The following is a 144,179-nucleotide window of genomic DNA, read 5'->3' on the forward strand; positions in this document are numbered from 1 at the left end:
AGGATTCGAGGCTTTGAAGAAAGCCTTCATCTCTGCCCCGGTCCTGGTGCATGCTGATCCCGAACAACCCTTTATAGTGGAGGCGGACGCCTCAGATCACGCAGTTGGAGCGGTGTTGTCGCAGAGACATCCCAATACTGGGCAATTACACCCAGTTGCGTTTCGTTCCCATAAGCTTCACCCAGCAGAACGCAATTATACCATCGCCGAAAAGGAGCTTCCGGCTATTAAAGATGCCTTACAGGAATGGCGTCACTACCTTATGGGAGCCAAACATGTGGTTACGGTGTTCACTGATCTTCGAAACCTACAGTTTATGACAGCGGCGCGACACCTTTCGCCTCGACAATTGCGATGGACCCTATTCTTTGCAGAATACAACTTCATAGTTACGTACAGACCCAGAAAAGACAACAAAAAGGCAGACGCCTTAACCCGACAAACCAATGCTCCGTTACCAGTGGAACATACCAAAACACCCATCATCAGCCCCCTCAAAGTCATTAGCACTACTATCACGGAACCCTTCCTGAAGAGCATAGCGCGCTGCATTCACACCGACAAGTGGAAAACTTGGTTAACCAAACACACGGAATGGAAGCTGAAGAACGGCCTACCTATTCGTGGGAAACAGCTGCTGATTCCGGTCCCGTCGTTGAGGAAACGTATATTCTCCTGGTGCCATACCCTTCCCAGCGCAGGACATAACGGCGTAGAAAAAACCATTGAGAGAGTACAACGCCAGTTTTGGTGGCCCACGATGAACGTTGACCTCCATTCATGGATCAAGCAGTGCATCAGGCGGGAAATCGATCTCCTTCTGAACTTGCTGTGGCGAACCGCAAGTAGGCAGTCGAACTGGACCGTACCGGAACCGTGGTTTGCCAGGGCAAGTGCAGGTATATTGATACCTTGAAGGTGTTTAGGAATGCCTGTATTGATGTAAACGTTGGGCATCAGAACATCATGAATGAACCCCTAAGGAATAGATGTTCATGCATACTAAATGAGTTCTTGGGGAAATCAATATCCAAGCAAGGGAAATTCCTAAAGGCTTATGAGTCTGGTTTTCCAAGAACTCGTTGTGACGTGGATTGACGGATGTAGGAGACCATGCCTGTATTTGGTTAGAATGGAAAATGCCTAAATAAGGGCTGGATTTTCTATGCCTAAATAAGGGCAATATGAATTGTACCTATATAAGAGCATAAATCGGGAAACCTATATATGGAATCTAAATCTACACACAACACCCACTCCAGTTTCGTATGAACGACATTACTAAATCCCAAACATACTAAACATATCTAAAAAAAGAGTATCGCATTATTGGCTAAAACATGCTAAAACATATCTAAAAACATATGTCCTAAAAATGCATTACAAAACCATTGCTGTGCATAAGGTGCTGTACATATTAAAAGCAATATTTCATTCTAAGCATATGTTTGCATTGGAAATGCTAAAGAGAATGAACCAGAAATATATACACATGATGAAATGGCTCGTTTAGTACAGAAAAAAAGTCGAAACCATTTCATTATCAGGTTTAACACAAATCAATTGTTGATGTGACAAGGTGGCATAATGTCCCTGGAAGATATTCAAAGAAATATGTTCTCTATGAATAGTTCTACTATAAGCAGATTACTGTGCCAAAAAATGAACAAAATACAAATTTGGAGAAAAAAAAAATTAATCATAGGAAAAAGTTCCAAAGTTAGTCCCTTGTCTGAAAAGAATGAAGGCCAAATTCAGAGCCTCATCGGAACACTGTGTGCCGGAATCAAAAGTCAGTGTGTGGGCCTGGAAAAAACATGAAATCTTCTAATCCTGTAGACAAAAAGTCGTCTACCGTTGTAGGTGAAAGTTGCAATACCTCGTTTAGAAAATTAACTGCACATAGATGTGAACTATCGCCTTCAGCATTGGTTGCATCAGCAATGTTTGAAATGGATGTTACCTGTGTGCCTGATGTTTCTTCTTGTACCTCAGCAGTAGCAATTTGCGTCTGTTAGATCTCAGTGAATGCCGTCATCAGGATCGGTAGCCGCTGGGGAAAACACAGAGCATGGGCCGTTACGGGGTCCAGCAGAGTATAGATATCTGTAGGCATGACTGATGGGAGTGTTAGACAGATGTCTAGCACGCATTCTTCACCGCAGAGCAGGCAGCGTAGAACAGGTAAGATGCAATCTTGCCAGATTGGTCTGAATGACAGAAACAATGTGGTGTTTAATTCTCGTAGACAAGGTAAACCCAGAATTTGGACGATGCGCTCACGACACTTCATCTCCAACAGAGCTTTCTCTATGGTGCCTGGAGTGATGCTGATGATTTGGCTTGCCATATCGTAGCAGTAGGAGCAAAAATAGGATCCCTGCAACGAGTGCTAAAAGGAGCGGCAGTCCGCCAAACACAGAGTGCACGAAGTATGGAAATATGCTGAGGACTGCTTGAAAAGGTGCTAACAGTCCTGCTAACAGTCCTGCACATACGTTCTTAAAAACATGCATAATACCGCTCGTATCGGACATGTTTAAGATACGACCTAACATTTCTGAATAATGTACAGGGCAGTTTGTATACAAAAGGGTATGTACCTCGGCAGAAGTCCTTGTGACTTAGAGATCATAGGTTTTTGTAAAAGAATGGCTTTCATTCTGGTTAGAGTATCAATTCGTATAGAAGAGATGTTCAGTGAAGGCCATAAAGGCGACTCCCTGACTGTGTCTATTTATGGAAACATGCATACAGCAAGTGACCCTGGATGTTACCGTAACTAGATATGGAATACCTGGCAACATGCCACAGCAGCTGTGATCATTCAACATAATGTAACTCCCATTAGAAAGTTGGCCAAAAATTGTATTAATCACTGCAGCCGGTGAACCTTGCAGGTGACAGGATAAGTTTGTAGTGGAACCATCACAGGCCCCGTGTAAGCTAATACCCTGACAAAGGAGAGAACCGCTTAGTGCGTGTTCAGTTTTTACCGCTAAGAAGCACTTCACGTTCCCCACTCCAACATCTATGTGTGTAAGGTAAACCCCAGGATGTCTTGATGTATTCTTTACCTAACCTTTCATATTAGCCTACTGGTATATGTTTTAGGCAATACTGAAAATGGAAAGTTGTAACAGGCAGAGTAATTTTACCATGTATGATCCACTCAGTAGCTGTTTTTTCTGCCACCGTGAATGGTAATTTTTCCAGTTTTTCAATGCTCAGCATAGTGTAGTCTGCTCCCCTTTGTGCCAGTCTGATCTGTTTATCAGTGAGATTGAATTCTGAAAACAGTGATATAGTGTTGATAAACGCCAAGGCACATAGCCTGCACGCAGGTTTTGTAGTGTCCAGCCCAATAGCATGATAGAACGTAGCTGAGACTGACCATGTTGCAACATGACCAAGTCCTGTTCCATGATGTCTATGACAGAAGACACAATGCTGTCCAATGAATATATTCTGGACATCAGAGTCGTTAACCCATTGTCTACTACAGAGAGAGTCTTTTCTAAATTAATAAGAACAATTTCTTGTATTTATTCTGCAGTATCTGCTTGGGTAACCTCCCATGCTTCATTATAAACAGCGTAGACACCGGCATATATGAAACGTTTTTGACGAGGTTTTCTTGGTCCTAGCAAGAATTCCCTAAGGTCTGTGCCTTCTTGAAGTAAAGTTAAGTGTTGTTTTACATCCTTCAGTGTAGCTTTCTGTAGCCAATCAAGGCAAAGTTTGCCTACACTGTATGTTGTTACTACCCCTGGATGCTGTTTTTGAACATAGCGGGGGTCTGGCTTATTGATAGTGAAACCCTGTGTTTTGTTCAGGAATCGATCTTGACAGTTGTTTGTGTCTGTGTGCCAGAACAACCATTTTTTCCATTCTGGACCTGATCTGTTGTGATGCAAAATGTTATGTATGTCGACCTCCCCCGTGTAGTGCTATTACTTGCAGGTATGGGTATGGTCAGTGTGTTCATGTCTTTGATCTTGGCTAATCCAAGGCAAGACGTTTGTTGGACAGTGTCATTCAAAAACATAATTTGCTCAGGGATGATACAGGCTCTAAACAAAGCTTCTACCCCCTGCACTTGCTAATCTTTTGTACCCCAGACAGATTTTGTCTCAATGTTGTCTTTCCAAAAGTCGAAACCCTGTCTAGACAGTTGGGCAATAAAGGCTGCAGAATAAATCTGTTTCGTATTGGTTAACATATTTTTCGTTCCTGTCTTGTTCACATTTTTAAAGTAAAATGTTTCTGGATTAGACAAATTGAATCCTGAAAAATATGGAAATTTCATTGCAAAAGTTTTCGAGCTACCCTTTGGAGATGTAGGACAATGTTCCCATTGGTTATACATAAATACATTTCTAGGTGTTGCAGATTTATGCAAGAAATGATGACCATAGTGGTTATAACAATACATTTGTCCATAGTCTGATGAACCCTCTAAATATTCATGATTTGTGAATACTGCAGACATTTCTAGATCAGTCATCATGTTATTAACAGTCTCAAAGTCCCGATCATCAGAAAAGGTACTAGAGGTAATAAAGTCACTTAATGAAATCTTAAATAAATGTGGAATCTTCAAAAGCTCCGATGGGCCAAAAATGTCATATTCAGTTCTGTCGCAAACTATACCATCTGGTATAGGAACGGCTGTGATGTTCACTGCTGACAAGTCTCTTGCTTCACGATGGGATGATTTGTGCGGCTGGAGAAGTAAGTTCACTCTTTTACTTGCTGTGTCCATTTGAATACATCTTCCATTTATCAGCAAACCCACAGTTATTACCAGAGCTAACCAAAGTAGAAAGAAGAATATTCCCAAAACAATCCATAGTTCAATCCATGGTGAAACCAGATAAGTCTTTTTCAGGAGATGTAAAAAGTTTGTTGCTTGTTCTTTGAAAATTCTTTGTGCTGGCATCGTTTCAGGTTCGCTGGGATCCTCGGAAAACGTATCAAAGTTAATGAAATAGTCAGAGGCAGTTCTGTCAATGGTTGGAATTGCATCAGGATCTGTTGGATTCACTGGAACCAGTTGATCACTTGCTACTTCGTTGTAGACAGGTGTATCAGGACGAACTGTTATTTGGATTTCAAGAGGGACGCGTTCCATAGCTTTGTTGCTCAGTCCTTAATTTCTTGCTATAGAATCTTCAACGGTAATGAGTCTCTCAGTTTGAACCTCTTGGATTGTAGCTAGAGGAGTGCGTCTCCTACATTGGCAGAGTCCACTTGGCCTACTGCTTAGTATCGGCCACATGGTGTGGTTTGATCAGGTCGATGGACACAAATCTTGTCTCCTTTTTACCAGCAAGGGGCGGCAAAAGTACTGTTCTTGATCCGTGGATTGCTAGGACAGGTACTAGTTGTCTGTAAAAAAACCAAATTCCTTCTTGTCCGCGATCTTTTCTCTGACTAGGTCACCAAGCTTTGGGATCCAGACAGGCCTTGCTGGGACGGCCGTTTTTTCCCCAGTGATGGTTGGCTTCAGGAGCACGTTGCTTTGTTTCGTTCTTAGTTCATTTAAGTCCTGTAAAACAGCCAAACGATCTTTGATATCAAATTTCGTATTTTCCATCACTGTGTCTTGCATATCAAGGTCTGGTACCAACATTCTAGTTCGAAATAGAACTTCATATGGAGTGACACCCCCTAGAGAACTTCTTGGCAAGTTGTTAAGTACGCGCCGGACCCCATAAAGGTGTTTGACCCACCCATCACCCAAACCTAATACCCTAGCTGTTATAGACTGCTTTATGTCCCAGTTTTTTCTTTCCACAACAGAATTTCCCTCAGGATGAAATGGAGAAGAATACCGCAGTGCTACGCCCAAAATGGCCATGGCTGTCTAATAATGGTGTCTGAACTGGCATGGCTATGTTGTAGTCAGGTATCTGTTGACGTTCTGTACTGCGATCTCTATTGAAGTCTATGCAGTTATCGATGAAGATACGAATCAGTGTATTCATTCCTGGCCACCAGTACATCTCTTTTCATTTTAAATTTGTTTTCGAGATCCCCTGATGTGTCAGACCCTCTCACAGATGTGCTTCGTAAATCAAAGCTGCTCTTCGTTCCATGTTTGGTATTACCCTATCCCCCACTCCAGGGATTCGAGCAAACGGAACGCTGTTCGCATCAATTATATATGAGTATTTGAGTGGAAATTTTTTAGGTAACGCTGCACCCCTGCCTTTGCTTGAAGCATTGACAGCCAGCATTTTTTCACTGTCTGTTTTCGTTTTTGAACAACTGATTGCAGCAATGGAAGCCGTTTGCACAGCCCCTTTTGCGGCTTCATCAGCCAATGAATTCCCTTCAGCGTGAATGCCATCACGTTGATGTCTCAGCGTGTGTATCACGTGAGTGTTTTGTAGTCCATTTCGCAACTGAACTATTTGTTCACAAAGCATTTTATACTTGATTGTGCCACCTTTTGCATCTTTGAAACCATTTTGAAGCCAATTCTGTAAATATTAATTGTAAGATTGAACATAGTAAAAAGAATCGCACACAATGAGTGTGGGGAATTCGCGATCCGTGTTTTCAAGTGCCATTTTAAATGCTTGTAGTTCAACTCGCTGAGCTGTACAATCTCCAAGAGATGTGCGTTTTTGTGACCATTGGTCTGAATTTGCCATCGCGCATACGACCTTTAACGATCGCGCATGCTGCACTGTAAGCTTGTTTATTCCCCGTAGCGGGTTGTGCAGATTAGTCAGTATAAATTATAAATTCGTACTGATCAAGAGGGAGAATTTAAGTAGGCAGAGGACATTCGTGTTCGTATTGCAGGAATGCTTGTGTTTTCAAGTAAGGATCAAAAACATATTCAACATCAGTAGCAGCAAGAGAATTAACCCATTGTATCCATCTTGGATGTAAAGCGTTTGAATTCGGAATGCTAGCTTTAGTAACTGCCTCTAAGGCTGGTACAGGGGTGACGACCATAATGCGTTTCCCCTGTGCTAGGGCTCTTTCTTTTGCTACAGAGGTTTGAACTGCTGTCAGAAATGTTTCTGTTGATGTAAATTTCATTTCTGCTTGCGTATACAAATGTGATTTGTATGCAATTGGTACTTTTTCACCTTTGTTAAAAGTTAAGTAGGTAAATCCGCATTGACCCGGAATGATTCGGATCACTAAGTTGCGTACGTTTACGCGTGTTTGCAAGTGTTTTGTTGCTAACATGTCTGTTTGAAGTGAACGCAGAATTTCTGTGTGTTCTTGTGTCCAAGTTGTGGCTTTGAAATCAGGTTTGATTAATTCGTAGAGAGGTTTAACCCTCATTGCGTAGTTTAGAATGTATGTTCTTCCAAAATTCAGGAAACCTAGAATCGACTGTAAGTTTTTCAGCGTTTTTGGAGGCTGGAGCAGCGCACACGTTTCTAAAAAGTTGGCTGCCAGGCTTTTGCCTTCACTTGAAAGTTCATATCCTAGGAAAAGGACGTTGAGATGGGCAATTCTGGATTTTATAAAGTTTCATTAGTAACCCTCAGAGGCGAAGCCCAATATAATGGTGTTCACCCTGTTCAAGTGTCTGTCCAGGTCATCGTCTGCCAGATATATATCATCGACATATGACAATGCCTCGTCATCATAAATTTGTAGTAACTCTGTTATTCTTGCTGAAAATAACCCCGGGCTGTTTTTGAACCCCTGTGTGAGTCGACAAAATTGACCCTGGGTCCCCATTATTGAGAAAGCAGTCAAATATCTACTTTCAATTGCAATATTTTGACCAAAAAAAACATTTGAAATGTCTAATGTGGTTTTGTTATTCATTAATGCTGTACTGTGTGCATTTTGCACTGCAAACTGACAAATTCTGGTGGCCAGTCTTGCTCTGCTAGAAGTATATCATAACCCTTTGAAAGTCGCTCCCAAAAGAGTGCTTTCACTTTTCTTGGTATGTCTCCCTCCATCCGGAGTTTTATTTCATATAACCTATGCGGAGAACTAACCCTGGTGTCTGCAGTTTCAACTTGAATGTCTTCATTCAGGTCCACTGTCTCCAGAAGCCCCTTCAGGTGCTGGAGAGCTACTGTAACTTCTGCTGCGCTGTTCAACATTGTCTGAGCCCATTCTCCATTCTTGAGTTGTGTTCTCAGAATCCTCGGTATGCCTGATCTTCAGACCTGCTACCTTCTTTTTGGAGAATTGAGGTTTTGGTTTGTTTTTCTGAACGTGTTGATCGTCTTTGGACTTCACGCGATCTTCTTTGTTCTCTGACCGTCCTCTTCTTTCAGATGTCTGTGATGATATCTGAGAGGTACGAGAGGAACGTGTATCAGTATCTTGATACCTGTCAGGTTTTCTCAAATTATCACTATTCCGGAGGTTGTACCTCCTTTCAGAGGGCTCCTTTTGAGGAGACCTACCTCGGGATTGAGACTCTTTCTCTTTTGAGTGTTGTTTGTTATTTTCCCACTTCTTTTTAGAAGAGGTAGGGTTGTTTTTAGTAAAGGCATTTTCAGGACTTTCAGACAGTTGTGGTTTAACTGGTTTCCCTCCCAAACTGTCTCTGCCTAATTCTTCATAGAATTTTTCAATTATTTTGGCTAGTTCTTGTGGTTGTTCTGTTACATCAAATTCCCTTAATTTCTGGCGGATTGCCACTGATGCTGCTTCTCCTTTAATATTAGATAATATTATTGTTGAGACCTGGTCGAAATTTTTAAGTAACTTTATACCTAAATTCAGAGCAGGCTCTGCCCCGTATTCATTTTGAATCTGTTTCAGGACATTAGGTATTACCGCCATAGACAGAACACCATGTGTTTTTGTGTAGATTGCAGCAAAGACTTTGATTGATTGATTGATAAGGGATTTGTATTGCGCTACTTTGCCCAAAGGCGTCAAGGCGCAGAAGATGTAAAGACAATCAGTCAAGTAGCAGAAGAAGAGAAACATTAGGGATAGGCCTCAGAAAAGAGCAGAGTTTTAAGTGCTCGACGGAACAATATAGGAGATTCCTGATTCCTAAGGTCAAGGGGAAGCTCATTCCAAAGTCTGGGGGCAAGGGCGAAAAAGGCCCTGCCTCCCCACCTTGCCTTCACAACCCGGGGGACGGTTAACAGCTTTAGACTTGTGGATCGCAGAGCCCTGCCTGGGGTGCAGTAGGACAAGAGGGACCTGATGCCCTCGGCCCCTGCGCCATGCAGCGCCCGGTGAACAAGGATCAGGGTTTTGAATTTTATCCTGGCATACACCGGTAGCCAGTGAAGATGTTTCCTGATCGTAGTTCCCGAGGAATGCCTAGGGGCATTAGCAACGAACCTAGCTGCCGCGTTCTGAACCACTTGCAACCGGTGGACCAGATTGTTGTTCATCCCGAGGTAGAGGGCGTTACAGTAGTCCAGGCGCGAAGATAAAAGAGCAACCGAGACTAGTTTGCGGGCGTCGGGCGAGAGATAATGGGTGAGCTTTCTCAACACCCTCAGAATCCCACAACAGGTGGAAACCGTCCTATTTACCTGTTTGTCAAAGGTAAGAGAGGTGTCAAATAGGACTCCTAGATTGCGGGCAGCCAGGGAGACTTTGCCCCAAGTTGTGCAGTCTTCCAGATGTGGTGTGATCCCCATTGGTAAACAGATTGTTAGAATTCTGTGTTTCTCATAAGGGCTAGTATTAGGAAATACTGCTTTGATTTTAGTAATTTTTTGAGCTATCCAGAATGGAATTTGTTCTCGTTTTGTGGGCATTTTACCCATGACTGAGTGTAGAGTCTTTGGAGTGATTTTTAGCGCATTCCCCTGGTGAGAGGTTTGTCTTGGAATTGCTATTGTTGGTTGGACTGTGAAAGTCCTCATGACATATTGAACCAATTGTCTATAAATTTTGATCAACTCTTTGAGTTGAGCAAGTAATTCTACATCTGTCATTTCTTCAATGTCAGGATGAGGTGTGTAGCCGGCTAAAAACGGCCATGTTGCTCCTGGTCTACCTAGTGGACCAAGCCTTTTAATGTGATTGTAATGTGTTAGGGTGCCTTTAAACCAGAGATCATGCTCCTGGTATGTGAGTGGAATTTCAATATCCTCGAAAGGAATATGTTCCTCGGGTGGTTCATCTTCTTTGTAGAAGTGAAATGTTTTAGTTACTGGATTTGATTCTGGAAATACTATTCATGAATAGAATACCTCTGTCTGGTGAGATTCATGTGCCTCTATCACAAAAACTGCCCTACCACCTCTTGGTGTTAGGTCATGTTTTATAAGTTTTAGAGTGATGGCTCTCCTTAAATTTGGAGCGATGATTTTCGCATTTTCATCAGTTTCATCAAAACCTGTAAAGTCAAAAGCTGTTGCGACTTCGACGGGTACAGCTCCACCAGTATCGGTGTTTGTGCCATTTTCGGTCATTGTTTAATGAAAGTTTCAGAGCAAGTTTCAAGGGAACAAAGATAAGGTACACAATATTTTGGAACAGTGTATCTTTCAACGTTGAACAAACCAAACAGCTAATACGTAGGATTTTTGTCCTACTCAGCTATGGCAGATATTATCCCTACCCACTCCAGACGTCTTATGGAGTATTTATGAGTAGGGGTCTCTGAGAAAAGCACGACTGAGTTACTTCGGTATGTAGCGTTAAATTAGTGCCTTACCAAACCGTTGGGCGCCATGTAGTGTCGTTCCTATATCCCGATAGGCTCTGCGCATTGGAATAATATGCACTATAGTTTTGACATAGGACTGAGGTCAGTATGTCTCTATCAAGTACATTAAACTTAATTACTTGTGTGTGCCAGCTAACTCAATGGTCACTAGAAACTTCTCAAATATACAAGAAGGGATTAGTTTCTGACAACCGCATAAACATGACAACTTTGTTTCCCTTAGAGTCGAAACAATCTCAGAACCGTGGAAACAATAGATAACAGTTTCACTCAGCCAATCGTGCATGCTTCGTTTTTACAGAGTTGCACAGAAATAGAGAGACGGGCGTTTCAATAAAAAAGGGGTTTATTGAACTGTCTTATTTCTCATGCAAGAGATATGAACTGCTACAATCGTAAGACAGGATGCAAAGTACAATACGTACAGAGTTAGCAGTAAGATAAAATAATACTGCAATAGCATGGTTTGTAGCTATGACATATATTCATAAAATACATACAAAAATAACACAGGCTAAAATGTGAATACTCATCTGATGCTTTTAAATAGTTCTACCCCAGTGTACCTAACCTAAGTGTAGTACGAGGTAAGAAGTAGGTTCTGTTTTCTAAAGTATATAGCTAGCTATAGTTTTAGTTTTGCCAAGAGTTGCCAAACGTTTCTCTAAGTTCTAGTCTGCTCCATACCTTAGAATGTGTGAGGTTGGAATCTCTTTCCGGGACTCGATATCTAACACCCTGCAAGGGTAGTCAGAAACACTGGAGCTGGATTCTCTGCGAGGAGGATGACAGCAGCTGGTTAGTGCATCAGGCTGGAACTCGATCTCCTTCCGAACTTGCTGTGGCGAACCGCAAGTAGGCAGTCGAACTGGACCATACGGGAACCGTGGTTTGCCAGGGCAAGTGCAGGTATATTTATACCTTGAAGGTGTTTAGGAATACCTGTATTGACGTAAAAGTCGGGCATCGGAACGTCATGAATGAACCCCTAAGGAATAGATGTTCATGCATATTAAATAAGTTCTTAGAGAAAACAATATCCAAGCAAGGAAAATTCCTAAAGGCTTAAGAGTCTGGTTTTCCAAGAACTCGTTGTGATGTGGATTGACGGATGTAGGAGACCATGCCGGTATTTGGTTAGCATGGACAATGCCTAAATAAGGGCAATATGAATTGTACCTATATAAGGGCATAAATCGGGAAACCTATATACGGAATCTAAATCTACACACAGCAGCTCAAGGGAGCCTGGGTGCTTCCAGGCTGCTTCCTGTTTCTGCCGATGGGAGGAGAAGAGACGCGACCAGGAGGAGTGGCAAGGAGGACACCGCAAGCAGGTAAGTTAAATTAGTTTTCTATTTACCCTCATTACCTCCTCCCCCCCCCCCCCCCCGATCGGTGCCAGCCGCCGCTGATGGGGGTCACTGAATTATATTGGAGTACCATCTCTTACAGGCCGAGAGCGTTCTGGATTGAACATTGGCGGGGGGTTTCCTGCTCAGGCAACCTGCCACCAGGTAATAGGAAAGCACGGCCGTGCATCGCAGACAATGTCGTATCTGCATCATTAATGAAAATGCAGTCTGTCTTCTCTCTTCATCACTTAGTTCTGCTCTGTCATTCACCTGCCATTTATTTGTAGACCTTTGGGAAATTGGATGTTTCAGGCCTTTTCGTCCAAGTTTCATTGTATAGACCTGAAATTAAATATTGGCATTGCAGTCTGTTGAAACATTGCCTGCGCGCGGAAGGGGGAAGGCTTGGCGCCTTAACAGTCATCATCTGGACAGCGGTTTTGGCACCCCGCCTTCTGTGCGGAATGCTTTCACAACATCAGCCTCTTGTAATCGTAAATTGGCCGTCGGCCTACACAAAGTTTATTGATTCCGCGTCCTGGCGCACGATAATCAAATCCATGGTGGGCCCGGCCCCCAGTGTGCCTGAAAATGTGCTTCTGAGGTACAACGATCAGCGGCCTTCCCTGACTTGAAGAGCTAATCATTAACCCTTATCCTTGCCACCTTAGACATTTTTCAGTGTCTCACAGAGTTCAGCCTGTGTTGCATAATAAGCCTACCTAACTCCTCGTTCCAGAATGGGAGCAACTCAGGTCTTCAAATAATTCCCTCCTTTACCCCTATTTTTATTCGAGAGACTCATCCAGTCTGCAGAGAGAAAGGCAGACCTTCTTTTGCAAAAAGTCCACCAATTATTCCATTGCTTATTTATGTCGAAAAAGAACAATGCGTGACTTTTGCAACTACCGATCATCTCCCAGCTTTCGTTATGCGCTCACAAACTCTTACAACCACATTTGGCAGAGTCGAACATAATCCCTCAGAAATACACAGCACAGTGGGCGGATTCATGCATGCATGCAGTCAAGACAGTTCAGCATGCCACACACCTGAGCTCTGGTGTCATTTGCTGGTCATTGCATTGCATTAAATCGCTACTTTTATATAATAATAATGGCACTTATAGAGCGCATGGCTACTTCTAACGAAGTGTCCCAGCACTAGGATGCTGATAGCGAAAGAAGAGTTTACTCAAAGACGGAGAAGTTTACGCGACTCTAAAAATCCTCATATAGGGCGGCGCTGAAGCACGTGTATCATGTTACATAATGTAGGGTGTGTGGCTCGAAGGGTGTTGTCTTTGAACTTCTGTGGGAAATGTTTCCATGCAGTGCTTAATTTGTAAAAACAGAAGTGTGCCAGAGCCCTCATCATAAGGTCACTGCAGCGTGCACCACCCATTGGTTCTGCAAACGCAGCCTAATGATAGTACCAACACAACTACTAACCATCACACTGATACAAGAGTGGCATTTCAGACTATTCGAGGCCCTCACAGCTGTAAGAATGGCATGGGCTGCGAGTATTAGTCATTTGTAATGTATGTTGAATTAATAAACAACTGTTTTTATTCTTTCTAAATTAGACAGAAAAGTCACGTGGCAGACCATCATAAGTGCCAGTGTTGACGATTAAGTGTTGGGGCTGTTTGCCCGAAACCACTGCTCAAATGAAGCACTGTTTCCATATAGTGCGTGAGGACCACGAGGTACGTGATTGTGTTATGGAATACAGCGCTCAGCAGTGTGATGGATGTAGAGTGTGAGAGACCGATGGATAGTTCTGGCTTTCAGTGAGCTGGAAGGTTTGAGCAGCTCTGCAGGACCCTTAATGCTATTTCTAATGTTCACAGTCAACTAAGCTGGTGGCCACACTGGTTGTCCGTTCAGAGATTTTAGTGTAAACTTAATGATTCTGAACAGTCATAGGTCGGAGGGAGAAAGGTTTATAACATCTGCTGAGAAGGACGCTATTGCTATCCTACCATATCTGATTGTCATCAAAAGAGGTCAAAGTTACAGTTAGGTGGGAATTGCAGTGGCGGATTAAATTATAGTCCTCCTTTGACCGGTAGAATGCAGCAGACCCCACTTATTGCATTTCTGTTCAGATGATGATAGGTGGTTTATTACTGTCGATTTGGAGAGTATGGGATAGTGGATGTTACGTTAAAAACGTTTATAAAGCACTTGTTTGCCCCATTGGGCGTCATGGCACTAGCAGAGAGAAAAAATTATATACAGTTATCCAGTAGAGAAGAGCCACGTCTTTAAGGCCTTTCTAAATGCCAAGAGATTGGGAAGAGACTTGATATATCAGGGGAGATCATTCCAAGCCTTGGCTGCTCCAAGAACAAAACCTCTACCTCCCCAGCTGGCATATCTGAACCTGGGGATAGTGAGTTCTTTTGCAGATGAAGAACGTAGAGACGGATGTATGATGATACATCGCCAACCATAACAACGCAAGCAATTACCACGCTGTTGTTAAATCGTAAAAGGCATTACATAGCACGCATTTACTGCGCATGCTGTAGCCACGCGATTGTAGTGTCTCTGCTGCTTTGGGGCATTGCAACGCAGGTCACCAAATCGCCTGCTATTACATCGTTATTTTCACTTTTGTTTATGAAGTTTGTGTAGTGTATAAAAAAATGCCAACATACGCTCACCAATAGATTTTTTTTTAAATGTTCTCCATTATTACAAGTAAAAATAATGTATTAATTGTAACAGAAATATCTTAACGTGATTTTTAAAACATCTTCCAGAACATAACAGCCAAAGTGTCAGCACAAAATATACCGTATATAAAATTAAGAGAAGCGACGTTTATAAAAATGCTGTTCATTTCATGTGTCCTTGTGTTGTCCTCTTGTTGATTTCAATGCCTTCCCAGCCACTGAAAGGAGACACAACACGCCTTTATTCACATTACAAGTCCTAAAATTGTCTAGAGGAGCTGCTTCTATTTGACCTAACAGCCCAAGACAGTCGATCCTTTGCGAAGCCTGAATAGAAACTTCAAGGTAAGGTCAGCTGTGTATTTACACCCTTTGTGCTCTTGTTTCCCACACAAATATATTCGTTGCTTAAAATGTGCAGAGCCCTGCGAGTCCTTCTCACGCTGTTTCTGCTAAAATATTGCACGCCACTTCTCTCCGAGGGACCACTGACAAATAGGCTCTTGTTGTCTAACTTTCTCTCCGCTGAGGTTAATGATTAAGGGGTTCAGGAGGTTAATTCCTGGAAATACTGTTGTCTTTGGCCTCAACAGACGTTGGTGTGCTTTAATGTGGTTATCAAACGCTGCTGCCCTCCGTTCTTTGCAGTTCGCAACCCTGGGCACTGCTCACAATGCATTCCAGCCACACTCTATGGAGATGCAGCAGAGCTGTACATACCAGAACATTACTTCTAGAGAGAGGAGCCCTTTTAGAGGCAACTGGTGGCTTTGGGCCATCCCGGCCTATGCTCACTATATACAGCCCATAAAGTGATAAAGAGGGACTTATCACGCACAGTGCAAATATTTGAATGTGCATTTAGATAGCCAATGCCTCATCCATACATCCATCCTTCATCCATCCACCCTTGCATTTTTCCATCCATACATCAATCCTTCATCCATCCTTCCATCCATACATCCATCCTTCATCCATCCACCCACCCATCCTTCATCCACCCACCTTTTCACACATCCATCCATCCATCTATCCATCATTCATCCATGCAACCTTTTATCCATCATACATCCATTCTTCATCCATCCACCCTTTCATCCTTCCATCCATACATCCATCCTTCAACCATCCACCCTTTCATCCATCCATCCATCCATCCATCCATCATTCATCCACCCACCCGTTCACACATCCATCCATCCTTCATCCTTCCATCCATACCTCCATCCTTCAACCATCCACCCTTTCATCCATCCATCCTTCATCTATCCACCCTTTCATCCATCCATCCACCCATCCTTCATCCACCGACCTTTTCACACATCCATCCATCCATCATTCATCCATGCAACCTTTTATCCGTCCATACCCCCATTCTTCATCCATCCACACTTTCCTCCTTCCATCCATACATCCATCCTTCAAACATCCACCCTTTCATCCATCCATCATCCATCCACCCTTTCACACATCCATCCATCCACCCTTTCATCCATCCATCATTCATCCACCCACCCTTTCACACATCCATCCATCCTTCATCCATCCACCCTTTCATCCTTACATCCATCCTTCATCCATCCACCCTTTCATCCTTCCATCCATACATCCATCCTTCACCCATCCACCCTTTCATCCATCTACCCACCCATCCTTCATCCACCCACCTTTTCACACATCCATCCATCCATCGTTGATCCATGCAACCTATTATCCATCCATACATCCATCCTTCAATCCTTCATCCATCCACCCTTTCATCCTTCCATCCATACATCCATCATTCATCCATCCACCCTTTCATCCATCCACCATTCATCCACCCATCATTCATCCACCCACCCTTTCACACATCCATCCACCATTCATCCATGCAACCTTTTATCCATCCATACATCCATCCTTCATCCATCCACCCACCCTTTCATCCATCCATCCTTCATCCATCCACCCTTTCATCCATCCACCCTTTCATCCATCCATTCATCATTCATCCACCCACCCTTTCACACATCCATCCATCCTTCATCCATCCACCCATCCTTCATCCACCGACCTTTTCACACATCCATCCATCCATTATTCATCCATGCAACCTTTTATCCATCCATACATCCATTCTTCATCCATCCACCTTTTCATCCTTCCATCCATACATCCATCCTTCAACCATCCACCCTTTCATCCATCCATCCATCATCCATCCACCCTTTCACACATCCATCCATCCACCCTTTCATCCATCCATCCATCATTCATCCACCCACCCTTTCACACATCTATCCATCCTTCATCCATCCACCCTTTCATCCTTACATCCATCCTTCATCCATCTACACTTTCATCCTTCCATCCATACATCCATCCTTTATCCATCCACCCTTTCATCAATCCACCCACCCATGCTTCATCCACCCACCTTTTCACACATCCATCCATCCATGCAACCTTTTATCCATCCATACATCAATCCTTCATCCATCCACCCTTTCATCCTTCCATCCATACATCCATTCTTCATCCACCCACCCTTTCATCCATCCATCCATCCATCCATCCATCCATCCATCCATCCATCCATCCATCCATCCATCATTCATCCATCCATCATTCATCCACCCACCCTTTCACACATCCATCCATCCACCATTCATCCATGCAACCTTTTATCCATCCATACATCCATCCTTCATCCATCCACCCTTTCATCCTTAGATCCATACATCCATCCTTCACCCATCCACCCTTCCATCCATCCACCCATCATTCATCCACCCACCTTTTCACACATCCATCCATCCACCATTCATCCATCCACCATACAACCATGCAAACTTTTATCCATCCATCCTTCATCCATCCATCCACCCTTTCATCATCTTGCATCCGTCATAATCCATCATCTTGCACACATTGTTAGCGATGTAAAATTCAATGCGCAGTTGTAGCATGCGTTCTAAAAGCATGCGATGTAAAGCCTTCTGCGATGTTAAAGTCGCGTTGCGATGGCAGCGCGTGAAAAGACCGTCGTTGTAATGGGTGTTTCCCGTAGAGACCTACCTGGTACATACCAGGTACTACTCTTCCTCTGGAAGTCAGGGCCTCTCCTGTGCAGTGCCTTGAAAACTGTGCACAGGGCCTTGAATGTAACACTCTGTCTCAGCCAATGAAGTTTAGAAATGAATTTTGAAACCAAATGGAATTTGGGAATTCTATACAAAAGCTGGGCAGCAGCATTTTCTAATGTTTGAAATTAGAAAAAAGTTCCAAATTTTTCCGAAGATATCCTGGTAAAAAGGGAAGAATGTTTCTGATCATTTTTAGGACAAATAAAGCTGTAGAAGACACAGCATTGGCTTGATCGATGTTGGAGAGTTTATTATTGACCAGGACTCCTTGGTTCCTAACACAGTTAACTGGAGTAGGAGGAGGGCCCAGGTCAGGAGGCCACCAGTTGGAAGTCCAAAAGGACGGTGGGGTGCCGAACAACAGTACCTCAGTTTTAGATGAACTCAATTTGAGGCAATTACTGGCCATCCATTGTCCAGCTGCTTTCATGGAGTCGCAATAACGCTGCACCACTCCCATATCCTCTGTTGATAGGGACACAACAATTTGTGTGTCGTCTGCATATGTGGTCAATGCAAAGCCGAAAGATCGAATGAGCGCAGCAAGAGGAGTGGCGTAAATATTGAATGGGAGAGGACTAATAGAGGATCCTTGGTGAAACCATATACTTATCTGAAATGATTCTCAGTGAATATGCTATCACATTCTAATCCTCTTGCTTTAAAAATCAATTTTGGTCCCTTAATTTCTCTTAGCGCATGCATTAAGGTCTCCGGCACCGTCCTGCACATGTCCTGGCTCTGTATTCTTTTCTACCTCCTTCCATATAGCAGTGCCATAGGCTTAGCAATACTGTTCAGCCCTGCACATGTCGGCAATAACCTACAGGATGAGATATCCTTATATTGCAATGGCTCGTTGAATTTGTGCTGCCGCCTAATTTTGAATATGCCAGATGTCTGCTCTATCCCATTCCTTATCCTTCTATATCCATTACTGTACATGTTCTTTCTTCCTGTGCTAGGATGTAGAAAAGGAGTGAGGGTCCATCCTGATGTGCCACGAGGCACTGTCCCCAGGGAGGGAAAATACATTGAGCTTACATATGTTCAAATGCAGTATGGACAGTGATGGCCATGGATTGGTGTTACTTTACTTAACAAAGAGCCATCCATCAATAAACTTGCCACTTACCTTGTGTTTGATTAAATTTGTTGAGCTTGAATATGTAGGCATTGTGTGTGCTGGTTGTGTAATTTTCTACTATGATATAAATTATCAGAGCGCTGGTGCATTTTAGTTTTATAAATGTGCTTTCTGGCAGGAGGGAATCATATATGTGCCATCTTTTACTCCATTAAGATTGAATTAGTGTGCCATGTTATAGAAGCATCCCTTCATACATTTTAGGAATATGTGCTTTTATGTGAGCATGTAAATGTAGTTGAGCTTATATAGCGCACAGCTACCCGCTGTGGGTTTCCCGGCGCTTGCTTAGGGAACCCGTCATGGTATTCCCCTGTGAGATAGCAGGGTATCCACAAGGTGAAAGTCAGGCATCCCGCCGCGAGGGGCCGTTGTGGAGATTAAGCAAGCTATTGCCCAGAGTCGCAGAGTGTGAACCCGTGAGTCGAGAAGGCACCGGGGTGAGAATTATCGAGTCCGTGGATTTTTTTTTAGCCCAAGACCCGCTGAGGCGAGGAATTGAACCCTGGTCCAGGACCGATCTCAGCTTCCGGGTCTGCCGCCTCTAACCCCTGAGCCACACTTCTCCGCCCTAGGCGTCAGTGGTGGGTACACATTACTGGATTCTGTTATTCTACCTGGCACTGCAAACTATAAATTAATAGAACCCAGAGTCTAGTAAAGGCAGCGCTTTGGTTGCACATGTGGTGGGGGTGTGTGATCTTTATGTGTGTGATTGGCAAACTATTTATGTTTTAATAGCAAGCCTCTTGAGCATTTCTCACTTTAAAAGAGATTGTTTGCATTACGAACGTCTTTTTCAGTCGCTAATGGCTTAGGGCACTGATGTATCAAGTGGTTTTAGAATTGCAAAGGTCAAATTTGAGCCTTTGTGACCTCAAAATGACATTTTTAGATGTACGAAGCCCATACTGCAATTCGGTAACATATCTGAATCCCAATTTGGGTTTTAGAATAAATACAGAATCGGGATTTGGACATGGCATGTGAAGGGCGTTCCTTTCAAATACAGATTTATTAACTTATGTATTAATGTTTTGCGACCAAAACATTAATTTTTTACCACCAAATCAAAAGTGGTGATAAGCATTCACAGACGGAAAGGGGTACCCTTTGTGAATGGCAACAAAAACATTTTTTGTGAGCAGGCAGTGGTTCTTGGGACCACTGCCTGCTCGTAAAAAATATTTGGAAAAGTATGCATTTTCATTAGGTTTCACCTGCACAGCGCTTGTGCTGTGCTTGTGAAATCTCTTGCATTTAATATATCTTAAAATGTGGCTCTTATCAGTTCCCAAAGCGGAATTACTGTGTTCATTCGCTTTTGTGTGAAACTTTGTTTTTGTTAACTTCCCCTGGCTGCACGCATTTACGATTCTTCTACTAAAGCTGTTCACACTGTTTAAGCTCCATTCACTGTCAGGATAATATCTCTTCCAACGAAAGAGGCAGCAGCTGCTAACAGTATGCTGGCATGCTTGCTTTTTATTACTTAGTTGTGTAAAGCAGATGCTTTAGCCTTAGAACGTTTGTGACATTTTCTATTCGTCCATCAGTACCTTTCTTCGTACTTTGTAGGCATTATTGGATTGATTTTTTCAACTTAATCTATTTGTCCTTATGATCAAATTCTAAATGCTGTAATAACATTGCACGTTAACAATAAAGTTAATATACAAGAGATATGCTATATTTTACTGCTAAGCAGGCAGCCACAAGTGCAATTACCTTGCAGACAACAGGGTCATGATTTGAATGGTGCAGTAGGTGAAGTAGCACTGGGCCCAAAAGTTGTCAGAACTCTTCTATACACATAATTTTGCTATATTTGACTACTAAACAGCCATATTTGCAGTTACCTTGCAGTTAAAAGGGACTTGATTTAAATGATGCAGCAGGTGCAGTGCACCTGGGCCAAAAACTCTAGGGACCCCACTAAACCCAGAGTATTGCAAACATTTTAAGCTAAACAGGTAGTCACAAGTGAAGTTACCTTTCAGACAACAGGGTCATGATTTTAACAGTGCAGCAGGTGCAGTGAAAATAGGACCAAAAATTCTAGAAATCCCAATAAACAACTAAAATAGCTATATTTTACTACTAAAGAGGCAGTCACAAGTGCAGTTACCTTTCAGTCAACATGGCTATGATTTGAATGGTGCAGCAAGTACAGTGGCACCGGGCCCAAAAGTTGTCAGAACTCCTCTAAACACCTAATATTGCTATATTTTACTACCATTCAGGTAGTCACAATTGCAGTTACCTTGCAGTGACACCAAGTATTGCTATGTTTAACTACTAAATAAGCAGTCACAAGTGTAGTTTACCTTGCAGGCCCTAGGGTCCTGATTTCAATGGTGCAGCAAATGCAGTGACACTGGGGTCCGAAGCTCCTGGAACCCCTCTAAACATCAAATATTGCAATATTTTACTACTAAACAGGTGGTCACAAGTGCCTTACAGGCAATAGGGTCATGATTTGCAGTGGCAACAGGGCCAAAAGTTATCATAGTTCCTCTAAACACCAAATATTGCTATATTTGACTATTAAACAAGCAGTCACAAATGCAGGTATCTTGCAGGCACTAGGAGCATGATTTGAATGGTGCAGCAGATGCAGTGGCACCGGGCCCAAAAGTTGTCAGAAGACCTTCAAGCACATAACATTGCCATTACATCAATTCATTCTATTTTTCCATTTTTCGCTTTAGTTTTCAAACTTTTGCTATTACTTATCGCACTATACCACTAGTAACAGCACAATATATTGCCTTTTTGTACATAAACAAGTCATAACACTTTAACAGACTTTCTGTAACTTATATTGTACCACTACTCAGCAAGCTACAACTTACAACAAAAAAATTGCTCATTATTAATCAAATATGTGAAACCTAATGCATTTACCAATGCTTTCTTGTAAATTCATCCCTTTATGCCTTTAGAAAAAAGGGCTACAATTAAAAAATAAAGATTGCTTTATTCAAAAGCAATCACAGACATCGTGGTCTGCTGACCCCAGTAGGCCACCATGCCTGTTACTTTAATCAATGGGAGAGGGTCTTAATTTGCGACCTACCTCATGTATGAGGTGGGGCGCATTGCGACCCTCTACGAACCGGTATTTTGTGAATCAACCTATTAATACATAGTTGGTTCATCGAATATAAATACATTCGACAAAAGTCTGTGTACAAATATGACCCAGTTCTTCCGAATGCATTTTAGTATATTGCTACCAAGAAATTACAAATTGCACTTCTTTATTTGATGCAATTTATGATTTATTAATGGGAATCTTAATGCATCAGGCCCCTAGTCACCAATTCTGTGTTCAGTAAGCTGTCTCTCTGAAGGCTCCACTTGTAGTGCTATCCAATTGCAGGTTACAGATTCTTATCGACAACTGCGTTTGATGGGGTCCAGTGGCGGCTCCTCTGCTAAGGCTTAGGAGCGTTACCCCACAGTTTTTTTCAGCAGTATAAGAAAGAAAGAAAATGATAACTCGGTTATTATCATTTTCTTTTTGCGAGGCACTCCCAAGTGCGCAATGATTGTCTGGCCGGCCCTCTCGGGCAGACCATAACAGTCATGCCCACTTTTCCCAGGCCCTCATGCCCCGTCTGAGCACCAAGCCACGGCGCACAGACCAATCACAAAACTTTATTGCAGCGTTGCAGCGTTGTGATTGGCTCTGTAGTGTGGTTCCTATATCCCTGATAGGCTCTGCGCATTGGAATAGTATACACTATAGTTTTGACATAGGACTAAGGTCAGTATGTCTCTATCAAGTACATTAAACTTAATTACTTGTGTGTGCCAGCTAACTCAGAGGTCACTAGAAACTTCTCGAATATACAAGAAAGGATTCGTTTCTGACATCCGTTTAAACATGACAACTTTGTTTCCCTTAGAGTCGGAACCATCTCAGAACTGTGGAAACAATAGATAACAGTTTCACTCAGTCAATCGTGCATGCTTCGTTTCTACAGAGTTGCACAGAAATAGAGAGATGGGCGTTTCAATAAAAAGGGGTTTATTGAACAGTCTTATTTCTCATGCAAGAGATATGAACTGCTACAATTGTAAGACAGAATGCAAAGTACAATACATACAGAGTTAGCAGTAAGATAAAATAATACTGCAATAGCATGGTTTGTAGCTGTGACATATATTAATAAAATACATACATAAATAATACAGGCTAAAATGTGAATACTCATCTGATGCTTCTAAATAGTTCTACCCCAGTGTACCTAACCTAAGTGTAGTACGAGGTAAGAAGTAGGTGCTGTTCTCTAAAGTATAGCTAGCTATAGGTTTAGTTTTGCCAAGAGTTTCCAAACGTTTCTCTAAGTTCTAGTCTGCGCCATACCTTAGAATGTGTGAGGTTGGAATCTCTTTCCAGGACTCGATATCTAACACCCCGCAAGGGGAGTCAGAAACACTGGTGCTGGATTCTCTGCGAGGAGGATGACAGCGTCTGGTCAGTGCATCAGGCGGGAACTCGATCTCCTTCCGAACTTGCTGTGGCGAACCGCAAGTAGGCAATCGAACTGGACCGTACCAGAACCGTGGTTTGCCAGGGCAAGTGAAGGTATATTTATACCTTGTAGGTGTTTAGGAATGCCTGTATTGATGTAAACATCGGGCATCAGAACATCATGAATGAACCCCTAAGGAATAGATGTTCATGCATACTAAATGAGTTCTTGGAGAAATCAATATCCAAGCAAGGGAAATTCCTAAAGGCTTAAGAGTCTGGTTTTCCAAGAACTCGTTGCGACGTGGATTGACGGATGTAGGAGACCATGTCTGTATTTGGTTAGCATGGAAAATGCCTAAATAAGGGCTGGATTTTCTATGCCTAAATAAGTGCAATATGAATTGTTCCTATATAAGAGCATAAATCGGGAAACCTATATATGGAATCTAAATCTACACACAACACACACTGCAGTTTCGTATGAACGCCATTACTAAATCCCAAACATACTAAACATATCTAAAAAGAGAGTATCGAATGATTAGCTAAAACATAACTAAAAACATATGTCGTAAAAATGCATTACAAAACCATTGCTATGCATAAGGTGCTGTACATATTAAAAGCAATATTTAATTCTAAGCATATGTTTGCATTGGAAATGCGAAAAAGAATGAACCAGAAATATATATGGACATGATGAAATGGCTCGTTTAGCAGAAACCATTTCATTATCAGGTTTAACACAAATCAATTGTTGATGTGATAAGGTGGCATAATGTCCCTGGAAGATTTTCAAAGAATTCTGTTCTCTATGAATAGTTCTACTATAAGCAGATTACTGTGCCAAAAAATGAAAAAAATACAAATTTGGAGAAAAAAAAATGAATCATAGGAAAACGTTCCAAAGTTAGTCCCTTGTCTGAAAAGAAAAGAATGAAGGTCAAATTCAGAGTCTCATCGGAACACTGTGTGCCGGAATCAAAAGTCAGTGTGTGGGCCTGGAGAAAACATGAAATCTTCAAATCCTGTAGACAAAAAGTTGGAATACCTCGTTTAGAAGATGAACTGCACATAGATGTGAACTATCGCCTTCAGCACTGGTTGCATCAGCAATGTTCGAATCGGATGTTACCTGTGTGCCTGATGTTTCTTCTTGTACCTCAGCAGTAGCAATTTGCGTCTGTGAGATCTCAATGAATGCCGTCATCAGGATTGGTAGCCGATGGGGACAACACAGGGCATGGGCCGTTACCGGGTCCAGCAGAGTATTGATATCCGTAGGCATGACTGATGGGAGTGTTAGACAGATGTCTAGCACGCATTCTTCACCGCAGAGCAGGCAGTGTAGAACAGGTAAGATGCAATCTTGCCAGATTGGTCTCAATGACTTGACGATGCGCTCACGACACTTCATCTTCAATAGAGCTCTCTCTATGGTGACTGGAGTGACGCTGGCGATTTGGCTTGCCATATTGTAGCAGTAGGAGCAAAAATAGGATCCCTGCAACGAGTGCTAAAAGGAGCGGCAGTCCGCCAAACAAAGAGTGCACGAAGTATGGAAATATGCTGAGGACTGCTTGAAAAGGTGCTAACAGTCCTGCTAACAGTCCTGCACATACGTTCTTAAATACATGTATAATACCGCTCATATCAGACATGTTTAAGATACGACCTAACACTTCAGAGAAATGTACAGGGCAGTTAGTATACAAAAGGGTATGTATCTCGGCAGAAGTCCTTGTGACTTGGAGATCATAGGTTTTTGTAAAAGAATGGCTTTCATTCTGCTAAGAGTATCAATTTGCATAGAAGAGATGTTCAGTAAAGGCCATAAAGGCGACTCCCTGACTGTGTATATTTATGGAAACAAGACTTGCATACAGCAAGTGACCCTGGATGTTATCGTAACTAGATATGGAATACCTGGCAACATGCCACAGCAGCTGTGATCATTCAACATAAGGTAACTCCCATTAGGAAGTTGGCCAAAAATTGGATTAATCACTGCAGCCGGTGAACCTTGCAGGTGACAGGATAAGTTTGTAGTGGAACCATCACAGGCCCCGTGTAAGTTAATACCCTGACAAATGAGAGAACCGCTTAGTGCGTGTTCACGGTTTTCACCGCTAAGAAACACTTCACGTTCCCCACTCCAACATCTATGTGTGTAAGGTAAATCCCAGCATTTTGAATTGTATTCTTTACCCAACCTTTCATATTTGCCTACTGGTATATGTTTTAGGCAATACTGAAAATGGAAGGTTGTAACAGGCAGAGTAATTTTACCATGTATGATCCACTCTGTAGCTGGTTTTCTGCCACAGTGAATGGTAATTTTTCCAGTTTTTCAATGCTCAGCATAATGTAGTCTGCTCCCCTTTGTGCCAGTCTGATCTGTTTATCAGTGAGACTGAATTCTGAAAACAGTGATGCAGTGTTGATTAATTGCCAAGGCACATAGCCTGCACGCAGGTTTTGTAGCGTCCGCTCAATAGCATGATAGAACGTAGCTGAGACTGACCATGTTGCAACATGACCATGTCCTGTTCCATGATGTCTATGACACAAGATCAAATGCTGTCCAATGAATATATTCTGGACAACAGAGTCGTTTACCCATTGTCTACTACAGAGAGTTTTCTCTAAATTAATACGATCAATTTCTCGTATTTGGTCTGCAGTCTCTGCTTGGGTAACCTTCCATGCTTCATTATAAGCAGCGTAGATACCGGCATATATGAGATGTTTTTGACGCTGTTTTCTTGGTCCTAGCAAGAAATCCCTAAGGTCTGTGCCTTCTTGAAGTAAAGTTAAGTGTTGTTTTACATCCTTCAGTATAGCTTTCTGTAGCCACTCAAGGAAAAGTTTGCCTACACTATATGTTGTTACTACCCCTGGATGCTGTCTTTGAACATAGCGTGGGTCTGGCCTATTAATAGTGAAACCCTGTGTTTTGTTCAGCAATCGATCTTGACAGTTATTTGTGTCTGTGGGCCAGAGCAACCATTTTTTCCATTCTGGATCTGATCTGTTGTGATGCAAAATTTTATGTATGTCGACCTCCCCCCGTGTAGTGCTATTACTTGCAGGTACAGGTATGGTCGGTGTGTTCACGTTTTTGGTCTTGGCTAATCCAAGGCAAGACGTTTGTTGGACAGTGTCATTCAAAAACATAATTTGCTCAGGGATGATACAGGCTCTAAACAAAGCTTCTACCCCCTGCACTTGCCAATCTTTTGTACCCCAGACAGATTTGGTCTCAATGTTGTCTTTCCAAAAGTCAAAACCCTGTCTAGACAGTTGGGCAATAAAGGCTGCAGAATAAATCTGTTTCGTATTGGTTAACATATTTTTCTTTCTTGTCTTGTTCACATTTTTAAAGTAAAACGTTTTTGGATTAGACAAATTGAAGCCTGAAAAATATGGAAATTTCATTGCAAAAGTTTTTGAGCTACCCTTTGGAGATGCAGGACAATGTTCCCATTGGTTATACATAAACACATTTCTAGGTGTTGCAGATTTATGCAAGAGATAATGACCATAGTGGTTATAACAATACATTTGTCCATAGTCTGATGAACCCTCTGAATATTCATGATTTGTGAATACTGCAGACATTTCTAGATCAGACATCATGTTATTAACAGTCTCGAAGTCTCAATCATCAGAAAAGGTACTAGAGGTAATAAAGTCACTTAATGAAATCTTAAATAAATGTGGAATCTTCAAAAGCTCCGACGGGCCAAAAATGTCATATTCAGTTCTGTCCCAAACTATACCATCTAGTATAGGAACGGCTGTGATGTTCACTGCTGACAAGTCTCTTGCTTCACGATGGGATGATTTGTGCGGCTGGAGAAGTAAGTTCACTCTTTTACTTGCTGCGTCCATTTGAATATATCTTCCATTAATCAGCAAACCCACAGTTATTACCAGAGCTAACCAAAGTAGAAAGAAGAATATTCCTAAAACAATCCATAGATCAATCCATGGTGAAACCAGATCAGTCTTTTTCAGGAGATGGAAAAAGTATGTTGCTTGTTCTTTGAAAGTTCTTTGTGCTGGCGTTGTTTCAGGTTCGTTGGGATCCTCAGAAAACATATCAAAGTTAATGAAATAGCCAGAGGCAGTTCTGTCAATGGTTGGAATTGCATCAGGATCTGTTGAATTCGCTGGAACCAGTTGATCACTTACTACTTCGTTGTAGAAGGGTGTATCAGGACGAACTGTTATTTGGGTTTCAAGAGGGACGAGTTCCATAGCTTTGTTGCTCAGTCCTTCATTTCTCACTGTAGAATCTTCAAAGGTGATGGTAGCTAGAGGAGTGCGTCTGCTACATTGGCGGAGTCCACATGGCCTACTGCAGAGGTCTTCAAACTTTTTTGCTCTGAGCCCCCCCCTAAGCAAAATATTTTGAAGCGAGGCCCCCCTCCAAAACTATATTGCAAATATTTGGATAGTAGGAGGAAGAGGAGGGATGATCACAGACGGCGGCGATCATGAGATCATTTTTGGGGTGTTGTAGTTCGTAATCCACACTAAATGTGAGCTTATAAAAAAGCAACAGCATCAAACAAGAACAGAATTGACCAAAAACACTACCGCCCATAATTGCCGTGCTGTGGGGCCCAATGCACTCCACCTTCTGCACTAATGATGGCTGTGGTGCTGAGAAGCAGGCTATCTCCTCTTCTTTCACTCCTTCCCCCACCATGTGTGACCATCACTTCAATCTTGAAATACGGCTGGTTTCTTTCCGGAAGAAAATGAGCTACTGCAAACTGCCCCCCTTTTTTGTGCCAAGGGAGCCATCTGCCCTAATGCTAGCAAGGAAAATGAGCCACCATGCCCACTTATTATTGCAAAACATTCATAATTATGATTGAGTGGGCCCCTGTGTAAAAGTGTCACTGTGCCTGTTTCACTAATGATAGGTACGGCCTTGCGATTGCCTCTGATGTTTGCTAACAACATGGGCTCCCATCTCACACCATCCCTCTCCCTCCCATGTCTCATCATCCATCTCCCTCTCTGATGCCCAAATCAAGGTGTTTCCTCTGCTTACTTTTCCCCTCCCTTGTGCCATTATTTTAAGGCTCAAAGAAACACAGGCCCAGGAAGTATTCCCTGCAACTGCAGCACCAATGATACCCACAGCTCTGTGATCGCAGCCTGACTTCTCTGCCTAATAAACAGGGCCTTACTTTCAGGCCAGATGCCCAACGCAGGCTTTCTGCTTCCTTGTGTAGAAAAAACAACAAAAAAAGCACATTTAGCTCCCTCTGCCCCCCTGTTGCTTAGGCCCTGTTTCGTGCATGCACAACACTGGTGACCAGGGCCCTAATACGAACAAGGAAAATGCACCCATGTTCTTTTTCATAGTAAGACTGCCATAAATGGTGTCCGGTGCCCTCTCACAGATGGTGTGGAGGGCTCCTGTGCTGTGAAACATGTAGTAGAGAACTAAAGAAGAAATATGCCTTCTCACCAAGGTGGTTGCTACCTGAAAGAAATGTGTGCAACAGTTAAGCACCACATATAAAGGCTGTTTTGGAGTCAGTGTAGATTTTAATTAATGCAGTCACTCAGCTTAGTGGTGACTAATATTTATTCTGTTTGAGATGTGATATATGTGTCTGTTAAAAGGAGTGCACTCTTTAAATGGACAAATATAAACATATTCCCACTAGATATAGTCTGAATGCTTATTTCTAAAAGGTGTATTTTTAAAGCACTTGTTTTATATAGTGTAATACAAATTTGAAATAATGGCATTCACTGTACTTTCTGTCACAATTTGGGACTTTTTAGCACTGTAAACAAGTCACTATTCCTCACTGCCCAAATCATGATTTAATTCTGTGACTCTCTGGTCACACACGAAGACATCCGCAGTGATCATATTAGCCAACTGAGGTTTCATAAGATAAAACAGTATATTTCCCTTAGAATAATTTAACCTGCATTTATTATTCAATTGAGGTGTGTGCATGTTTTTATATGCAGTTAACTGAAAGTGAACAAAAAACAATAACATGCAGATTTTTTCTCTTTTTTTAGCTGTCTTTCACATTGAATTCACACTCACTGACCCTGCCCCATACCACTCAGTAGTACTCAGTAGTATCATGTTTCATTTTCTTGTTTTCAAAGTGTTCTGTGTTTGTGATCAGTTATTGAACACAATCAGTAAATAACATTTATATGTGTGTCCTTTGTATATTGCTGTACGGTCTTGCAGTAACATTCTTATGATGTCTTATGTTTTGTGTGATCTGTAGGCATTTAATCGCCATTTCTACTGTAAATATAGTTAGACATTAAGAGACTTCATTAAAGTGCTATTTATCCACAAAAAACACACATTTCTGACTGAACATTCACATCGTTATTGCAACTATGATAACTTTGTTGTACTGTAGCTAGCCTCAGCTCTAAGCCACTTTTCAACTAGTCCTTGGCTGCTTGTCCACATCCACCCATAAAGCCAACACCAGTACTCCCAGCTAACACCTGTACTCGCAGCAAACACCAGTACTCGGCGTAACAAAACTTGAGGGGTCCCCTCTGCAAACTACATAGCAGGAGGTCCCCTATGCTCCAGACCCAATCCGGAGCTCTCAGGCAAGGGGACTGCCAAGTGCCAGAGGGGGACCACGAAGCTCGGGCCCCCTGCACCGACAGGGTTGCAGGGGCTTGGTTACGCCACTGGTACTCACAGCTTTGATAGTTCTTGACTGTCCTTGCCATTGATAGGATTAAATAAAAAGTCTGACAGCAAAATACACATTTGTAATGAACCTTCTACATATACAGCACTCTCTTGCACATACATGCATGCACGCACACATGCACCTCCCCTCGCACACAGAAAATAACACTTACAATTATGTAGCTTTCTCTGAGACACGCATAAGCACGCACACATTTTAAATAACCCTGCTACATATATAGCTCTCTTTCATACACACCAACACCTGCACACACAATGAATCAGAACCAGAATACATAACTTTCAACAGTAAAGTGCAAGTAACCTTCGAAGAAAAAAAACACACATTTCCTCCACTGGAATACAGAGGACAGCAATTCAACCCTTAAAGGAGAAATTAACAATTCCTTAGCACAGTTTAAAGATTGTATCTATTGGCAGGCACAAAGGAAAAGAAAGCACTCTCATATGGGTGCAATCAGATTTTTAAATACTGGTTCTAGAACCTGTGAGGAAAGCAATCTTCCATCCTGTAATTCAAGTGCTTTCGTTGTTTACCTTACAGTGCCTCATGCAGTCAATTTACAAATGCTGTGCTAAACCAACTAACGCTTTCCAGGCATATACTAAGCATGTTCTAATTAATGAGGCGCTCCTCAAGTAAGATGAAAGCTCTGCAATGCACCATCTTTGCCTCTATGTTACAGTTAACAGCCCTCTTCTTAAAACAGAAAACAACAATAACTCGTCACCATTGAAACAGACATCTGTGAACAACTGTAGGAACACCACAACGTCCTCACTTTTCTTTATGCACTGTAACTGCTTCATGTAAATGAAGACAGCCTGGAAACGCGCCTTTCCCGCTTCCAGGCTAGCTTCATTTACATGTAATTGCAGGCCCATTTGCGCCCCCCTGGGAACACATTCACGCCCCCCAGGGGGGCGCGCCCCACAGTTTGAAGACCTCTGGCCTACTGCTTAGTATCGGCCACATAGTGTGTTTTGATCAGGTCGATGGACACAAATCTTTTCCCTTTATACCAGCAAGGGGCGGCAAAAGTACTGTTCTTGATCTGTGGATTGCTAGGACAGGTACTGGTTGTCTGTAAGAAGGCCCAAATTCCTTCTTGTCCGCGATCTTTTCTCTGACTAGATCACCAAGCTTTGGGATCCAGACAGGCCTTGCTGGGACGGCCGGTTTTTCCCCAGTGATGGTTGGCTTCAGGAACACGTTGCTTTGTTTCGTTCTTAGTTCATTTAAGTCCTGTAAAACGGCCAAACGATCTTTGATATCAAATTTCTTATTTTCCATCACTGTGCCCTGCATATCAAGGTCCTATACCAACATTCTAGTTCCAAATAGAACTTCATATGGAGTGACACCCCCTAAAGAACTTCTTGGCAAGTTGTTACGTACGCGCTGGACCCCATAAAGGTGTTTGACCCATCCATCCCCCGAACCTAATACCCTAGCTGTTATAGACGGCTTTATGTCCCGGTTTTTTCTTTCCACAACAGAATTTCCCTCAGGATGAAATGGAGAAGAATACCGCAATGCTGCGCCCAAACTGGCCATGGCTTCTTTGTAAGCTCGAGAGCTAAACGCAGGACCCTGGTCAGAATGTAGTGTGGCAATTGCGTATGTGCCGATAAAGACTCGCAAATCTTTTATAACAGTTCGAGAGTCAGCTGACTGCTGAGGCCAGATCCATAGGAACCTTGATTTAGAGTTTGTGGCACTGCATTTGTCCAAGAGGACACCTGCACGTAGATAGTCTAATGCTGTCTAATAATGGTGTCTGAACTGGGATGGCTATGTTGTAGTCAGGTATCTGGTGACGTTCTGTACTGCGATCTTTATTGCAGTCTATGCAGTTATTGATGAAGATACGAATCAGTGTATTCATTCCTGGCCACCAGTACATCTCTTTTAATTTTAAAATTGTTTTAGAGATCCCCTGATGTGTCAGACCCTCTCCCAGATGTGCTTCGTAAATCAAAGCTGCACTTCGTTCCATGTTTGGTATTACCCTATCGCCCACTCCAGGGATTCGAGCAAACAGAACGCTGTTCGCATCAATTATATATGAGTGGGAATTTTTTAGGTAACGCTGCACCGCTGCCTTTGCTTGAAGCATTGACAGCCAGCATTATATCACTGTCTATTTTCGTTTTTGAACGAGTGATTGCAGCTACGGAAGCCGTTTGCACAGCCCCTTTCGCGGCTTCATCAGCCAATGAATTCCCTTCAACGTGAATCCATCACGTTGATGACTCACCGTGTGTATCACGTGAGTGTTTTGTAGTCCGTTTTGCAACTGAACTACTTGTTCACAAAACATTTTATGCTTGATTGTGCCACCTTTTGCATCTTTGAAACCATTTTGAAGCCAATTCTGTAAATATTCATTGTAAGATTGAACATAGTAAAAAGAATCACACACAATGAGTGTAGGGAATTCGCAATCCGTGTTTTCAAGTGCCATTTTAAATGCTTGTAGTTCAGCTCACTGAGCTGAACAATCTCCAAGAGATTGAGTTTTTGTGACCATTGGTCTGAATTTGCCATCGCGCATACGACCTTTAACGATCGCGCATGCTGCACTGTAAGCTTGTTTACTCCTCGTAGTGGGTTGTGCAGATTAGTCAGTATAAATTATAAATTCGTACTGATCAAGAGGGAGAATTTCAGTAGGCAGAGGACATTTGTGTTCGTATTGCAGGAATGCTTTTGTTTTCAAATAGGGATCAAAAACATATTCAACATCAGTTGCAGCAAGAGAATTAACCCATTGTATCCATCTTGGATGTAAAACTTTTGCATTCGGAATGCTAGCTTTTGGAACTGCCTCTAAGGCTGGTACAGGGGTGACAACCATAATGCGTTTCCCCTGTGCTAGGGCTCTTTCTTTTGCTACAGCGGTTTGAACGGCTGTCAGAATTTTTTCTGTTGATGTAAATTTCATTTCTGCTTGCGTATACAAATGTGATTTGTATGCAATTGGTACTTTTTCACCGTCTAGTTAAGTAGGTGAATCCGCATTTACCCGGAATGATTCAGATCACTAAGTTGCGTACGTTTACGCGTGTTTGCAAGTGTTTTGTTGCTAACACGTCTGTTTGAAGTGAACACAGAATTTCTGTGTGTTCTTGTGTCCAAGTTGTGTCTTTGAAATCAGGTTTGATTAATTCGTAGAGAGGTTTAACCCTCTCTGCGTAGTTTAGAATGTATTTTCTTCCAAAATTCAGGAAACCTAGAATCGACTGTAAGTTTTTCAGCGTTTTTGGAGCAGCGCACACTTTTCTAAAAAGTTGGCTGCCAGGCTTTTGCCTTCATTTGAAAGATTATATCCTAGGAAAAGGACGTTAAGATGGGCAATTCTGGACTTTTTAAAGTTGAATTTGTAACCCTCAGAGGCGAAGCCCAATATAATGGTGTTCACCATGTTCAAGTGTCTGTTCAGGTCATCGTCTGTCAGATATATATCATCGACATATGACAATGCCTCACCATCATAAATTTGTAGTAACTCTGTTACTCTTGCTGAGAATAACCCCGGGCTGTTTTTGAACCCCTGTGGGAGTCGATAAAATTGAAACTGCATCCCCATTATTGAGAAAGCGGTCAAATATCTACTTTCAGGTGCAATATTTTGACAAAAGAAACCATTTGAAATGTCTAATGTGGCTCTGTACATTTTACGCACAATGTTATTCATTAATGCTGTACTGTGTGCATTTTGCACTGCAAATGTTTTACAACAAGAGTTTAGGTATCTGTAATCCAAAACTAGACGATATGTATTGTCTGGTTTTTAGCTTCTTGCTTAACCGGGTACTGCCTTTGTACAGTTGGTTGATTTTTTAACTGGATTTTGTGGTGAGGTGAGTCCTCATCCCATCCTACACAATTCTTATATAATGCTGGGGCCTGGGCCACTGCCTATTTCCTGGCATAAGTATATTTTAAGTGTACTGGAACATCATTGGAGAAGGCTGGCATAATGATGTCTTCGCCATGTGGGCACTCCCTGACAAATTCTGGTGGCCAGTCTTGTTCTACTAGAAGTATATCTTAACCCTTTGAAAGTCGCACCCAAAAGAGTGCTTTCACTTTTGTTGGTATGTTTCCCTCCATCTGGAGTGTTATTTCATATAAGCTATGCGGAGAACTAACCATGGTGTCTGCATTTTTAACTTGAATGTCTTCATTCAGGTCCACTGTCTCCAGAAGCCCCTTCAGGTTCTGGCGAGCTACTGTAACTTCTGCTGCGCTGTTCAAAATTGTCTGAGCCCATTCTCCGTTTTTGAGTTGTGTTCTCAGAATCCTCAGCATGTCTAATCTTCAGACCTGCTACCTTCTTTTTGGAGAATCGAGGTTTTGGTTCGTTTTTCTGAACGTGTTGATCGTCTTTGAACTTCACGCGTTCTTCTTTGTTCTCTGACCGTCCTCTTCTTTCGGATGTCTGTGATGATATCTGAAAGGTACGAGAGGAACGTGTTTCAGTATCTTGATTCCTGTCAGGTTTTCTCAAATTATCCCTATTCCTGAGTTGTACCTCCTTTCAGAGGGCTCCTTTTGAGGAGACCTACCTCGGGATTGAGAATCTTTCTCTTTTGAATGTTGTTTGTTATTTTGTTATGTTGTTTTTAGTAAAGGCCTTTTCAGGACTTTCAGACAGTTGTGGTTTAACTGGTTTCCCTCCCAAAATGTCTCTGCCTAATTCTTCATAGGATTTTTCAATTATTCTGGCTAGTTCTTATGGCTGTTCTGTTACATCAAATTCCCTTAATTTCTGGCAGATTGCCATTGATGCTGCTTCTCCTTTAATATTAGATATTATTGTTGAGACCTGGTCGAAATTTTTAAGTAACTTCATACCTAAATTCAGAGCAGACTCTGGCCCGTATTCGTTTGCATCTGTTTCAGGACATCAGGTATTACCGCCATAGACGGAACACCATGTGTTTTTGTGTAGATTGGAACAAAGACTGTGCCCCAAGTGGTGCAGTCTTCCAGATGTGGAATGATCCCCATTGGTAAACAGATTGTTAGAATTCTGTGTTTCTCATAAAGGCTGGTATTAGGAAATACTGCTTCGATTTGAGTAATTTTTGGAGCTATCCAGAATGGAATTTGTTCACGTTTTGTGGGCATTTTACCCATGACTGCGTGTAGAGTTTGTGGAGTGATTTTAGCGCATTCCCCTGGTGAGAGGTTTGTCTTGGAATTGCTATTGTTGGTTGGACTGTGAAAGTCCTCATGACATATTGAACCAATTGTCTATAAATTTTGATCAACTGAGTTGAGCAAGTAATTCTACATCTGTCATTTCTTCAATGTCATGATGAGGTGTGTAGCCGGCTAAAATGGGCCATGTTGCTACTGGTCTACCTAGTAAAATGAGCCTTTTAATGTGATTGTAATGTTTTAGGGCGCCTTTAAACCAGAGATCATGCTCCTGGTATGTCAGTGGAATTTCAATATCCTCGAAAGGAATATATTCCTCAGGTGGTTCATCTTCTTTGTAGAACTGAAACGTTTTAGTTACTGGATTTGATTCTGGGAATACTATCCATGAATAGAATACCTCTGTCTGGTGAGATTCATGTGCCTCTATCACAAAAACTGCCCTACCACCTCTTGGTGTTAGTCCATATTTTATAAGTTTTAGAGTGATGGCTCTCCTTAAATTTGGAGCGATGATTTTTGCATTTTCATCGGTTTCATCAAAACCTGTAAAATCAAAAGCTGTTGTGACTTCGTCGGGTACAGCTCCACCAGTATCTGTGTTTGTGCCGTTTTCGGTCATTGTTTAATGAAAGTTTCAGAGCAAGTTTCAAGGGAACAAAGATAAGGTGCACAATATTTTTGGAACACTTTATCCTTCAACGTTGAACAAACCAAACAGCTAATACATAGGATTTTTGTCCTACTCAGCTATGGCGGATATTATCCCTACCCACTCCAGACGTCTTATGGAGTATTTATGAGTAGGGGTCTCTGAGAAAAGCACGACTGAGTTACTTCAGTATCTAGCGTTAAATTAGTGCCTTACCAAACCGTTGGGCGCCATGTAGTGTAGATCCTATATCCCTGAAAGGCTCTGCGCATTGGAATAATATACACTATAGTTTCGACATAGGACTGAGGTCCATATGTCTCTATCCAGTACATTAAACTTAATTACTTGTGTGTGCCAGCTAACTCAGAGGTCACTAGAAACTTCTCGAATATACAAGAAGGGATTAGTTTCTGACAACCGCATAAACATGACAACTTTGTTTCCCTTAGAGTCGGAACAATCTCAGAACTGTGGAAACAATAGATAACAGTTTCACTCAGCCAATCGTGCATGCTTCGTTTCTACAGAGTTGCACAGAAATAGAGAGACGGGCGTTTCAATAAAAAGGGGTTTATTGAACAGTCTTATTTTTCATGCAAGAGATATGAACTGCTACAATCGTAAGACAGGATGCGAAGTACAATACGTACAGAGTTAGCAGTAAGATAAAATAATACTGCAATAGCATGGTTTGTATCTATGACATATATTCATAAAATACATACATAAATAACACAGGCTAAAATGTGAATACTCATCTGATGCTTCTAAATAGCTCTACCCCAGTCTACCTAACCTAAGTGTAGTACGAGGTAAGAAGTAGGTGCTGTTTTCTAAAGTATATAGCTAGCTATAGTTTTAGTTTTGCCAAGAGTTGCCAAAAGTTTCTCTAAGTTCTAGTCTGCTCCATACCTTAGAATGGGTGAGGTTGGAATCTCTTCCGAGACTCGATATCTAACACCCCACAAGGGGAGTCAGAAACACTGGAGCTGGATTATCTGCGAGGAGGATGACAGCGTCTGGTCAGTGCATCAGGCGGGAACTCGATCTCCTTCCGAACTTGCTGTGGCGAACCGCAAGTAGGCAGTCGAACTGGACCGTACCGGAGCCGTAGTTTGCCAGGGCAAGTGCAGGTATATTGATACCTTGAAGGTGTTTAGGAATGCCTGTATTGACGTAAAAGTCCGGCATCAGATGTCATGAATGAACATCTAAGGAATAGATGTTCCTGCATACTAAATGAGTTCTTGGAGAAATCAATATCCAAGCAAGGGAAATTCCTAAAGGCTTAAGAGTCTGGATTTCCAAGAACTCGTTGTGACGTGGATTGACGGATGTAGGAGACTAAGCCTGTATTTGGTTAGCATGGACAATGCCTAAATAAGGGCTGGATTTTCTATGCCTAAATAAGGGCAATATGAATTGTACCTATATAAGGGCATAAATCGGGAAACCTATATACGCAATCTAAATCTACATACAACAGCTCGAGGGAGTCTGGGTGCTTCCAGGCTACTTCCTGTTACTGCCGATGGGAGGAGGAGAGACGCGACCAGGAGGAGTGGCAAGGAGGATACCGCAAGCAGGTAAGTTAAATTCATTTTCTATTTAACCTCATACACCCCTGCCCGATCGGTGCCAGCTGCCACGGATGGGGGGCACTGAATTATATTGGAGTACCATCTCTTACAGGCCGAGAGCGTTCTGGATAGGAGGGTTTCCTGCTCATGCAACCTACCATCAGGTAATAGGAAAGCACAGCCGTGCATCACAGACAATGTCGTATCTGCATCATTAATGAAAATGGAGTCTGTCTTCTCTCTTCTTTATCACCTAGGTCTGCTCTGTCATTCACATGCCATTTATTTGTAGACCTTTGGGCAATTGGATGTTTCAGGCAATTTCGTCCAACTTTCATTGTATAAACCTGAAATTAAATATTGGCATTGCAGTCTGTTGAAATATTGCCTGCGCGCGGAAGGCGCCTTAACAGTCATCATCTGGACAGCGGTTTTGGCACCCCGCCTTCTGTGTGGAATGCTTTCACAACATTGGCCTCTTGTAATCGTAAATTGGCCGTCGGCCTACACAAAGCTTATTGATTTTGCGTCCTGGCGCACGATAAACAAATCCATGGTGGGCCCGGCCCCCAGTGTGTCTGAAAATGTGCATCTGAGGTACAACGATCAGCGGCCTTCCCTGACTTGAAGAGCTAATCATTAACCCTTATCCTTGCCACCTTAGACATTTTTCAGTATCTCACAGAGGTCAGCCTGTGTTGCATAATAAGCCTACCTAACTCCTCGTTCCAGAATGGGAGCAACTCGGGTCTTCAAATAATTCCCTCCTTTACCCCTATTTTTAGGTCTCGCCTGATCCAGCGCATGCGCTTGTCTGGCCGAGACATTTTGTGTACGGGTTTTCAAAGTGCTGCCTGTGGCCTAACGCTTGCGTGAGCGTGCACGCGCGCAGCTGCCATGTGTCTTTCCTCCGCCGCGCTTGATCGCAACCGCGATTACTTTCTCTTTCGCGGGCCGCACGGGCCGTGTCATTTTCACAGCCGCTCGGCCAATACTGGTCTACTTCGCTCTCTATGGTTTTGAGTACCAGAACTTAGGTCTAAGCATCGAAGGGTGGCATTTTTGTGTGAATCAGATTCGGTTTTTTCGATATTAATAGTGAAAGAACTGTCTTGGCAGCTCACCGCTGCCTCTAGCACAGAATAAGACCTTATTAGGTAAACAGCAAGACATCTCCGAGGTCGCAGGCAGATAGGGGTGGTTTTTTTGTTGCAACGAGAGTACGCTGTTTCTGGTAAGGATTAGGGCTGCAATGCTCAATTTTCCACTCCAATAATTGACTATAACCAGAGTGGAAATCTCAGTTCTTGTGTCCAAACATCCACACATAGACTACATCAGTGTGAGATTGGCCTGTCTGTTGTGGCACCAGTACACGTTCCCCACTCGTCTCTGGTAGCTTCTGTCAGCTGTGCTTCCTTTCTCCGATCTCTTGTTTCGGATGCATCCACCTCATGTCACATGGGCTGACTAGACACACCTCGTGATTTGTTTATAACGTTAGATCTCACACTCCACTTTCATGACATCACAGTACACTTTCCACTCGTCTCTTGCTACATAACTTCCCATTACCCAGTTGTCTCTTGTGACCCCCGTGCCCACACGACCCATCTTTCGTGACGTTACTGACCCGTCCCTATTAATGTTTCAATACTCTAGTGCCCTGTCCATAATTTTCACCTGGCATCAATGATCATTCTATATTAGTCTCTAGTGAGATCAGAGGCCAGTCCACAATCATCATGCGTGTCATGAGTTCCCACTTTGTTCTGTCGTGACATCGATCCCAGTTCACAATCGCCTCTTCTTACTTAAGTTTTCACTCCTTAATAGTCTCTTGTGTCTTTATGACCCACTCAATATTTTCTATTGTGACCGTCCATTCTACACTTCTATGACATCATAGCTCACTTCCCACACATCTTTTCTCTCGCCTCTACCATTTCACTTCACGTGACATCCCTGCTCATACTACAGTCCTCTCTAGTGATCATTGTGCCCATTCCCAACTGGTCTTATCACAATAGTGTCCACTCCAGGCTCACCATTCCTCTTGTCACGCTGGTGCACACGTATCCCTCGCGACAGAGTACTCACTCTTTCGCCATGACATCAAGGCCCATTCCGTCTCCAGAGTCATCACTCATGCCACTCCACTCATATCTTGTGATTACAGCTTTCTCATACCGTGACCTGCTTGCCTATCGCGAGCAACTGCATACTCATCCCTTGGCTCCATGAGTGCACTTTGTAGTGAACTGAAACAAACACATTTTTATTTCACCGGTGAGCACACGCGGGTGAATGGAGGTATGAATATGAAGCATGAAACGGGCGTGTGCTTGGAGTTTTGAACTACATGTACCACAGTAGGCGTAGTGCAGGAAGCATTGGAATGAAAAATCCCCCCCCCCGCTTCCCCTCCCCATGGGCATCATGCAAGGCGTGCAGGTGTGTGCTTGGGGCGTCTCACACAGCATTTGCAATTGTATTCTCAAAAACAGTACTCTTTTTTTTAGTTCCCCCCCTCAGAATCTAAGGTTCGAACCTCGTAAAATTTAGCAAAAACGGACCCTTCCGGTCTAATCAATACCAGCGGCCCCTGGTTCTAACTGTATGATCTGTTCACGTATGCATGAACTCGAGGGCTGGGAGCAGTAACGATTCTTATTCGCTCGTGCTTTTCTGTAAATCTTCCTAAAATTGGTCCAAAAGAATCCAAGTGTCTTAAAAAATTTTTACAAATGTATTCAATATCGTACGAAATTGCCTTACGGGCGATCCAGGGCAAGCAGCCCCTCGCTGCTCCGCCCGCCTTGCGAGCAAGCACGCACGGTGGGTCGATGCCCGGCAGTGCCGCACATTTTTTCAGATCCTCCTTTGGATCACGTGATCTGTCTAATACTCCCGCCCCTTTTAACGGGGGTGGAGCGTGTTGTGGCACACCCCCGGTTGGTCAGGCCCCCCAACCGCCCGCAGGACTAACGGGGCGCCGTCGCGGTCTTCCCAGAACCTCCTTCGGCTCCCGGACCTTGACTCAGGCACCCTTACTGTGCCTGACAGGGGTACCCTTACTGTACCCTTCTGCCTCCAGATCGCCCTGTAACTCCGCCACAGCTCTGGGGAGGCTCCCGTCGCTGCCAGAGCCCCCCCTTCCTCCCTTCGCTGTTATAGGTGCCCTGCCCCTACGAGCTAGCTTTGGCGTATATGAACATGAAATCCTATTGTGATTTTCAATTGGGCCAACTAGGGTCATTCTGGATTGGAAGCGTGTTTCCAACAGCTAAGCACAGTAAAGCAGGATGGAGGTAACGTGTGAGTTAACTGCCTTCCCTACGTTTATCCACACAAGCTGACATCACGTGTGTCTAATGATGGGATAGGCACTTAAAAGCTGTGAACATCAGACGGTATGGGGGCAAATGCCTCTGTCTTTGTACTCTCGCCCAGCACACGGGAAGCATACGCTCACTGTCCCTGGCTGCTTCAAGTCACTGCCCCTGAATGGTTAATGCCACAAACTTAGCTAGTGACAGCATTATTGGCAAGTGATTCGTTGAGATAATCTCGCCTCCCTACAGCATGCTAATACACATCAATTAACAGATAAAACTGCTAATTCTGCCGTATCACCTTTTTGGCCATTAACCTTACTTTTTCTTCCTTTCACGTTGTATTATTATCCTATTGTTTACTTTCAATGACCAATCTCAGCAACATCTCCTTGGATTGGCCTCCCCACTGCCAATAATGACCCAACATTTAGGGGATCATCTAACTACCAAATAATACAGGTTTTATTAAATATTCTTGCAAGTGAAGTTACATTAACTTAGATGATTGAGTCTTATTCTAGCCTTGTTCTTCAATAGTTCATATGAAATCAGACTAAGGTAAATATTATTGAAATATTTCGGTTCATTCCTAATATTAATTCCTTAAAATTTAAGCTTCTTTCCTGAAGACGACATGTAATTTGCACTAATTTTTGGAAAAGTCAAATCATTTATAAAATTCAAAACCTAATGCTAACCACAACAATCGGGAACATATGTGCAAATGTCTTTTTAACAGGCACTGAAAATGTTTACCGTTTGTGTAATGTTCGTTATATAATGTTGTTAGTTAATGTTATTGACTGATACAACTTGCACTGCAATTTCACCTTTTACCAAAACTATTGGTCCAAAATATCGTTAAACTTGTTGACTTCAGTTGAATTAATTTCAACATTAATTTCTGTTTTATAATTGTTTATTTCAACAGTATGTCACCTTGTGGAACATCCTGTGTGGTTCCACCAGCTCTGTTTTCGACTCTCTCAGTGGTGCACAGACACAATATGTTCCGCTCCTGAAAGATTATGAAATCCAATCCCACATTTGTTATGTCATGGTATACTAAATTTGTAGGGCACACGTATCAGGTTGGTTTCCTGGCGCTACTCTGAAACCGGTTAGGGTGGTATGTTACTCATCTACCTGTCTAACTAGCCATGTTTAGGAGTTTGCGGGAAGTCATGGTGTCTGTGCAGGACCTAATCTCTGGAGGTTCAAATATCTGGGACCTAGTGTGAAAAAACCTTGTTCCCCCAAAGTGTTTCCATTTACAGGATCCCTGGGGAACACCACCTGTAGTTTAATCATGGGGGGCGTGACGTGGCCAAGGTGAACCCTTCACGTCGCCACATTCATATCGTAGAATGGATAAAGAGAGCAGTATTGTTTTTTTGATTCCAAAACCAAATTACTTTCGAGATTTTCACCATAACCACTTGATGTGCCATTTGCTTGACTATTAGGCAATGTCCTTTTCGAAGGAGTACAGCTCTCAGATATCATACACCCAACACAGGGCATCTGTGAGTGACACAAAATATTTACAGCTCCTTGTGCTTACTAAAATGGACCCGCTCCTCAGTTTCCAGCACACAATGCCCTTTAATGTCATCTGGCCCTGGTGCCTATCAAACAACTGTGACAGCCTCTGTCACCTTCATACAATAAATAAACGAACTTCAAAAGGTCGCAGAAGAGGCAAGCCAGGCTAAGTCTCGGTAGACCATGTCACTCTGGGCTTTCCCTTGCCTCCCTGTGGAACAGGGAGAATAAACTTAAAGATGTTAAGTATGGCACACAACCCAGGCCTTCCACATGTCTCAAAACAGCTCAGGCTGCTGACTGTCCTGTATAGACTAAGCTGCCACTATGACTGTGAGTTGCAGAAAAACTTACACCAGCTGTTTCCGAATAGCAAGGCTAAATATGAAAGGCAGCAGCATCTCTTGACTTAAGTGTGGAACTCGCACTAATAAATACCTTCAAGATGTTATATAAGACACACAGACCCAGGCCTTCAGCTTGTCTCAAAACAGCACAGGCAGCTGACTTTTCTGTATGGACTAAGCTGCCACTGTGACAGTGATTTGACAGAAACATTACACCAGCTGTTTTCGAATAGCAAGGCAAAGATGAAAGACAGCAGCATCTCTTGACTCTAGCGTGGAACTCACAATAATAACATTGGTAAATCAATTTCCGTGTTACACCTTTCTACAAGCTGACCATTGCATTATGGTTGAGACTGGGTTTTAGGCTGAACCTTTGACATATTTGTACTCCTGCTACCAAGATAACATATATATATATATGTCTACCCTCCCTTATTCTGTTGCACAACTCGGGACACATAACTTTGTCCCTTCGTACCTACAGGGATGGAGCTACTGCCAAAGAGAATCCCCCCTAGTACCAGATTACCCTAATAAATGCTGGATTTTGGGACAAAGAAACCAGAGAACCTATGTAAAGCGCCTTCCGGTGCGTGTGAACCCATGTCATTGCGATTAGTAACTGTTGCTCTGTCTGAGCAAAAACATGCGACTTTATTCATTCAGTCATTTAATCAGCACAGCATGCTGGAGATAGAGGAATATGTGGCCGGCCCAAGGATATACAAGTGAGCCACGGCACTGCATGGTTCCAGAGACATGGCTGAGTGAAACGGCCTCACGATTTTTGTGACCGTGCAGTGCAGGTACGACTGCCCCTCAAAGCCCTACATGTGTACATATGAAAAGCTGATGTATTGCCAGTGGCGCAGGAGTCTCATGTAGGTATTCAACTGGTCTCTAAAAATTATCATCATGACTTGAAGTTGTATAAAACCAGTAGCCCTCAAACACTGCCTAAGGACATAAGAAATGTGGGTTTTTAATCCTATTAAGTGCGTGCCTATGCACGATGATGCCAAGCCGATACCGGGCAATTGGCACTGGTGCACCACAATGCAAGCTTGCCTGTATCACAAGAAAACCTTCCCCAATTTGGACATACACACAACCGCCTGTAGTGTCCTGCAATCAGCTATTCCGAATCTGGCTAACGAAAACGACCATTGGCCAAAAGGTAAAACTACTAAAAGCTAGACCCATTGTGCTTCCCAATGCTAGTCATGCCTAAATTGCAGCAGCAATGCGAGAGCCCCACCACATTGTCTGAATCTTCCTGGCCGCCCCCAAGGAGGCATTGCACAGGAGATGCACATTGGAAATGCTCTGGACGAAGGAATGCTGTCTGCCTGCAGCCCTAGCTAGTCATATGTTTCTCAAAACGCTTACCATAAACCGTAATGAGTACAGACTCATCATATATCACCCTGGCCCCAAACCTTTCCCAGGGAACTGGAGAGAAATGAACTCATTTGCGCAGGGCAAGAAATACCAAAAGTTAGGATGAGCGTTCGTAGCTCACTGTTGTCTATTGGGGCTTTAAGATATACATTGCAAGTAACACAAGGATGCCTCTTTTGAACACAGTAACCCGCTGACCTATTTACATCATACGCACTCTGAAATCTACCTGGCACACGTTCTTTGCAGCCGGCATATTAACCCTCTGCACTAACTACACCAAAGTCAAAACCTCCACTATACAAGTTCCTGATCTCTCTCCAGGAAGATAACGAATCCCCCGAGTTATCTAGACATTTATGTAAGGCCTGGAATTGCCACGGAAAGAAACGCAGCATCCGGTGCGCCAAAGCATAATAAACTTCCAAACCCGGCCGGAGGAGACGGCAGGGAACCGCGACGGGGGACAAGATAGCTGAACATGTTGGCATGTCAAGAAAACAGAGATCGGTGGTGAGCCCTGAAAGGAATAACTGTCTTATGAGAGCAGCGCCTGCTGGGTGTGAATGGATCCTGTCCGAACAGTGTAGGGGGGTTAGAAGTAACGTTGTGGAAGGGTGGACACATTACAGCGAGGTACACTCAGCGGCACCGGGGCAGAACATATGCGGGTTTGGTTCTCCTCTACTCACCTGGGGTGGCACTGACAAGGGGTGAGGTTTCATAAAATTGACCCTTGAGTAGGTTCAAAGGGACTGACCGTGAGCCAGAAGACGCCACCCTTTCTACGATAATGACTGGTTCCTACCCCCCCCGCACCCTCATAACGGACGTAATCTCGGCAGGGTTTGTACTTCATTATTCAAAGGCCGATAACATTAGTACCATCACGTTGCGAAACAAAACAGCTATACTACGAGCCAAGCGTCATTTTTTAAATTTTTTTACGCTCTACATCATTTCATTTTTCCAAAACCACTTTTGATTATTGTGTCGACGTTGCTTATTCCTGAACTAATTGTAGGCCGAATAAAAGAGATTGGTAAGTGACGGAGGGACTAGGGCCATAACATTTTCGCCCACGGCCACATTACATATTACAAATACAGGTACTATGCGGATGCTCCCATTTCCATCAGGTGGCAAAAGCAATTGTGTAGTGGTGTGGAACTACAATGCAGATCAACCACCGGAACGTTCTAATAATGTCTGCTAGCGGTGTGCATGCAGTTCTAGAATATCAAGACTCCACGTTATAAATTGCAAGTAACAAAAGGATGCCTCTTTTGAAAACAGCAAACCGCTGACCCACACGCATCTCGTGCCTCCCGATATTTCCGCCTGTTTGTCTCGCGTGTAGACGGGCGCCAAAAGGCCCCCACTAAAGGCCTGTACCTAGATGCACATCGCACAGCGAGGTAAGCAGTAAACCTGGCTTGTCTAAAGTAAAATGCTACACATTCAATTCTGGTAAACCTTGCTACCGATCCTGAAATGTACAAGGGAGGGGGGGGGGGGATGTGATACCGAGGACGCGCAGAGCCGATAAAAGTAGCTTCTCCCATACCCCGTTCAGCTCCAAGCTCGGATGTGAGCCTGGCATGGGACGCAGACATTGCTTTTCATTCTGGACCGCAAATAGAGCAGCTTCCGCCTCGCGCCCCGGCGCTCAATCGTCATATACATCGAGGAAATATTCAAATGTCGCCTATTAATCATGGCTATAAGACCACCTACATGTCTGTGCTCTCTCTCCACAAAAACCCCGAGCCAACCCGGGCATGCAATTACTTGCTCCGTTTAACCGTCGCCCCAGAAGCAGCACGACACAGGAGCTATGTCTGTAGCCGCGCCGTGGCCACCCCGGGGTGCCATACTCCCGCGAATGCTAGGCAGCCTGCACCTATCGCACCCGTTCCCGGCCGGTCAAATTCAGCGGACAATGGCAAAAGAAGACCAGCGCACCCGACGGGGCCCAGAGCCACCGGATCCGAGTCCTTCTCCGTTTTCCGTCACTTTTTCTTGCACAGCCCCTCGATGTGCCAGCCAAATACAACATGGGGGGGACACGGCCGACTGCTGCTGCTCAACCCCCGCTAATGTAAGCACGCCCTCACACCCGAGATGCCCCGTACAGTAGGAGCGGGGGCCGCAAAACACGGCTAAGGCCGAGTGCATGTGCCGCCAAACGACATTCTCCCTTGACCCACCAATATCTGCCTGGGGGAAACTTGTGCCGCTATCGAGCTGCCTGCCCCCCCCTGTTCTAGATTAAGATCGTCGGGGCGGGGGCGGTGGGGTGCAGCAAAGAACAGACTAGGGCACCTGGCGGAGGCAGAGGCGTTCAGCCCCCACATCAAGCCACAGGGGAGAGAGATCTTCCCCGGCTTCCCAACGAAAATACCGACTTCCTCCCGAACCTAGCAAACCCGTGGACCTAGCGCCACCCTGACCCGGCGTGCCGGCCTCACCCTCCTCAACCATGCGACCGCACACCCCGCCCATAAGCAAGCCCGAAGGCGATCTGCAGCCCACTGAGGCAAATGCACACTGGCCCTCAGGGGGTGGGGGCTGACTCACCGCATGTAATCTGCGACGCGGGGGGGGGCAGACTCACCTCATGCAATCCGCGACGCCAGCCCCAGCCAACACGCGAATCGAGCCGCAAACAATACTTCGGCGAGACCGCACAAGAGTGCGGGCACCGCTGCCTCGACCCCCCTCAACCCTAGCTCGAGGCGCGGGGGAGGTTGAAACCATTAACCCGGGATCGAACAGCTTCAAGGCCAGCCCCCCCTAGTAGATTACACTAAAGTGGGGGGTGCGGGCATTGATCCCGCTACACTTTCGCGCTCTCTACACGCCCGCGGCAACCGCCCATTCAACTCGCCACCCATGCCTAATCTTGCGCCCCCTCCGCCCGTGGCCAGCCGAGCCACAGGGCCCCGTCAACCTGGTCATGCCCAGGGACAGGGCCAGGGCGGAGTGGGTGCAGCAAGTCTCACCGTGAGATACAAGACAGCGAATGATGCAGCGTGGATCCGAGCGACGAGACACGACCGGTGCTGCAAATGGCGAGGTGGGTGACATCGCGCGCGAGCGGCCAAGAGCGTACACCGAATTCGCGTGGCCAGGAGGAGTGGCGCAGGAAGCAGAGGGAGATCTGAGGGGGTGAGGTGCTTAAGAGGGGGTCTAGCCTCGCCCACCCTCGTGGCACGCCTCCCCAAGACAAAAACCCATTGGGGGCTCCCCTCCCCGAGGCTCGGCCTCACTAGAGAGGCGGAGCGGGGGGGGGAGGCTCCGACGGGCGGCCACTAGAGGGCTGCCCTGCTGATGTCCCCCTGCGCGGGACGCGGGCAGCGGCACTCTTCTTGCATTCAGGATTTATACAGCCTAACCCATCATGTCTCCGCGCCCGGGGGTTAGCTTCGAAACTGTCAATACTAAAAGCACACACCACCCTCTTCTGATAGGTTTGGACAACGCCTGATTCCTAGTAACACTAATACCAGGAAGCAGGGCTGGTTTCTAAGCACTTCACACTTCCTCTGGTATAATCGGAAAAACCGCATCCAGAAAGCTGCCGGCCCGCGCTGTCATTAGTGTTTTCCTGTTTTGGGTAACATAATCGTGGCCTGCTATGGCTTGGCGAGAAGGTAACTCCTCAGTAGGGATGATCATGACTAACTAATGAAGCACTACACCGGAAATGGCCTCACTGAAGGGGATTGGCCTTCCTCTCTAGATGTGATCCCTCCCCCAGCCCCGACCATCCTATGGAAGGGATAGAAGTGGATGAAAGGGTGTGCAGTCTGTCATGGGAATGCTGAACTCAACTCCTGCCTGTCCGAATTGTCGCCCTTGCATTGACGCAGGCTCACCACATACCACTAGGAGACATTGCCTTCGGTGCCACGCGTGTAGCGCCGAGGCCTTGGCTCAGCGTATGACACAAGCTGTTAGGTCTACATGTTATCGGAATGTAGAAATCTCCATTTTAAGGCGGAGAGTGGTACTTCTAGAACGTAGAATATGTCCGCCCTGTAACAAAAAAACAGGGAGCAGGGGTGTACTCCTGAGCCTCAGAATACACTGAATTGTGATAAGGCCATGTCAACACACCTTGAGAATACAACACATTTTATTGACAAGGCAACAGCAGTTCACATCAGTGTAGTGTGCAGACCCCAAGAATCGTAACTGTGACAAGGCCCCCTTTAAACCCAGTAGGGAACCCTTGTGTGTTCAGACTACAAATAGAGCAAACTGTGGTGCAAACACAATGCAGTGCAGATCCTGGTTACACAGCAAGCAAGTCATGATAAAAAGACCAGCCAATGCTTAGCATTGGTCTTTTTACACTGGGATTACACCCAGGGCTCCAGTTCTAAAAAACAGAAGAGGGGGGGCTTACCAAGTTAGGCAGACGAGGTGTGAACATCACTGCGCACAATATCACAGGAAGTGACATCACGGCATGAGACATCAAATGTGGCATCACGGGAAGTGGTATACCAATCCATGACCTCACAGGAAGGGGCATCAGATCTTAAGACCATACATATGTTTAGCAGGTCTATCAGTACATTTGAGCGCATTACAATAATTAAAAAAATTGATTTTGCATTGGGGTTGTGCCAAACGCACAATCTGGGCCTCAATTTATCCTTTTTTTTTTAAATCTTCAAACAAAACACATTGGCAACATGGAGGAATGTGAGGTAAATCAGTTCTGTTTAGCTGGTTGCAGTGTCTGTATTTTAAAATTAAGATTTTTATTTTATGTAAATGGGTATGTGGGTTACTGCTTTTAAGACGGATCCTTTTGTTACTTGCAGTTCATAAATTGTGTAATCCTAATATAGCACAGTGAGGTATAAAGGACATATGGCTCGTACACCTTCTAGCCCACGCTGTCTTATGTAACACATCCTTTATATTTTTGTACACACATGATTTATTGTAAATTTATAATCTGTGTGTAGGACGTACACGTACTCTGACACCCTGCATTGGGATGAGTGGCTCTAAAGCGCTATAAAAAAATAAAGAAAATAGTGGTACTTAAATTGTTATTTCTGTAAATGCTAGGGTCACCAACACATCTGACATTCTTATGGTGTTTGCATATCTCTTATATAGGGACTGAACAAAGTCGGAATAATTTCTCTCAAGTACCTGTGAAGTGATAAGAAGCCTTTGTTTCCCCTTCATTGAATCTAGATGCGAGACCCCCTCCTGCCCATAGCTCCCAGCCAGGATACTCCAACACAAGCATTGGCATAGCCAATAGGTCTCGCCTTTGGGACCTTATAAGTGTTTAGCCATGCAACAGTTGATGTTGTTGCAGCAAGGATATTGTGCTGCATAACTAAACACTTATAAGGTCCCAAATGAGAGACCTATTGGCTATGCCAATGCTTGTTATTCGAGAGACTCATCCAGTCTGCAGAGAGAAAGGCAGAACTTCTTTTGCAAAAAGTCCACCAATTATTCCATTGCTTATTGATGTCGAAAAAGAACAATGCGTGACTTTTGCAACTACCGATCATCTCCCAGCTTTCGTACTGTGCTCACAAACTCTTACAACCACATTTGGCAGAGTCGAACATAATCCCTCAGAAATACACAGCACAGTGGGCGGATTCATCCATGCATGCAGTCAAGACAGTTCAGCCTGCCACACACCTGAGCTCTGGTGTCATTTGCTGGTCATTGCATTGCATTATATCGCTACTTTTATATAATAATCACAATAATTGCAATTATAGTGCGCATGGCTACTTCTAACGAAGTGTCCCAGCGCTAGGATGCTGATAGCGAAAGTAGAGTTTGCTCAGAGACGGAGAAGTTTACGCGACTCTGAAAAGCCTCATATAGGGCAGCGCTGAAGCACATGTATCATGTTACATAATGTAGGGTGTGTGGCTGGAAGGCTGTTGTCTTTGAACTTCTGTGGGAAATGTTTCCATGCAGTGCTTAATTTGTAAAAACAGAAATGTGCCAGAGCCCTCATCATAAGGTCACTGCAGCGTGCACCACCCATTGGTTCTGCAAACGCAGCCTAATGATAGTACCAACACAACTACTAACCATCACACTCATACACGAGTGACATTTCAGACTATTCGAGGCCCTCACAGCTGTAAGAATGGCATGGGCTGCGAGTATTAGTCATTTGTAATGTATGTTGAATTAATAAACAACTGTTTTTATTATGTCTAAATTAGACAAAAAGCCACGTGGCAGACTATCACAAGTGCCAGTGTTGACGATTAAGTGTCGGTGCTGTTTGCCCGAAACCACTGCTCAAAGGAAGCACTGTTTCCATATAGTGCGTGAGGACCACGAGGTACGTCATTGTGTTATGGAATACAGCGCTCAGCAGTGTGATGGATGTAGAGTGTGAGAGACAGATGGATAGTTATGGCTTTCAGTGAGCTGGAAGGTTTGAGCAGCTCTGCAGGACCCTTAATGCTATTTCTAATGTTCACAGTCAGCTAAGCTGGTTGCCACACTGGTTGTCCGTTCTGAGATTTTAGTGTAAACTTAATGGTTCTGAACAGTCATAGGTCGGAGGGAGAAAGGTTTATAAAATCTGCTGAGAAGGACTCTATTGCTATCCTACCATATCTGATTGTCATTATGTGGTGTTGAAAAGAGGTCATAGTTACAGTTAGGTGGGAATTGCAGTGGCGGATTAAATTAATTTCCTCCCTTGACCAGTAGAATGCAGCAGACCTTACTTATTGCATTTCTGTTCAGATGATGATAGGTGGTTTATTACTGTGGATTTGGAGAGTATGGGATAGTGGAAGTTATGTTAAAAAGTTTTGTAAAGCATTTTCTTGCCCCATTGGGTGTCATGGCACTAGCTGAGTGAAAAAATTGTATACAGTTATCCAGTAGAGAAGAGCCGCGTCTTTAAGGCCTTTCTAAATGCCAAGAGATTGGGAAGAGACTTGATATATCAGGGGAGATCATTCCAAGCCTTGGCTGCTCCAAAAACAAAACCTCTACCTCCCCCACTGGCATATCTGAACCTGGGGATAGTGAGTTATTTTGCAGATGAAGAACGTAGAGACCTACCTGGTACATACCAGGTAATACTCTTCCTCTGGAAGTCAGGGCCTCTCCTGTGCAGTGCCTTGAAAACTGTGCACAGGGCCTTGAATGTAACACTCTGTCTCACAGGGAGCCAATGAAGTTTAGAAATGAATTTTGAAACCAAATGGTATTTGGGAATTCTATACAACAGCTGGGCAGCAGCATTTTGTAATGTTTGAAATGTGTTTAAGACCTGCTGATGGGCACTGAGGTAGAGACCGTTACAGTAATCGATCTTTGAGATTACAAAAAAAGATACCATGGTTTTCTGAAGATATCCTGGTAAAAATGGAAGAATTTTTCTGATCCTTTTCAGGACAAAGAAAGCTGTAGAAGACACAACATTGGCTTCATCGATGTTGGAGAGTTTATTATTGACCAGAACTCCTTGGTTCCTAACACAGTTAACTGGAGTAGGAGGAGGGCCCAGGTCAGGAGGCCACCAGTTGGAAGTCCAAAAGGACGGCGGGGTGCTGAACAACAATACCTCGGTTTTAGATAAACTCAATTTGAGGCAATTACTGGCCATCCATTGTCCAGCTGCTTTCATGGAGTCGCAATAACGCTGCACCACTCCCATATCCTCTGTTGATAGGGACACAACGATTTGTGTGTAGTCTGCATATGTGGTCAATGCAAAGCCGAATGATTGAATGAGTGCAGCAAGAGGAGTGGCGTAAATATTGAATGGGAGAGGACTATTAGTGGATCCTTGGTGAAAGCCACACAAGAGTGAAAAAGATGGAGAAGAAAACCCACTGATTCTGACAGATTGAACTCGTCCTGAAAGGAACTAGTTCAATAGCTCCCACGCTGCGCCTGACACACTGATCCCACTCAGCCTCTCCATCAGCAGCCCATGATTACCCGTATCAAAGGCTGCTGATAGGTCGAGCAGGAACAATGCAGCTATGCTGCCCTGATCTCCTCAGTAGCCTTAAGGAGCACGGCCTCAGTGCTGTGACCAGAGCGAAAACCAATTTGAGTAGAGGGAAGATGAGAGAGCTAACAAGCAGTCTGTTTGAAATACAATCAGCTGCCTGTTTCACTGCTGAGTATTTTAGTATTAGTGAGGGCCTGGAGGATTATATATGAATATGAAGTGATATTACTGTATCAATCAATCAATCGAGGCATTTATATAGCGCACTACTCACCCGGAGGGTCTCAAGGCGCTAGGGGAGGGGGGTCCGCTACTGCTCGAACAGCCAGGTCTTGAGCTGCTTCCTGAAGGCAAGGTGGTCCTGGGTCAGGCGGAGGTGGGTCGGGAGGGAGTTCCAGGTCTTGGCGGCCAGGTAGGAGAAGGACCTTCCTCCTGTGGTGGCTCTTCGGATGCGGGGGACGGCGGCGAGGGCGTGGCCGGTCGATCGAAGCTGGCGTGTGGGAGCGTAGAAGTTGAGGCGGCTGTTGAGGTATCCCGGGCCTTGGTTGTGTAGGGCTTTGTGTGCGTGGGCGAGGAGACGGAAGGTGATTCTGTTGTTGACCGGGAGCCAGTTCAGATCTCTCAGGTGTCCGGAGATGTGGCTGCGACGGGGGATGTCCAGGATGAGTCGTGCTGAGGCGTTCTGAATCCGCTGGAGTCTCTTCTGGAGTTTGGCGGTGGTTCCGGCGTAGAGGGAGTTGCCGTAGTCCAGACGGCTGGTGACGAGGGCCTGGGTGACCGTCTTCCTGGTCTCGGTGGGGATCCACCGTAAGATCTTACGTAGCATGCGCAGGATGTTGAAGCATGACGAGGAGACGGCGTTGACTTGTCTGGTCATGGAGAGGGAGGAGTCCAGGATGAAGCCCAGGTTGCGTGCGTGGTCTGTTGGTTTGGGTGCGCTTCCCAGGGCGGGGGGCCACCAGGAGTCGTCCCAGGCGGAGGGTGAAGATCCCAGGATGAGGACTTCCGTCTTGTCCGAGTTCAGTTTCAGGCGGCTGTTCGTCATCCACTTGGCTACGTCTGTCATCCCTTCGTGTAGGTTGGCTCTGGCGGTGGCGGGGTCGTTGGTGAGGGAGAGGATCAGCTGGGTGTCGTCGGCGTAGGAGATGATGTTGAGGTTGTGTTGGTGTGCGATGGCTGCGAGGGGGCTCATGTAGGCGTTAAAGAGGGTTGGGCTGAGCGAGGAGCCTTGAGGAACGCCGCAGATGACTTCGGTGGCTTCTGATCTGAACGGGGGGAGGCGGACTCTCTGTGTCCTTCCGGTGAGGAACGAGATGATCCATTCCAGTGCCTTCTCCTGGATTCCGACGTTGCTGAGGCGCCGCACTAGGGTACGGTGGCAGACAGTGTCGAAGGCCGCGGAGAGGTCTAGGAGGATGAGGGCCGCTGTTTCTCCGTTGTCGAGCAGGGCTCGGATGTCATCGGTGGCTGCGATAAGGGCGGTCTCGGTGCTGTGGTTGGCCCGGAATCCAGACTGCGAGAGGTCGAGGGATCCGTTCGTCTCGAGGAAGGCGGCCAGCTGTTTGTTGACGGTCTTCTCGATGACTTTTGCAGGAAACGGGAGCAGCGAGATGGGGCGGTAGTTCTTGAGGTCGGTGGGGTCGGCTGATGGCTTCGTAAGTAGAGCGCTGAGTTCGGCGTGCTTCCAGCTCTCCGGGAAGGTAGCGGCGTTGAAGGAGGTGTTGATGATGTCCCGCAGGTGGGGTGCGATGACAGCCTTGTTGAAGACGTGGTGAGGGCAGGGGTCGGTCGGAGATCCAGAGTGGATGGAGTTCATCGTGCGGATGGTGTCTTCGGTGCTGATTGGGGTCCAGGCGAGGAGGGTGGTGGTGGGGGGTGGTGGTTCAGTCATGGCGTGCGTCGGTTGAGTGTTGAAGCTGTTGTGTATGTCCGCGATCTTGTTGTGGAAGTAGGAGGCGAGGGAGTTGCAGAGGTCTTGCGAAGGGGTGATGTCGTTGTTTCCGGCGTTGGGGTTGGAGAGCTCTTTAACGATGTTGAAGAGTTCCTTGCTGTCGTGTGCGTTGTTGTCCAGTCGGTCCTTGAATGCAGTTTTCTTGGTGGCGTGGATCAGTTGGTGGTGTTTTCGGGTGGCGAGCTTGAGGGCAGTCATGTTGTTCGGTGTTGGGTCTCTGCGCCAGGTTTTCTCGAGTGCTCGGCAGTTCTTCTTGGAGCTCTTGAGTTCGTCGGTGAACCATGGGGCTTTCTTGCTGCCGGGTCTGCTGGGCGGGGTCTTCAGAGGGGCGAGGTCGTCTGCGCAGTTGCTGATCCACCTCGCGAGGTTGGTGGCCGCCTGGCTTGGGTTCGTTGCGCTGGTGGGAGGGTTCATGCTCAGGGAAGTCGCGAGCTGTTCGGCTGTGATTTTGTTCCAGTTTCTGCGTGCAACCTGTTGCTGGTGGTGGTGGATCGTGGTCCTCCTGAAGCTGAAGTGGATGCAGCTGTGGTCCGTCCAGTGGAGTCCGGTGGCGTGGCTGACGGCGATGTCCTTGCTGGATGAGAAGACGGGGTCGAGTGTGTGTCCGGCGTAGTGGGTGGGGGTGGTCACCAGCTGCTTGAGACCGAGGTTGGCGAGGTTGTCCAGCAGGGTGATGGTGTTGCGGTCGTTGTTGTTCTCCAGGTGGAAGTTGAGGTCCCCGAGGAGGATGTAGTCCGCGGAGAGGAGGGCGTGCGGGCTGATGAAGTCGGTGATGTCTTCGCTGAATTGTGTGCGTGGGCCCGGGGGTCTGTAGATGAGGGTGCCTCTGAGGGTGGTCTTGGGGTTGATGTGGATCTGGAAGTGCAGGTGTTCGGCGGGTGCGAGGGTGTCGTCGGTGTTGGTCGTGATGCGGATGGTGTTCCTGTGGATGATGGCGATGCCTCCTCCTGTCTGGTTGACGCGGTCTGTATAATATCCAAGGGCGGCTCCTCTGCAATGGCGGAGCAGAATCGCCCCACTGGCTTAGAGCCAGCAAGTGAAAAATAAAATGATATACCATAATTGTTTTATTTTTCATTTACCGGCTCTGAGCCAGTTTGTGCATGGAATGGAGGGTCGGGCCGGGGCATGGGAGGGGGGAGGAGGAGTTCTATGTGCACTTCTAAGTGCGCATGTGTGTTTGGCTGGCTATCTCAGGCTGCCCAAACACACATGCGCACTTAGGTTTCTCCAACACGGCTGTATTGAACAGCAGGGCTGGGGAAACAGCAAAGACTACCTGTCCTGAGCGGAGCGTCCTTAGAGCCTGCTCAGGCCAATCCCTGCGCTGCGTTCACAGAAAGAGAGGAGTGCTAGGACTGCACAGGGAGTCTGATGCTGCCCCAGTGCCTGCTGGGACCAGGAAGCAGCATAGAAGAACACCGAGGCGCGACGAGTGATGCGGCCGGCTGCTTCAGGTAAGTGTTTTTAAATTAATTATACCCTTCCACCCACTCACCACCTAATGATTGTGTTGGCCGCCACTGATAATATCATTAGCATTAGAGACTCCTGCAATCGCCGTGAGGGAAACGGCTGGTATACAGAATTTCTCCCTCATCTCCCAGACAGCCTGGTATTATTTCGAGCGAAGCCGTGAGGGGAACGGCAGTGTGAGGACCAAAACCACAACCCCCAGAGGCCCTAGCGCGCTTGACGCCTGACGCGCATTACGGAGAGCAGCTGGCAGCCCTTATCAGACCGGGGCGCCTCCCGCAGCACGGGACGCGCATTAGAGAATCCTGCAATCGCCGTGAGGGAAACGGCTGGTATACAGAATTTCTCCCTCATCTCCCAGACAGCCTGGTAATATTTCGAGCGAAGCCGTGAGGGGAACGGCAGTGTGAGGACCAAAACCACAACCCCCAGAGGCCCTAGCGCGCTTGACGCGCATTACGGAGAGCGGCTGGCAGCCCTTATCAGACCGGGGCGCCTCCTGCAGCGCGGGACGCGCATTAGAGACTCCTGCAATCGCCGTGAGGGAAACGGCTGGTATACAGAATTTCTCCCTCATCTCCCAGACAGCCTGGTATTATTTTGAGCAAAGCCGTGAGGGGAACGGCAGTGTGAGGACCAAAACCACAACCCCCAGAGGCCCTAGCGCGCTTGACGCCTGACGCGCATTACGGAGAGCAGCTGGCAGCCCTTATCAGACCGGGGCGCCTCCCGCAGCGCGGGACGCGCATTAGAGACTCCTGCAATCGCCGTGAGGGAAACGGCTGGTATACAGAATTTCTCCCTCATCTCCCAGACAGCCTGGTATTATTTCGAGCGAAGCCGTGAGGGGAACGGCAGTGTGAGGACCAAAACCACAACCCCCAGAGGCCCTAGCGCGCTTGACGCCTGACGCGCATTAAGGAGAGCAGCTGGCAGCCCTTATCAGAACGGGGCGCCTCCCGCAGCGCGGGACGCGCATTAGAGACTCCTGCAATCGCCATGAGGGAAACGGCTGGTATTCAGAATGTCTCCCTCATCTCCCAGACAGCCTGGTATTATTTCAAGCGAAGCCGTGAGGGGAACGGCAGTGTGAGGACCAAAACCACAACCCCCAGAGGCCCTAGCGCGCTTGACGCCTGACGCGCATTACGGAGAGCAGCTGGCAGCCCTTATCAGACCGGGGCGCCTCCCGCAGCGCGGGACGCGCATTAGAGACTCCTGCAATAACAATAAGGTTAATGTACAAGAGATACCCTATATTTTACTACTAAGCAGGCAGCCACAAGTGCCATTACCTTGCAGACAACAGGGTCATGATTTGAATGGTGCAGCAGGTGAAGTAGCACTGGGCCCAAAAGTTGTCAGAACTCCTCTATACACATAATTTTGCTATATTTGACTACTAAACAGCCATATTTGCAGTTACCTTGCAGTTAAAAGGGACTTGATTTAAATGATGCAACAGGCGCAGTGCACCTGGGTCAAAAGCTCTAGGGACCCCACTAAACCCAGAGTATTGCAAACATTTTAAGCTAAACAGGTAGTCACAAGTTAAGTTACCTTTCAGACAACAGGGTCATGATTTTATCAGTGCAGCAGGTGCTGTGACAATAGGCCCAAAAGTTCTAAGCATCCCAATAAACACCTAAAATAGCTATATTTTACTACTAAATAGGCAGTCACAAGTGCAGTTACCTTTCAGTCAACATGGCCATGATTTGAATGGTGCAGCAAGTACAGTGGCACCGGGCCCAAAAGTTGTCAGAACTCCTCTAAACACCTAATATTGCTATATTTTGCTACCATTCAGGCAGTCACAATTGCAGTTACCTTGCAGTGGCATCAGGGGCCAAAAGTTGTCAGAACGTATCTAAACACCAAGTATTGCTATATTTAACTACTAAATAAGCTGTCACAGGTGTAGTTTACCTTGCAGGCACTAAGGTCCTGATTTCAATGGTGCAGCAAATGCATTGACACTGGGGTCCGAAGCTCTAGGAACCCCTCTAAACATCAAATATTGCAATATTTTACTACTAAACAGGAGGTCACAAGTGCCTTACAGGCAATAGGGTCATGATTTGCAGTGGCAACAGGGCCAAAAGTTATCATAGCTCCTCTAAACACCAAATATTGCTATATTTGACTACTAAACAGGCAGTCACAAATGCAGGTATCTTGCAGGCACTAGGAGCATGATTTGAATGGTGCGGCAGGTGCAGTGGCACCGGGTCTCAAAGTTGTCAGAACACCTTCAAACACATAATATTGCCATTATATTAATTCATTCTATTTTTCTCTCTTTTGCTTCATTTTTCAAACTTTTACTATTACTTATCGCACTATACCACTAATAACAGCACAATATATTGCCTTTTTGTACATAAACAAGTCATAACACTTTAACAGACTTTCTGTAACTTATATTGTACCACTACTCAGCAAGCTACAACTTACAACCAACAAATTGCTCATTATTAATCAAATATGTGAAATCTAATGCATTTACCAATGCTTGCTTGTAAATGCAGCCCTTTATGCCTTTAGAAAAAAGGGCTGCAATCAAAAAATAAAGATTGCTTTATTCAAAAGCAATCACAGACATCGTGGTCTGCTGACCCCAGTAGGCCACCATGCCTGTTACTTTAATCAATGGGAGAGGGTCTCAATTTGCGACCTACCTCATGTATGAGGTAGGGCGCATTGCGACCCTCCATGAACCGGTATTTTGTGAATCAACCTATTAATACATAGGTTGGTTCATCGAATATCAATACATTCGACAAATGTCTGTGTGCAAATTTGACCCAGTTCTTCCGAATGTATTTTAGTAGATTCCTATCAAGAAATTAAAAATTGCACTTCTTTATTTGATGCAATTTATGATTTCTTAATGGGAATCTTAATGCATCAGGCCCCTAGAGACCAATTCTGTGTTCAATATGCTGTCTCACTTAAGGATCCACCTGTAGTGCTATCCAATTGCAGATTACAGATTCTTATCGACAACTGCGTTTGATGGGGTCCAGTGGCGGCTCCTCTGCTAAGGCGGAGGAGCGTTGCCCCACAGTTTTTTTCAGCAGTATAAGAAAGAAAGAAAAAGAGAACCCGGTTATTATCATTTTCTTTTTTTCTTTTTGGGAGGCAGCGAGGCGGGGCGGGTGGTATGACAGAGCAGCAGAGAAGTGGTTTGCTACCACTCCCAACTGCGCATTGATTGTTTGGCCGGCACTCTCGGGCCGACCATAACAGTCATGTCCACTTTTCCCAGGCCCCCATGCCCCGTCTGAGCACCAAGCCACGGCGCACAGACCAATCACAACATTGTGATTGGCTCTGTAGTGTAGTTCCCATATCTCTGATAGGCTCTGCGCATTGGAATAATATTCACTATAGTTTTGACATAGGACTGAGGTCAGTATGTCTCTATTGAGTACATTAAACCTAATTACTTGTGTGTGCCAGCTAACTCAGAGGTCACTAGAAACTTCTCGAATATACAAGAAGGGATTAGTTTCTGACAACCGCATAAACATGACAACTTTGTTTCCCTTAGACTCAGAACAATCTCAGAACCGTGGAAACAAAAGATGACAGTTTCACTCAGTCAATCGTGCATGCTTCGTTTCTACAGAGTTGCACAGAAATAGAGAGACGGGCGTTTAAATAAAAAGGGGTTTATTGAACAGTCTTATTTCTCATGCAAGAGATGTGAACTGCTGCAATCGTAAGACAGGATTCGAAGTACAATACGTACAGAGTTAGCAGTAAGATAAAATAATACTGCAATAGCATGGTTTGTAGCTATGACATATATTCATAAAATACATACATAAATAACACAGGCTAAAATGTGAATACTCATTTGATGCTTCTAAATAGTTCTACCCCAGTGTACCTAACCTAAGTGTAGTATGAGGTAAGAAGTAGGTGCTGTTTTCTAAAGTATAGCTAGCTATAGTTTTAGTTTTGCCAAGAGTTGCCAAAAGTTTCTCTAAGTTCTAGTCTGCTCCATACCTTAGAATGTGTGAGGTTGGAATCTCTTTCCGGGACTCGATATCTAACACCCCGTAAGGGGAGTCAGAAATACTGGAGCTGGATTCTCTGCAAGGAGGATGACAGGGTCTGGTCAGTGCATCAGGTGGGAACTCGATCTCCTTCCGAACTTGCTGTGGCGAACCGCAAGTAGGCAGTCGAACTGGACCGTACCGTAACCGTGGTTTGCCAGGACAAGTGCAGGTATATTTATACCTTGAAGGTGTTTAGGAATGCCTGTATTGACGTAAACGTCAGGCATTGGAACATCATGAATGAACCCCTAAGGAATAGATGTTCATGCATACTAAATGAGTTCTTGGAGAAATCAATATCCAAGCAAGGGAAATTCCTAAAGGCTTAAGAGTCTGGTTTTCCAAAAACTCGTTGTGACGTGGATTGACGGATGTAGGAGACCATGCCTGTATTTGGTTAGCATGGACAATGCCTAAATAAGGGCTGGATTTTCTATGCCTAAATAAGGGCAATATGAATTGTACCTATATAACGGCATAAATCGGGAAACCTATATACGGAATCTAAATCTACACACAACACCCACTCCAGTTTCGTATGAACGACATTAATAAATCTCAAACATACTAAACATATCTAAAAAGAGAGTATCGCATGATTAGCTAAAACATGCTAAAACAGATCTAAAACCATATGTCCTAAAAATGCATTACAAAACCATTGCTATGCATAAGGTGCTGTACATATTAAAAGTAATATTTGATTCTAAGCATATGTTTGCATTGGAAATGCTAAAAAGAATGAACCAGAAATATATACACATGATGAAATGGCTTGTTTAGTACAGAAAAAAAGCCGAAACCATTTCATTATCAGGTTTAACACAAATCAATTGTTGATGTGACAAGGTGGCATAATGTCCCTGGAAGATTTTCAGAGAAATCTGTTCTCTATGAATAGTTCTACTATAAGCAGATGACTGTGCCAAAAAATGAAAAAAATACAAATTTGGAAGAAAAAAAACTTAATCCAAAGTTCCAAAGTTAGTCCCTTGTCTGAAAAGAATGAAGGCCAAACTCAGGGTCTCATCGGAACACTGTGTGCCGGAATCAAAAGTCAGTGTGTGGGCCTGGAGAAAACATGAAAACTTCTAATCCTGTAGACAAAAAGTAGTCTACCGTTGTAGGTGAAGGTTGGAATACCTCGTTTAGAAGATTAACTGCACATAGATGTGCACTATCGCCTTCAGCATTGGTTGCATCAGCAATGTTCGAATCGGATGTTACCTGTGTGCCTGATGTTTCTTCTTGTACCTCAGCAGTAGTAATTTGCGTCTATGAGATCTCAATGAATGCCGTCATCAGGATTGGTAGCCGCTGGGGACAACACAGAGCATAGGCCGTTACCGGGTCCAGCAGAGTATCGATATCGATAGGCATGACTGATGGGAGTGTTAGACAGATGTCTAGCATGCATTCTTCACCTTAGAGCAGGCAGCGTAGAACAGGTAAGATGTAATCTTGCCAGATGGTCTGAATGACAGAAACCATGTGGTGTTTAATTCTCGTAGACGAGGTAAACCCAAAATTTGGACGATGCGCTCACGACACTTCATCTCCAATGGAGCTCTCTCTATGGTGCCTGGAGTGACGCTGGTGATTTGGCTTGCCATATCGTAGCAGTAGGAGCAAAAATAGGATCCCTGCAATGAGTGCTAAAAGGAGCGGCAGTCTGCCAAACACAGAGTGCACGAAGTATGGAAATATGATGAGGACTGCTTGAAAAGGTGCTAACAGTCCTGCTAACAGTCCTGCACATACGTTCTTAAATACATGTATAATACCGCTCGTATCAGACATATTTAGGATACGACCTAACATTCCTGAGAAATGTCCAGGGCAGTTTGTATACACAAGGGTATGTATCTCGGCAAAAGTCCTTGCGACTTGGAGATCATAGGTTTTCGTAAAAGAATGGCTTTCATTCTGCTTAGAGTATCAATTTGTATAGAAGAGATGTTCAGCGAAGGCCATAAAGGCGACTCCCTCACTGTGTCTATTTATGGAAACAAGACTTGCATACAGCAAGTGACCCTGGATGTTACCGTAACTAGATATGGAATACCTGGCAACATGCCACAGCAGCTGTGATCAATCAACATAATGTAACTCCCATTAGAAAGTTGGCCAAAAATTGGATTTATCACTGCAGCCGGTGAAGCTTGCAGGTGACAGGATAAGTTTGTAGTGGAACCATCAGAGGCCCCGTGTAAGTTAATACCCTGACAAAGAAGAGAACCGCTTAGTGCGTGTTCACAGTTTTCACCGCTAAGAAACACTTCACGTTCCCCACTCCAACCTCTATGTCTGTAAGGTAAATCCCAGGATGTCTTGATGTATTCTTTACCCAACCTTTCATATTTTCCTACTGGTATATGTTTTAGGCAATACTGAAAATGGAAGGTTGTAACAGGCAGAGTAATTTTACCATGTATGATCCACTCAGTAGCTGTTTTTCTGCCACTGTGAATGGTAATTTTTCCAGTTTTTCAATGCTCAGCATAGTGTAGTCTGCTCCCCTTTGTGCCAGTCTGATCTGTTTATCAGTTAGATTGAATTCTGAAAACAGTGACGTAGTGTTGATTAATCACCAAGGCACATAGCCTGCACACAGGTTTTGTAGTGTCCAGCCCAATAGAATGATAAAACGTAGCTGAGACTGACCATGTTGCAACATGACCAAGTCCTGTTCCATGACGTCTATGACAGAAGACACGATGTTGTCCAATGAATGTATTCTGGACAACAGAATCGTTAACCCATTGTCTACTACAGAGAGAGTTTTCTCTAAATTAATACGATCAATTTCTCGTATTTGTTCTTCAGTCTCTGCTTGGGTAACCTTCCATGCTTCATTATAAGCAGCGTAGACACCGGCATATATAAAACGTTTTTGACGCGGTTTTCTTGGTCCTAGCAAGAATTCCCTAAGGTCTGTGCCTTCTTGAAGTAAAGTTAAGTGTTGTTTTACATCCTTCAGTGTAGCTTTCTGTAGCCAATCAAGGCACAGTTTGCCTACACTGTATGTTGTTATTACCCCTGGATGCTGTCTTTGAACATAGCGTGGGTCTGGCCTATTGATAGTGAAACCCTGTGTTTTGGCAAGGAATCGATCTTGACAGTGGTTTGTGTCTGTGGGCCAGAGCGACCATTTTTTCCATTCTGGATCTGATCTGTTTTGATGCAAAATTTTATGGACGTTGACCTCCCTCCGTGTAGTGCTATTACTTGCAGGTATAGGTATGGTCGGTGTGTTCATTTCTTTGATCTTGGCTAATCCAAGGCAAGACGTTTGTTGGACAGTGTCATTCAAAAACATAATTTGCTCAGGGATGATACAGGCTCTAAACAAAGCTTCTACCCCCTGCACTTGCCAATCTTTTGTACCCCAGACAGATTTTGTCTCAATGTTGTATTTCCAAAAGTCAAAACCCTGTCTAGACAGTTGGGTAATAAAGGCTGCAGAATAAATCTGTTTCGTATTGGTTAACCTATTTTTCGTTCCTGTCTTGTTCACATTTTTAAAGTAAGACGTTTCTGGATTAGACAAATTGAAGCCTGAAAAATATGGAAATTTCATTGCAAAAGTTTTCGAGCTACCCTTTGGAGATGTAGGACAATGTTCTCATTGGTTATACATAAATACATTTCTAGGTGTTTCAGATTTATGCAAGAAATAATGACCATAGTGGTTATAACAATACATTTGTCCATAGTCTTATGAACCCTCTAAATATTCATGATTTGTGAATACTGCAGATATTTCTAGATCAGACATCATGTTATTAACAGTCTCGAAGTCCCAATCGTCAGAAAAGGTACTAGAGGTAATAAAGTCACTTAATGAAATCTTAAATAAATGTGGAATCTTCAAAAGCTCCGACGGGCCAAAAATGTCATATTCAGTTCTGTTATTCAACAAGGAGTTGAAGAGGGAAAATGTATGCCAGGCCACCCTCCACTCAATCTGTAATACAACAAGAAAGACCTGGCGACAAAAAAGGCACTTCTCTGAACAATATAATTACATGGAATTGCTAGTAGGGTAATGTATAAATCTATTACTCCTACATTAGTAGTTCTTATCATGAACTATCATTGAATCCCCAGTGCCATACAACTTAATACTTAATAATTCCCAAAAAGTGAGAAAACCAGACATATATTAGAGTCACTCAACCAGCACCAAAAAATTACTACAGTGCAAAAAATTAATATGAAGAAAATGTGAGAAAAAATGAGAAAGTATCTCACATGTGCAACACCAGAGGAGCTGCTGGCAGGTTCTCACCAGTTTGCTCACGATTTTATCATCATCGATATCTTTCTCATGAAAAAACTGTGTGTTCCATTAAGGAAAGTGTAAAAAATAGACAAATAACACAGGCTAAAATGTGAATACTCATCTGATGCTTCTAAATAGTTCTACCCGGGTGTACCTAACCTAAGTGTAATACGAGGTAAGAAGTAGGTGCTGTTTTCTAAAGTATATAGCTAGCTATAGTTTTAGTTTTGCCAAGAGTTGCCAAAAGTTTCTCTAAGTTCTAGTCTGCTCCATACCTTAGAATGTGTGAGGTTGGAATCTTTTTCCGGGACTCAATATCTAACACCCCGCAAGGGGAGTCAGAAACACTGGAGCTGGATTCTCTGCGAGGGGGATGACAGCGTCTGGTCAGTGCATCAGGCGGGAACTTGATCTCCTTCCACACTTGCTGTGGCGAACCGCAAGTAGGCAGTCAAACTGGACCGTACCGGAAACGTGGTTTGCCAGGGCAAGTGCAGGTATATTTATACCTTGAAGGTGTTTAGGAATGCCTGTATTGATGTAAAAGTCAGGCATCGGAACGTCATGAATGAACCCCTAAGGAATAGATGTTCATGCATACTAAATGAGTTCTTGGAGAAATCAATATCCAAGCAAGGGAAATTCCTAAAGGCTTAAGAGTCTGGTTTTCCAAGAACTCGTTGTGACGTGGATTGACGGATGTAGGAGACCATGCTGTATTTGGTTAGCATGGACAATGCCTAAATAAGGGCGGAATTTTCTATGCCTAAATAAGGGCAATATGAATTGTACCTATATAATGGCATAAATCGAGAAACCTATATACGGAATCTAAATCTACACACAACAGCAAAAAGGGAGCCTGGGTGCTTCCAGACTGCTTCCTGTTACCGCCGATGGGAGGAGGAGAGACGCTACCAGGAGGAGTGGCAAGGATGACACCGCAAGCAGGTAGGGTAAATTAATTTTCTATTTACCCTCATAGCTCCCCTGCCCAATTGGTGCCAGCCGCTGCTGATGGGGGTCACTGAATTATATTGGAGTACCATCTCTTACAGGCCGAGAGCGTTCTGGATAGAACATTGGCGGGGGGTTTCCTGCTCAAGCAACCTGCCACCAGGTAATAGGAAAGCACAGCCGTGCATCGCAGACAATGTCGTATCTGCATCATTAATGAAAATGCAGTCTGTCTTCTCTCTTCATCACTTAGTTCTGCTCTGTCATTCACCTGCCATTTATTTGTAGACCTTTGGGAAATTGGATGTTTCAGGCCTTTTCGTCCGAGTTTCGTTGTATAAACCCGAATTTAAATATTGGCATTGCAGTCTGTTGAAACATTGCCTGCGCGCGGAAGGGGGAAGGCTTGGCGACTTAACAGTCATCATCTGGACAGCGGTTTTGGCACCCCGCCTTCTGTGCGGAATGCTTTCACAACATCAGCCTCTTGTAATCGTAAATTGGCCGTCTGCCTAGACAAAGTGTATTGATTCCGCGTCCTGGCGCACGATAATCAAATCCATGGTGGGCCCGGCCCCCAGTGTGCCTGAAAATGTGCATCTGAGGTACAACGATCAGCGGCCTTCCCTGACTTGAAGAGCTAATCATTAACCCTTATCCTTGCCACCTTAGACATTTTTCAGTGTCTCACAGAGGTCAGCCTGTGTTGCATAATAAGCCTACCTAACTCCTCGTTCCAGAATGGGAGCAACTCTGGTCTTCAAATAATTCCCTCCTTTACCCCTATTTTTATTCGAGAGACTCATCCAGTCTGCAGAGAGAAAGGCAGAACTTCTTTTGCAAAAAGTCAACCAGTTATTCCATTGTTTATTGCTTATTTATGTCGAAAAAGAACAATGCGTGACTTTTGCAACTACCGATCATCTCCCAGCTTTCGTACTGTGCTCACAAACTCTTACAACCACATTTGGCAGAGTCAAACATATCCCTCAGAAATACACAGCACAGTGGGCGGATTCATCTATGCATGCAGTCAAGACAGTTCAGCATGCCACACACCTGAGCTCTAGTGTCATTTGCTGGTCATTGCATTGCATTATATCGCTACTTTTACATAATAATAATGGCACTTATAGTGCGCATGGCTACTTCTAACGAAGTGTCCCAGCGCTAGGATGCTGAAACGCGAAAGAAGAGTTTGCTCACAGACGGAGAAGTTTACGCGAGTCTAAAAAGCCTCATATGGGGCAGCGCTGAAGCACATGTACCATGTTACATAATGTAGGGTGTGTGGCTGGAAGGGTGTTGCCTTTGAACTTCTGTGGGAAATGTTTCCATGCAGTGCTTAATTTGTAAAAACAGAAATGTGCCAGAGCCCTCATCATAAGGTCACTGCAGCGTGCACCACCCATTGGTTCTGCAAACGCAGCCTAATGATAGTACCAACACAACTACTAACTATCACACTCATACACGAGTGACATTTCAGACTATTCGAGGCCCCCACAGCTGTAAGAATGGCATGGGCTGCGGGTATTCGTCTCTTGTAAAGTATATTGAATTAAACAACTGTTTTTATTATGTCTAAATTAGACAGAAAAGCCACGTGGCAGACTATCATAAGTGCCAGTGTTGACGATTAAGTGTTGGTGCTGTTTGCCTGAAACCACTGCTCAAAGGAAGCGCTGTTTCCATATAGTGCATGAGGACCACGAGGTACGTCATTGTGTTATGGAATACAACGCTCAGCAGTTTGATGGAGGTAGAGTGTGAGAGACAGATGGATAGTTCTGGCTTTCAGTGAGCTGGGAGGTTCGAGCAGCTCTGCAGGACCCTTGATGCTATTTCTAATGTTCACAGTCAGCTAAGCTGGTGACCACACTGGTTGTCCCTTCTGAGATTTTAGTGTAAACTTAATGGTTCTGAATAGTCATAGGTCAGAGGAAGAAAGGTTTATAAAATCTGCTGAGAGGGACTCTATTGCTATCCTACCATGTCTGATTGTCATTATGTGGTGTTGAAAAGAGGTCATAGTTACAGTTAGTTGGGAATTGGAGTGGCGGATTAAATTATAGTCCTCCTTTGACCGGTAGAATGCAGCAGACCTCACTTATTGCAGTTCTGTTCAGATGATGATAGGTGGTTTATTACTGTGGATTTGGAGAGTATGGGATAGTGGAAGTTATGTTAAAAAGTTTTGTAAAGCATTTGCTTGCCACATTGGGCGTCATGGCACTAGCTGAGTGAAAAAATTGTATACAGTTATCCAGTAGAGAAGAGCCACGTCTTTAAGGCCTTTCTAAATGCCAAGAGATTGGGAAGAGACTTGATATATCAGGGGAGATCATTCCAAGCTGTGGCTGCTCCAAAAACAAAACCTCTACCTCCCCAGCTGGCATATCTGAACCTGGGGATAGTGAGTTCTTTTGCAGATGAAGAACGTAGAGACGGATGTATGATGATACATCGCCAACCATAACAACGCAAGCAATTACCATGCTGTTGTTAAATCGTAAAAGGCATTACATCGCACGCATTTACTGCGCATGCTGTAGCCACGCGATTGTAGTGTCTCTGCTGCTTTGGGGCATTGCAACGCAGGTCACCAAATCGCCTGCTATTACATCGTTATTTTCACTTTTGTTTATGAAGTTTGTGTAGTGTATAAATAAATGCCAACATACGCTCACCAATAGATTTTTTTTTAAATGTTCTCCATTATTACAAGTAAAAATAATTTATTAATTGTAAAAGAAATATCTTAACGTGATTTTTAAAACATCTTCCAGAACATAACAGCCAAAGTGTCAGCACAAAATATACCGTATATAAAATTAAGAGAAGCGACGTTTATAAAAATGCTGTTCATTTCATGTGTCCTTGTGTTGTCCTCTTGTTGATTTCAATGCCTTCCCAGTCACTGAAAGGAGACACAACACGCCTTTATTCACATTACAAGTCCTAAAATTGTCTAGAGGAGGTGCTTCTATTTGACCTAACAGCCCAAGACAGTCGATCCTTTGCGAAGCCTGAATAGAAACTTCAAGGTACGGTCAGCTGTGTATTTACACCCTTTGTGCTCTTGTTTCCCACACAAATATATTCGTTGCTTAAAATGTGCAGAGCCCCGCGAGTCCTTCTCACGCTGTTTCTGCTAAAATATTGCTCGCCACTTCTCTCCGAGGGACCACTGACAAATAGGCTCTTGTTGTCTAACTTTCTCTCCGCTGAGGTTAATGATTAAGGGGTTCAGGAGGTTAATTCCTGGAAATAGTGTTGTCTTTGGCCTCCGACAAACAAAAGTGAGTGGAGGGTCTAAGGGAGTTTAGAGACCAGCGCGGACAAATCCCCAAATACTACGACTAGAACAGCAACAGAGTCCGTGGGTCTATATTGGTCTACCTGATCAAAATAATTTTGCAATGAAAACCAGCTACAAATCTAAATAAGGGAATCCTTTCAAAAAGGACCGAGTCCCATCACCCACCAAGGTGGCATGCTTCATCATCTGGGACCTCCCATTAACCGCACCTGGTGAGGTTAAAGAGCTGCAACTCCTTAAGTTACTGTAAGAAGGAGGAGCTCAGGGATGTTTTGACTAATACAGCTTGGGGGGAATCACTCCCAAAATAAGAGGAAGCTGCCTGTAGTGTAGTGAAGTGAGGTGCAGTGTGTGAAAAAGTGATGTTAAAATTGATTAACACTGGAAAAATGCTTTATTCAATATCCAGTGATATCAATGATAAAAAAGCAGAAATGATAAGAGTAAAACGTGTACGCCAAAAGATAAGGAACACGTGCTCTAAGTGTGGGTCTACATGTTTCAGCCAACTAGCGTCTCAAGGAGATGACCATGGCTTTCTTCAGGACCATAACAAAACACTACTGCAATGTGATAAAGTGTATTCAGGGACATAAAAGGAACGATACGACCAACAATGGTACCTGCTTATCAGTAGATGTGCGGCACCGTCGGGAAGTATTAAAATCACCCGTCAAGAGATCGGGGAACGTCCCACACTCCTGGTCACGACTCAGGGCGTGAGGCAGCGCTCTGTCCGTCGCTACCCCGGACCTCCTTCCTGAATGTACCGAATGTCTTTGGCCTCAACAGATGTTGGTGTGCTTTAATGTGGTTATCAAACGCTGCTGCCCTCCGTTCTTTGCACTTCGCAACCTGGGCGCTGCTCACAATGCATTCCAGCCACACTCTATGGAGATGCAGCAGAGCTGAACATACCAGAACATTACTTCTAGAGAGAGGAGCCCTTTTAGAGGCAAGGGGTGGCTTTGGACCATCCCGGCCTATGCTCACAATATACAGCCCATAAAGTGATAAAGAGGGACTTATCACGCACAGTGCAAATATTTGAATGTGCATTAAGATAGCCAATGCCTCATCCATGCATCCATACTTCATCCATCCACCCTTGCATCCTTCCATCCATACATCAATCCTTCATCCATCCTTCCATCCATACATCCATCCTTCATCCATCCACCCACCCATCCTTCATCCACCCACCTTTTCAAACATCCATCCATCCATCCATCATTCATCCATGCAACCTTTTATCCATCCATACATCCATTCTTCATCCATCCACCCTTTCATCCTTCCATCCATCCATCCATCCTTCAACCATCCACCCTTTCATCCATCCATCCATCCATCCATCCATCATTCATCCACCCACCCTTTCACACATCCATCCATCCTTCATCCTTCCATCCATACCTCCATACTTCAACCATCCACCCTTTCATCTATCCATCCTTCATCTATCCACCCTTTCATCCATTCATCCACCCATCCTTCATCCACCGACCTTTTCACACATCCATCCATCCATCATTCATCCATGCAACCTTTTATCCATCCATACATCCATTCTTCATCCATCCACACTTTCATCCTTCCATCCATACATCCATCCTTCAACCATCCACCCTTTCATCCATCCATCATCCATCCACCCTTTCACACATCCATCCATCCACCCATTCATCCATCCATCATTCATCCACCCACCCTTTCACACATCCATCCATCCTTCATCCATCCACCCTTTCATCCTTCCATCCATCCTTCATCCATCCACCCTTTCTTCCTTCCACCCATACATCCATCCTTCATCCATCCACCCTTTCATCCATCTACTCACCCATCCTTCATCCACCCACCTTTTCACACATCCATCCATCCATCGTTCATCCATGCAACCTTTTATCCATCCATACATCCATCCTTCATCCATCCACCCTTTCATCCTTCCATCCATACATCCATCCTTCATCTATCCACCCTTTCATCCATCCACCATTCATCCACCCATCATTCATCCGCCCACCCTTTCACACATCCATCCATCCACCATTTATCCATGCAACCTTTTATCCATCCATACATCCATCCTTCATCCATCCACCCTTTCATCCATCGATCCTTCATCCATCCACCCTTTCATCCATCCACCCTTTCATCCATCCATTCATCATTCATTCACCCACCCTTTCACACATCCATCCATCCTTCTTCCATCCACCCATCCTTCATCCACCAACCTTTTCACACATACATCCATCCATTATTCATCCATGCAACCTTTTATCCATCCATACATCCATTCTTCATCCATCCACCCTTTTATCCTTCCATCCATACATCCATCCTTCAACCATCCACCCTTTCACCCATCCATCCATCCACCCATCCATCATCCATCCACCCTTTCACACATCCATCCATCCACCCTTTCATCCATCCATCCATCATTCATCCACCCACCCTTTCACACATCCATCCATCCTTCATCCATCCACCCTTTCATCCTCACATCCATCCTTCATCCATCCACTCTTTCATCCTTCCATCCATACATCCATCCTTCATCCATCCACCCTTTCATCCATCCACCCACCCACCCATGCTTCATCCACCCACCTTTTCACACATCCATCCATCCATGCAACCTTTTATCAATCCATACATCAATCCTTCATCCATCCACCCTTTCATCCTTCCATCCATACATCCATCCTTCATCCATCCACCCTTTCATCCATCCATCCACCATCCACCATTCATCCATCCATCATTCATCCACCCACCCTTTCACAGATCCATCCATCCACCATTCATCCATGCAACCTTTTATCCATCCATACATCCATCCTTCATCCATCCACCCTTTCATCCTTATATCCATACATCCATCCTTCACCCATCCACCCTTCCATCCATCCACCCATCATTCATCCACCCACCTTTTCACACATCCATCCATCCACCATACATCCATGCAAACTTTTATCCATTCATCCATCATCCATCCATCCACCCTTTCATCATCTTGCATCTGTCATAATTAGGGCTCCCGGTTTTATGGTATTTATTTTTTTGCCATTTCCGTCTGTATTTATCCATATTTATTTTTTGGGCTTTTTTTCTGTATTTATCCATATTTATTTTTGCCACAAGCAAAAGGCGACGCTACAGCTAGTATTTTTCCACATTTATTCACACCATACTGCCCCACTGAGAGAAACTCGCACTGCCTTCAGCACAACTCAATTGTGCTGCGACTAAATTCAAATTATGCACTAGACAACAGTAAAATGCTGTCTGAAAAAAAATGAATAACACCCTGGAAAAAGCAAACACTCATAGGGAATGCAAGAATAAGCAAAGCATGTGAACTGTAATCAGAAAAAAACATGGTTACCTTAACGGTTTTAAACTCATTATTCAGAAATCAGTAAGTGATTTTGCCTGAAAAGTTCAAGACATGGCTACAGGACCAGGAAGGGACCCCTTTCAATGTCCATTGCTTATATCCTTTCAAAATGTATGCAGTTTGGTTTAAAAAAGACCACATCCCCAAACACAGAGCCGCATTTTATAAGCTAAAATAATTAAAAAGTTGAAAACAATCATATTAAACGTTTCCACTCTACCCATCAACCAGGTATTGCAGTCCCTTTAGGAATGGCGCACTTACCCACCCTGGGAAAACATTGTTGTTCAAAGAAAGAAGATAAAAAGAAAGTAGCGCTTTCACTGGCAAACTCTGTAAAGTGGCGCTAATGTGTGTGGGTGTAAATAACAGTCTGACCTGTCTGCTGTCCACTCTGTATTGCTTTATTTAGGTATTTAACAATTTTTTCTCTCCATTCCGAGGTTTTTCTTTTCAATAGAAAACGGTCAGAAAATGAGGACATTTACAGCCAAAGTGTTCAGCCTTTTTTGGATCAATTTCACAGGGGAACAAATAAAGAAAAGGAGAGGCAAGAGAGAGTACCTTAAGAGCTGCCTCTTGAAATCAGCACGTAAGCAGGAGCGAGACAGAGACAGAAAGAGATGGAGGAATAAAGAGAGGAGGGCAGCCGCCAGAGGCAGATCAGGAGTAGTGGACACGGTCCTTGCCATGAAGGAAAAGAGACAGCGTTTATTTTTTCTTCCTTCTCTGCCCTTCCCAGAACGGCTGAGCCTTCCTGCAGCATAACAAAAGGCAGAGGGTGGGTGGCCTCTGACTCCAGGCAGGTCAAGTGCAGGGCCATTAGGTAGCGCTTTCGTGTGCTAATGGCCCTGCGATAACAGCAGGGAGAGGGGAAATTCTTTTGTCCCCTCGTCCCCCCACCCTTGTCCCCCCACTCCAAAATCTGGGGGGGATATATCCCCTGCGTCCCCCACACTTCCTACGCCCATGAGGCACACACATATAATTGCAGACTTTTTTCTATCTATTTTACGCGTCCTGACTAATAGGAAAAGTTAATTCATAACACACAGAGTGCTACGACATTTTTCTAATGCTTAAACCACATGAAGTATAGTACGGAGCTGTGCCTGGCTGAAAAAAGCATTTAACCTTTGAGAAGTAATAGCATTAGAAACTCACGTTCAAACAGCTAGAGGCTTTATCAAAAACAAAAGCATGCCCCTCACCAGTAGTAATGAGGCTTTGTTGGTTTTTCACCCCTTCTAGAGCCCCTGCATCGCCACTCCGACTATTGCTGGAAGAATTAGCACGTTACACAATACTGCCCTGTCAGCTGAAACCCAGAGGCATCGGGTTTTTGCTTGCAGGAATCGGGAGGCGGGAGACTAGCGCGGCAACATTTACTCGTATTTTACCGTTTATAAATATAAATACAGACAAAGGAAATATCGATTTCCATCTGTATTTATATGTATAAATCCGTAAATACGGAAAACCAGGAGCCCTAGTCATAATCCATCATCTTGCACACATTGCTAGCGATGTAAAAGTCAATGCGCAGTTGTAGCATGCGTTCTAAAAGCATGCGATGTAAAGCCTTCTGCGATGTTAAAGTCGCGTTACGATGGCAGCGCGTGAAAAGACCGTCGTTGTAATGGGTGTTTCCCGTAGAGACCTACCTGGTACATACCAGGTACTACTCTTCCTCTGGAAGTCAGGGCCTCTCCTGTGCAGTGCCTTGAAAACTGTGCACAGGGCCTTGAATGTAACACTCTGTCTCAGCCAATGAAGTTTAGAAATGAATTTTGAAACCAAATGGAATTTGGGAATTCTATACAACAGCTGGGCAGCAGCATTTTCTAATGTTTGAAATTTGTTTAAGACCTGCTGATGGGCACTGAGGTAGAGACCGTTACAGTAATCGATCTTTGAGATTACAAAAAAAGTTCCATAGTTTTCCGAAGATATCCTGGTAAAAAGGGAAGAATGTTTCTGATCCTTTTCAGGACAAAGAAAGCCGTAGAAGACACAGCATTGGCTTCATCGATGTTGGAGAGTTTATTATTGACCAGAACTCCTTGGTTCCTAACACAGTTAACTGGAGTAGGAGGAGGGCCCAGGTCAGGAGGCCACCAGTTGGAAGTCCAAAAGGACGGCGGGGTGCCGACCAACAATACCTCGGTTTTAGATAAACTCAATTTGAGGCAATTACTGGCCATCCATTGTCCAGCTGCTTTCATGCAGTCGCAATAACGCTGCACCACTCCCATATCCTCTGTTGATAGGGACACAACAATTTGTGTGTCGTCTGCATATGTGGTCAATGCAAAGCCGAATGATTGAATGAGTGCAGCAAGGGGAGTGATGTAAATATTGAATGGGAGAGGACAAATAGAGGATCCTTGGTGAAACCATATACTTATCTGAAATGATTCTCAGTGAATATGATATCACGTTCTAATCCTCTTGCTTTAAAAATCATTAAATCATTTTTGGCCCCTTAATTTCTCTTAGCACATGCATTAAGGTCTCCGGCACCGTCCTGCACATGTCCTGGCTCTGCATTCTTTTCCACCTCCTTCCATATAGCAGTGCCATAGGCTTAGCAATACTGTTCAGCCCAGCACATGTCGGCAATAACCTCCAGGATGAGATATCCTTATATTGTAATGGCTCGTTGAATCTGTGCTGCCGCCTAAATTTGAATATGCCAGATGTCTGCTCTATCCCATTCCTTATCCTTCTATATCCATTACTGTACATGTTCTTTCTTCCTGTGCTAGGATGTAGAAAGGGAGTGAGGGTCCATCCTGATGTGCCACGAGGCACTGTCCCCAGGGAGGGGAAATACATTGAGCTTACATATGTTCAAATGCAGTATGGACAGTGATGGCCATGCATTGGTGTTACTTTACTTAACAAAGAGCCATCCATCAATAAACTTGCTGCTTACCTTGTGTTTGATTAATTTTGTTGTGCCTGAACATGCAAGCATTGTGTGTGCTGGTTGTGTACTCTTCAACACTATGATATATATTATCAGAGCGCTGGTGCTTTTTAGTTTTATAAATGTGCTTTCTGGCAGGAGGGAATCATATATGTGCCATCTTTTACTCCATTAAGATTGAATTAGTGTGCCATGTTATAGAAGCATTCCTTCATACATTTTAGAAATATGTGCTTTTATGTGAGCATCGCCCTAGGCATCAGTGGTGGGTACACATTACTGGATTCTGTTATTCTACCTGGCACTGCAAACTATAGATTAATAGAACCCAGAGTCTAGTAAAGGCAGCGCTTTGGTTGCACATGTGGTGGGGGTGTGTGATCTTTATGTGTGTGATTGGAAAACTATTTATGTTTTAATAGCAAGCCTCTTGAGCATTTCTCATTTTAAAAGAGATTTGTGCATTATGAACGTCTTTTTCAGTCGCTAATGGCTTAGGGCACTGATGTATCAAGTGGTTTTAGAATTGCAAAGGTCAAATTTTAGTCTTTGTGACCTCAAAATGACATTTTTAGATGTACGAAGCCCATACTGCAATTCGGTAACATATCTGAATCCCAATTTGGGTCTTAGAATAAATACAGAATCGGGATTTGGACATGGCATGTGAAGGGCGCTCCTTTCAAATACAGATTTATTAATTTATGTATTAATGTTTTGCGACCAAAACATTAATTTTTTACCACCAAATCAAAAGTGGTGATAAGCATTCACAGACGGAAAGGGGTACCCTTTGTGAAAGTCACCAAAAACATTTTTTGTGAGCAGGCAGTGATTCTTGGGACCACTGCCTGCTCGTAAAAAATATTTGGAAAAGTATGCATTTTCATTAGGTTTTACCTGCACAGCGCTTGTGCTGTGCTTGTGAAATCTCTTGTATTTAATATATCTTAAAATGTGGCTCTTATCAGTTCCCAAAGCAGAATTACTGTGTTCATTCGCTTTTGTGTGAAACTTTGTTTTTGTTAACTTCCCCTGGCTGCCAGGATAATATCTCTTCCAAATGAAGAGGCAGCAGCTTCTAACAGTATGCTGGAATGCTTGCTTTTTATTACTTAGTTGAGTAAAGCAGATGCTTTAGCCTTAGAATGTTTGTGACATTTTCTATTCATCCCTCAGTATCTTTCTTCGTACATTGTAGGCATTATTGGATTGATTTTTTCAACTTAATCTATTCGTCATTATGATCAAATTCTAAATGTTGTAATAACATTGCACGTTAACAATAAGGTTAATATACAAGAGATACCCTATATTTTACTACTATGCAGTCAGCCACAAGTGCAATTACCTTGCAGACAACAGGGTCATGATTTGAATGGTGCAGCAGGTGAAGTAGCACTGGGCCCAAAAGTTGTCAGAACTCCTCTATACACATAATTTTGCTATATTTGACTACTAAACAGCCATATTTGCAGTTACCTTGCAGTTAAAAGGGACTTGATTTAAATGATGCAGCAGGAGCAGTGCACCTGGGCCAAAAGCTCTAGGAACCCCACTAAACCTAGAGTATTGCAAACATTTTAAGCTAAACAGGTAGTCACAAGTGAAGTTACCTTTCAGACATGATTTTAACAGTGCAGCAGGTGCAGTGAACATAGCACCAAAAGTTCTAGACACCCCAATAAACACCTAAAATAGCTATATTTTACTACTAAAGAGGCAGTCACAAGTGCAGTTACCTTTCAGTCAACATGGCCATGATTTAAATGGTGCAGCAAGTACAGTGGCACCGGGCCCAAAAGTTGTCAGAACTCCTCTAAACACCTTATATTGCTATATTTTACTACCATTCAGGCAGTCACAATTGCAGTTACCTTGCAGTGGCACCGGGGGCAAAAAGTTGTTAGAACTTATCCAAACACCAAGTATTGCTATATTTAACTACTAAATAAGCAGTCACAAGTGTAATTAACCTAGCAGGCACTAGGGTCTTGATTTTAATGGTGCAGCAAATGCAGTGACACTGGGGTCCAAAGCTCTAGGAACCCCTCTAAACATCAAATATTGCAATATTTTACTACTAAACAGGTGGTCACAAGTGCCTTACAGGCAATAGGGTCATGATTTGCAGTGGCAACAGGGCCAAAAGTTATCATAGTTCCTCTAAACACCAAATATTGCTACATTTGACTACTAAACAGGCAGTCACAAATGCAGGTATCTTGCAGGCACTAGGAGCATGATTTGAATGGTGCAGTGGCACCGGGCCCACAAGTTGTCTCAACACCTTCAAACACATAACATTGCCATTACATCTATTCATTCTATTTTTCCCTCTTTCGCTTCATTTTTCAAAATTTTCCTATTACTTATCGCACTATACCACTAGTAACAGCACAATATATTGCCTTTTTGTACATAAACAAGTCATAACACTTTAACAGACTTTCTGTAACTTATATTGTACCACTACTCAACAAGCTACAACTTACAACAAAAACATTGCTCATTATTAATCAAACATGTGAAACCTAATGCATTTACCAATGCTTGCTTGTAAATGCAGACCTTTATGCCTTTAGAAAAAAGGGCTGCAATTTAAAAATAAAGATTGCTTTATTCATAAGCAATCACAGACATCGTGGTCTGCTGACTCCAGTAGGCCACCATGCCTGTTATTTTAATCAACGGGAAAGGGTCTTAATTTGCGACCTACCTCATCTATGAGGTAGGGCGCATTGCGACCCTCTACGAACCGGTATTTTGTGAATCAACCTATTAATACATAGGTTGGTTCATCGAATATAAATACATTCGACAAAAGTCTGTGTGCAAATTTGACCCAGTTCTTCCGAATGCATTTTAGTAGATTCCTACCAAGAAATTACAAATTGCACTTCTTTATTTGATGCAATTTATGATTTCCTAATGGAAATCTTAATACATCAGGCCCCTGGTGACCACTTCTGTGTTCAGTAAGCTGTCTCACTTAAGGATCCACCTGTAGTGGTATCCAATTGCAGGTTACAGATTCTTATCGACAACTGCGTTTGATGGGGTCCAGTGGCGGCTCCTCTGCTAAGGCTTAGGAGCATTGCCCCACAGTTTTTTTTCAGCAGTATAAGAAAGAAAGAAAATGATAACCCGGTTATTATCATTTTCTTTTTGCGAGGCAGCTTTGCGAGGCGGGGCAGGTGGTCTGACAGAGCGGCAGAGAAGTGGTTTGCTCCCACTCCCAACTGCGCAATGATTGTCTGGCTGGCATTCTCGGGCCGACCATAACAGTCATGCCCACTTTTCCCAGGCCCCCATGCCCCGTCTGAGCACCAAGCCACGGCACACAGACCAATCACAACACTTTATTGCAGCGTTGTGATTGGCTCTGTAGTGTGGTTCCTATATCCCTGATAGGCTCTGCGCATTGGAATAATATACACTATAGTTTTGACATAGGACTAAGGTCAGTATGTCTCTATCGAGTACATTAAACTTAATTACTTGTGTGTGCCAGCTAACTCAGAGGTCACTAGAAACTTTTCGAATATCCAAGAAGGGATTCGTTTCTGACAACCGCATAAACATGACAACTTTGTTTCCCTTAGAGTCGGTACAATCTCTGAACCGTAGAAACAATAGATAACAGTTTCACTCAGTCAATCGTGCATGCTTCGTTTCTACAGAGTTGCACAGAAATAGAGAGACGGGCGTTTCAATAAAAGGGGGTTTATTGAACAGTCTTATTTCTCATGCAAGAGATACGAACTGCTACAATTGTAAGACAGGATGCGAAGTACAATACGTACAGAGTTAGCAGTAAGATAAAATAACACTGCAATAGCATGGTTTGTAGCTATGACATATATTCATAAAATACATACATAAATAACACAGGCTAAAATGTGAATACTCATCTGATGCTTCCAAATAGTTCTACCCCAGTGTACCTAACCTAAGTGTAGTACGAGGTAAGAAGTAGGTGCTGTTTTCTAAAGTATAGCTCGCTATAGGTTTAGTTTTGCCAAGAGTTGCCAAAAGTTTCTCTAAGTTCTAGTCTGCTCCATACCTTAGAATGTGTGAGGTTGGAATCTCTTTCCGAGACTCGATATCTAACACCCCACAAGGGGAGTCAGAAACACTGGAGCTGGATTCTCTGCGAGGAGGATGACAGCGTCTGGTCAGTGCATAAGGCGGGAACTCGATCTCCTTCCGAACTTGCTGTGGCGAACAGCAAGTAGGCCGTCGAACTGTAGCGTACCGGAACCGTGGTTTGCCAGGGCAAGTGCAGGTATATTTATACCTTGAAGGTGTTTAGGAATGCCTGTATTTACGTAAACGTTGGGCATCAGAACATCATGAATGAATCCCTAAGGAATAGATGTTCATGCATACTAAATGGGTTCTTGGAGAAATCAATATCCAAGCAAGGGAAATTCCTAAAGGCTTAAGAGTCTGGTTGTTAGACCTGTCAGCCCTTTGGCAGTTCCCTCCTCATATTATTTTTTTTCCCTTTCCCTTCTAATTTTTTTTCTGTCCACTAATTACTTTTTGGATGTTGATGTAGAGGCTCTGGGCACCTTTTCCTTATTACTTGAGGGAGAGGCGCAAGGTGCTTCACTGTAGAAACAGGGAGAGGGAGGTTAGACTCACAAAATGGTGGTTCCAACTGTCACCTCTGCACCTGGGCCATAGGCTGCCATGAGAGGTTCCGGAATCTTCTGGGCCACTCTGGCCAGTCAGGCCCCAGGTGATAAATAGAGGTGGGGGCAGGGCGGCCATTTTAGGAGTGGGAGGTGCTGTGAGGCAGTCAGGAGTAAGGCACCTGTGTGAGGAGGTGGCTGCGCTGGATAGGGGAGTGACAGGTCTTTGGGTCTGCGCGTCTTCTAAAATCAGCTGATACCACCCCCAACCATCTGACCGGTCCCTGAACACAGCCAAAGACTTTGGGGGTCATCGTTTCCCTGAGAGCCTCCAAGTAGTCAGATTCCCTGAAGGTCTGGACCCAGGGGAGAATCACCATCTGGACCTACCTTTCTCTCACCCCTGTCGTGGCCTGGGATTTCCTAGTCGAATTGGCCCTAGCGACTGTCCACTGTTCCTGACTACAGGGGAGGGGCCCGGGCCCTATCGTGTAGAGGTTGGCTGGCTTAATCATCGGTCGTGAGGTGAGCCTTGCGGCCTTAATTTGTGCCCCCCGTCACGATTCCTTGCCTGGAGTACTCACCGCCGCAACCCCGAGGTTGAGAGACTGCCTGGGATTGCCGGGGTGTGGCCGGTGGTCATTGGGAGATCTGGAGAAGTGAAGGAATCTCTTGGGGAAGCGCTGGCCGGCATCGCGTCAGCCAGCTGAGGAGAAAAACTCGCATCCAGGAAGTGCGGGCGGATCTGGCCTTGAAGTCACTGCCCAGGGTCACGTGAGCGGGGCCGACGCCGAAGCGCCGCCCCGCTGTTGCCAGTGGAGAAGGTAGGCCGCGCCTCCGCAAGCCGCGCTGCTACTGGCGGCTGCGGGAGCCCGAGATGGAGGACGCGGAAGTATTGGGTCATCCACCTGGCCTGTGGAGATTGCTGAGGAAAGTGTCCAGGGGGCTGTGGAGAGTGAAGGAGCGAGGCTTCCACCAGCGGAGGAGCTCACCCGCAGGGCAGTCCTTGGGGGGAGGTGGTTGGTGGTTGTGCCCTGTCCTTCGCCTGTCCCCCGAGAAAGATCGTCCTGTCAGCGCGACGAACTCCGTGTGCCCCATGGGGGTGAGCACTCAACTCCCGGTTCTGAGGAACGTCGTAGGAAGGACACTACGGAAACAGTAAGCGGGGCATAAACAGAGTGGGGGGAAGAGCCCAAGGGAGCCCGCATTCACGCACAGAGGCGGTTCATTTAGCCCAGAGTGAACCCAGGCCCAGGTTGTGAATAACAATACACAGTCCCAATTCCACACGGGACAGAAGTCAAAGCGGTAGTAAGGATCCACATAATGCTGAAGGCAGCAGACCAAGTCCTAATACCAACGAGAGTTGATGTGTAAGGTCTTTCCAGAAGGGATTAAGCTTGGTAATAAAGAGCCTACCAATAAACTGCCTAGATAGCATTAAGTAACTGTCAGCAGCACGGTCCTTGATCAGTTAGTCTTTGAGTGTAATGAGTATATATCCGTGACCGTCTAAGAGTCCAGAAGTATCGCGGATAGAGAAACCAGCTATCAGGGGAACATCGTTCAGAATAGGGGAAAGCCATATATTGTGTCTAAATATTTGCTGTGCTGGGGTTATATCAAAAGAACTGTATTGACAAATGAAATGTTTACCCTGAAATTAAATAAATGTTTATCCTGTAAGGTAATGAAATGTTGAACCTGAAATGTAAGGAAAGGTTTTGTCCTGAAAGGGGAAATTGAGTATCCACGTTTGAGAAGACAAGATAAAGAGTTCAAGTAATCTTTAAATTTGATTGGTGTAGTGTCCTTTTTAAGTGGTGTTGCGTTAAATTGTGAGCTGGGTGTGATGCAAGCACGAGGCGCTATGAGGGGATAAAAGCCTGTTGGCCTGAGCCAAGCTACCTTTAGGACGTTAGGTCCAACACTGGTTTTCCAAGAACTCGTTGTGACGTGGATTGACGGATGTAGGAGACCATGCCTGTATTTGGTTAGCATGGTCAATGCCTAAATAAGGGCTGGATTTTCTATGCTTAAATAAGGGCAATATGAATTGTACCTATATAAGAGCATAAATCGGGAAACCTATAGACGGAATCTAAATCTACACACAACACCCACTCCATTTCCGTATGAACGACATTACTAAATCCCAAACATACTAAACATATCTAAAAAGAGAGTATCGCATGATTAGCTAAAACATATCTAAAAACATATGTCCTAAAAATGCATTACAAAACCATTGCTATGCATAAGGTGCTGTACATATTAAAAGCAATATTTCATTCTAAGCATATGTTTGCATTGGAAATGCGAAAAAGAATGAACCAGAAAAATATACACATGATGAAATGGCTCGGTTAGCCGAAACCATTTCATTATCAGGTTTAACACAAATCAATTGTTGATGTGACAAGGTGGCATAATGTCCCTGGAAGATTTTCAAAGAATTCTGTTCTCTGTAAATAGTTCTACTATAAGCAGATTACTGTGCCAAAAAATGAAAAAAATACAAATTTGGAGAAAAAAAATTAATCATAGGAAAACGTTATAAAGTTAGTCTCTTTTCTGAAAAGAATGAAGGCCAAATTCAGAGTCTCATCGGAACACTGTGTGCCGGAATCAAAAGTCAGTGTGTGCACCTGGAGAAAACATTAAATCTTCTAATCCTGTAGACAAAAAGTTGGAATACCTCGTTTAGAAGATGAACTGCACATAGATGTGAACTATCGCCTTCAGCATTGGTTGCATCAGCAATGTTTGCATCGGATGTTACCTGTGTGCCTGATGTTTCTTCTTGTACCTCAGCAGTAGCAATTTGCATCTGTGAGATCTCAATGAATGCCGTCATCAGGATTGGTAGCCGCTGGGGACAACACAGGGCATGGGCCGTTACCGGGTCCAGCAGAGTATCGATATCCGTAGGCATGACTGATGGGAATGTTAGACAGATGTCTAGCACGCATTCTTCACCGCAGAGCAGGCAGCGTAGAACAGGTAAGATGCAATCTTGCCAGATTGGTCTGAGTGACATGACGATGCGCTCACGACACATCATCTCCAATAAAGCTCTCTCTATGGTGACTGGAGTGCCGCTGGTGATTTGGCTTGCCATATCGTAGCAGTAGGAGCAAAAATGGGATCCCTGCAACGAGTGCTAAAAGGAGCGGCAGTCCGCCAAACACCGAGTGCACAAAGTGTGGAAATATGCTGAGGACTGCTTGAAAAGGTGCTAAAAGTCCTGCTAACAGTCCTGCACATACGTTCATAAATACATGTATAATACCGCTCATATCAGACATGTTTACGATACGACCTAACACTTCTGAGAAATGTACAGGGCGGTTTGTATACAAAAGGATATGTATCTCGGCAGAAGTCCTTGCGACTTGGAGGTCATAGGATTTTTGTAAAAGAATGGCTTTCATTCTGCTTAGAGTATCAATTCGTATAGAAGAGATGTTCAGCGAAGGCCATAAAGGTGACTCCCTGACTGTGTCTATTTATGGAAACAAGACTTGCATACAGCAAGTGACCCTGGATGTTACCGTAACTAGATATGGAATACCTGGCAACATGCCACAGCAGCTGTGATCATTCAACATAATGTAACTCCCAATAGAAAGTTGGCCAAAAATTGGATTAATCACTGCAGCCGGTGAACCTTGCAGGTGACAGGATAAGTTTCTAGTGGAACCATCACAGGCCCCATGTAAGTTAATACCCTGACAAAGGAGAGAACCGCTTAGTGCGTGTTCACAGTTTTCACCGCTAAGAAACACTTCACGTTCCCCACTCCAACACCTATGTGTGTAAGGTAAATCCCAGGATGTCTTGATGTATTATTTACTCAACCTTTCATATTTGCCTACTGGTATATGTTTTAGGCAATACTGAAAATGGAAAGTTGTAACAGGCAGAGTAATTTTACGATGTATGATACACTCAGTAGCTGGTTTTTATGCCACAGTGAATGGTAATTTTTCCAGTTTTTCAATGCTCAGCATAGTATAGTCTGCTCTCCTTTGTGCCAATCTGATCTGTTTATCAGTGAGACTGAATTCTGAAAACAGTGATGCAGTGTTGATTAAATGCCAAGGCACATAGCCTGCACACAGGTTTTGTAGCGTCCAGCTCAATAGCATGATAGAACGTAGCTAAGACTGACCATGTTGCAACATGACCAAGTCCTGTTCCATGATGTCTATGACACAAGATCAAATGCTGTCCAATGAATATATTCTGGACAACAGAGTCGTTAACCCATTGTCTACTACAGAGAGAGTTTTCTCTAAATTAATACGATCAATTTCTCGTATTTGTTCTGCAGTCTCTGCTTGGGTAACCTTCCATGCTTCATTATAAGCAGCGTAGATACCGGCATATATGAAATGTTTTTGACGCAGTTTTCTTGGTCCTAGCAAGCATTCCCTAAGGTCTGTGCCTTCTTGAAGTAAAGTTAAGTGTTGTAAAGTTAAGTGTAGCTTTCTGTAGCCAATCAAGGCAAAGTTTGCCTACACTGTATGTTGTTACTACCCCTGGATGCTGTCTTTGAACATAGCAAGGATCTGGCCTATTGAAAGTGAAACCCTGTGTTTTGTTCAGCAATCGATCTTGACAGTTGTTTGTGTCTGTGGGCCAGAGCAACCATTTTTTCCATTCTGGATCTGATCTGTTGTGATGCAAAATGTTATGTACGTCGACCTCCCCCCGTGTAGTGCTATTAGTTGCAGGTATAGGTATGGTCGGTGTGTTCATGTCTTTGGTCTTGGCTAATCCAAGGCAAGACGTTTGTTGGACAGTATCATTCAAAAACATAATTTGCTCACGATGATACAGGCTCTAAACAAAGCTTCTACCCCCTGCACTTGCCAATCTTTTGTACCCCAAACAGATTTTGTCTCAATGTTGTCTTTTCAAAAGTCAAAACCCTGTCTAGACAGTTGGGCAATAAAGGCTGCAGAATAAATCTGTTTCGTATTGGTTAACATGTTTTTCTTTCTTGTCTTGTTCACATTTTTAAAGTAAAACGTTTCTGGATTAGACAAATTGAAGCCTGAAAAATATGGAAATTTAATTGCAAAAGTTTTCGAGCTATCCTTTGGAGATGCAGGACAATGTTCCCATTGGTTATAAATAAATACATTTCTAGGTGTTGCATATTTATGCAAGAGATGACGACCATAGTGGTTATAACAATACATTTGTCCATAGTCTGATGAACCCTCTAAATATTCATGATTTGTGAATACTGCAGACATTTCTAGATCAGACATCATGTTATTACCAGTCTCGAAGTCCCAATCATCAGAAAAAGTACTAGAGGTAATAAAGTCACTTAATGAAATCTTAAATAAATGTGGAATCCTCAAAAGCTCCGATGGGCCAAAAATGTCATATTCAGTTCTGTCCCAAACTATACCATCTGGTATAGGAACGGCTGTGATGTTCACTGCTGACAAGTCTCTTGCTTCACGATGGGATGATTTGTGCAGCTGGAGAAGTAAGTTCACTCTTTTACTTGCTGTGTCTATTTGAATATATCTTCCATTTATCAGCAAACCCACAGTTATTACCAGAGCTAACCAAAGTAGAAAGAAGAATATTCCTAAAACAATCCATAGTTCAATCCATGGTGAAACCAGATAAGTCTTTTACAGGAGATGAAAAAAGTATGTTGCTTGTTCTTTGAAAGTTCTTTGTGCTGGTGTCATTTCAGGTTCGCTGGGATCCTCAGAAAACGTATTAAAGTTAATGAAATAGCCAGAGGCAGTTCTGTCAATGGTTGGAATTGCATCAGGATCTGTTGAATTCGCTGGAAGCAGTTGATCACTTGCTACTTCGTTGTAGACATGTGTATCAGGACGAACTGTTATTTGAATTTCAAGAGGGACGAGTTCCATAGCTTTGTTGCTCAGTCCTTCATTTCTCACTGTAGAATCTTCAAAGGTGATGAGTCTCTCAGTTTGAACCTCTTGGATTATAGCTAGAGGAGTGTGTCTGCTACATTGGCAGAGTCCACATGGCCTACTGCTTAGTATCGGCCACATAGTGGGGTTTGATCAGGTCGATAGACACAAATCTTTTCTCCTTTTTACCAGCAAGGTGCGGCAAAAGTACTGTTCTTGATCCGTGGATTGCTAGGACAGGTACTAGTTGTCTGTAAGAAGGCCCAAATTCCTTCTTGTCCACGATCTTTCTCTGACTAGATCACAAAGCTTTGGGATCCAGACAGGCCTTGCTGGGACGGCCGGTTTTTCCCCAGTGATGGTTGGCTTCAGGAGCACGTTGGCTTTGTTTCGTTCTTAGTTCATTTAAGTCCTGTAAACAGCCAAACGATCTTTGATATCAAATTTCTTATTTTCCATCACTGTGCCTTGCATATCAAGGTCCGGTACCAACATTCTAGTTCCAAATAGAACTTCATATGGAGTGACACCCCCTAAAGAGCTTCTTGGCAAGTTGTTAAGTACGCGCTGGACCCCATAAAGGTGTTTGACCCATCCATCACTCGAACCTAATACCCTAGCTGTTATAGACGGCTTTATGTCCCGGTTTTTTCTTTCCACAACAGAATTTCCCTCAGGATGAAATGGAGAAGAATACCGCAATGCTACGCCCAAACTGGCCATGGCTTCTTTGTAAGCTCGAGAGCTAAACGCAGGACCCTGGTCAGAATGTAGTGTGCCAATTGCGTATGTGCCGATAAAGACTCGCAAATCTTTTATAACAGTTCGAGCGTCAGCTGAGCGCTGAGGCCACATCCATAGGAACCTTGATTTAGTGTTTGTGGGACTGCATTTGTCCAAGAGGACGCCTGCACGTAGATAGTCTAATGCTGTCTAATAATAGTGTCTGAACTGGGATGGCTATGTTGTAATCAGGTATCTGGTGACGTTCTGTACTGCGATCTCTATTGCAGTCTATGCAGTTATTGATGAAGATACGAATCAGTGTATTCATTCCTGGCCACCAGTACATCTCTTAATTTTAAAATTGTTTTAGAGATCCCCTGATGTGTCAGACCCTCTCTCAGATGTGCTTCATAAATCAAAGCTGCTCTTCGTTCCATGATTGGTATTACCCTATCCCCCACTCCAGGGATTCGAGCACACGGAACGCTGTTCGCATCAATTATATATGAGTGGAAATTTTTTAGGTAACGCTGCACCGCTGCCTTTGCTTGAAGCATTGACAGCCAGCATTATTTAACTGTCTATTCTAGTTTTTGAATGAGTGATTGCAGCTACGGAAGCCGTTTGCACAGCCCCTTTCGCGGCTTCATCAGCCAATTAATTCCCTTCAACGTGAACTCCATCACGTTGATGACTCAGCGTGTGTATCACATGAGTGTTTTGTAGTTCGTTTCGCAACTGAACTACTTGTTCACAAAGCATTTTATGCTTGATTGTACCACCTTTTGCATCTTTGAAACCATTTTGAAGCCAATTCTGTAAATATTCATTGTAAGATTGAACATAGTAAAAAGAATCGCACACAATGAGTGTGGGGAATTCGCGATCCGTGTTTTTAAGTGCCATTTTAAATGTTTGTAGTTCAGCTCGCTGAGCTGTACAATCTCCAAGAGATTGCGTTTTTTTGACCATTGGTCTAAATTTGCCATCGCGCATACGACCATTAACGATCGCGCATGCTGCACTGTAAGCTTGTTTACTCCTTGTAGCGGGTTGTGCAGATTAGTCAGTAAAAATTATAAATTCGTACTGATCAAGAGGGAGAATTTCAGTAGTCAGAGGACATTTGTGTTCGTATTGCAGGAATGCTTGTGTTTTCAAGTAGGGATCAAAAACATATTCAACATCAGTTGCAGCAAGAGAATTAACCCATTGTATCCATCTTGGATGTAAAGCTTTTGCATTCGGAATGTTAGCTTTAGTAGCTGCCTCTAAGGCTGGTACAGGGGTGACTACCATAATGCGTTTCCCCTGTGCTAGGGCTCTTTCTTTTGCTACAGCGGTTTGAACTGCTATCAGAATTTTTTCTGTTGATGTAAATTTCATTTCTGCTTGCTTATACAAATGTGATTTGTATGCAATTGGTACGTTTTCACCTTCAAGTTAAGTAGGTGAATCCGCATTGACCTGGAATGATTCAGATCACTAAGTTGCGTACGTTTACGCGTGTTTGCAAGTGTTTTGATGCTAACACGTCTGTTTGAAGTGAACGCAGAATTTCTGTGTGTTCTTGTGTCCAAGTTGTGGCTTTGAAATCATGTTTGATTAATTCGTAGAGAGGTTTAACCCTCTCTGCGTAGTTTAGATTGTATGTTCTTCCAAAATTCAGGAAACCTAGAATCGACTAAGTTTTTCAGCGTTTTGTTTAGGTTGAAGGAGCGCACACCTTTCTAAAAAGTTGGCTGCCAGGCGTTTGCCTTCACTTGAAAGTTCATATCCTAGGAAAAGGACGTTGAGATGGGCAATTCTGGACTTTTTAAAGTTGAATTTGTAACCCTCAGAGGCGAAGCCCAATATAATGGTGTTCACCCTGTTCAAGTGTCTGTCCAGGTCATCGTCTGTCAGATATATATCATCGACATATGACAATGCCTAGTCATCATAAATTTGTAGTAACTCTGTTTCTCTTGCTGAGAATAACCCCAGTCTGTTTTTGAACCCCTATGGGAGTCGATAAAATTGATTATGGGTCCCCATTATTGAGAAAGCGGTCAAATATCTACTTTCAGGTGCAATATTTTGGCAAAAGAAACGATTTGAAATGTCTACAGTGGTTTTGTACTTTTTACGCACAATGTTATTCATTAATGTTGTACTGTGTGCATTTTGCACTGCAAATGTTTTACAACCAGAGTTTAGGTGTCTGTAATCCAAAACTAGACGATATGTATTGTCTGGTTTTTAGCTTCTTGCTTAACCGGGTACTGCCTTTGTGCAGTTGGTTGATTTTTTAACTGGATTTTGTGGTGAGGTGAGTCCTCATCCCATCCTACACGATTCTTATATAATGCTGGGGCCTGGGCCACTGCCCATTTCCTGGCATAAGTATATTTTAAGTGTACTGGAACATCGTAGGAGAAGGCTGGCATAATGATGTCTTCGCCATGTGGGCACTCCCTGATAAATTCTGGTGGCCAGTCTTGTTCTGCTAGAAGTATATCATAACCCTTTGAAAGTCGCTCCCAAAAGAGTGCTTTCACTTTTCTTGGTATGTCTCCCTCCATCCGGAGTGTTATTTCATATAAGCTATGCGGAGAACAAACCCTGGTGTCTGCAGTTTCAACTTGAATGTCCTCATTCAGGTCCACTGTCTCCAGAAGCCCCTTCAGGTTCTGGCGAGCTACTGTAACTTCTGCTGCGCTGTTCAAAACTGTCTGAGCCCATTCTCCGTTTTTGAGTTGTGTTCTCAGAATCCTCGGCATGTCTTATCTTCAGACCTGCTACCTTCTTTTTGGAGAATTGAGGTTTTGGTTTGTTTTTCTGAACGTGTTGATTGTCTTTGAACTTCACGCGTTCTTTTTTGTTCTCTGACCGTCCTCTTCTTTCGGATGTCTGTGATGATATCTGAAAGGTACGAGAGGAACTTGTATCAGCATCTTGATTCCTGTCAGGTTTTCTCAAATTATCCCTATTCCTTAGTTTGTACCTCTTTTCGGAGGGCTCCTTTTGAGGAGACCTACCTCGGGATTGAGAATCTTTCTCTTTTGAATGTTGTTTGTTATTTCCCCACTTCTTTTTAGAAGAGGTAGGGTTGTTTTTAGTAAAGGTCTTTTCAGGACTTTCAGACAGTTGTGGTTTAACTGGTTCCCTCCCAAAATATCTCTGCCTAATTCTGTTACATCAAATTCCCTTAATTTCTGGCGGATTGCCACTGATGCTGCTTCTCCTTTAATATTAGATATTATTGTTGAGACCTGGTCGAAATTTTTAAGTAACTTCATACCTAAACTCAGAGGAGGCCCCGTATTCGTTTTGAATCTGTTTCAGGACATCAGGTATTACCGCCATAGACGTTACACCATGTGTTTTTGTGTAGATTGGAACAAAGACTGTGCCCCACGTGGTGCAGTCTTCCAGATGTGGAGTGATCCCCATTGGTAAACAGATTGTTAGAATTCTGTGTTTCTCATAAAGGCTAGTATTAGGAAATACTGCTTCGATTTGAGTAATTTTTTGAGCTATCCAGAAAGGAATTTGTTCACGTTTTGTGGGCATTTTACCCATGACTGCGTGTAGAGTTTGTGGAGTGATTTTAGCGCATTCTCCTGGTGAGAGGTTTGTTTTGGAATTGCTATTGTTGGTTAGACTGTGAAAGTCCTCATGACATATTGAACCAATTGTCTATAAATTTTGATCAACTCTGAGTTGAGCAAGTAATTCTAAATCTGTCATTTCTTCAATGTCAGGATGAGGTGTGTAGCCGGCTAAAATCGGCCATGTTGCTACTGGTCTACCTAGTAAACCGAGCCTTTTAATGTGATTGTAATGTTTTAGGGCGCCTTTAAACTAGAGATCATGCTCCTGGTATGTGAGTGGAATTTCAATATCCTCGAAAGGAATATATTCCTCAGGTGGTTCATCTTCTTTGTAGAAGTGAAAAGTTTTAGTTACTGGATTTGATTCTGGGAATACTATCCATGAATAGAATACCTCTGTCTGGTGAGATTCATGTGCCTCTATTACAAAAACTGCCCTACCACCTCTTGGTGTTAGGCCATGTTTTATAAAGTTTTAGAGTGATAGCTCTCCTTAAATTTGGAGCGATGATTTTTTCATTTTCATCGGTTTCATCAAAACCTGTAAAATCAAAATCTGACTTTGTTGGGTACAGCTCCACCAGTATCGGTGTTTGTGCCGTTTTCGGTCATTGTTTAATGAAAGTTTCAGAGCAAGTTTCAAGGGAACAAAGATAAGGTGCACAATATTTTGGAACACTGTATCCTTCAACGTTGAACAAACCAAACAGCTAATACATAGGATTTTTGTCCTACTCAGCTATGGCGGATATTATCCCTAATTCCACAAAATCTCTACAAGAGGGTCTGAGGGGGACCAGTTTACCGACTATACTACCTTCAGTCCCCAAAGCATATCTACAAACACTACATGAAGGTCCTAAGTCGAAAAGTAAACAAAATGCCGCATGATGCTGTATGTGCTGTCCCTTACGTCAAAACATTAAAGCATTACTGCATCACTAGGCAGGAAGATTAAAGGGTCTATCGGGCCACCCTTAATGGCGGAGATTCGTCATGTAAGACCCTAGGGGATCAGAGTCAGGGCTCCTACTCTCTTGAGCCACCCGGCTCTACTGGGTACCCGTCCCAATGATCCCCAACAAAGGAAATCTCCTGCCAAAAGTGTGCAACAATATTTCAAAGAATACAAAAAAGTGCAGTGCGATAATGTGATAGTGCTTTAAAAATGACTACGTGGTCAAAAAATCTGTTTAATGTGGATTGACCAGGTGTCATGTCTAAAAAACCAAATTAGTCAAAAAACTTATATATGACTACTTCCTGACTTGGTCTGTCTAGGTCGACATGTTTCAGCCGATCTGGTTGTTTCACCCGGCTTTCTTCAGGACCTATTAATAATGATGTCAAAAAAAGGCTACTGCAGGAGCAATTTGGTAAACAATGGTGTAAATCAAATTCAAAAACATTCTCGTGAAAAAATGTTATGTGGCCAAAGCCACCCTACCAGACTAGCATGGTTTATGCTTTGATTAGGTGTAGTCACCTCTTCTTCTTTCCTAAAAGAGAAGATAGTAGGGGTCACAAATGATTTATAATGGGGTTTACACAGAACAAAACAGCATCAGCGACTAATGTTTATTAGTGCCTCTCTTGGGCAATACTTAGTTTATAGAATGGCCACCAAATGGTCCATATGAAAAGAGAACATTCTCTCAAAACATGCAGGATTGTAACTCACCCAGCGTTCTGTGGGAGAAAAGCCTCACCTCACCCGGCAGATTGCTCGGTATAGGAGGCACCGCTCTGTTAAAAATAATAAGGACACAAGAGAACGGGTTGTATAAACATATGCCAGTACTCAATGGTCCCTACATACAAGTTGACAAAGAACCTATCAACTCTTGACTCTCAGACCAACACACCCAATGCCTGACAAAACTGTGCCATGCACATTATTTCACTTTGAGTCTGCTTGGTGGTGATATCTTACAAAGCATTATTCGAATAAAGTCTAAACATATCACCATCTTATATGGTCATTTCAGATCAACAGTACACACCTCTGTTTACTGGTCGGGGTGTAGATGTTAGAATGATAGAAAAACATGATAGAAAAACAGAGGGTGGTGCTATATCAAAGACCTAATCACAGAGGTTCAAAGTTCACCCATACTGGTAATCTCGCATGTATTATCTTCAAAACATTCCTGAATCAAGGTAAACGGTTACTAAATGCCTTACCTATCCGTCGAGACCTCGAACTGGACCCCGAGCAGTCAGGGAGGTAGCGACGTCTAGGCATAGGCTCCTTAAATAGCCGCTCCTGTTAATTGGGAATCGCGCCAAACCGCAGGTGTTGCGTCTTAAACTCTGCTGAGGGTAGATCATTACAGCGACGCGCATGCGTGAATACAAAGTCGCCACTCTCAATGATCAGGGTTGGCCACAGAAAGCATGCGTCGCATAGTGTATGTTGCGCATGTATTGAGACACTCACGCCGCTCTGACTGCGCATGCGCAGCCCGAAATGTCACCAACAGCTGCGCGTGCGTAGTACCACCGATCAATCGCGGCCATGATTCGCGAAAACAACATGTTGTCCACTTTTACTCCCATAGGAACTACTACAGTGTACGCGCCAGTGTGGACACAGTACCGGATTCACAAGTCCCAGAACGGAAACATAAAGAAAGCAAGGCAGGGATAAACCTAGGCAGTGATCATCTTGGTCGTTATTACACAATGTATAACCACACCCATACCAACCAAACGTAGCCTTGAAGGCCACTACACACCGCGCATGCGTAGTGATGCAAACTGAGCAGAGCATACAGTGTGCAGACACTGTTCAATCGTGCATCATACAGTCAAGAATTCTTGGTGCATGCAATACCGAACAATGTGCAGAACACGCGATGTTTTCACTGTTGGCAAGCACATCGTGTTGTTTATTTTGACTCTATGTCATAATATATCTCCTGAACATTGTGATTTGTACGCTAGTGTGAACATGGTGTAAGACTTGGAGGGAGAGGAGGCCAGCCCAATTGCTTCTTCAAAATCTGGATCGGAGGTTGTACTACCTCAAGCAGTATTAATTAAGCGGAACCAACGTTGAGGTATTATTCTGGACAATAGGGTACAGCATCTTTGTTGAATTACCCAAGTCTATCGGTGGAACAGGGCCCAAACGAGGCTAAAATATTAATGTTAGTATCCTACCTCTTAGGGTAAATATACTAAATCCCAGAGCAGTATAGGCACCTATAGGGAACAACATAATGTTATTTGTAGCAGGATTGGGGAACTGTAACGTGTGTTATCTCCCTAAGTAGGTATACTAGTCAAAATCTCTCTACTGGTGTAGTCCTAGTCGTAGTCAATCTAGTTGATATCGTCTAGATCAGTTGAAAGTAGGTATATTCAAGCTGTAATTGGAAATAGACCAGGTCTACTTAGATGTCCCAATCCATATAGTACTACGTGTCACACCGCCCAATGGCCCTCCATAATCTCTGTGGCAGAATGGCAATGTATAGGATAGTCCACTCACTGGTAATCAGTTACAGAACGAAGGAAGTTTATATGTCTCGTGGAGTTATACACATACAGTGGCTATTCAGAAAGCGAGGGGTTGACAATCAAATGGATGTCCACGGAATGTTGTCGTTGAGTCCATGTGTGTCCGTTTTCATTTTAAAAATCCATTTCTGCTCTTTCACAAACAGAAATTTTGAGATGTCACTCACATGTGAGGGAATGAGCGGTCGTTCAAGCACAATCCACCTCATGTCGTCTGCTCTATGATGTTTTGCAAGAAAGTGGTCTGTCAGACATGTGGACTGTTTTCTGCACCGGATCGTGCTCTTGTGCTCGCTGATACGGAGCTTAATCTTCCTTGTTGTGTGGCCAATGTAATGCAGAGAGCAAGGGCACGTGATCATATAGATCACGCTCTCTGAATTACAGTTCGTGTGGCTGTTCAGTATCCAAGGCCGTGCCGTACCAATATCAACGGAGGTGGTTTTTGAAGTCTGAGGGCAGACACTACATGACCCACATGGGTAGTGTCCCCTTACTGGTGGTAATGACCACAACGTTTTATCACCCCGTATTTGTTCAGTCCGTGGTCGTGTGTGGACTAGACTATTGCGCAGACTGGGACCTTTTCTGAAAGCAAACAGAGGAGACGGAATATTCTCTGCGGCCACGTTCAAAATGTGCCAATGCTTCCGTATCATCTTCTGCAGATTGTTTGAGAGGGTGCAAAAGGTAGTCACAAAAGTGAGCCTCTCATTAGGTGTCCTCATTGTGCTATTGTCCAAGAGGGCATCACGATGGTTATTGGATGCTCTTTTCCAAGCCTGTCGTACAAGTCTCCTGGGGTACTGGCGTGATTGCAAATGGTTAGCCAATACCTCTGCATGTTTGTGAAAGAGGTCTTTAGTGGAACAATTCCGTCTAACACGCAGAAACTGACCCACCGGGAGGTTCTCTCTTAAGGCCCTCGGATGGTGACTGTCGAATGACAAGAGAGAATTCCTGGACATTGGTTTCTTAAACAGCTAACAGTGTAACGAGTTGCCAATAGGGAAGATTGATATGTCAAGAAAAGACAAGCGTTGTTTGTCAAACTCTATCGTGAATTTCAGGAAAGTGTTTTGCTCATTAAGCCAGGCATGAAAGGCCTGAATCTCAAGGCTGGAGCCCCGCCACACCACCAAAATATCATCTATGTACCTCTTCCACAACACCAGATGTTTAAAAAAAGGGTTGTTGTGGTTCAGTACATGTTGTTGTTCAAAGAGGTGTACATAGAGGTTGGCGAGGCTCGGCGCAAAAACACTCCCCATCGATGTACCAGAAATTTGTAAAAAGATCTGGTCCTCGAAACGAAAAAAGTTTTCGGTCATCGCTATTCTAGCGCACTGCATAATGAAATGGACCGGTGTTATGCTGTCAAGATCCCGTCTTTCCAGGAGCCCTCTGATGGACTCAAGGGTCTCCATTTGCGGGATGCATGTGTAGAGCGATTCTACATCAAAGCTCGCCAGAATGTCAGTTTCAGGATGGAAATCAATATCTGGCAGCAATCTCAAGACATCTGACGTGTCCTTTAGATAAGTTGGCATTTCTGACACCATAGGCCGTAGAAAAACATCTACGAACTTCGAGAGAGGCTCGAGGAGTGACCCTATCCCCGAGATGATGGGGCGTCCCGGAGGGGGTGTTTTGTTCTTATGTATTTTAGGGAGGCAGTAGAAATAAGGCATTACTGGATTATCTATCACTAGAAATCGAGCCTCTTGTGGCGTAATCCATCCCTCTGCCTCCCCTTCCTCAACCAGGTGTTTGATCTCAATGGTAAGCCTGGGTGTAGGGTCCGTGGCCAAAATACGATAGAATTTATCATCAGTAAGTTGTCGAAGACATTCCCTCTGGTAGGTGACCATGTCCTGTAGGACAGTGGCACCTCCCTTATCGGCTGGTTTGATAATGACGGACATGTCTGAACTGAGGTTGTGAAGAGCCTCTCTATCTTTCCTTGAGAAATTGCAAAAGCTGGTGGGCCGTGAGTCACATAATGCCATCATGTCGAATGTAACAGCTTTTTCGAAGGTGGAGACCTGAGAGGGAACTTGGTGTGCCATAGGTGTGAAGCTACTCTTGGGTCGTAACCCAGTATTCGTAGTCAGCATGTCATCAACAGAGGAGGTAGCATCATCTGTCGATCTGTTCTTAAAAAAGAAATGTAGTCGAATTTTCCTGAAAAAGTTCTCAAGTTCGCATCTCATGGTGAATGGGTCACCTTGATAGGTGGGCACAAAACCCAGACCTCTGTTAAGGACACTCAGCTCACTTTCAGTTAGGGTTCGCGAACTCAGATTAACTACAAGATCGTTTCTCAACTGCTGATTGTGCTGTTGATTTGCTGGAGACCGCCTCTGCTCCGAGTGTTCGGAAACGTTGGGTCCGGTTGCCAATGGACAGTTGTCGTGCCTCTCCGTTTGCCCCTCGTTCGGCCTGGGCCTTGATCTAAAAAAGGCTGGTTAGGGTAAAACTGGTAGTTGTGGTGGGAAAGGTGGTGCATGCGATGGAAAGGGAGGTTGGTAGCCCCAGGGTCCTGGTGGCCACCACTGACCTTGATTCGGATAATAGCCCTGCATCCCACGCCCCCTGTTGTATCTACGGGGTCTACCCCTGCCTCGTCCTCGGGGAAAACCATTAGGAGATGATTCTGAGTCAGTGGATCCCTGCTCCGATCCAGAGGAAGAATAATTCGATCCATAATGTCTACCCTTGTTGTTAAAAACTGGGGCCACGTAATTCTCATTAGTGTATGGATAGATCTTCTCCCATGAGAAGCGGGCTAAGTCCTTTTTGAACTTGTCGATCTTATTTATCAGGATGTTGTCCCTGTACTCTTTATTGGTCTTATTGGCCTCGTCAAGATTCTTTTTAAACAATGCAGCTGTGATAGTTGTTTTGATCTGTCCCTCCAAAGTTTGTATTTCGATAAGGATTGCGTCTGCCTGGCGCTTAGCCGTGCTGATGATCAAAATCAGCCAGTCACGGGTACAGCGCCAGGCAATGAGCGACCAGTCACGCATAAATTGCTTATCGGTGAGGAACAGTCTCGGTGCATTGGTGACTATTAGACCAGTTGGTGCACATTTGCCTCGTAAGTACTCAGTCATGATTAGCCCATGGACAGCTGTACGTGACTGTGTTTTCTTCAAATTGAGTAATGTGCCCCAATCGTCTTTGGAATGTCCTGTTAGCTCCGGGAGTGACTCTAGAATACTGGGATTGTCAGATAGGATGGAACTGAGGGTTTCATCGTCGAATGCTAGGCCTGCAAAGTCAGCCATAATGGTGTGGAGGTACAGCTAGAGTCAAAAGATAAAAGGGAGCGGAAAAAGACCACTAGATAGTCTAGAGTCTAAAACAAAGACCCGCAGCCATAGGCTGCTCACACAATTCCACAAAATCTCTACAAGAGGGTCTGAGGGGGACCAGTTTACCGACTATACTACCTTCAGTCCCCAAAGCATATCTACAAACACTACATGAAGGTCCTAAGTCGAAAAGTAAACAAAATGCCGCATGATGCTGTATGTGCTGTCCCTTACGTCAAAACATTAAAGCATTACTGCATCACTAGGCAGGAAGATTAAAGGGTCTATCGGGCCACCCTTAATGGCGGAGCTTCGTCATGTAAGACCCTAGGGGATCAGAGTCAGGGCCCCTACTCTCTTGAGCCACCCGGCTCTACTGGGTACTTTGTAAGATATCACCACCAAGCAGACTCAAAGTGAAATAATGTGCATGGCACAGTTTTGTCAGGCATTGGGTGTGTTGGTCTGAGAGTCAAGAGTTGATAGGTTCTTTGTCAACTTGTATGTAGGGACCATTGAGTACTGGCATATGTTTATACAACCCGTTCTCTTGTGTCCTTATTATTTTTAACAGAGCGGTGCCTCCTATACCGAGCAATCTGCCGGGTGAGGTGAGGCTTTTCTCCCACAGAACGCTGGGTGAGTTACAATCCTGCATGTTTTGAGAGAATGTTCTCTTTTCATATGGACCATTTGGTGGCCATTCTATAAACTAAGTATTGCCCAAGAGAGGCACTACTAAACATTAGTCGCTGATGCTGTTTTGTTCTGTGTAAACCCCATCATAAATCATTTGTGACCCCTACTATCTTCTCTTTTAGGAAAGAAGAAGAGGTGACTACGTCAGGATTCCCGGGAGAACTTTGCATATCGGTGATTGAAAGCGCTGGCAAAAATACTAAGATATAAATGCTGACCCTCTACAAAGACAGCTATACCCATCGAGATAAATCAAGGAAACAGTAAACAATCATCGTGGATACTGAAAAAGATGAAACTGTGAACAACGCTGAATAAGTTCCCCGAAGATTTTAGCACCCTGGGAGCAACAAACCTTCCCAAACTACAAGACATCAGATACCGAGTTCGTGGCGTCGTTATGGCCTCACTTTATATCTGAAGAGCGACTCAGACTAATGAAAGTAACAACCAGTAAGGCGAGTTTCTTGTGATACCCAGAAAACCACATACCACATACCACTATATCATTACTAGTGAGCCAACGCGACTCGACAGGCACAAGATTATTCAAGTCCCCACCTTTGCCCGTGATTAATTCATGTAGCAACAGGTCCTGAGGAAGGTGGCAATTGAAGAATATTAGGCCACCGAAACGTGCGTCGACCAGACAGTATGAGACACCCCAATGTTTAGCAATTGGTCAGAAGACACAACGGCTTGCCCTGTCTTGGACAAGCTATACCATTGCTGTTCTTCTCCACTTGGGGTGCTGTATGTAAGGTGTTGTGTGAATGTGATATGTATGTAGATTTTTTCGGAGGTGTGATTGATGTGGGGACATTTTCATTTGTTGTGAATCATTGATGATACTCACATGGTTAAACAACCAAAAAAAATGTTTGTTGACACTTTGTACTGTATATAAAAAATATTTATTTAAACAGAGATGAATTGCACAGTATGAGAATTTATTGTGAAGTGGCATAAAATATGAAAAAATAAATACAAACAATAAAAAAAATGTGTAAAAATGATAACATTGTTGTGATACCTATTTCCATCTGTACCCACTCTAAGTAAAACAAGATAGGTCTAGAGGGATTCTTTTCAGTATAAACTAAGTATTGCCCAAGAGAGGCACTACTAAACATTAGTCGCTGATGCTGTTTTGTTCTGTGTAAACCCCATCATAAATCATTTGTGACCCCTACTATCTTCTCTTTTAGGAAAGAAGAAGAGGTGACTACACCTAATCAAAGCATAAACCATGCTAGTCTGGTAGGGTGGCTTTGGCCACATAACATTTTTTCACGAGAATTTTTTTGAATTTGATTTACACCATTGTTTACCAAATTGATCCTGCAGTAGCCTTTTTTTGACATCATTATTAATAGGTCCTGAAGAAAGCCGGGTGAAACAACCAGATCGGCTGAAACATGTCGACCTAGACAGACCAAGTCAGGAAGTAGTCATATATAAGTTTTTTGACTAATTTGGTTTTTTAGACATGACACCTGGTCAATCCACATTAAACAGATTTTTTGACCACGTAGTCATTTTTAAAGCACTATCACATTATCGCACTGCACTTTTTTGTATTCTTTGAAATATTGTTGCACACTTTTGGCAGGAGATTTCCTTTGTTGGGGATCATTGGGACGGGTACCCAGTAGAGCCGGGTGGCTCAAGAGAGTAGGGGCCCTGACTCTGATCCCCTAGGGTCTTACATGACGAAGCTCCGCCATTAAGGGTGGCCCGATAGACCCTTTAATCTTCCTGCCTAGTGATGCAGTAATGCTTTAATGTTTTGACGTAAGGGACAGCACATACAGCATCATGCGGCATTTTGTTTACTTTTCGACTTAGGACCTTCATGTAGTGTTTGTGGATATTATCCCTACCCACTCCAGACGTCTTATGGAGTATTTATGAGTAGGGGTCTCTGAGAAAAGCACGACTGAGTTACTTCAGTATCTAGCGTTAAATTAGTGCCTTACCAAACCGTTGGGCGCCATGTAGTGTAGTTCCTATGTCCCTGACAGGCTCTGTGCATTGGAATAATATACACTATAGTTTTGACATAGGACTGAGGTCCGTATGTCTCTATCGAGTACATTAAACGTAATTACTTGTGTGTGCCAGCTAACTCAGAGGTCACTAGAAACCACTCGAATATACAAGAAGGGATTAGTTTCTGACAACCGCATAAACATGACAACTTTGTTTCCCTTAGAGACGCAACAATGTCAGAACTGTGGAAACAATAGATAAGTTTCACTCAGCCAATCGTCCATGCTTCGTTTCTACAGAGTTGCACAGAAATAGAGAGACGGCGTTTCAATAAAAAGGGGTTTATTGAACAGTCTTATTTCTCATGCAAGAGGTATGAACTGCTACAATCGTAAGACAGGATGTGAAGTACAATACGTACAGAGTTAGCAGTAAGATAAAATAATACTGCAATAGCATGGTTTGTAGCTAGGACATATATTCATATAATACATACATAAATAACACAGGCTAAAATGTGAGTACTCATTTGATGATTCTAAATAGTTCTACCCCAGTGTACCTAACCTAAGTGTAGTATGAGGTAAGAAGTAGGTGCTGTTTTCTAAAGTATATAGCTAGCTATAGTTTTAGTTTTGCCAAGAGTTGCCAAAAGTTTCTCTAAGTTCTAGTCTCTCCATACCTTAGAATGTGTGAGGTTGGAATCTCTTTCCGGGACTCGATATCTAACAACCCGCAAGGGGAGTCAGAAACACTGGAGCTGGATTCTCTGCAAGGAGGATGACAGCATCTGGTCAGTGCATCAGGCGGGAACTCGATCTCCTTCCGAACTTGCTGTGGCGAACAGCAAGTAGGCAGTCGAACTGGACCGTACCGGAGCCGTGGTTTGCCAGGGCAAGTGCAGGTATATTTATACCTTGAAGGTGCTTAGGAATGCCTTTATTGACGTAAAAGTCCGGCATCGGACATCATGAATGAACCTCTAAGGAATAGATGTTCATGCATACTAAATGAGTTCTTGGAGAAATCAATATCCAAGCAAGGGAAATTCCTAAAGGCTTAAGAGTCTGGATTTCCAAGAACTCATTGTGACGTGGATTGACGGATGTAGGAGACTAAGCCTGTATTTGGTTAGCATGGACAATGCCTAAATAAGGGCTGGATTTTCTGTGCCTAAATAAGGACAATATATATTGTACCTATATAAGGGCATAAATCGGGAAACCTATAGACGGTATCTAAATCTACACACAACAGCTCAAGGGAGCCTGGGTGCTTCCAGGCTGCTTCCTGTTTCTGCCACTGGGAGGAGGAGAGACGCGACCAGGAGGAGTGGCAAGGAGGACACCGCAAGCAGGTAAGTTAAATTAATTTTCTACTTAACCTCATACCCCCCGCCCGATCGGTGCCAGCCGCCGCTGATGGGGGCCACTGAATTATATCGGAGTACCATCTCTTACAGGCCGAGAGCGTTCTGGATAGAACATTGGCGGAGGGTTTCCTGCTCAAGCAACCTGCCATCAGGTAATAGGAAAGCACAGCTGTGCATCGCAGACAATGTTGTATCTGCATCATTAATGAAAATGTAGTCTGTCTTCTCTCTTCTTTATCACTTAGGTCTGCTCTGTCATTCACATGCCATTTATTTGTAGACCTTTGGGCAATTCGATGTTTCAGGCAAGTTCGTCCAACTTTCATTGTATAAACCTGAAATTAAATCTTAGCATTGCAGTCTGTTGAAATATTGCCTGCGCGTGGAAGGGGGAAGGCGCCCTAACAGTCATCATCTGGACAGCGGTTTTGAAACCCTGCCTTCTGTGAGGAACGCTTTCACAACATCGGCCTCTTGTAATTGTAAATTGGCCGTCGGTCTACACAAAGCTTATTGATTTTGCGTCCTGGCGCACGATAAACAAATCCATGGTGGGCCCAGCCTCCAGTGTGTCTGAAATTGGGCATCTGAGGTACAACGATCAGCGGCCTTCCCTGACTTGAAGAGCTAATCATTAACCCTTATCCTTGCCACCTTAGACATTTTTCAGTGTCTCACAGAGGTCAGCCTGTGTTGTATAATAAGCCTACCTAACTCCTCGTTCCAGAATGGAAGCAACTCGGGTCTTCAAATAATTCCCTCCTTTACCCCTATTTATAGGTCTCGCCTGATCCAGCGCATGCGCTGGTCTGGCCGAGACATTTAGTGTACGGGTTTTCAAAGTGCTGCCTGTGGCCTAAAGCTTGAGCGCACATGAGCGTGCACGCGCACAGCCGCATGTGTATTTCCTCTGCCGCATTTGATCGCAACCGCGATCACTTTCTCTTTCGCGGGCCGCACGGGCCTTGTCATTTTCACGGCCGCGCGGCCAATGCTTGTCTACTTTGCTCTCTATGGTTTTGAGTACCAGAACTTAGGTCTAAGCATCGGAGGGTAGCATTTTTGTGTGAATCAGATTAGGTTTTTCGATATTAATAGTGAAAGAACTGTCTTGGCAGCTCACCGCTGCCTCTAGCACAGAATAAGACCTTATTAGGTAAACAGCAAGACATCTCCGAGGTCGCAGACAGGTAGGGGTGTTTTTTTTGTTGAAACAAGAGTACGCTGTTACTGGTAAGGATTAGGGCTGCAATGCTCAATTTTCCACTCCAATAATGGACAATAACCAGAGTGGAAATCTCAGTTCTTGGGTCCAAACATAGACTATATCAGTGTGAGATTGGCCTGTCTGTTGTGGCACCAGTACACGTTCCCAACTCGTCTCTGGTAGCTTCTGTCAGCTGTGCTTCCTTCATCCGATCTCTTGTTTCGGATGCATCCACCTCATGTCACATGGGCTGACTAGACACACCTCGTGATTTGTTTATAACGTTAGACCTCACACTCCGCTTTCATGACATCACGGTACACTTTCCACTCGTCTCTTGCTACATAACTTCCCATTACCCAGTTGTCTCTTGTGACCCCTGTGCCCACACGACCTATCTTTCGTGACGTTACTGACCCGTCCCTGTTAATGTTTCAATACTCTAGTGCCCTGTCCATAATTTTCACCTGGCGTCAATGATCATTCTATATTCGTCTCATGTGAGATCAGAGGCCAGTCCACAATCATCACGCGTGTCATGAGTTCCCACTTCGTTCTGTCGTGACATCGATCCCAGTTCACAATCGCCTCTTCTAACTTAAGTTTTCACTCCTTAATAGTCTCTTGTGTCTTTATGACCCACTCAATATTTTCTATTGTGACCGTCCATTCTACACTTCTATGACATCATAGCTCACTTCCCACACATCTTTTCTCTCGCCTGTACCATTTCACTTCACGTGACATCCCTGCTCATACTACAGTCCTTTCTCGTGATCATTGTGCCCATATCACGATAGTGTCCACTCCAGGCTCACCATTCCTCTTGTCACGCTGGTGCGCACGTATCCCTCGCGACAGAGTACTCACTCTTTCGCCATGACATCAAGGCCCATTCCGTCTCCAGAGTCATCACTCATGCCACTCCACTCATATCTTGTGATTACAGCTTTCTCATACCGTGACCTGCTTGCCTATCGCGAGCAACTGCATACTCATCCCTTGGCTCCATGAGTGCACTTTGTAGTGAACTGAAACAAACACATTTTTATTGCACCGGTGAGCACACGCGGGTGAATGGAGGTATGAATATGAAGCATGAAACGGGCGTGTGCTTGGAGTTTTGAACTACATGTACCACAGTAGGCGTAGTGCAGGAAGCATTGGAATGAAAAATCCCCCCCCCCGCTTCCCCTCCCCATGGGCATCATGCAAGGCGTGCAGGTGTGTGCTTGGGGCGTCTCACACAGCATTTGCAATTGTATTCTCAAAAACAGTACTCTTTTTTTATTCCCTCCCCCCCACAGAATCTTAGGTACGAACCTCGTAAAATTTAGCAAAAACTGACCCTCAGCGGCTCCTGGTTCTATCTGTTCACGTAGCATGAACTCGAGGGCTGGGAGCAGTAACGATTCTTATTCGCTCGTGCTTTTCTGTAAATCTTCCTAAAATTGGTCTAAACTAATCCAAGTGTCTTAAAAAAATGTTACAAATGTATTCAACATCGCACGAAATTGCCTCTAAGGGCTTCATCCACCGCCCCCCCCCACCCCCCCCCCCCTAACCACCATCGTGTGTGTCAGCCCTGGCTGAGACAGCTTCCCGGGATGGCCTGTTGACCGTCTTATTGCAGCCGCACCTGAGTACTTCAGAGGTCTTTAAAAGACCATTCACTTGTTAACGAGGCTTTGTTGTTTTTTCACTCCTTTTAGAGCCCCTGCATCTGCACTCTGCCTATTGCTTGAAGAATTACCCCCCATACCCCCCCCCCCCCCCCCCGAAATGTGGCTCTAGTTGCGCCTCTGATGCGATTATAACGTGAGTTGTCATAAACCTCCGTTGTTAAGTTCGACCTCATCCTTCAGCTTCTGTGTAGTACCAGAGACTCTTCTTGCATTCAGGACTTATACGGCCTAACCCATCATGTCTCGGCGCCCGGGGGTTAGCTTCGAAACTGTCAATACTAAAAGCACACACCACCCTCTTCTGACAGGTTTGGACAACGCCTGACAATAATACCAGGAAGCAGGACTGGTTTCTAGGCACTTAACACTTCCTCTGGTATAATCGGAAAAACCGCATCCAGAAAGCTGCCGGCCCGCGCTGTCTTTCCTGTAGTGTTATGGATAACACAAGATTATTTAGTCTTTTGGGTAACACAATCGTGGCCTGCTATGGCTTGGCGAGAAGGTAACTCCTCAGTAGGGGTGATCATGACTAACTAATGAGGCCCTACACCGGAAATGGCTTCACTGAAGGGGATTGGCCTTTCTCTCCAGATGTTATCCCTCCCCCAGCCCCGACCATCCTATGGAAGGGATAGAAGTGGATGAAAGGGTGTGCAGTCTGTCATGGGAATGCTGAACTCAACTCCTGCCTGTCCGAATTGTCGCCCTTGCATTGACGCAGGCTCACCACATACCACTAGGAGACATTGCCTTCGGTGCCACGCGTGTAGCGCCGAGGCCTTGGCTCAGCGTATGACACAAGCTGTTAGGTCTACATGTTATCGGAATGTAGAAATCTCCATTTTAAGGCGGAGAGTGGTACTTCTAAAACGAAGAATATGTCCGCCCTGTAACAAAAAAACAGGGAGCAGGGATGTACTCCTGAGCCTCAGAATACACTGAATTGTGATAAGGCCATGTCGACACACCTTGAGAATACAACACATTTTATTGACAAGGCAACAGCAGTTCACATCAGTGTAGTGTGCAGACCCCAAGAATCGTAACTGTGACACGGCCCCCTTTAAACCCAGTAGGCAACCCTTGTGTGTTCAGACTACAAATAGAGCAAACTGTGGTGCAAACACAATGCAGTGCAGATCCTGGTTACACAGCAAGCAAGTCATGATAAAAAGACCAGCCAATGCTTAGCATTGGTCTTTTTACACTGAGATTACACCCAGGGCTCCAGTTCTAAAAAACAGAACAGAAGAGGGGTGGCTCACCAAGTTAGGCAGACGAGGTGTGAACATCACTGCGCACAATATCACAGGAAGTGACATCACGGCATGAGACATCAAATGTGGCATCACAGGAAGTGGTATAACAATCCATGACCTCACAGGAAGGGGCATCAGATCTTTAGACCATACATATGTTTAGCAGGTCTATCAGTACATTTGAGCGCATTACAATAATTAACAAAATTGATTTTGCATTGGGGTTGTGCCAAACGCACAATCTGGGCCTCAATTTATCCTTTTTTTTTTTTTAAATCTTCAAACAAAACACATTGGCAACATGGAGGAATGTGAGGTAAATCAGTTCTGCTTAACTGGTTGCAGTGTCTGTATTTTAAAATTAAGATTTTTATTTTATGTAAATTGGTATGTGGGTTACTGCTTTTAAGACGGATCCTTTTGTTACTTGCAGTTCATAAATTGTGTAATCCTAATATAGCACAGTGAGGTATAAAGGACATATGGCTCGTACACCTTCTAGCCCACGCTGTCTTATGTAACAAATCCTTTATATTTTTGTACACGCATGATTTATTGTAAATGTATAATCTGTGTGTATGACGTAATCACTCTGACACCCTGCATTGGGATGAGTGGCTCTAAAGGGCTATAAAAAAATAAAGAAAATAGTGGTACTTAAATTGTTATTTCTGTAAATGCTAGGGTTACCAACACATCTGACATTCTTATGGTGTTTGCATATCTCTTATATAGGGACTGAACAAAGTCGGAATAATTTCTCTCAAGTACCTGTGAAGTGATAAGAAGCCTTTGTTTCCCCTTCATTGAATCTAGATGCGAGACCCCCTCCTGCCCATAGCTCCCAGCCAGGATACTCCAACACAAGCATTGGCATAGCCAATAGGTCTCGCCTTTGGGACCTTATAAGTGTTTAGCCATGCAACAGTTGATGTTGTTGCAGCAAGGATATTGTGCTACATAACTAAACACTTATAAGGTCCCAAAGGCGAGACCTATTGGCTATGCCAATGCTTGTTATTCGAGAGACTCATCAAGTCTGCAGAGAGAAAGGCAGAACTTCTTTTGCGAAAAGTCAACCAATTATTCCTTTGCTTATTTATGTCGAAAAAGAACAATGCGTCACTTTTGCCACTACCGATCATCTCCCAGCTTTCGTACTGTGCTCACAAACTCTTACAACCACATTTGGCAGAGTCGAACATAATCCCTCAGAAATACACAGCACAGTGGGCGGATTCATCCATGCATGCAGTCAAGACAGTTCAGCCTGCCACACACCTGAGCTCTGGTGTCATTTGCTGGTCATTGCATTGCATTATATCGCTACTTTTATATAATAATCAAAATAATGGCACTTATAGAGCGCATGGCTACTTCTAACGAAGTGTCCCAGCGCTAGGATGCTGATAGCGAAAGAAGAGTTTGCTCACAGACGGAGAAGTTTACGCGCGTCTAAAAAGCCTCATATAGGGCAGCGCTGAAGCACATGTATCATGGTACATAATGTAGGGTGTGTGGCTGGAAGGGTGTTGTCTTTGAACTTCTGTGGGAAATGTTTCCATGCAGTGCTTAATTTGTAAAAACAGAACTGTGCCAGAGCCCTCATCATAAGGTCACTGCAGCGAGCACCACCCATTGGTTCTGCAAACGCAGCCTAATGATAGTACCAACACAACTACTAACCATCACACTCATACAAGAGTGACATTTCAGACTATTCGAGGCCCCCACAGCTGTAAGAATGGCATGGGCTGCGGGTATTCGTCATTTGTAATGTATGTTGAATTAATAAACAACTGTTTTTATTATGTCTAAATTAGACAGAAAAGCCACGTGGCAGACTATCATAAGTGCCGGTGTTGACGATTAAGTGTCGGTGCTGTTTGCCCGAAACCACTGCTCAAATGAAGAACTGTTTCCATATAGTGCGTGAGGACCACGAGGTACGTGATTGTGTTATGGAATACAGCGCTCAGCAGTGTGATGGATGTAGAGTATGAGAGACAGGTGGATAGTTCTGGCTTTCAGTGAGCTGGGAGGTTTGAGCAGCTCTGCAGGACCCTTAATGCTATTTCTAATGTTCACAGTCAACTAAGCTGGTGGCCACACTGGTTGTCCCTTCTGAGATTTTAGTGTAAACTTAATGGTTCTGAACAGTTATAGGTCGGAGGGAGAAAGGTTTATAAAATCTGCTGAGAGGGACTCTATTGCTATCCTACCATATCTGATTGTCATCAAAAGAGGTCATAGTTACAGTTAGTTGGGAATTGCAGTGGCGGATTAAATTAATTTCCTCCGTTGACCGGTAGAATGCAGCAGACCCCACTTATTGCAGTTTTGTTCAGATGATGATAGGTGGTTTATTACTGTGGATTTTGAGAGTATGGGATAGTGGAAGTTATGTTAAAAAGTTTTGTAAAGCACTTACTTGCCACATTGGGCGTCATGGCACTAGCTAAGTGAAAAAATTGTATACAGTTATCCAGTAGAGAAGAGCCGCGTCTTTAAGGCCTTTCTAAATGCCAAGAGATTGGGAAGAGACTTGATATATCAGGGGAGATCATTCCAAGCCTTGGCTGCTCCAAAAACAAAACCTCTACCTCCCCCACTGGCATATCTGAACCTGGGGATAGTGAGTTATTTTGCAGATGAAGAACGTAGAGACCTACCTGGTACATGCCAGGTAATACTATTCCTCTGGAAGTCAGGGCCTCTCCTGTGCAGTGCCTTGAAAACTGTGCACAGGGCCTTGAATGTAACACTCTGTCTCAGCCAATGAAGTTTAGAAATGAATTTTGAAACCAAATGGTATTTGGGAATTCTATACAACAGCTGGGCAGCAGCATTTTGTAATGTTTGAAATTTGTTTAAGACTTGCTGATGGGCATCGAGATAGAGACCGTTACAGTAATTGATCTTTGAGATTACAAAAAAAGATACCATGGTTTTCTGAAGATATCCTGGTAAAAATGGAAGAATTTTTCTGATCCTTTTCAGGACAAAGAAAGCTGTAGAAGACACAGCATTGGCTTCATCGATGTTGGAGAGTTTATTATTGACCAGGACTCCTTGGTTCCTAAGACAGTTAACTGGAGTAGGAGGAGGGCCCAGGTCAGGAGGCCACCAGTTGGAAGTCCAAAAGGACGGTGGGGCGCCGAACAACAATACCTCGGTTTTAGATGAACTCAATTTGAGGCAATTACTGGCCATCCATTGTCCAGCTCCTTTCATGGAGTTGCAATAACGCTGCACCACTCCCGTATCCTCTGTTGATAGGGACACAACAATTTGTGTGTCGTCTGCATATGTGGTCAATGCAAAGCCGAATGATTGAATGAGTGCAGCAAGAGGAGTGGCGTAAATATTGAATAGGAGAGGACTAATAGAGGATCCTTGGTGAAACCATATACTTATCTGAAATGATTCTCAGTGAATATGCTATCACATTCTAATCCTCTTGCTTTAAAAATCAATTTTGGTCCCTTAATTTCTCTTAGCACATGCATTAAGGTCTCCGGCACCGTCCCGCACATGTCCTGGCTCTGCATTCTTTTCCACCTCCTTCCATATAGCAGTGCCATAGGCTTAGCAATACTGTTCAGCCCAGCACATGTCGGCAATAACCTACAGGATGAGATATCCTTATATTGCAATGGCTCGTTGAATTTGTGCTGCCGCCTAAATTTGAATATGCCAGATGTCTGCTCTATCACATTCCTTATCCTTCTATATCCATTACTGTACATGTTTTTTCTTCCTGTGCTAGTATGTAGAAAGGGAGTGAGGGTCAATCCTGATGTGCCACGAGGCACTGTCCCCAGGGAGGGGAAATACATTGAGCTTACATATGTTCAAATGCAGTATGGACAGTGATGGCCATGCATTGGTGTTACTTTACTTAACAAAGAGCCATCCATCAATAAACTTGCCACTTACCTTGTGTTTTAATTAATTTTGTTGTGCCTGAACATGCAGGCATTGTGTGTGCTGGTTGGGTACTTTTCTACTATGATATAAATTATCAGAGCGCTGGTGCTTTTTAGTTTTATATATGTGCTTTCTGGCAGGAGGGAATCATATATGTGCCATCTTTTACTCGATTAAGATTGAATTAGTGTGCCATGTTATAGAAGCATTCCTTCATACATTTTAGAAATATGTGCTTTTATGTGAGCATCGCCCTAGGCGTCAGTGGTGGGTACATGTTACTGGATTCTGTTATTTTACCTGGCACTGCAAACTATAGATTAATAGAACCCAGAGTCTAGTAAAGGCAGCGCTTTGGTTGCACATGTGGTGGGGGTGTGTGATCTCTATGTGTGTGATTGGCAAACTATTTATGTTTTAATAGTAAGCCACTTGAGCATTTCTCACTTTAAAAGAGATTTATGCATTACGAACATCTTTTTCAGTCGCTAATGGCTTAGGGCACTGATTTATCAAGTGGTTTTAGAATTGCAAAGGTCAAATTTGACCCTTTGTGACCTCAAAATGGCATTTTTAGATGTACGAAGCCCATACTGCAATTCGATAACATATCTAAATCCCAATTTGGGTCTTAGAATAAATACAGAATCGGGATTTGGACATGGCATGTGAAGGGCGCTCCTTTCAAATACAGATTTATTAACATATGTATTAATGTTTTGCGACCAAAACATTAATTTTTTACCACCAAATCAAAAGTGGTGATAAGCATTCACAGACGGAAAGGGGTACCCTTTGTGAAAGTCAACAAAAACATTTTTTGTGAGCAGGCAGTGGTTCTTGGGACCACTGCCTGCTCATAAAAAATATTTGGAAAAGTATGCATTTTCATTAGGTTTCACCTGCACAGCGCTTGTGCTGTGCTTGTGAAATCTCTTGTATTTAATATATCTTAAAATGTGGCTCTTATCAGTTCCCAAAGCTGAATTACTGTGTTCATTCGCTTTTGTGTGAAGCTTTGTTTTTGTTAACTTCCCCTGGCTGCACGCATTTACGATTCTTCTACTAAAGCTGTTCACACTGTTTAAGCCCCATTCACTGTCAGGATAATATCTCTTCAAATGAAGAGGCAGCAGCTTCTAACAGTATGCTTGAATGCTTGCTTTTTATTACTTAGTTGAGTAAAGCAGATGCTTTAGCCTTAGAACGTTTGTGACATTTTCTATTCATCCCTCAGTATCTTTCTTCGTACATTGTAGGCATTATTGGATTGATTTTTTCAACTTAATCTATTCGTCATTATGATCAAATTCTAAATGTTGTAATAACATTGCACGTTAACAATAAAGTTAATATACAAGAGATACCCTATATTTTACTACTAAGCAGTCAGCCACAAGTGCAATTACCTTGCAGACAACAGGGTCATGATTTGAATGGTGCAGCAGGTGAAGTAGCACTGGGCCCAAAAGTTGTCAGAACTCCTCTATACACATAATTTTGCTATATTTGACTACTAAACAGCCATATTTGCAGTTACCTTGCAGTTAAAAGGGACTTGATTTAAATGATGCAGCAGGAGCAGTGCACCTGGGCCAAAAGCTCTAGGGACCCCACTAAACCAAGAGTATTGCAAACATTTTAAGCTAAACAGGTAGTCACAAGTTAAGTTACCTTTCAGACAACAGGGTCATGATTTTAACAGTGCAGCAAGTGCAGTGACAATAAGACCAAAAGTTCTAGGCACCCAAATAAACACCTAAAATAGCTATATTTTACTACTAAAGAGGCAGTCACAAGTGCAGTTACCTCTCAGTCAACATAGTCATGATTTGAATGGTGCAGCAGGTACAGTGGCACCGGGCCCAAAAGTTGTCAGAACTCCTCTAAAAACCTAATATTGCTGTATTTTACTGCCATTTAGATAGTCACAATTGCAGTTACCTTGCAGTGGCATCGGGGGCCAAACGTTGTCAGAACTTATCTAAACACCAAGTATTGCTATATTTAACTACTAAATATGCAGTCACAAGTGTAGTTTACCTTGCAGGCACTAGGGTCCTGATTTCAATGGTGCAGCAAATTAAGTGACACTGGGGTCCGAAGCTCTAGGAACCCCTCTAAACATCAAATATGCAATATTTTACTACTAAACAGGTGGTCACAAGTGCCTTACAGGCAATAGGGTCATGATTTGCAGAGGCAACAGGGCCAAAAGTTATCATAGCTCCTTAAACACCAAATATTGCTATATTTTACTACTAAACAGACAGTCACAAATGCAGGTATCTTGCAGGCACTAGGAGCATGATTTGAATGGTGCAGCAGGTGCAGTGGCACCGGGACCAAAAGTTGTCAGAACACCTTCAAACACATAACATTGGCATTACATCAATTCATTCTACTTTTCCCTCTTTCGCTTCATTTTTAAAAATGTTGCTATTACTTATTGCACTATACCACTAGTAACAGCACAATATATTGCCTTTTTGTACATAAACAAGTCATAACACTTTAACAGACTTTCTGTAACTTATATTGTACCACTACTCAGCAAGCTACAACTTACAACAAAAAATTGCTCATTATTAATCAAATATGTGAAATCTAATGCATTTACCAATGCTTGCTTGTAAATGCAGCCCTTTATGCCTTTAGAAAAAAGGGCTGCAATAAAAAAATAAAGATTGCTTTATTCAAAAGCAATTACAGACATCGTGGTCTGCTGACCCCAGTAGGCCATCGTACCTGTAACTTTATTCAATGGGAGAGGGTCGCAATTTGCGACCTACCTCATGTATGAGGTAGGGCGCATTGTGACCCTTTACGAACCGGTATTTTGTGAATCAACCTATTAATACATAGGTTGGTTCATCGAATATCAGTACATTTGACAAAAGTCTGTGTGCAAATTTGACCCAATTCTTCCGAATGCATTTTAGTAGATTCCTATCAAGAAATTACAAATTGCACTTCATTATTTGATGCAATTTATGATTTCTTAATGGGAATCTGAATACATCACGCCCCTAGTGACCAATTCTGTGTTCAGTATGCGGTCTCACTTAAGGATCCACCTGTAGTGCTATCCAATTGCAGGTAACAGATTCTTATCGACAACTGTGTTTGATGGGGTCCAGTGGCGGCTCCTCGGCTAAGGCGGAGGAGCGTTGCCCCACAGTATTTTTCAGCAGTATAAGAAAGAAAGAAAATGAAAACCCGTTTATTATCATTTTCTTTTTGCGAAGCAGCTTTGCGAGGCGGGCGGGTGGTCTGACAGAGCAGCATAGAAGTGGTTTGCTCCCACTCCCAAGTGCGCAATGATTGTTTGACCGGCCCTCTCGGGCCGACCATGACAGTCATGCCCACTTTTCCCAGGCCCCCATGCCCCGTTTGAGCACCAAGCCACGGCACACAGACCAATCACAACACTTTATTGCAGCGCTGCAGTGTTGTGATTGGCTCTGTAGTGTAGTTCCTATATCCCTGATAGACTCTGCACATTGGAATAATATACACTATAGTTTTGACATAGGACTGAGGTCAGTATGTCTCTATCGAGTACATTAAACTTAATTACTTCTGTGTGCCAGCTAAGTCAGAGGTCACTAGAAACTTCTCGAATATACAAGAAGGGATTAGTTTCTGACAACCGCATAAATATATTACAGCGCATAGGAGGGGAGGCAGGGGAACAATGCCACGGCGCGCGAGAACGCGCTGTGGATACTAGTAAAACTAGACCTCCCAGGCACCCCTGCGGCATGACGGGAAGAACGTGGTGACGCACCGTCAAGGAAGCATTCAAGAGCTTCCGGGGATGCCACACGGGTGCCGATTACTCTTGTTCCGGTGCAGTGCTGTGAGGCAGACGAAGCGGTAAGGGTGTGGACTCCGCTGGTATAATCCCGCCCGAGTCGGCGAACGGCAAACAGCACTGGGTGGCAGGGCTGGACCCCGCCCCTTCGTTGCTCCGTTGGAGGAACCCGTTGCGGTGGTTCCGTGCGGAGCAACCTTCCGCCTGCATGAGGGGAGGATCCCCATCCCACTTTCGTGGCAGGTCAAACCTATGCTTTCTGCTTTGGTAAACGCAACGATCAGCGTTTAGCTGTGGAATTCCTAGTTGTCACTCATATCGTGAGTGAGCTCGGGGTTGGATTATTAAGCCAGAGGATCTGCAAGTAGCAGGTTGAAAGGGGGGAAAAAGACCCTCCCCTAGAGGTAGCCAATACCCTGAGTTCCTACTTACGAAGGAGCGAGACATTGTACATAATCAGGCTTATTCGTTAAAGACGTAGCAATACAGAAAAAGCCTAAGCCCCGATGAGGGGACAACATTTGTTTTGAGTAATGAGAGATGGATGAGTGCGACCACCTCCCAAGATGTATTGTGGATGTGAGTGAAACCATCGCTACCGTTTGCTCAGTGGGTGTAAGCGAGCAACTGGGAAATGATCTATATGTTTATTATGTCTTCCCGAGCAGGGGATCAGTGAGTGAGCAGACGGACGGCTTGTCGCTCCCCTGTTATAGGCCTACCCCTTTTCTCAGTAGTAGGTCAAGATTGCCTCACTAATCCTTCCCCAAAGACGCTTCTCATGTTCTAAGATTGCATGTCCTGTAGCTAATGCGCTTTTCTCTTTAATGCAGTTCTGAGTGCTACCCCACACTGCATTGATTACCTGCTTCAGAAGAACTGTTATTTTTCCTTTACAGGTACGAGACGTTCCCCCAGCCTTGGGGGGAAGGAAAAGGGGTAGGATAGGAAAGCGGATTGGGTTTTAGGTACTGATCTCTGTCTTATTCTTTCTACAGGTCTCCCTTCCTGCTGTCCCCATCCTTTGCTTCCCCCGCTTGATCACCCCATGGAGTCTGTGTATATCTGACCAGACCGTGAGGGTGTCAAGAGGTGGACCCCTTAGAGCAACGTACGATCCTGAGGATTCCTGGCCACCACAACAGAGTAATCGGCCCACGAATTCTATCCTCCGGGTCGTACGTTGAACTATGGCGATCTTAGAGTATGTTCTTGCTGCGTTGCATATAGTCCAGGCAGAGTTAATAGCCTCCCGAGCGGAGTCAGCAGCCTTACAAGCCACGGTCGATAGAATGCAAAGGAACCCTTTCAGTGCAGGCATACCCGTAGCATCTCACTCAGCTCCCTTGGTGGTAGAAATCCCCACTACCGTTCCTTTGGCCACACCAGAAAGGTTTCATGGGGAAAGTAGCAAGGTACAGGTCTTCCTTACCCAGGTCATGCTGCACTTTTCATGTAAGCCCAAGGCGTTCACGACCAACCATGCAAGAGTGGCGTTCCTGATATCCTATCTGGCAGGGGATGCTGCCCAATGGGCGGTTCCCCTAGTGAAACGAGATGACCCCCTGTTGAATGACTGGGATTCGTTTATCAAGGACTTCGAGAGAACCTTCAACCAAAGAGCGGCCACTCTCTCGGCCGACAAAGACCTGTTAGAGCTACGACAGGGGAGCCGAGATCTTATCTCGTATCTTAATGACTTTCGGAGGTTGGTCACCGAAACTGAATGGCCTGAGGCCAAACAAGCTGCCATTTTTCACCGTGGCTTGAGAGAGGAGATGAAAGACGTATTGGCACAAATCGAACCCCAACCTGCGACGTGTGAGGATCTTATAACGTTAGTACTTCGATTGGACCATTGCCTTAATGAAAGAAAGGGGGAAAACAAACGGAGAGACAGAAGCTCTTGGTGCTTCGAACCACCACGGAATACAGCGCCTTCAAGCGTCTCCCGACCTGAGCCGATGGAGGTGGGAGCTGTCCGGTCCACACTCACCAGCGAAGTGAGGGAGTTCAGATGAAAGAATTGTCTCTGCATTTACTGCGGGAAAAAAGGACATTACATCAAGGAGTGTGCTCTGCAAACCAAATTCCTGCGCACGGACTCTCGCAAACAGCTGGCGGCTACATCTGAAGGCGGATCGGGAAACGAGCATGCTTGAAGACGGGAGAAGGGGATTCTTCAAGCATGACCTGTATCCCTTCTTTGAGCGGTAAATCCCTGACTTTCCGACAACATTTTTTCCTTAATCTCTCCTAATAGGTTAATGACGAGTGGTGTCAGGTAACGGCTATGTTGGACTCCGGGGCCACTGGGTGTTTCATAGACCAAAGACAGGCCTCACAGATCGGTCTGGAACTTCAAGAAAAAGAGACCCCCGAAACGGTGTTTGCAGTAGACGGGAAACGACTAGCTGCTGGTCCTATCCGTTTCCAGACGAAAGCCGTGGATGTCCGCCATGGGCTCGGCCACGAAGAAAGGCTCACCTTCAATGTTATACAAGCCCCCCAATATGGGATAATATTGGGGTTACCGTGGCTGAGATTACATAACCCTCAGGTAGACTGGGTGGATAACACCGTTCTATTCACATCCGACTATTGTTCAGGGCATTGTAGACCCCCGAATCAGCAACCATCACAGTGTTTGGCAGTCGTCTATCATGTAGCAACCGCCGCAGAACACCCGGTTACATTGCCCATGGAATACCAGGATTATGCGGAAGTCTTCAATGAGGAAAAAGCCGAGACACTTCCTCCTCATCAGCAATCTGATTGCCAGATCGATTTGGTGCCAGGGGCAGTGGTACCCACCAGTAGGGTGTACGCTCTAACCGAACTGAGGAACACCCATCTACGAGCCTACCTGGATAAATATTTGGCGCTGGGGTTCATCCGCAATTCCATGTCTCCCGCAGCTTCTCCTCTGTTTTTTATCCCCAAAGCAAATGGCGAATTACGCGTCTGTATTGACTTCCGGGCACTAAACGCTATAACTATAAAGAACCGTTATCCTCTGCCATTAATCCTGGTGTTATTGGAGCAAGTACAAAAGGCAGTTATATATACCCGGTTGGATCTCAAGGGGGCCTACCACTTAGTCAGGATGCGAAAGGGCGACGAGTGGAAAACGGCTTTTAAAACACGTTATGGCTTATTTGAGTATCTCGTCATGCCCTTTGGCCTTTGTAACGCACCTGCTGCGTTCCAGTTTTTCCTTAACGACGTCCTACGACAATATCTGGACCATTTCATCATTGTGTATATCGACGACATCCTGATATACTCCCCCACGGTAGAGAGCCACGTCACACATGTGCGCACCATACTACGAAACCTGCAGACACACCACCTTTACTGCAAGATAAGCAAGTGTGAGTTCGGGGTCTCCACGGTGGAGTTCTTGGGCGTGATGCTGACCCCGAGGGGACAGGAGATGTCCGAGAGAAAGGTAGCAGCTGTGAAGGATTGGCCTACTCCCACGTTGGTCAGAGACAACCAATGCTTCCTTGGGTTTGGGAATTTTTACCGTCGGTTCATTGGAGGGTTCTCTGGCTTAATTGCTCCTCTAACCCGTTTATTACAGAAAAAGGTTCCTTTCCAATGGACCACGGAAACTCAAAAAGGATTCGAGGCTTTGAAGAAAGCCTTCATCTCTGCCCCGGTCCTGGTGCATGCTGATCCCGAGCAACCCTTTATAGTGGAGGCGGATGCCTCAGATCACGCCGTTGGAGCGGTGTTGTCGCAGAGACATCCCAATACTGGGCAATTACACCCAGTTGCGTTTCGTTCCCATAAACTTCACCCAGCAGAACGCAATTATACCATCGCCGAAAAGGAGCTTCCGGCTATTAAAGATGCCTTACAGGAATGGCGTCACTACCTTATGGGAGCCAAACATGTGGTTACGGTGTTCACTGATCTTTGAAACCTACAGTTTATGACAGCGGCACGACACCTTTCGCCTCGACAATTGCGATGGACCCTATTCTTTGCAGAATACAACTTCATAGTTACGTACAGACCCGGAAAAGACAACAAAAAGGCAGACGCCTTAACCCGCCAAACCAATGCTCCGTTACCAGTAGAACATACCAAAACACCCATCATCAGCCCACTCAAAGTCATTAGCACTACTATCACGGAACCCTTCCTGAAGAGTATAGCGCGCTGCATGCACACCGACAAGTGGAAAACTTGGTTAACCAAACACACGGAATGGAAGCTGAAGAACGGCCTACCTATTCGTGGGAAACAGCTGCTGATTCCGGTCCCGTCGTTGAGGAAACGTATATTCTCCTGGTGCCATACCCTTCCCAGCGCAGGACATAACAGCGTAGAAAAAACCATTGAGAGAGTACAACGCCAGTTTTGGTGGCCCACGATGAACGTTGACCTCCATTCATGGATCAAGGAGTGTTTGGTATGTGCTCAAATGAGAACTACACATTCATGTCAGGCAGGTCTCCTTCAACTTTTGTCCACGCCTGATAAACCATGGCAAAATATATTGTTGGACTTCATTACAGTCATGCCACCAGATAAAGGGCACACAGTGATCCTAGTGGTAGTGGATTATCTAACAAAGATGGCCCATTTCATTGCATGCAAAACACTTCCAACAGCAGGTCAGCTCGCCCACTTACTACTAATAAATGGTTACGGACCGGGGTTCCCAGTTCACCGCTAAATTCTGGAGGGTCTGGTGTGCAGCTCTGAAAATAACCCCAAATCTGTCCACAAGTTTTCACCCACAAACAGACGGCCAAACAAAAAGGGTAAATCAAACCCTAAAACAATACTTGAGGTGCTACATGGACAAGACCACAGAAGCGTGGGTCGACAGCTTATGGCTAGCCGAAATAGCCTACAATAGCGCTACCCACAGCTCCACGAAACACACTCCCTTCTACTGTACCTACGGTTTTCACCCTAGGTTCATACCATTTATACACCCAGAGAACACAACGCACATACCGGAGGTGAAGGAGAGGATACTCCACATCCAGAAAACACTGGCAGGCACGCAGAAGACGCTAATGGAGGCAAAGAAAAGATACAAAGCCTATGCCGATAAACACCGACGTCCGGGGCCTGATTATAAGATAGGGGATTATGTCTGGCTATCCACTCGGAATATCCGCTTTAAAAGATATAGCATCTTTAACCCCAAGTACATAGGCCCTTATAGGATAGTGAAGCTTCTAAACCCTGTTGTTGTGAAACTGGCCTTGCCCTCCTCTCTTCGCATCCACCCCACATTTCACACATCCCTGTTAAAACCCGCTGGGGCTGCAAGAAAAAAGGGTGCTCCTCCGTTACTAGTAGATGAGGAAGAGGAGCATGAGGTTCGTGGCATCCTTGATTACAAAATCTACTGTACCAAATTGTGGTATCTCATAGCTTGGAAGGGGTACGGTGAGGAAGAGAACTCCTGGGAACCCGCGGAAGGGGTGCACGCGCCTCGATTTCTCAGAATATTCCACAAGCGCTTCCCTAACAGACCCTGCCCGTGGCAGTGTTCCTCGGGAGGGGGATGTCCTGTTACAGCGCTTAGGAGGGGAGGCAGGGGAACAATGCCACAGCGCGCGAGAACGCGCTGTGGATACTAGTAAAACTACACCTCCCAGGTACCCCTGCGGCACGACGGGAAGAACGTGGTGACGCACCGTCAAGGAAGCATTCAAGAGCTTCCGGGGACGCCACACGGGTGCCGATTACTCTTGTTCCGGTGCAGTGCTGTGAGGCCGACGAAGCGGTAAGGGTGTGGACTCCGCTGGTATAATCCCTCCCGAGTCGTCGAACGGCGAACAGCACTGGGTGGCAGGGCTGGACCCCGCCCCTTCGTTGCTCCATTGGAGGAACCCGTTGCGGTGGTTCCGTGCGGAGCAACCTTCCGCCTGCATGAGGGGAGGATCCCCATCCCACCTTCGTGGCAGGTCAGACCTATGCTTTCTGTTTTGGTAAACGCCACGATCAGCGTTTAGCTGTGGAATTCCTAGTTGTCACTCGTATTGTGAGTGAGCTGGGGGTTGGATTATTAAGCCAGAGGATCTGCAAGTAGCAGGTCGAACGGGGGGAAAAAGACCCTCCCCTAGAGGTAGCCAATACCCTGAGTTCCTACTTACGAAGGAGCGAGACATTGTTCATAATCAGGCTTATTTGTTAAAGACGTAGTGATACAGAAAAAGCCTAAGCCCCGATGAGGGGACAACATTTGTTTTGAGTAATGAGAGATGCATGAGTGCAACCACGTCCCAAGACGTATTGTGGATGTGAGTGAAACCATCGCTACCGTTTGCTGAGTGCGTGTAAGCGAGCAACTGGGAAATGATCTATATGTTTATTATGTCTTCCCGAGCAGGGGATCAGTGAGTGAGCAGACGGACGGCTTGTCGCTCCCCTGTTATAGGCCTACCCCTTTCCTCAGTGGTAGGTCAAGATTGCCTCACTAATCCTTCCACAAGAAGCTTCTCATGTTCTAAGATTGCATGTCCTGTAGCTAATGCGCTTTTCTCTTTAATGCAGTTCTGAGTGCTAGCCCACGCTGCGTTGATTACCTGCTTCAGAAGAACTGTTATTTTTCCTTTACAGGTACGAGACGTTCCCCCAGCCTTGGGGGGAGGGAAAAGGGGTAGGATAGGAAAGCGGATTGGGTTTTAGGTACTGATCTCTGTCTTATTCTTTCTACAGGTCTCCATTCCTGCTGTCCCCATCCTTTCCTTTCCCTGCTTGATCACCCTATGGAGTCTGTGTATATCTGACCAGACCGTGGGGGTGTCGAGAGTTGAACCCCTTAGAGCAACATACGATCCTGAGGATTACTGGCCACCACAACAAAATATGACAACTTTGTTTCCCTTAGAGTTGGAACAATCTCAGAACCGTGGAAACAAAAGATAACAGTTTCACTCAGTCAATCGTGCATGCTTCGTTTCTACAGAGTTGCACAGAAATAGAGAGACGGGCGTTTCAATAAAAAGGGGTTTATTGAACAGTCTTATTTCTCATGCAATAGATATGAACTGCTACAATTGTAAGACAGGATGCAAAGTACAATACGTACAGAGTTAGCAGTAAGATAAAATAATATTGCAATAGCATGGTTTGTAGCTATGACATATATTCATAACATACATACATAAATAACACAGGCTAAAATGTGAATACTCATCTGATGCTTCTAAATAGTTCTACCCCAGTGTGCCTAACCTAAGTGTAGTACAAGGTAAGAAGTAGGTGCTATTTTCTAAAGTATAGCTAGCTATAGTTTTAGTTTTGCCAAGAGTTTCCAAAAGTTTCTCTAAGTTCTAGTCTGCTCCATACCTTAGAATGTGTGAGGTTGGAACCTCTTTCCGGTGCTCTATATCTAACACCCCACAAGGGGAGTCAGAAACACTGGAGCTGGATTCTCTGCGAGGAGGATGACAGCGTCTGGTCAGTGCATCAGGCGGGAAATCGATCTCCTTCTGAACTTGCTGTGGCGAACCGCAAGTAGGCAGTCGAACTGGACCGTACCGGAACCGTGGTTTACAAGGGCAAGTGCAGGTATATTGATACCTTGAAGGTGTTTAGGAATGCCTGTATTGATGTAAACTTTGGGCATCAGAACATCATGAATGAACCCCTAAGGAATAGATGTTCATGCATACTAAATGAGTTCTTGGGGAAATCAATATCCAAGCAAGGGAAATTCCTAAAGGCTTAAGAGTCTGGTTTTCCAAGAACTCGTTGTGACGTGGATTGACGGATGTAGGAGACCATGCCTGTATTTGGTTAGCATGGAAAATGCCTAAATAAGGGCTGGATTTTCTATGCCTAAATAAGGGCAATATGAATTGTACCTATATAAGAGCATAAATCGGGAAACCTATATATGGAATCTAAATCTACACACAACACCCACTCCAGTTTCGTATGAACGACATTACTAAATCCCAAACACACTAAACATATCTAAAAAAAGAGTATCGCATTATTGGCTAAAACATGCTAAAACATATCTAAAAACATATGTCCTAAAAATGCATTACAAAACCATTGCTGTGCATAAGGTGCTGTACATATTAAAAGCAATATTTCATTCTAAGCATATGTTTGCATTGGAAATGCTAAAGAGAATGAACCAGAAATATATACACATGATGGAATGGCTCGTTTAGTACAGAAAAAAAGTCAAAACCATTTCATTATCAGGTTTAACACAAATCAATTGTTGATGTGACAAGGTGGCATAATGTCCCTGGAAGATTTTCAAAGAAATATGTTCTCTATGAATAGTTCTACTATAAGCAGATTACTGTGCCAAAAATGAACAAAATACAAATTTGGAGAAAAAAAAAAATTAATCATAGGAAAAAGTTCCAAAGTTAGTCCCTTGTCTGAAAAGAATGAAGGCCAAATTCAGAGCCTCATCGGAACACTGTGTGCCGGAATCAAAAGTCAGTGTGTGGGCCTGGAAAAAACATGAAATCTTCTAATCCTGTAGACAAAAAGTCATCTACCGTTGTAGGTGAAAGTTGGAATACCTCGTTTAGAAAATTAACTGCACATAGATGTGAACTATCGCCTTCAGCATTGGTTGCATCAGCAATGTTCGAAACGGATGTTACCTGTGTGCCTGATGTTTCTTCTTGTACCTCAGCAGTAGCAATTTGCGTCTGTTAGATCTCAGTGAATGCCGTCATCAGGATCGGTAGCCGCTGGGGAAAACACGGAGCATGGGCCGTTACGGGGTCCAGCAGAGTATAGATATCTGTAGGCATGACTGATGGGAGTGTTAGACAGATGTCTAGCACGCATTCTTCACCGCAGAGCAGGCAGCGTAGAACAGGTAAGATGCAATCTTGCCAGATTGGTCTGAATGACAGAAACAATGTGGTGTTTAATTCTCGTAGACAAGGTAAACCCAGAATTTGGACGATGCGCTCACGACACTTCATCTCCAACAGAGCTTTCTCTATGGTGCCTGGAGTGACGCTGATGATTTGGCTTGCCATATCGTAGCAGTAGGAGCAAAAATAGGATCCCTGCAACGAGTGCTAAAAGGAGCGGCAGTCCGCCAAACACAGAGTGCACGAAGTATGGAAATATGCTGAGGACTGCTTGAAAATGTGCTAACAGTCCTGCTAACAGTCCTGCACATAAGTTCTTAAAAACATGTATAATACCGCTCGTATCGGACATGTTTAAGATACGACCTAACATTTCTGAATAATGTACAGGGCAGTTTGTATACAAAAGGGTATGTACCTCGGCAGAAGTCCTTGTGACTTAGAGATCATAGGTTTTTGTAAAAGAATGGCTTTCATTCTGGTTAGAGTATCAATTCATATAGAAGAGATGTTCAGTGAAGGCCATAAAGGCGACTCCCTGACTGTGTCTATTTATGGAAACATGCATACAGCAAGTGACCCTGGATGTTACCGTAACTAGATATGGAATACCTGGCAACATGCCACAGCAGCTGTGATCATTCAACATAATGTAACTCCCATTAGAAAGTTGGCCAAAAATTGTATTAATCACTGCAGCCGGTGAACCTTGCAGGTGACAGGATAAGTTTGTAGTGGAACCATCACAGGCCCCGTGTAAGCTAATACCCTGACAAAGGAGAGAACCGCTTAGTGCGTGTTCAGTTTTCACCGTTAAGAAGCACTTCACGTTCCCCACTCCAACATCTATGTGTGTAAGGTAAATCCCAGGATGTCTTGATGTATTCTTTACCTAACCTTTCATATTTGCCTACTGGTATATGTTTTAGGCAATACTGAAAATGGAAAGTTGTAACAGGCAGAGTAATTTTACCATGTATGATCCACTCAGTAGCTGTTTTTTCTGCCACCGTGAATGGTAATTTTTCCAGTTTTTCAATGCTCAGCATAGTGTAGTCTGCTCCCCTTTGTGCCAGTCTAATCTGTTTATCAGTGAGATTGAATTCTGAAAACAGTGATATAGTGTTGATAAACGCCAAGTGTTAGACCTGGCACCGTTGGCGTGGGTCACCCTTCCGTTTTTGTTTGTGCCTCAATGTATTTTTGTGCTGGTGTTAGCTGCTCAGGGCCCTGTGACACTGCCATCCAGTGCCACAGGGCAAGTGCTCCCCATGGTAAAATGTATTATGTGAATTGACTTCCACGATTGGTTTATTTGGTTTACTGTCAGCCCCTAGTAAAGCGCGCCAGGAGTGCCAGGGCTTGTAAATACAAATGCTGCTAGTGGGCTGCAGCACTGGTTGTGCCACCCACAGAAGCGGCCTAGTAAAATGTGTCTAGGATCTGCCACTGCAGAACCTGCGCGCAGTCAGGTACTGTCGCGCTGGCTGCGCAAGTGCACCCACTTGCCAGTCCCTAAACCTTCCCTTAACTGCATGTTAGCCACCCCTCTGGTAGGCCCAAGGGCAGGGTGCATTGTAGGCATAAGGTAGGACATGCCCTGACGTGTGTGGCATGTCTTACTAGTGAATTACAGCCCTTTTCGTTTTTCACTAGTGAAGGCTACCTGCTCTCCATAGGCCAGAATGGGCTGCTGGGATTGCTACACGCTGTGATCCCAGTGGACTCATAGAGCATGGTAGAAAGTCATGTTTAGTATGCCTGAACTCAGAATAATAAAATACTTCTTTTAGTAAAGTTTATTTTAATATCCTGTGTTTGTAAATATTACTTTTAGAAAGTTAGTATTTACTGATCTGGCCATCCAGTCCGCCTCTGCGCTGTGTGTGTGTTCTGCCTAGTAACAGGAGGAGCAGGGCTGGGGAATTCCAGGAGACAGGTTGGCTGCCAGGTGGTGGGTAGAAAGATTACCTCAGGATGGGTGGGAGGAGTACACCTTGCCTCTTGAATAGACCTGTGCTCTGCCACCACAAAGCCGGCTCCGCCCCCTGTGGAGCGGCTGATGTCTCTGCCCTGCTGCTGAAAAGTAAGAGCAGAGTCACCACAACAAAGTGCTCCAAAACTGGACTGAGCCAGGCCCAGGCCCCCTGGCGACAAAGAACAAAGGATTTGCGATTTAAAAGAAGGAGACCTGCTCCTAAGAAATCAGATCCTGCTTGTGACCAAGAAGAACGCTCTGCCTGAGGAGGAGGAACCTGAAGCTGAAGGAGGAAACGCTGTTCCTAAGTCTGGAGGACTTGCCTACAGTGGTTGCCTTGCTGCCAAAGGAGAGAAGAAACCTGCATAAGACTTGCTTTATTTGGTTTACCCAAAAACTTGTGCTCACAGTAATCTCCAAGGGCTTGATTGAGCTTGCCCCCTGAACTGAACCCCAGGACCAGTGGGTTCACCGTGACTCCGCTCGTCTGCGAATCGAGCCGTGTGCTTTCTCCCGCCGGAGTGCTCTGCGCACCTGCCCCCCCTCCAAGGGCCGTGACACCCAGAAGCCTGGCCGCCTCCACTCGCCGAGAGCCCCGCTCTACCTGAGTCGCTATTGACCCCTCGGGTCTGGCCGCCCCGCTTCCCTGTCACCCGCCTGCTGCTGGAGTGGGCTTGGTGCCCTCTCGGCCTCCCGCCGGATATCTGCTCGGACCGCGAGTTCAAAGCCCCGGACGGCCACCCGTACGTCGTAACGTATCCGGCCGCCCCGCTTCGCCTCCCCGCAAGATTCAGACCGCGTCGCCCCCAGAGGTGACCTCCCGCACCGTCCGTGTTGGAGGCCCTGGGCCGCGCCTGTCGTCCGAAAGCCGCCCGCTGATTCCAGATCCGGAGTCCCTCAAGGTGCCGAAGCTGCACCCCCACCGCAGACGTGTCCATCCCGCCGCACGAACCAAGGTACAGTGAACACTCTATCGGACTCGGGGTCCGCAACGTTCTGATTTCCCCGTATCACTGTACCCTGGGCGCACGGCATTTCACCGTGGCTGGACAGATCCAAGAGAGCGCCACAGAGCGCCCGTAACAAAGAACTTACCAACAAAAGAGAACTGTGCCGAATTGTCATCTTGTGGCTCCCCTTTCACGAACGTTATTTATGGTCTTGTACTAAGTCTGCATAACAAAGAACCTTTTACATAAAGTATACGTATTTTTGATACGACTTATGCCTGGCGTCCATTTGTGGGGGATCTGGTGATTTACTGTGTGCGCTCATAAATGCTTAACTGACGTAACGCCCTGAGGTTTAGCCCTGACTGCTCGCGCCACACTATCTATAGGGTGAGCAGGAGTTGTTCTGAGGGAGTAATTCTCTTGCCCTGACTAGAAGAAGGGAGCACTGCTTGTCACAAGTACCTACCTGTGCCAACCAGGGGTTCCCCATTCTAACATTGGTGGCAGTGGTGAGGATTTCGGATTTGCATTTATGATTTACATACAGTGAATTATTGATCACCACGTAGCGAGAGCAGACCTATAACGCAGCCACAGGTTGAATTTTGTTTTGCTGAAGAATCTCCACTTGAAGAAACCATGCCTAGCTCAGTCACTGGAGGCGGAGCGTCCTTTATACTCTCTGGGATTGATGACATAGATTGGGAACAAGAGGCACTGAGAAAGTGCACTAATGAAGTCTTGAAAGAATACCTCTCCAAGTACAGAATTAAACAAAGTGGATTGACCACCAAGGATCAGTACATAAAGGCGCTGAGGGCCTGGCACGAATCAAAGTTCCCAGAGAATGCAAGAGAGGTGATACCCCCAGAAGGTGTTCCTGAGCCTGGCAGAGGCCTGTCGGCAGAGGAGATGGCCGACAGGAGTGCTGCACGCGCACATGAGGTGGAGATGGCAAAACTTCAAATGGAGATGGAAAGACAAAGATTGGCCATGGAGCATGAGGTAAAAATGAGGGAGTTGGATATCAAGGCCAAGAGTTTAAACCACTCTCCCTCTGGTGGCAGCAATTTAACAGAGTCAAGGGTGCATATTCCTAAAGATGTAGTAAGAGAGTATTATAAACAGGATGATATTGGGCAGTGGCAGTAGCCATGTCCTCCCACCGGGTCCCTGAGAAAGATTGGGGAGCGGGGTTGTGGGGAAGGTTCCTGAGTGGGGGCGGGACACACTGCTGGATCTCCCCTCTGATGTCAAAACATCCTATCCACACATGAAGGAAGCTCTGATGGCAAGGTATGGGTTAACTCCTGAATTGTACAGGCAGAGGTTTAGGGATTGCACCAAGAAACCTGGTACCACTTATGTAGAATATGTGACCTTTTTTTCCAGAGCGCTAGATGGCTGGGTGAAGGGTAGCAAAGTGAATGATTACCAAGGGCTGTTTGATTTAATTGCATGGGAGCACTTGTCGGATAATTGTTTTCCTGAGCTACGCCAGCACCTGATCGATAGCAAGCTGACTAACCCTAGGAAGCTTGCTGAGGAGGCGGACCGCTGGATCAGCACCAGGGTCCACAAGGGTCCCGTGGGAGGCCCCGCCAAAGGTGTTCAGGGTCCCCAGCAGAAGAGTGGGGGGGACAAGGGTAAACAGAGGGAGTTCTACAGAGGGCCCCAAAGTAATTCCCAAGGGAACCAAGGGAAAGGTTCTCAGCCACCCCCACCCCCGAAGCAGACCGGGGCCCCGACAGGTAACCCTGTTTAAAGAGGGCCCCTCAGATGTTACAAGTGTAACAACCTGGAGCACATTTCCATGGATCCCAAGGGCCCCCTGTATGGTAAACCGGCCCCCTCTGGTGCTCCACCCCCCAAGCAGGTGAATAGTGTAGCTTTTGGGAGGGAGATAGAGGTCCAAGGGGCGGGGGATCCCGTACAGATGACCCTATTCTCATTAGGAGACAGTGAGATGGTCGCTGAGGCCCAACTGCCCCCCAATACTCAAAAGTATGGGCAGTGGGTGACCATAAATGGCCGAAGGGTGGGGGCTCTTAGAGATACAGGAGCCAGTGTGACTGCTGTCAAGCAACACCTGGTGTCTCAAGAGCAGGTTGTTCCACACGCATTCTGCCGTGTTGTCAACGCCGACAACACAGAGAGTCAGTGTCCAATGGCTCAGGTTCCCTTTGAGTGGGGGGGGTCTCTGGTACTCTGCAAGTGGCTGTGAGAGAGGCCATGCCTGTTGATTGTCTCCTAGGTAACGATTTTGAGAGCTCCCCTTGGGAAAAGGTGGAGAAGACAACTCACCTGAGGATGGTGGGTTTACCTGATTGGGCGTGCGTGACCACCCGGTTGATGGCAGCCAGTAGGGGTGTTGAAGGGACCCTGGAGCCTGAGGGAGAGGCCCAGGAACCGGCCTTAGGGAGAGGGCACAGGAGGCACGGGAATCCGGCTCCTGACGTTCCCACGGCCCAGGAGGAAGCAGACCCTGAGGGGGATGCCCTGGAGCCCACCGGGGAACAGATAGCCGAACTGGGGGACCTGCCTGAGCTGACCCATTGGCAGCAAGAAGGAGGCCCCACCAGGGAGGAATTCTGCAGGGAGCAGAAAGAGTGCCCCTCTCTAGTGGGTATGCGGCAGCAGGCTGCAGCCCAGGCCAATGGTGATCAGTCCGGTACTCACTTGATCTACTGGGAGAACGACCTCCAGTACTCAGAGCCTAAGGTTGCTGAACCTGGGTCAGCCCGTGCGCTGGTGGTACCCCAGAAGTTCAGAGCCTTCCTACTGGGGCTGGCTCACGACGTTCCGTTAGCAGGGCATTTGGGGCAGGACAAGACCTTCGAGAGGCTTGTCACCCACTTTTATTGGCCTCAAATGCGCAGGAGTTCTGACACTCACTGCAGGACATGCCAGACTTGCCAGGCAAGTGGTAAGAGTGGAAGGAAGCTGAAGGCTCCCCTCCAACCTTTCCCTGTGGTCAGTACCCCATTCCAGCGAGTGGGGATTGACATTGTGGGGCCACTGGACCCCAAGACAGCCATGGGCAACAGGTTCATCCTGGTCTTGGTGGACCATGCCACCCAGTAACCTGAAGCCATCCCTCTGAGGACAGTGACGGCCCCCGTGGTGGGACGAGCACTGATGGGAATTTTCTCACGAGTAGGATTCCCTCTAGAGGTGGTGTCTGACAGGGGGACCAATTTCATATCAAAGTATATGAAATCCCTTTGGCAAGAGTGTGGTATGTTGACAAGTTCACCACCCCTTACCATCCCCAAGGAAACGGGTTGGTTGAGCGCTTCAACCGAACCCTAAAGGGCATGATTATGGGTCTCGAGGAAACCATGAGGCGTAAGTGGGACGTCCTCTTACCATGCCTTCTCTTCGCGTGCCGTGAAGTGCCACAAAAGTCTCTGGGGTTCAGTCCCTTTGAGCTTTTGTATGGCCACCCAGTACGAGGACCTTTTAGTGTGGTCAAGGAAGAATCTCCCAGGAAACCTCCCCAGAATGTATACAGTTACATGCTGGCTTTCCGAAACCAGACTAGGCGTTTAAGGCAACTTGCTGAGGCAAACCTGGAAGCCAGCCAGGAGGAAATGAAGCGGTGGTACGACCAGAATGCCACTCTGGTTGAGCTTCAACCTGGTCAAAAAGTGTGGGTCCTGGCCCCTGTGGAACCTTGTGCACTCCAGGACAAGTGGACAGGACCCTTTGAGATTGTGGAGCGCAAGAGTTCTGTCACCTACTTGGTGGACTTGCAGTCTCCGAGGAACCCCTTGAGGGTCCTCCATGTCAATCGACTGAAGCCCCACTTGGAGAGGTCCGAAGTGGGCATGCTCTTAGCCACAGATGATGGGATGGAGGGGGGCGCTAGGTGGCGCCAAACCAAGATGGCCGCGCTTTAGCAAGGCTCTCGCCCGACCAGGCACTCTTCCGATCCTGCAGCTATCCTGACCGCACTATCCTACCCACAGATGCTTTGACTGAACGCCGGAATGCCTGCTGATCACGGCGGTGCTCTTTGAGTGCGGAAGCCCTCCCGAACGGCGGAGATATCGTCGGCGGCCCTTCCCGAGCGGAGCCACTTGCAGTCTCGACGCTGGCGGGAAGGCGGAGTCGCCGGCCAGGAAACTCCGAGGCTTCTGGGGCCTTGCGCTGCTGCGGGGGCGCCCCCCTGGGGGAGAGAGCTGCACCGGAGGAATCGGATGGGAGCGCTGGAGCCTGCTGTGCCCCAGTCGTGAGGTGACCCCCTGGTGCTTGAGCGGAGGAGCCGGCGTGACTGGCGGCGGAGTGAGCGGCCTCTTCCCGGTGACTCTGGTAGGACGGGGCCGGGGCCTGGCGACGATCCCACCGGTCCGGTGGCTTCCCTGGGTGGGTGGCCTGGTGGGGTGCGGCCCCCAGACGGCTGACGGCCTACCTTTCTCTTTCCCCGGTGGAGCGAGTGGCTGCGGACTGCGGGCCACGTGGAGGACGGTGAGGGCTCCCCGCGCGGTGCGGCCTGTCAGGGCTCGGCCCAGTCTACACACACCTACCCACCACGAGTGTCCCAGCGATTCCGTGGCAATACCGCGGGCGAGCGGTACATCAGGGACACGACCCCATCCTTGGCGGGCGGATCGGCTGGAGCCCCCCCCCCCCCGCTGGTCCTCTCTCTGTCGGGGGGGTGCGGTGGGGATCGCCGCTGGACGTGGGGGAGTGCAGGAGCTGTGGAGCGCCCATATGCTGAGAGCCTTGACCGGGGCTCGCCCTGGGGTTGACCCGCTGTGTGCTGCCTGGGTCTCCCTGCTTGCGGACCTTCGGCTGGGGGGGGCTGCGCTGAATCGCCATTTGCCAGTTGAAGACTGTGCCTGCGGACTGCGGACTGCTCGGCTGCTGCGTCGGCCCGGGGTGCTCCTCTGATCGGCCGGTCAGCCGGAGAGGGCCAGACGCTGGAAGGGACGGTCCTGAACATGGGTCGCAAGGATGCTAAACAGTCCACGCTGCCGTTCGAGGCCGCGAAGAAATCCGCGACAGTGCCAGAGTCGGGGAGCGAGGCGCCCGCTGCGTGGGCACCCGACGAAGACTGGAAGGCTCTACTAATGGGTATGCGGCACAGTCTGACCTCCATAGACGCCAAGGTGGACAGCATTAATACCAGGCTGGACAGTGTTGTCACCAGGCTGGAGCACCATGACACTCGCATTAAAGAAACGGAGGAGCGGATCTCTGCCCTGGAGGACGGGGCCTCTTCTGCGGCCAGGCAGGTGACCCAGATGGATCGGCTCCTTAAGATCATTGCGGACAAAAACGAGGATTTGGAAGCGAGGTCCCGTCGCAACAATGTCCGCGTACTGGGTCTGGCTGAGTCCACCAATACGGGGAAAATGGAAACTTTCATGGAGCGCCTTGTGGTTGAACTGTTCGGGAAAGACTCCTTCTCCTCATCTCTTATAGTGGAACGAGCCCATAGATCCTTGGCTGCCAGGCCTCCGCCGGGAGCCCCGCCGCGACCCATCGTGGCGCGCTTCCTTAACTACAGGGACCGGGACGCGGTGCTGAGGCGAGCGCGTGAGATTGGCACGGTGGTGTATGGTAATGCCACGTTATCCTTTTTTCCTGACTTCACCGCCTCGGTCCAAGAAGCTCGTCGCAAATTCACCGGGGTAAAAAAGAAACTACAGTCCCTGGAGCTGCCCTACGCCATGCTCTACCCGGCGAAGCTCAAAATATCTTGCCAGGGCCGACAACATTTATTTCAAACCCCACAACAAGCAGAAGACTTCCTCAAATCCTATAAAAAAGACGTGGCCGCGGAGACGGCGGGGGGGGGGACGTTCGAGGGCACCGTCGCCAATGGAGCAGCAGGACTGATTGTGCTGGGACGCCATGCGGGCCGTGAGAGGCCACTGCTGCTGCACATTCCTGGACTATCAGACACACATTCTGGTGAGACACTCCCGATGAACAGGTCAGGTGTTGAGCTGAACTGAACTATTCCATTACTTGTGCCTGGTCACCCGCCTCTGTCCCACATTGTGTTACCAGGAACATACCTGGTTCCCGGTGGGTGAAAGTAGAGAGGGGGAGGGCAGGTTTGGCACCCCTAGGTATCGTCCCCTAATGGGCGAACCCCTATATTCCCCCTTCCGCAGTGTGGGGAGGGCATCAGTTGTTTCCCTCATGTTATTAGGGATGGTTTTGTTTGTGGAGGGGGGGACGGGGAGGGAGCTAGGTACCCGGCTAGGGGGGTTTGCCGGTGTGGGAGGGAACCGACTCCGGCTAGTTGCTGAGATCCCAGATGTGGCACTGCCAGTTACCGGGAGTCGGGGGGAGGGGACAGTTGTTGTGGGAGTTTATCATGTTGGTGAATTCGAGTGCTACACGACCTCGTATGCTATGGCTCTCAACTGTAAATGTTTGGGTATGGGTGAATGGGTGACGTAGCTGATTCGCAGCCCTCTATACAACTGCAAGTTATATCCTGGAATGTAAGGGGGTTGAACAACCCGAGAAAGAAGAGACAGGTCCTGGGATACCTGGACAGGCAAGGGGTTTCCATTGCCATGCTGCAGGAGACGCATCTCTTACGGGGTGGGTCCCCCCTATTTGCATCCCGCTGGGCTACCTGTAGGGTATTTTCATCCTACTCTAACTACGCTAGAGGGGTTACGATTCTGGTGCGAAGGGGAGTGGGGTTTGTGCCTGAGGGGACTGAGGCGGACTCGGGCGGAAGGTACTGTCTGGTCTGGGGGACACTACACTCACACACGATACTCTTTGCCTGTTACTATGGCCCCAACACAGACGACCCGGCCCCGTTTCTCACACTGTGGGGAAAGATTCAAACATTGGGGGTGGCACATGTCGTAATGGGAGGTGATTTCAACACTGCGATTCGGCCCACAGCGGACAGATCACACCCTCAAGCGTCGCACTACACGCAGACCCAACGCACATTATCAACTATTATTGACGAACATCACTTGATAGATGCGTGGCGATACTCGCACCCCTCGCTCGGACAAGGTACACATTACTCGGCGGTGCACTCCACGTGGGCCCGCATAGATTATATCTTTCTCACGGCGGGTCTCTCTTCCTGGATCGGCCGTACACAACACCTCGCCCGTACGCTTTCTGATCACTCCCCGGTCCTCCTTTCGCTGCGCGTTCCCGTGGCAGTTTCCCCCTTTCTTGGTTGGCGCCTCAACCCGGCTCATCTCCTGGACTCGGTATTTAGAGCGGAACTGGAGCAAGACATACCGGAGTTTTTTGACCGCAATGTGGACTCCGTGTCCAGTATTGCCACGGTTTGGGAAGCCTTTAAGGTTACTGTGAGAGGCTGGTGCATAGCTAAGGGAGGTGGGGTCCTCAAATCCCTGCGAGGGGACCTACGCAGACTCGAGCTCGAGATACGCCGCCTGGAGGACGAGCTGACGCGACTCCCGCGGGGGACTGCGGTGACCGCACAGCTCCGAGAAACGATGAATGAATACACGGAAGCGGCGGATAGGGAGAGTAGGTTTTTGGGGACACCATTTGTGGCGAGGATATATGGAGAGGGAGACAGACCGGGTAGGGCATTGGCCTCGGCTGTCCGCCCCCCTAGATACCGAAATTTCGTGGCCTCCCTACTCGACGAGCGGGAGATCCCGCAGCGCAACCTCCCGGATCAGCTTCGGGTCCTCACTGACCATTATACTAGACTCTACACCACACATCGGTCGTCACCGATTAACCTACATGATTATCTTGATGACACGGCCATAGCATGGCTGGGACCAACACAGCAGGAATTTCTCCACCATGAAATCGAATTAGATGAAATAAAAGACGCCATAATGTCCATGTCATCGGGCAAGGCGCCGGGCTCGGACGGTATACCGATCGAGTTCTACAAAACTTTCATCCACACACTGGCCCCGGTGCTGAAACAGGTGTACTATAATGCGCTGGAGGAGGGCTCTCTACCGGCTACGATGCGCGAAGCCCTTATCACGTCCTTGTTGAAGCCCGGGAAGCCGCCGGACCAATGTGATTCGTACAGACCTCTATCGCTACTAAACGTGGACAGTAAAATTTTGGCGAAGGTACTGGCTACACGCCTTAATTTACTGATGGAGCGCCTGGTCCTTCCGGATCAGGCCGGATTTGTCCCTAACCGTGCGACTGCCCATAATCTGCGCACGTTGCAAGCTGTGCTGCAGGATATTAACCCACAGTGCGAGGCGGCTGCCATTTTCCTCGACGCCACTAAGGCATTTGATTCCCTGGAGTGGGACTACCTTTTGGCGCTGCTGGAGCGCATGGGCATCCCCTTCAGCTTTCTGAACTGGATCAAATTGTTGTATACCCGGCCCCAGGCCGCGGTCTTACTGAATGGTGCCCGATCTGCCCCCTTTGCCATCCGCAGGGGTACCAGACAGGGATGCCCCCTCTCCCCAGTGCTGTTCGCGGTCGCGATCGAGCCCCTCGCAGCTAAACTTAGGCAGCATCACAATCATCGCTCTCTTGTCTACCCAGAGCGTCAACTGCTGGTCGCATTATATGCAGATGACATCACGCTCTATGTGCATAAGCCGCAGGAAAACCTGAATCCTCTGTTACGTGAAATCACGAAATTCGGAGCAATATCTGGGATTCAGATCAATTGGGCGAAATCAGCCCTATTCCCCTTGACAGACAAAACTCTACCGTTCCCCCTGGACTACCCATTGCAGTGGGAGTCGGAGGAGGTTAAATACCTGGGCATCAGGGTGACCAGAGACCGAGAGGCTCTAATCCGAGCTAATTATGGGACGGCACTAGACAAAATTACCGAGAATGTTACTAAATGGATTCATCTCCCGCTGTCCATGGCGGGGCGTGTTTCCCTGATCAAGATGGTGGTTCTCCCCAAATTATTATACCTTTTCACCAACATCCCCTATAGCCCGGGTCCCCACTTCTTCCGAGCGCTTAACTCCCAAATGTCTCGTCTGGTTTGGGGCGGGAAGCAGGCAAGAATTGGGCTGCGCACCCTTATGTTGCCCTACCACCAAGGTGGGTTTGAGGTGCCTAATTTCCAGCGCTACTATGACTGCGCCCAGGGGCACTTTGCGGCCTACTGGCTTCACCCCCCACCCTTCATGGCGCACCTGGCGGTGGAGGATGGATACATGCGCCCTGAGCAACCTTCCGGTTATCTCTATTCGGAGGTCCGTTTGGGAGAACGTGACCCCACTACGGTTGACTGTACGGTACGGGCCTGGAAGCGCATAGCGGAGCGCATGGGGACCCCCTTTCTGTATTCTCCCCGTATGGTCATAGCACACGATCCTCGACTGAGTGTTGCACGTGAGGGGCTCGGTCGCAAAATGCTTACAAAGTTCGCGATCTGCACGTGGGGTGACCTATATCACGAGGGGAGTTTCCGTTCGGCGGCGCACTTCTTTGGCGAGGTGTCCCCGTCGGTAATGGAGACGTTCCTTTATGTCCGACTGCGACAGAACATAAAGGCGGTCACGCCTAATTTCCCGGACGAGCCTGAGGTCTTGGCGCCTCTACATGCTATGTTACAAACGGACACCCCGAAACATGTGGTCTCCATGTTGTATGCCCACGTGCAATCGGCTCCGTCCCCCCCCTCCCTTAGGGCGCGGACGGACTGGGATAATGACCTGGGGAACCCGATGTCGGACGAACAGTGGGAGGAGAGCTGCTCGCATGCCACCGCGGTCACCGGGAATGCACGACTCAGATTAGTCCACTTTAAATATTTGCACCGCCTTTACTATACCCCCGCCAAACTGTGTCGAATCGGACTGCGAGATGATGACCGCTGTGTGAGATGCAGGAGGTTGGGCGCTGGTTTTCTCCATCTGGCCTGGCTATGCCCGGCTGTAGCCGCTTATTGGGAGGAGGTCTTCTCGGCCCTGTCCGTAATGGTCGAGGTGCCCACCGCGCCTTGCCCTGAGCTCGCTCTGTTGGGCAGGTCGCACCCGGTGCTCAAGACGCATCGGAAATTCTTTGCTCTGGGGCTTCTGCTGGCCAAGCGTCACGTGGCGTGTAGATGGGGACGCGGACGGGCGCCTAAATTCAAGGATTGGCTGAACACCATGTCTACATGGCAGGAAAGGCTTCAGCAATATGCTGATATCTTGCCCCCCAAATCGCGGCCTAGGGACCTCTGGGGACCTCTCGTCGCTTATCTCCTGCGGGTCGCCGAGGGGGAAGATGCCGATGGGGGCGGAATGGAGGGTGCTGGAAGAGTCGACCCCTCGGCCGCGCCCTGTGCAGTCTCTACCCCATAGACCGTTGCGACGGATTGTTTGCCTTGACCCTCTTTCTCGCCCTCCTGTTTCCCCCCCCCCCCCCCCCCCCCATCGGGATGGGTGTCCGAGGCGCTTCCCGCTTGCTTGGACCGAGTAAATGCTTGCGGGGGTGCGCGGATTTTTCTGCGCCCACTACATTGATGGGAGGGGGCGGGGTGCCAATTCCCCAGCTTGAGATGCCACCGAGCTTTCCCCGCCGCAGCGCAGGTTGTGTCGTATGTAGCACCAGTTCATGTTCACTACACTGCATTAAGGAAGTTTTCCCCCCAGGTCACTGGCTAGACCAGTTACGGGCAGAGCAACATACCCCCACAGTTGATTCGTACCCGACCATGGGTACGCCTTATACCATGGCTCTGCGCTCACTAGTTTCTCACACCACATACTACGTATGGTGGACACACACTGGGGGTGTACAGTTCTCATTGAAGTTGAAAGTTGGTTTTGATAAAATGGAAAACGGAACCTAGCAGGGTAATTGATTGTATGCTTCTTGCTGTTATCATTGCCATTATCTACCTGACTCACCAGCACTATCGTACTTTCCAACGGCCGGTAGATATAGGTTGTTGGCGACATGCTGCGAGCCTGCCTTACTCCTGTTTAACAAATGTTTTTTGTCTATTGCGCTGCTTGTTGTTGCTGCCGGCCAGGTGACATGGTTGTAGGCAAGAAGCTGTGTATGCTTTGCACTTGGTCAATAAAGGTTTTTTTTTAAAAAAAAAAAAAAAAAAAAAAAAAAAAACAGATGATGGGATGGAGGAGGAGTCTGAGCCTCTTCCTGACCTCCTGGTGGCCTCGGAGCGAGACGGGTCAGTGGATGGAGTTAACCTCTCACCCACCCTGACCCCTGAGCAACAGGATGACTGCCGCCACCTGCTGGGGCAGTTTCCTGACCTGTTCTCCCTGGTTCCTGGTATCACAGATTGGTGCGTCCATGATGTGGATACAGGAGACAGCTTACCTGTGAAGCACAAGGCTTACAGGGTAACTGACAGGGTCAGAGCCTGCATCAAAGAGGAGGTCTCAAAGATGCTTGCTCTTGGGGTGGTTGAGTCCTCCAGCAGTCCTTGGGCCAGCCCAGTGGTCTTGGTCCCAAAGGCTGCCTCGCCGGGTGCCACACCCGAACTCCGGTTCGACTCAATTCGGTCACGAAGACTGACGCTCACCCCATCCCCAGAGCTGATGAGCTCATCGATCGGTTAGGGGCTGCACGGTACCTCAGCACGTTTGATCTAACGTCTGGGTACTGGCAGATCGCCTTGACTGATGGGGCCTAAGAGAGGTCCGCATTCTCCACACCAGATGGGCATTTCCAGTTCCGGGTTATACCGTTTGGGATGAAGAATGCCCATGCCACCTTCCAGAGGTTGGTCAACCAGGTGTTGGCTGGGCTGTCCGAGTTCAGCGCAGCATACCTGGATGACATCGCAGTGTTCAGCGGCACATGGGAAGAACACCTGCGACATCTCTAGAAAGTGTTGATGGCACTGCGCAAGGCAGGCCTCACGATCAAGGCAAGCAAGTGTCAGATCGGGCAGGGTTCCGTGGTGTACTTGGGACACCAAGTAGGGAGTGGCCAGGTGGCGCCCCTACAACCCAAGATAGAAACCATCCTGGCTTGGGAGCCCCCAAAGACCCAGACGGAGGTGAGGGCCTTTTTAGGACTCACAGGGTACTACAGGAGGTTTGTCAAGGGGTATGGCAGCATCGTTGCCCCCTTGACAGAGCTGACTTCGAAAAAGCAGCCCAGAAAAGTGATATGGACTGACACCTGTCAGAAGGCCTTTGACACCCTGAAAACTGCCATGTGCACGGCACCCGTGCTCTTGGCTCCTGACTTCTCCAAAGAGTTCCTGGTGCAGACAGATGCATCAGAGCATGGTGTAGGGGCTGTTCTCTCACAGATCACTGAGGAGGGCTTTGACCAACCCATAGCCTTTATTAGTAGAAGGTTACTTCCCCGGGAACAAAAGTGGAGTGCGATTGAGCGAGAAGCATTTGCGGTGGTCTGGGCATTGAAGAAGCTAAGACCCTACTTGTTTGGGTCTCACTTCCGGGTTCAAACAGACCACCGGCCCCTCAGATGGTTGATGCAGATGAGGGGGTGAGAATCCTAAGTTGTTGAGGTGGTCCATTTCCCTACAGGGGATGGATTTCACGGTGGAACATCGCCCCGGTACAGACCACGCCAACGCTGATGGTCTTTCCAGATTTTTCCGCCTTAGTGATGAAGAACTCCCTGGGGTAGGGTAGTTCTCCCCACATTTCAGCTGGAAGGGACACGTGTTAGACCTGGCACCATTGGCGTGGGTCACCCTTCCATTTTTGTTTGTGCCTCAATGTATTTTTGTGCTGGTGTTAGCTGCTCAGGGCCCTGTGACACTGCCATCCAGTGCCACAGGGCAAGTGCTCCCTATGGTAAAATGTATTATGTGAATTGACTTCCACGATTGGTTTATTTGGTTTACTGTCAGCCCCTAGTAAAGCGCACCAGGAGTGCCAGGGCTTGTAAATACAAATGCCGCTAGTGGGCTGCAGCACTGGTTGTGCCACCCACAGAAGCGGCCTAGTAAAATGTGTCTAGGATCTGCCACTGCAGAACATGCGCGCAGTCAGGTACTGTCGCGCTGGCTGCGCAAGTGCACCCACTTGCCAGTCCCTAAACCTTCCCTTAACTGCATGTTAGCCACCCCTCTGGTAGGCCCAAGGGCAGGGTGCATTGTAGGCATAAGGTAGGACATGCACTGACGTGTGTGGCATGTCTTACTAGTGAATTACAGCCCTTTTCGTTTTTCACTAGTGAAGACTACCTGCTCTCCATAGGCCAGAATAGGCTGCTGGGATTGCTACACGCTGTGATCCCAGTGGACTCATAGAGCATGGTAGAAAGTCATGTTTAGTATGCCTGAACTCAGAATAATAAAATACTTCTTTTAGTAAAGTTTATTTTAATATCCTGTGTTTGTAAATACTACTTTTAGAAAGTTAGTATTTACTGATCTGGCCATCCAGTCCTCCTCTGCGCTGTGTGTGTGTTCTGCCTAGTAACAGGAGGAGCAGGGCTGGGGAATTCCAGGAGACAGGTTGGCTGCCAGGTGGTGGGTAGAAAGATTACCCCAGGATGGGTGGGAGGAGTACACCTTGACTCTTGAATAGACCTGTGATCTGCCACCACAAAGCCAGCTCCGCCCCCTGTGGAGCGGCTGATGTCTCTGCCCTGCTGCTGAAAAGAAAGAGCAGAGTCACCACAACAAATTGCTCCAAAACTGGACTGAGCCAGGCCCAGGCCCCCTGGCGACAAAGAACAAAGGATTTGCGCTTTAAAAGAAGGAGCCCTGCTCCTAAGAAATCAGATCCTGCTTGTGACCAAGAAGAACGCTCTACCTGAGGAGGAGGAACCTGAAGCTGAAGGAGGAAACGCTGTTCCTAAGTCTGGAGGACTTGCCTACAGTGGTTGCCTCGCTGCCAAAGGAGAGAAGAAACCTGCATAAGACTTGCTTTATTTGGTTGACCCAAAAACTTGTGCTCACAGCAATCTTCAAGGGCTTGATTGAGCTTGCCCCCTGAACTGAACCCCAGGACCAGTGGGTTCACCGTGACTCCGCTCGTCTGCGAATCGAGCCGTGTGCTTTCTCCCGCCGGAGTGCTCTGCGCACCTGCCCCCCCTCCAAGGGCCGTGATACCCAGAAGCCTGGCCGCCTCCACTCGCCGAGAGCCCCGCTCTACCTGAGTCGCTCTTGACCCCCCGGGTCTGGCCGCCCCGCTTCCCTGTCACTCGTCTGCTGCTGCAGTGGGCTTGGTGCTCTCTCGCCCTCCCGCTGGATTTCTGCTCGGACCGCGAGTTCAAAGCCCCGGACGGCCGCCCGTACGTCGTAACGTATCCGGCCGCCCCGCTTCGCCTCCCCGCAAGATTCAGACCGCGTTGCCCCCAGAGGTGACCTCCCACACCGTCCGTGTTGGAGGCCCAGGGCCGCACCTGTCGTCTGAAATTCGCCCGCTGATTCCAGATCCGGAGTCCCTCAAGGGGCCGAAGCTGCACCCCCACCAAAGACGTGTCCAACCCACCGCACGAACCAAGGTACAGTGAACACTCTATCGGACTCGGGGTCCGCAACGTTCTGATTTCCCCGTATCACTGTACCCTGGGCACACGGCGTTTCACCGTGGCTGGACAGATCCAAGAGAGCGCCACAGAGCGCCCGCAACAAAGAACTTTCCAACAAAAGAGAACTGTGCCGAATTGTCATCTTGTGGCTCCCCTTTCACGAACGTTATTTATGGTCTTGTACTAAGTCTGCATAACAAAGAACCTTTTACATAAAGTATACGTATTTATGATACAACTTACGCCTGGCGTCCATTTGTGGGGGATCTGGTGATTTACTGTGTGCGCTCATAAATGCTTAACTGACGTAACGCCCTGAGGTTTAGCCCTGACTGCTCGCGCCAAACTACCTATAGGGTGAGCAGGGGTTGTTCTGAGGGAGTAATTCTCTTGCCCTGACTAGAAGAAGGGACCACTGCTTGTCACAACTACCTACCTGTGCCAAACAGGGGTTCCCCATTCTAACACCAAGGCACATACCCTGCACGCAGGTTTTGTAGTGTCCAGCCCAATAGCATGATAGAACGTAGCTGAGACTGACCATGTTGCAACATGACCATGTCCTGTTCCATGATGTCTATGACAGAAGACACAATGCTGTCCAATGAATATATTCTGGACATCAGATTCGTTAACCCATTGTCTACTACAGAGAGAGTCTTCTCTAAATTAATACGATCAATTTCTTGTATTTATTCTGCAGTCTCTGCTTGGGTAACCTTCCATGCTTCATTATAAACAGCGTAGATACCGGCATATATGAAACGTTTTTGACGAGGGTTTTCTTGGTCCTAGCAAGAATTCCCTAAGGTCTGTGCCTTTTTGAAGTAAAGTTAAGTATTGTTTTACATCCTTCAGTGTAGCTTTCTGTAGCCAATCAAGGCAAAGTTTGCCTACACTGTATGTTGTTACTACCCCTGGATGCTGTTTTTTAACATAGCGTGGGTCTGGCTTATTGATAGTGAAACCCTGTGTTTTGTTCAGGAATCGATCTTGACAGTTGTTTGTGTCTGTGTGCCAGAACAACCATTTTTTCCATTCTGGACCTGATCTGTTGTGATGCAAAATGTTATGTATGTCGACCTCCCCCGTGTAGTGCTATTACTTGCAGGTATAGGTATGGTCGGTGTGTTCATGTCTTTGATCTTGACTAATCCAAGGCAAGACGTTTGTTGGACAGTGTCATTCAAAAACATAATTTGCTCAGGGATGATACAGGCTCTAAACAAAGCTTCTACCCCCTGCACTTGCCAATCTTTTGTACCCTAGACAGATTTTGTCTCAATGTTGTCTTTCCAAAAGTCGAAACCCTGTCTAGACAGTTGGGCAATAAAGGCTGCAGAATAAATCTGTTTCGTATTGGTTAACATATTTTTCGTTCCTGTCTTGTTCACATTTTTAAAGTAAAATGTTTCTGGATTAGACAAATTGAACCCTGAAAAATATGGAAATTTCATTGCAAAAGTTTTCGAGCTACCCTTTGGAGATGTAGGACAATGTTCCCATTGGTTATACATAAATACATTTCTAGGTGTTGCAGATTTATGCAAGAAATGATGACCATAGTGGTTATAACAATACATTTGTCCATAGTCTGATGAACCCTCTAAATATTCATGATTTGTGAACACTGCAGACATTTCTAGATCAGTCATCATGTTATTAACAGTCTCAAAGTCCCAATCATCAGAAAAGGTACTAGAGGTAATAAAGTCACTTAATGAAATCTTAAATAAATGTGGAATCATCAAAAGCTCCGACGGGCCAAAAATGTCATATTCAGTTCTGTCGCAAACTATACCATCTGGTATAGGAACGGCTGTGATGTTCACTGCTGACAAGTCTCTTGCTTCACGATGGGATGATTTGTGCGGCTGGAGAAGTAAGTTCACTCTTTTACTTGCTGTGTCCATTTGAATCTATCTTCCATTTATCAACAAACCCACAGTTATTACCAGAGCTAACCAAAGTAGAAAGAAGAATATTCCCAAAACAATCCATAGTTCAATGCATGGTGAAACCAGATAAGTCTTTTTCAGGAGATGAAAAAAGTTTGTTGCTTGTTCTTTGAAAATTCTTTGTGCATGCATCGTTTCAGGTTCGCTGGGATCCTCGGAAAACGTATCAAAGTTAATGAAATAGTCAGAGGCAGTTCTGTCAATGGTTGGAATTGCATCAGGATCTGTTGGATTCACTGGAACCAGTTGATCACTTGCTACTTCGTTGTAGACAGGTGTATCAGGACGAACTGTTATTTGGATTTCAAGAGGGACGAGTTCCATAGCTTTGTTGCTCAGTCCTTCATTTCTTGCTATAGAATCTTCAAAGGTAATGAGTCTCTCAGTTTGAACCTCTTGGATTGTAGCTAGAGTAGTGCGTCTGCTACATTGGCGGAGTCCACTTGGCCTACTGCTTAGTATCGGCCACATAGTGTGGTTTGATCAGGTCGATGGACACAAATCTTGTCTCCTTTTTACCAGCAAGGGGCGGCAAAAGTACTGTTCTTGATCCGTGGATTGCTAGGACAGGTACTAGTTGTCTGTAAAAAACCCAAATTCCTTCTTGTCCGCGATCTTTTCTCTGACTAGATCACCAAGCTTTGGGATCCAGACAGGCCTTGCTGGGACGGCCGTTTTTTCCCCAGTAATGGTTAGCTTCAGGAGCACGTTGCTTTGTTTCGTTCTTAGTTCATTTAAGTCCTGTAAAACAGCCAAACGATCTTTGATATCAAATTTCGTATTTTCCATCACTGTGTCTTGCATATCAAGGTCTGGTACCAACATTCTAGTTCGAAATAGAACTTCATATGGAGTGACACCCCCTAGAATACTTCTTGGCAAGTTGTTAAGTACGCGCCGGACCCCATAAAGGTGTTTGACCCACCCATCACCCGAACCTAATACCCTAGCTGTTATAGACTGCTTTATGTCCCAGTTTTTTCTTTCCACAACAGAATTTCCCTCAGGATGAAATGGAGAAGAATACCGCAGTGCTACGCCCAAAATGGCCATGGCTGTCTAATAATGGTGTCTGAACTGGCATGGCTATGTAGTAGTCAGGTATCTGTTGACGTTCTGTACTGCGATCTCTATTGAAGTCTATGCAGTTATCGATGAAGATACGAATCAGTGTATTCATTCCTGGCCACCAGTACATCTCTTTTAATTTTAAAATTGTTTTCGAGATCCCCTGATGTGTCAGACCCTCTCACAGATGTGCTTCGTAAATCAAAGCTGCTCTTCGTTCCAGGTTTGGTATTACCCTATCCCCCACTCCAGGGATTCGGAACGCTGTTCGCATCAATTATATATGAGTATTTGAGTGGAAATTTTTTAGGTAACGCTGCACCCCTGCCTTTGCTTGAAGCATTGACAGCCAGCATTTTTTCACTGTCTGTTTTTGTTTTTGAACAAGTGATTGCAGCAATGGAAGCCGTTTGCACAGCCCCTTTTGCGGCTTCATTAGCCAATGAATTCCCTTCAGCGTGAATGCCATCACGTTGATGTCTCAGCGTGTGTATCACGTGAGTGTTTTGTAGCCCATTTCGCAACTGAACTATTTGTTCACAAAGCATTTTATGCTTGATTGTGCCACCTTTTGCATCTTTGAAACCATTTTGAAGCCAATTCTGTAAATATTAATTGTAAGATTGAACATAGTAAAAAGAATCGCACACAATGAGTGTGGGGAATTCGCGATCCGTGTTTTCAAGTGCCATTTTAAATGCTTGTAGTTCAGCTCGCTGAGCTGTACAATCTCCAAGAGATGTGCGTTTTTGTGACCATTTGTCTGAATTTGCCATCGCGCATACGACCTTTAACGATCGCGCATGCTGCACTGTAAGCTTGTTTATTCCCCGTAGCGGGTTGTGCAGATTAGTCAGTATAAATTATAAATTCGTACTGATCAAGAGGGAGAATTTAAGTAGGCAGAGGACATTCGTGTTTGTATTGCAGGAATGCTTGTGTTTCCAAGTAAGGATCAAAAACATATTCAACATCAGTAGCAGCAAGAGAATTAACCCATTGTATCCATCTTGGATGTAAAGCGTTTGAATTTGGAATGCTAGCTTTAGTAACTGCCTCTAAGGCTGGTACAGGGGTGACGACCATAATGCGTTTCCCCTGTGCTAGGGCTCTTTCTTTTGCTACAGCGGTTTGAACTGCTGTCAGAATTTTTTCTGTTGATGTAAATTTCATTTCTGCTTGCGTATACAAATGTGATTTGTATGCAATTGGTACTTTTTCACCTTTGTTAAAAGTTAAGTAGGTAAATCCGCATTGACCCGGAATGATTCGGATCACTAAGTTGCGTACGTTTACGCGTGTTTGCAAGTGTTTTGTTGCTAACATGTGTGTTTGAAGTGAACGCAGAATTTCTGTGTGTTCTTGTGTCCAAGTTGTGGCTTTGAAATCAGGTTTGATTAATTCGTAGAGAGGTTTAACCCTCTCTGCGTAGTTTAGAATGTATGTTCTTCCAAAATTCAGGAAACCTAGAATCGACTGTAAGTTTTTCAGCGTTTTTGGAGGTTGGAGCAGCGCACACGTTTCTAAAAAGTTGGCTGCCAGGCTTTTGCCTTCACTTGAAAGTTCATATCCTAGGAAAAGGACGTTGAGATGGGCAATTCTGGATTTTATAAAGTTTCATTTGTAACCCTCAGAGGCGAAGCCCAATATAATGGTGTTCACCCTGTTCAAGTGTCTGTCCAGGTCATCGTCTGTCAGATATATATCATCGACATATGACAATGCCTCGTCATCATAAATTTGTAGTAACTCTGTTACTCTTGCTGAAAATAACCCCGGGCTGTTTTTGAACCCCTGTGTGAGTCGACAAAATTGACTCTGGGTCCCCATTATTGAGAAAGCAGTCAAATATCTACTTTCAATTGCAATATTTTGACAAAAAAAAACATTTGAAATGTCTAATGTGGTTTTGTACTTTTCACGCACAATGTTATTCATTAATGCTGTACTGTGTGCATTTTGCACTGCAAACTGACAAATTCTGGTGGCCAGTCTTGCTCTGCTAGAAGTATATCATAACCCTTTGAAAGTCGCTCCCAAAAGAGTGCTTTCACTTTTCTTGGTATGTCTCCCTCCATCCGGAGTTTTATTTCATATAACCTATGCGGAGAACTAACCCTGGTGTCTGCAGTTTCAACTTGAATGTCTTCATTCAGGTCCACTGTCTCCAGAAGCCCCTTCAGGTTCTGGCGAGCTACTGTAACTTCTGATGCGCTGTTCAACATTGTCTGAGCCCATTCTCCATTCTTGAGTTGTGTCCTCAGAATCCTCGGTATGCCTGATCTTCAGACCTGCTACCTTCTTTTTGGAGAATTGAGGTTTTGGTTTGTTTTGCTGAACGTGTTGATCGTCTTTGGACTTCCCGCGTTCTTCTTTGTTCTCTGACCGTCCTCTTCTTTTGGATGTCTGTGATGATATCTGAGAGGTACGAGAGGAACGTGTATCAGTATCTTGATACCTGTCAGGTTTTCTCAAATTATCACTAATTCGGAGGTTGTACCTCCTTTCAGAGGGCTCCTTTTGAGGAGACCTACCTCGGGATTGAGACTCTTTCTCTTTTGAATGTTGTTTGTTATTTTCCCACTTCTTTTTAGAAGAGGTAGGGTTGTTTTTAGTAAAGGCCTTTTCAGGACTTTCAGACAGTTGTGGTTTAACTGGTTTCCCTCCCAAACTGTCTCTGCCTAATTC

This window comes from Triturus cristatus, chromosome 2_1 (genome assembly GCF_964204655.1).
Source record: "Triturus cristatus chromosome 2_1, aTriCri1.1, whole genome shotgun sequence".
Lineage (NCBI taxonomy): Eukaryota > Metazoa > Chordata > Amphibia > Caudata > Salamandridae > Triturus > Triturus cristatus.